We start from the raw sequence: 144,179 nt of genomic DNA on the forward strand, positions 1-144,179 counted from the left end.
ATTGAACAGAACAGCTACTCACCAACAGCAATATATAATTTTCTGTGTAAAATCATACTGATGGTGTTGATCTCCATTTTATAACCTCCAAACTGATCGATGCGGATGTTTTTGATGTTGAGGTCTCTGGTTTGATCATTCAAATCAATGTTTCTCCATCTCGTGTCAACAGGGCTGTTTAATCCATTAACTTGCGCGAAACCATCGCTGGTTCCGAGGTTTGTAAATTGTATTTACTGAAAGATTTTGCTATCAAAATTGTAATGAATATTGACAAACCATACGTCATTTGAAAGTTTAAAGGCTCGATCATCGATATCTACGATCATAATGTCACAGTGACAACATAATTTTAATTCGTATCAAGAATTCGCAACAATTCACACAACATCGAATCTGAGAGTTCTGAATTATTTTTTGTCCAGTGAAAATGGCAGACGAATTCAATAAATACAAATACAAGTGTAGTTTTAATGGCAATAAAGCAGAGCTTGTAATCATTTAAGAAATGTTAGTACCAAAAGTGTTGATTAAAGAGGAATATCGATTAATTCGACTTTGTTTACATAACATGTCTTCAGATTTAATAATAATAATGTAAATTTTCCAGTGAATTATGAACACCAATGTTGTTTCAGTGGTAAACGTTATATTGCCACATTTGCTTGTGTCTTAGGAACACAATAGCCCCGCCCCCATCATTCTCTGTGCAGTGCTGACATTCAAAACATTATAATAGCATCACCAGCTGTTGGGACATCCAAATATGCCTGACCTATAACTGCACACAGGAAGCCAGAGAAAACCAGTAAAGTTTTGATGGATGGAAAATGTAGCCAACAAATACCATTACAGAGAATTGTTTGTATTCCACAATCAGCCTTGTGTACATATTCAATTTTGCATAGCCTATAGGTGTTTTAGTACTGTGTTCTTACTGTAGGTGTGTTAAATAATTGATGCATCACTGGTGTAACAAAACTGAATTCCAAAAATAAAAAGTGTAATCAAACATTTTTTTCTTAACACAGACTGTCTGTCAATGACGCCCCTGCTTTTTCCAAACAGATAGTCCTGCTCCAAACACACTTCATTGGTTGAGCCTATACAGTAGTGTTGCTACTGTATTTCAGACTGCTCTGGATGTTCCCATGTTTGATAGCGCCACACAGTCACAGTGTTAAAGTTTTCTGGGAATCAACGAATACAAATGGCTAATTTTTTAGTTGTCTGCATATTAAAACTGGCCGCTGGGACATATCATTTGGTTTAGCACATATAGAAGGCCTGTGTCCTCTGCTGAACTAGTTTTAAACACAGGCAAAGACGTAAATGTTTGCAGACTGGAGGGAAAAGTATATTGGTGGATGCACAATGCTGTATGAACAATAGGGAACAGGTGTAAATGTGTACCAACTATAGGTAACATAATGCTGATGGCAGTATATTGCAAAATATGAAAGCAAAGTAAAGAGACGTGAGCAGTGGAGGCAGACATAAATATTTTAACCCAAAAATACAGAGAGAATGACATGGCAGTGGGGCAGTTTGCTGTAAATCAGTCATAATGCAAAAGGGAATATGAATATGAGAAGAGAAGAGAAGATGACAAAAATTAAAGGCTGGAAATAGATTTGAACATTTGGGAAAAACCTTTGAGGATGAACTGAGAACGGAAAAGTAGAAATAAAGGACAGACAGAAACCTCCAGTCATGTGACTTTTATGAGTGTTTCACTGTGATTGTGCTTTTTTTGTGCCAGCGAGACTGTTTCAGAAAAAAAAAAAGGAAAAAAAGAAAAAGCATTTATTTGTTGTGATAATAAATTGCTGCTTCAATAATTGTGTTCAGTTGTGAATAGTGTTGTATTGCGTGACATTTCATATTGATGGAATCTCCAAGTGTCTTTCTTTTTCCTATGTACTTTCACTAAGAAAAACAAAACTTACTTATGTTTAGTGGTGCCCCTTTAAATTTAAATGATATCTTGTTCAGACATGTGGCTTTAATTTCATTGCTTTTATAAGTTGCTCTGGCACCGTTTCATATATTTATTTCTAAATGTATTTTATTTTATATTAATGGATCAACACTTTCCAAAATATTTAAGCTTCTCTCTCTGATTTTCTATAGTAGGGTATTTAATTTTGATATTTGAACATCAAACTGACAACTCTCTTCTTTATAAAGAGTCCTCAGTTATGCCTGTAGTCCAGAGGGTTCATGAACTGTGACTGTTTTAGTCTGTATAAGTCATGTTTGGGTTTGAGCTCAACTAGTGGGGGCGACTGTTAAAAGGTTAAGCGATCAGTGCTGATGACTTGATCTCCAAACTTCCACAGTATCTGATCATCTCTCTGTATATCAGTAACACCAGTGTGTAGAGTGACAGTATCTCCCTCCACCACTGACACTGACTCCACAACATCTGTCTCAACAAGAAACACACGAGCAGAAGAAACAGAAATAGTTTAAAACAGAAAACAAGTTTATAATTTCCACACAGTCACAGTTACTTGAAATAGCAATGTGAAGAGGAGTCAAAAATCTGAGACTTAAAATTTGAATAGACTTTGCTCCTATAAAGTCATCTTTTCTGTTTCAACAATACATTCAAACTGCAAAATGTCATCTGCTCCACACCATAAACGCACACACGTCATCTTTGTCTGGTGTACAACCAAGACTCACCCAAGCTTTGGATGTTATTCTTACCTGAGATACCTACTTTCGTGTTGTTCCCTTGCCTGTTTCCGTCTCGAGTTCTCAGCGTGTTCTTCTAGACCCTGTAAGAAGAAACACATTCTTATTTCAGTTAATCAGCGATCCATTGATGTGAAAGTGTCCGTGCGGAGTGTCCGTACCTCAGTCAGACTGTTCAAGCCTCATCCTCATCTTCATGATTGTTGTCTCCCTGCAATATACTTTGCTTGCCATTTATCTGAATGAATAAATGTTTTTTAATGTTTCTCACTACTATTGCGAGTCTGTGTTTCCTGACAAAAGACCAGGGGCCGGTTTCACAAAGCTATTTTAGACCGGTCTATAGTGTTAGACAAGTCTAAAATTTGCTCATAGACTAGTCTAATGCAAGTTAGACTGTTTCACAAAAATAAAGACTGACTTAATTTAGACCAAAAAAAATTAGACACCTTACCCCCTGGCTAACTTAGGTCTAAGACTCTATGTTACCTTGGCAACCAGCAGTAACAATCAGTTACATTACAAACTGCCAAAAGAAAAGGGAAAATGGCTCATAATTTAAACATTTCTTCTTGTTACTACATTCCCAACCAAGTAAAATGTCCTTGTAACTGTTAGGGCCGTTACATAGTGAACGCGAGCAACGATCGACGCGCTCCCTTTAATAGGGCTTGGGCGTCGTGACGTCATACTTGGCGTGGCGGCCATGTTGATGGCCTCGCGAATGTAAACATACAGCAAGTCGAACGAGGAGAAGCAGAGTTGGGAGAAGAAAAGAAAGAAAAAAGATGTTAAAATCCCGAAAAGGATGTGGAGTTTACCGGGATATGTTAAATAGGGAAACCAGGGACCAGTATGTGGACAAATTTTCCTGTAAAATATCCCGTATTTTAATACCTTACTCTCATAACATTAATGTTAGCCCTTCCATCGGACCTGTCAGTCTCTGTACTGTTGTCCTGTTGCTACCCCCTTGCCCTTCCAGCGAAACAGATGTTTTCAAAGCATCGTTTTGCTTACTTGAAGGCAACCTTAGCGTGATATTGCCCTTTTTAAGATAACAGCGTGGTTGTTGTGAGAGCACGATTTCATGCCAATCTGTAAGCAAAGTCACGTTAGACCTAGCTTCACAACTCGATTAGTTAATGCTGCAGTTTTGTATTTAACGTATCCCCGTAAATTCCACATCATTTTCGGGACTTTAATATCTCTTTTCTTTCTCCCAACTCTGCTTCTCCTCGTTCGACTTGCTGTATGTTTACATTCGCGAGGCCATCAACATGGCCGCCACGCCAAGTATGACGTCACGACGCCCAAGCCCTATACGCAAGCGTCACGGGCGATGCGTGAAATGCAATACACAGTGACTGCTCAAACGGGGTAGTAGAGTCATACCTCTGAATGCCCGTCTATTTCGCTTCAAACGCTCGCTTTATAACGCTCCAATAGGACGCGCGGATGGATTCAAAATGTTCATGCATCGAACTAGACGCGAATTTGACGCTCTATTCGCGTTTGGTGTGAACGCTGCATAACAGGCTGCGATGTCAAGATTGCAATGCTGGAATGTGTGTGTGTGTGTGTGTCAGAGAGAGAGAGAAAGGCACGGGCGCGATCGAACAGTGGAAACATAAAAACATACTCCGTCATTTATACTCCTCCAACAAACACATATTTTCCGCTGGGGTAAACTGCACTGAGCGGTTGAATGCGCTTACTCGATCCGCCATGTTTTTTGTTTTGAAAAGTGTCTTATTTTACCCAGAATGCATTGCAGTGTAGTCCTACTTAAGATAGTCAGAGTCTTAAGTGCTTTGTGCAACGGTCTGATGTAGATGTCTATCTGAAGTCTGACTATCTACTATATCTAAGCCATAGTCAAAGTCTATCTTTGTGAAACCGGCCCCAGACCTACACTGATATGCCACAACCATGAGCATTCAACTCTGCCTGATTGACCTGTTTTTCTCCCTCTCCAAAAGGAGGAATACTTCAAAAGATTTCTTAGAGCTGTCTTTCATCGTGTATTTGGATAATGCTTTGCTAATGAAAATATTTTATATAGGTTTAGACGAGCCCTGTATGCCATGGGATGTTAACACTTGCGAGATGGAGCAATATATAAATTATGCTCTCCTGCTTAGTCGATCTACCCCCAATAAACCCCTTATCCTTTCTCTAATTCTCGAGCCGGTTCCTGAGATGGAAATTCCAGACTCTGTTTCAGATACTTAAATACTGAAATTAGAGACTGAAATTTCCGAGTCCACGCCAGTGAGAGAAGTTTCCGAGTCCGTTCTCGTGAGTGGAGTTCGAGTCAGTTCCAGTGAGTGGAATTCCCGAGTCTGTTCCAGTGAGAGAAGTAACTAAGTCCGTTACAGAGACAGAAATCCCAGTGTCCGTTCCAGAGAATGAAATTCTAAAGTTTGTTCGAGAGACTGAAATCTGTTCCAATAGATATACGCAGCTGCTGCTGTGTGTGTCTGGGCCACACACACACCTGTAGTGACCACCTTTCCGTCGAGGAAATACAGTTGACGTGTGTTCCATAAACTTAAATTCAGAAGACAAGTAAAGGAAATCAGAGCATGATCTAATTTAACTACAGTTAGATTAGTTAAACTAATTTAATCTAATCACTACATTTCTAAGCACTACATTTCCCATCATCCTCCCTGGCTCCCACCTGCACACACTCCACAATCACCCGCACCTGTTAGCAATCACCCTCATCTGCACCACACCATAAAAGCACACACCACATACATCATCTTTGTCTGGTCTACAACTGTACAAATAGGCAGAGGTGTAAAATCCAGGGGTCAGAAAGTAGAAGTCCTGCCATATGTTTATTCCACCCATGAACTCAGCCAGCTGATCTCCTGGCTGAAAAACTGTGCTAATTAGCAAATCCAGGTTTTTTACTTTCTGAACCTGGACTTTACACCTCTGCCAATAGGGCACTATTAGAGGGGACAGCCATTTGTAGTGGTGTCTGAAACCATAGTGGACGTTACTGAGTGCATTCTTTCAATCCCACAATGAACCGTAATAACGAATGTACAACCGATATACGCTCAACGGCTAGAGAATACCCATAATGCACTGTGAGAGTCGCACGCTGAATGAATTCCCGCGTCTCGCCAGGAGCTGGCGCCGCAGCTGGATCAATCATCCATTTTCCAAACCGCGCTGGTCCAATGTAATATCATACAGGTATAAATTCATTTTTAATTGATTATTAAATTGTTTAATTATAATTTATATGCTAGTCTCCATGTCAGAGTTCAAGATAAATCTTTTCATTACTACTGGAGCTGCCAGTTTGCTAAGTTTTAAAGTATTATTATTAAACAGTAAGCACAAACTATGCAAAATCGGCAGAGCTTCCGGCGCACTCAGTGTCCGAATGCGCTCACTCGTTTTCATCAACTCCTTCAAGTGGACTATATTAGTTGAGTAATGTAGGGAACAGTAAATGAGGGTATAGGGGGCGATTTCGGACACAGCATAGGACTCATCCAAGCTTTGGGTGTTATTCTTACCTGAGATACCTACCGTCGTGTTGTTCTCCTCATCTCCACTCCTGCCTGTTTCCGTCTCCAGTTCTCAGTGTGTTGTTCTAGAGTCTAGACCCTGTAAGAAGAAACATATTCTTATTTCAGTTAATCAGCGATAAACTTACCTTGCCATTTATCTGATTGAATAAAAGTTTGTTATTGTTTCTCACTACTTACAACATCTCGAGTCTGTGTTCCCTGAAAAAAACTTAAGCAAACCATAACCCTTTTTATTTTATTTTATTTTATTTATTTTTTTGGTGGGGCAGTGTATTTCTTACTCCTCTACTCTAGCATTTGGTTTGCTTTGGATATTGTTAAATGTTTTAAAATGCTATACAAATAAATTGTATTCAGTAGAAACTGGATTAGGTTATAAAAGAAATCTAGAATTTCTTATTTTAAATGTACATCTAATGTCACACTTTAATCCAACACTACCTTTCAAAAGGATTTCAATATATAGCCTCACATATGATTTGAAACAAATTAAAGGCTTTTTGTTTCTTAGAGTTAGAATAAATCTCCCTAACTGTATCCTAGTCTCGTGTGGTTAAAGAAAGAGATGGAAAAAAAATATGTCAGGAAAGAGAAATTAATAGACAAATTGTAATTCAATACAAAATTAATTTTGTAACACTTGGAGACATTTGATTTGGTCATTTATAAACGTCTATGTTTTTTCTTCTTAAAGTTGACATAAAAATAGCATAAACCTCTTGGGATAATGTGAAGTATTTTTAAATAATTTACTGACATTTACGCTGAATTAGTATTTTTTTACTGTTGCTGCTGTTTTCTAACTATTCAATTTACAATAAATAAATAAATAAATAAATGCTTAACCCATAATAATAAAACGTGTAATCATTCCACTGCAACTAACCTGTTCAGAAACAATTGATTGACATAAGTTACTCACCATGTACAGTAACTTGAAATGTCTTCAGTTTAGCACCTGTACTCTTCCTGATGTCTACACTATAATGTCCAACATCTTCAGTTCTGATGTTTGTGATGGTCAGAGATCCAGTCTGTTTGTCCATATCAAGTCTGTCTCTGAATATCACATCTTTTGTATAGATGATTCCATAAAATGTTTCCTTCATTTTAGCAATGATTTCATTACCAAACTTCCATATTATCTCTTCATCTCCCTGTAAGTCTGTAGGATCAGGGTTTAGAGTGACAGAATCTCCCTCCATCAGTGACACTGTATTCACTCCATCGGTATCACCAACCACACCTGAGGAACAAAGAGGAACAGTTTTGTTATATAATAGTGTAGTATTTGTTCTGTAAATACATTATATTATATTAAATATAATAAACGATATTCGCTTAAATACTGATTCAGGCAAATTATCAGTGCTGGTACTACTCGACCTCAGTGCTGCATTTGACACTGTCGATCATAACATACTTCTTGACAGGCTGGAAAACTGGGTGGGGCTTTCTGGGATAGTCCTAAAATGGTTCAGGTCATACTTAGATGGGAGAGGTTATTATGTGAGTATAGGAGATCATAAGTCTGAGTGGACATCCATGACATGCGGAGTCCCTCAAGGCTCAATTCTTGCACCACTCCTGTTCAACCTGTATATGCTCCCAATGAGCCAAATAATGAGAAAGAACCAAATTGCTTACCACAGCTATGCAGACGACACACAGATCTACTTAGCCCTATCGCCTAACGATTACAGCCCCATTGACTCCCTGTGCCAATGCATCGATGAAGTCAACAGTTGGATGTGTCAAAACTTTCTTCAGTTAAACAAAGACAAAACTGAAGTCATTGTATTTGGAAACAAAGATGAAGTTCTCAAGGTGAACGCATACCTTCACTCTAGGGGTCAAACAACTAAACATCAAGTCAGGAATCTTGGTGTGACACTAGAGTCAGACCTTAGTTTCAGTAGTCATGTCAAAGCAATAACTAAATCAGCATACTATCATCTAAAAAATATTGCAAGAATTAGATGCTTTGTTTCCAGACAAGACTTAGAGAAACTTGTGCATGCTTTCATCACCAGCAGGGTGGATTATTGTAATGGACTCCTCACTGGCCTTCCCAAAAAGACCATAAGACAGTTGCAGCTCATACAGAACGCTGCCGCCAGGATTCTGAGCAGAACCAGAAAATATGAACATATCACACCAGTCCTCAGGTCTTTACACTGGCTCCCAGTTAAATTTAGGATTGATTTTAAAGTATTATTACTGGTATATAAATCATTTAATGGCCTAGGACCTCAATACATTGCAGATATGCTCACAGAATATAAACCCAACAGATCACTCAGATCATTAGGATCATATCAGCTAGAAATACCAAGGGTTCACTCTAAGCATGGCGAGTCCGCTTTTAGCTATTATGCCAGCCGCAGCTGGAACCAGCTTCCAGAGGAGATCAGACGTGCTCCTACAGTAGTCACATTCAAATCCAGACTCAAAACACATCTGTTTAGCTATGCATTTAATGAATGAGCACTGTGCCAATGTTCGTCCGACTGTTTGTACTGTACTGTATTTTATTTTTTATTTTTCTAAACTGTTTGATTCTTATTTCTTTTTATTATTTTAATTTCTTCTATGTAAAGCACTTTGAATTGCCACTGTGTATGAAATGTGCTATATAAATAAACTTGCCTTGCCTTGCCTTGCCTAATGAAAACGGTTTCTTAGGCAATGTATTGTTTGTTTACAGCTCTATTCCTCTACTGGTACGGGTAAATGACAATGTTACACTATATTTGATATTATAGTTCCACATGTTTAGGCAGTTCTCTAAAGTGATCCTTGTCATTCACATTCATGTACAGTACAGAAGGGATATTATGAGCTCATTTATGGTCAGTCCCTGGACTCACTTTATTCTCCCATACTGCTACATATTCTTGTGCCATGATAAAGGGGCAATGACACGACTTGCTTTTTTTTTTTTTTGTACCCAAATGTATTAGTACCTTTTAAAATAATTTGATTAATTTGTGACATGTATCACTGTATTCTATAAAACCTATTTAGTTTGAATTAATTTTCGGTACAAATAATAAATATTATTTTATGTTTGGTATCTTAAACCCCTAAAATGTCAGGTGGAGCAACTGTCCGTACAAATGAACAGACTAAGATAACTATTTAAATTGGTGTTTTAATATTAAGAAATTCTGAATAACATGCTATGGCATGATATTATGTTTTGAAACCATTCATATAAACATATTTTATAACTATCAGTAGTTTTAAAGCTGTTGAGATAAAAACTTTTGTCTGGCAATTTGTATATTTTCAAATTTCAGGGTGGCACAGTGGCAAACATGGGTCTTTTATTATGAATTGACAAGATAATAACAGTAAACATGATAATGCATCAACCAGAGAAGCCCAACTGATCATTGTGGATCATTATAATTCTTAAAGATGTTTACACTTTCAATTACAAACATGAGGGTTTAAATACACAATGACAAGACAAGGGACACCTGTGAACATTATCAAGACAATCAACCAATCCGAACATTACACATAATGCCTGGTTCACACTAGACAACTTTAAACAACGGCATATTGCTGTGCTGTTTAGACTACATGACTTGCTCTGGAGTAAGTCGTTGTGGTGTTCACACTACGTAAATAATCTGCAACAGGGGTGTTGTGTTCTCTCAAGTGGGGTTTAATAATGCATTGAGTTAGTGGTCAGTAATGCATAGAGTTTGATTGTGCTGAATCATTCTGTTATGCCTGACGAATGTATGCGTTCATTTACTTGGGTCTGAAAAGACAGTGAGATGGAAGTAAAAAGTTACGATAAGTTGATGTTACTCCCTGTGTCAGTGTGATCCTTACCAAACACAACAAGGCGGTTACACACTACACGAGCTGACAACAACTCTGTCACACAACGACTCTATCCGGTCCCCAAAACACGTTTTGTCACGAAAACACACGCGAGAAGTGGAATGGGAAATGACGCGAAACAGAAGTTGTCTATTTGAAAATGGGCGCCGGGACAATAGCGGTGGAAGTTGTTTGCGCAATGATCTGTTCAGAACCCCGGAAAAAAAAGAATATGGGTGAAAGAATGGATAAGCACACGTGGGCAGCAGAGATTGTCTGCTCAGGGGCGGCGCCAGAGAATTTTTAACGCAGGTGCTGAGGGGGCGCAATTATATAGCCTATACTATTAATAAATGAGCAAAACTTGGCCACTCAGTATTTAATATTCAATTATTTTAATTATCACAATTAAAGTTTTAATTTTATTAAGTTGAACAAGCGCAACATTCAGCATTCAATCAAATCAGTGTCGGCTGCAAAGATGATCGAAGTTGACGGCGTCTATATAGAGAAATGCACAATGGATTACATAATCAGAAAGTCAGAGAGAAATCACTTCGTGAAGTGGACGAAGGAAGTTTATATGGACAGACCCTCTTTTCATCGATTTTGACCGAGGGAGCGAGTCTACTTCATATGTACATTTCAGGCACCTATATGTCCCACAATGCAGTACAATTGTGACGTCACCACAGATCTATGATTATGTTAATTAAATGACAGAACATGACTCAGCAGACAATGCATGTTTTGCATAGACACGCAAAAGACTGAACAAAATAGCACGATGCATACATTTTATTTGCTGTTTTAATGTAAAGCAATTCCTATTTACCTTTTTTGGAATAAACATTTAAAAAAAAAAGGTGGGGTTGGTGTAGCATAGCTATTCTGAACAAGTAAACCGTTTTAGTGCAATAGCCTAATTCAAAACCACCCTATATAATGTTATAATAACAGGTTGTAACAACAGTCATCCAATAGCGAAAATCACGAGCTGATGGTAGTTTATGGCAAATAAGCTTTTCAATTCTAGTGTAGACCTAACCGCACCCTGCAGCGACAGAGCAATAGAGATTGAGTGATAGATTGAGAGAGTAATTTATTGTCGTTCCCGTTCAACCAGGTCTATGCGTTTGTACTTTGCAGTCATGTAAAATAGTAATGCTCAGAATAGCCTATTGTAGGTCGTCAGCACACCGGTCGTTTGCACTACTACCAAACACACAGTCACACACGTGTACAAACAACTTACCCCAAAGTACGCGTTATTTTCATCTGTCACTATTCGCAATGTGAGTTATCACAACGTCCATTTATAGAAAAGTGATGCATGCTTGTGTTAAAAAAAAAAAAAAACTGTAGATATATATATTTTTTTAAAATAGATAGGCTTACGAGGATAACACAGTCTGTTCCGGTTTATATTGAAACCGAAAGTGTTGAATTAATAAAAATAAAATGGACTTACCTTGCACGACTAATAAAACCCAAAAAAGCAAAGTAGTATCCCTCATATTGGTGTCGCTTCTAACTGCGTCCAAATTACAACGGCAGTGATTCGGGATACTGATGATGGGCTCGTAACATACCTTGCAAGTCACGTGATTTCTTGAGAAAGCGGGTGTGTCACGTCATACCATTTCAAAGTGTCCCGATGAACCTTGACTGGATTAAAAAAAAAAAAAAAAAAAAAAAAAAAAGGTGACCCTTGACTAGGCCAAAAGTATTTTCACAGAGACTTGACCATAATATAAAATGTTTGTTTATTATGTGTTTGTGATCTTTAAAAAAATACGAATAATTAAGCTAGTATTGTAATAAAGCTGTTTTGTTAAAAATACTATTGATTAATTTGGGAGGTATTTTAAAAAAGCCTGATGCTAAAACTATTTTTAAAATAAGACAAAAATAAGACAGCCTAACAAATGGAAATTTAAAATAAAGACTAAAACAATTTACATCCACTGAGCAGTATTTTTTAGTTTTAAACTATTATTTGGTTAATATAGAATGTTCCTTTATAGATTTCATTACCCACCCATGCCAATAGAAGATATATGTTAATTTGAAAAATCTGGGAAAAATTATTATTATTATTTAAGTATTAGGCTATTCCTTGCAATAAAAAATGCTTTTTCACACTGTCATCGTCGTTAAGCCCCACTTTTAACCCTGGGTAAAGGAACGTTTTCTGCTTGCAGGGTTAGCACCACTTTTCACCCAGGGTTATGAAACCCTGCTTAGGAGCAGGATTAGCACTGCTTTGTGCTGTTAACCCTGCATTGCGGTGCTGCTAAACTTGTACAGTGTGAAACAATGCAGCTAGATGCTTAGCAACCAACAACCAATCGCGTGTCTCATATTCACAATTAGGAATAGCTGCAGACTAGCCTGGGAAAACCCAGACGAACTGCAAGTCAGTCTGGCAAAGAGCCCATTTCCAATCTTTCCAAATCTTGGTACCAATCACAAACGTTGAGGCGGGCTTTACACGATGACGATCGCTCTAATTGGTTTTAGGTCTATCCAGTTGTGCCCAGAGGCATTTGAGCGACGTCCATTGGTGACGCCCCTTTGGAAATGGGATGTGAATAAAGCTTCACCAGACCTATGCTGCGTTTCAGTCCACTTTTAGATATGCACTTGCGAACTTTCCTAAGCACTTTCCCTCAGGGGAATCCCTGCCGCCATTTTTAAGTGCGTTTCATTTCGTGAAGTGGACGAGGGGAGTTTATATGGACAGACCCTCATTCCCTCGATTTTGACTGAGGGAGCGAGTCTACTTCAAATGTTCACTTCAGGCACCTATATGTCCCACAATGCAGCACGATTGTGACGTCACCACAGATCTCGTCTAATCACCACCACAACAGACAACTCTATGATATATTAATTATAATTTTTATTTTTTATTTGAAACAACCCAAACACACATATAAACATTTGGATGCTGCATTAAACAAATTCTTAAAGGATTTTTTTTTTTTTATAATAAATCAACTCCACAGCTGATTCCAAGTGATCAAGGGCTTAGGACGTTCCAGTTCAGCCCATTGCAGTTTCCGCCAGTAGTGGGCACTCGTGCAACGTAAGCAATGACGCACATCCGAGTGAACGAGACGGAGGGAAGTTAGCGAGTGAAGGGCATGACAATTTTGGACTGGAACGCAGCAAAATATTGAAGCTTCCCCGGGCGCCGCCATTGATTAGCAAACCATTGACTCCCATTCATTTTGGCATCACTTTGACAGCGAATAACTTTACATCTGAGGCGTTTAAAGACTCCATTTGTCCATTATTTATTTCTAGAGAAACACGAAAATGTATAAAAGGCTCCATTACCTTGTATCTTACGTTATGGCCCTGTAGAAGCAGTTTTTGTAAAAATAGGCTAACGATTGCGTCATAACCTGCGACTCTCTGTCGCACAGTAGATAAATTACCATATGGACAGGAGCAGAAGCTCGCGGGCAATCGGGGGGACGTGGAGGCAAAATGACAAAATAATTAATCAGAATACTTAGCAAAAGTTTCTCCTGCTCCTAGCTCATGGACAGCTCCTACTCACACTCTCTGTCTCTGCAAGTTTCGGAAGGGAATGATTTAGATTTCTCTTGGCACAGCTACTAGAAGACAGACGGGATGCTCACGTCACATCTACGTCGTCAAGCTCAGTTTGAGTCTGCGCAGTACGCTCAGCCATCAGGAAGTGAGAGCTTCTAATTGACTTCACTTTTCTCCGTTGAATCTAATGGGGTCGCTGTGTCCATTTCTTTTACTGTCTATGGTTACGACTGAGAAGGGTCTGGTGTAAACCAGGCCTATAGCTGCAGACTGGAGATCTCAAAAATGGGGCGTGAATTCCAAAAGTGGGTAGAACCACCAAAAGAGGGCGGTGTCTCCACTAACAAAGACTTGCACCATTGGCTATGGCTTCATCCAATTGTCATGACTTGCATTTCAAAATAAAAATTCGTAATTAAAAATTGTTTCTAGTTGGTCTAAAATAAAACATAATTTTTTCTTGTGGAAACGTTTTACTCAACTTTACTCAGTCTACAGGCTGCAGCTATACCCATATTCACATGCTTTGGACAGTCACGGAAACGCTGCGCGTTGTATAAGTCGGAAATAAAATATATGAAAAATATATAATAATAAAAAATATATGTATAAGGGGGGAAAAATCTAATGGTAACTGAAAACGTGACAGTTGGAGTGAATAAGAGACCGCTTCATTCTTAGTTAGAAAAGTCCATTACTAGGATAAACACATGCAATGTGCAATGTTAGATCTGCTGCGTTCGTCCAATCAGTGACACTGACGACGCAAGTATGCAAATAAGTACATTACATTCAACCACAAAAAGATTGCAGAATGTCATGATTAAGTGATGAATTCAATATTAGTAAATACACCATACAAATTTTTAAATCACACTTAACAACATTAAGGCTCAGTTTGTGTCTGCTGAGAAACTGTCAGATATCTAGGCCTACAGGATGGTCTATTGGAACTCAAAGGGACAACATTTTTTGGTCATTATGAAATGAGAAGTGGGAAAAACACAGCATAGCCTCACTGTTAAATATAATGGATTAATAATGCTTTTTATTGTGGAAACAAGCTATATACACGGGTTTCTATTGCATGGTGATATAAAAGGCTAAGGTGATAAAAAGCGAGATGCGAAAGTCAGCCGCGACACCAGTATCTTTTGTTCTTACTGGCGCGTTCATGTAGATACACAATCACGCGCACTTCGAGGAAGCGCGCAGACTGTAATTTTTTTCCCTGGTTGACTGAAGACTTTTTTTTTCTCTCTCTCTCTGTTTTACTCACCGCAAATTATCTACACAACATTTCAGATAATGAAACAATGTGAAAGACGCGATTCTGTCGTGTTTTATGAAATCGACCACTTTTTTTTCAGACATTTTGTACGGAACTATCTCAGACGGTGGAAGAAAATGATCCACGCTATTGTTTTGTTCTGTTTTTGTTTTTTTCCTCTTATTGGTGAGTTATACATTTATTTATGGCTTCAGTGTTAGTAGCCTATAGATGACATGCTAGCCTATTGTTTAAATCATTCAAGAATTAAGGGTTTGCATTATTTAATTATTTATACTTTTACATTATAGGCCTACATAATTATTTATATTTAATTTTGATCTCTAGGCGCTGTGACAGATGAGATGGCTGTGATGGAGGGAGATTTCTTCACTCTCCGCACCGGTCTAACTGACATTGGCCTACAGAGCGTTGATAAGGTCGAGTGGAGGTTTGGATCGAGCAGAACATTAATAGCCTCAATAGCGAATGGGAGCATTGAATATGGTGGTGATAAGAGATTTAGAGATAGACTACAGCTCGAGAGACAGACTGGAGATCTCACCATCACAAACGTCAGTAATGAACACAGTGGAGCTTATAAACGAAGTATCACTATCGGACTTAAAGAGCCGACCGAAGAAATCCATGTCACTGTTTATCGTGAGTATTAAAGATGTTCTCTAAATCGATTTATTTTTGAAAAATGTGTATAGGCCTAGTAAAAAAGTTTTTTGTTTGTGACTGACATCGCAATAAACTCTCACTCAACACATTCCAATACTGATCAAAACAGCTCATCTACCTTCATATTTATTCTTGGATTTCTTTTAATTTTTATTTCTCCAGCTCATTTGCCTGTTCCTGTCATCACCAAATACTCTCCTCAATGTTCATCGACATCATCAGTGTCCAAAAGTGTGCTGTTGTGTTCAGTGTTGAATGTGAGTCACGTGACTCTCTCGTGGTACAAAGCAACCAGTTTAGTGTCCAGCATCAGTGTGTCTGATCTCAGCATCAGTCTCTCTCTACCTCTGGAGGTGGAATATCAGGATAACAACACTTACAGCTGTTCGTTGAACAATCCCGTCAACAACCAGATCACACATCTGGACATCAACAAACTCTGTCACACACCAGGTAGGACAGTGGTGATAGTGTTTCTTCACAGTGTCTCGCTTACTGATACCTTTTCAATAGCTTGCCAACCATTTATAATGTTTATTCAGACGTTTATTTGTCAGAATTTCTGTTGTTTTTCTGAGGGTTTTTGAAAATAAGAGAGTAGAGTCTGTTTGATGCAGTTTTTACAGAAGTGCCCACTTCTTTCTACAGACCACTGGAGTCAAAGAGCAGAAGCCGTGATCCGATTGGTCGTCACTGCTGTGATGGGCGTGGCTGCTGTTGCTGCTGTTGTTGTACTGGTTTATGACATCAGATCCAGAAGAGTTGAACTTGAGAGAAGAACTAGGTTCATCAAACAGTAATGTACCTGGTATTGTAAAACAGGAATAAGCAGTGTCTGTCTTTTTTTGTTTCTATCTCTTTCATTTGTTTTAAAACAATATCTTTTTACATTTAGGCCCCGAGGACCAATGGTCTGAGGACCCTCTTGGAATTGTTGTTTGTTTATTCATGTGTTTTAAAGAGAATATCAATATTCATAATGATAATGATGCATTACTGTTTTAATTTTATTTTCTGATATAAATCCATTACAATTGACACCATTTAGATTTATAAAAAAAGTCATGAAATAAATGCCTAATAACTATACTATGTGTAGTTGATTTTGTCATCTCAGCTGCCTCAGCGGTCTGTAACAGTTCATGTCAAACGTCAAATGCAGGCTAGTGCAACGCTTCAGTTGTAACGGTCAAAAAGTGTGAGATAAAATGTTATATTTGACAAGCATTTACTTTAGAAATGCTAAATGACCAATATCCAGGGATGCAAACGACGTTTGTCAAATTACGGAGTTTTGAGCTAAAAAAAATTGATAATGTGATTCATTTTGTAGCCTGTTTTTTATGGGACTCATTCTGAATAATTATAAATTATTCCAGCTTTAATAACACATACGCATCTTACTGAGTAGTCAGTCCAATTCAGTTCACTACCTAAAAATTCCCCCAGTAGCTCCCAGAAAAGACTGGGCAGACGCTCTCTTACCGGAAATCTGTTCTTCCCAGATAGCACACGTCTCCAATATGTCTTATAAAGAGCACTTTGTCTGGAAAGCATCTGCTGTGTGCAAACATCTAATAAACGTCTTTAAAAAGTCAGTTTTACATACATTCTAAACCATAAACATCTTGAAAACATTTTGTAAATGTCTATTTAACATCTGACAGGAAACGTCTCTGCGTTGCAGATGATCAATCACTCGCACATCAAATAGACGTCTCTACGATGTATGTGCTATCTGGGATTCATTTCAGTCTAAAGCCATCAGACATGGGCTGCGTCCAAAATCGCATACTCTCTTGAGCAGGTACTTGTTTTAGATAAGTCACTACACGACCACTAAATAAGTATGTTCTATATAGTATGAGTGTGTGTATGAATGTAATACTGATGTACTACATTCACCATTTTGTCATTATCATGTAACCTGTTAGAGTCAGTGCGCTCCACGTCCAGTCACAAATCCTCTCCCGTGGCCTCATGGGATAGTAAAGTGTCCATCATATCCACACTTCAGAATCCAGTCATCCAGGTACTTTTTGCCTACTCTTTCATGAACAGGTTTTTGTTAATTCGGACATACTTCTTTGTCACATAATATTTTTCGCCTACTAGGGAAGTATGCGATTTCGGACACAGCCACTGAGACGATTGAAACAAAGTTGCCATTTCCTGAGTAATTATGTAACCTGCAGAAATTGACACGTAACAAAATACATTTTAAAAAGTTTGCTGTTTGCATATTATTGTTATTGCTCAATATATGGACAGCTTTGTGGCAGCATTTGTGAATTTGAATTGAGTGAATTTAAAGTACTTAATGTTACTTAACTTTACATGCACAACTTCTATATTAAGAAAGCCAGCATTCATCAAAAAAAAATTAGGTTTAAAATAAAATACAAATTAAAATGAAGGTGAATAGGACAGGACACATGATCCCCTAAACTGGGAACACCCCAATTTTACAGAAATTATAAGCAACATGGCAAATAGCATTGAAACGTCTCTAGTCACTAGGACACACAAGTCACTAGAGGGTGCTAGTCACTAGGTCACATAAATCACTCGAGGGCGTTTCAGGAGCAATACTAGCGTCCCATCTGAGGTCTAAAAAAATACTAAATGTAGTTTCATATAATTTTTTAACCATCGTGATTAAGTGATGAATTCAATATTAGGTAAATAAACCATACAAAATTTTAAATCTCAGTTAAAACAACATCAAGGGTCAGTTTGTGTCTGCTGAGAATGATACTGTCAAACATACAGGATGTGATCTGGAACTCAAAGCGAATTTGAGTTTTGGTCAGAAATGAGAAATGGGGAAAATGCACAAACATAGAATTATTGTGAAAACTTGAGGCATGTCAGTTCTTTAGTGATCTCCTTTCAGGTTTGGAAATGATGGAGAGGTTTTTGTTAATGCTGTTGTTGTTCCCTAGCCAGGGCCTATAACTGCAGAGAACAGAAGATGCTGAAAATAAAGCACAAGAACCAAGACAATCTGCATTCATTACATTTAGATCAGAAAACAGATATCCGTTTAAGATGACTTACGTTTAATGTGTAGAGGATCTTTATCTTAAAACAATTCGAAAAATGCATGGGGGAAAGACAAAAACACATGATCACAAAAATGTCTGATGTTTGGTGAAGCGCTTCTGCTGTCATTAATCTCGAAGTATGACTTCCCCTCAAAACAGCACAAAATAAAAACAGTCAAATAATAAGCCTTTAGTGGTCTACTCGTGCAAGAAACATCTTGTTTCTACTGAATGTTTTTGACACTCTTGTAGCTCAATTTCTGAGTCAAAGTGAAACTGCTGCGGTCTGAGTTTATTTCAGGTTAGTTTAGTGTCGGACTGACCCAAATGAATGTGGTTTCTGTTGAGTGGACAAACGTCTTGCTCCTGTTTACTATTGCGTGTGTGCGGTTGACTGATGGGTAAATCTGCAAAGACATTATTTTCCTACACTGATTCGTAAACAAATAAAGAAGTGAATCCATCAGCACTTTCATCTCTGCATAGCCTACCCTTTGTGCATTCTTTAACAGCTCATATTTCTCATGACATGTTACCTAAAACAGCAGTAGATCAAACCAAACAAGTGCTGCAACATTCTGGAAAGGATTAATAACACAACAGCACCTCAGAAAGCTGTCAGTGGTCAAAGGTAAAATCGTGGTAAAGTCTAAAAATTTGGAATAGAGTATCTATGGAAACAAGTGATAAACACAGGTTTCTGTTTTGCGGTGTTCTTAAAAGCTAAGAAATAAAAAATGATGCGAAACTGAGCCACAACATCAGTATTTGAGCTTCGTTTCTCTAATCAGTGGGAAGCGCGTTCACGTACACAACCACGCGTCACGCGCACCACACGGAGGAAAGAGCAGACTTAAGGAGACCTTTGATTGGCTGAAGAGTTTTTCTCCCCCGTTTGGCTCCAACCAGCAAGTTATCTTGTACAGATATTGTGTTTAAGATAATGGAGCACGCTTAAAGACGCGACCATGTCGTGTTTCATTAAATGAAACTGAGTTATTTTCTGGCGTAAGGCCATTTGATGGATTTACCTCGAACGGTTGAAGAAAATGATTCACGCTGTTTTGTTCTGTTCATGTTGTTTTCTTCTGGATGGTGAGTTCTAAATACGTTAATCTTTGGAGGATGCAAATGATTTAGATTTTTACATATTTAAGTTATCTAATCTTGTTCTTCAGGAGTGTTTGGTGTTGAGACTGATGAGATAAACGTGTCTGTGATGGAGGGAGATTCTTTCACTCTCCGCACTGGTCTGACTAGCATACAGAGCGATGATGAAATCGAGTGGAGGTTTGGATCGAGCAAAACTCGAATAACCAGAATAGCGGCGGGAAACGTTACTAAATATGATGACGAGAATTTTAGAGATAGACTACAGCTCGAGAAACAGACTGGAGATCTCACCATCACAAACGTCATTAATGAACACAGTGGAGTTTATCAGCTGAGCATCATTATCAACAATAAGAAGTCGATCAAACGATTCGGTGTCACTGTTTATGGTGAGCTTTCGTGTTTCAATTAAATAATATAAATATTTCTAATTTTGTTTATTTTTGGTTCCCTTTATTTTTGTGTGTGTTTTCTAGCTCCTCTGCCCTTTCCTGTGATCTTCAGTGACGCTTCACAATGTTCTTTATCGGCTGAAAGATCATCAAGGATCGTCCTGTGCTCAGTGTTGAATGTGAGTCATGTGACTCTCTCCTGGTACGCAGGAATCAGTGTATTGTCCAGCATCAGTGTGTCTGATCTCAGCATCAGTCTCTCCCTACCTCTGGAGGTGGAATATCAGGATAAAAACACCTACAGCTGTGTGATCAACAATCCCGTCAGCAACCAGACCACACATCTGGACATCAGTGGACTCTGTCAGATACGTTCAGGTACCCTGGACCCAATTTTGAGAAAGAGATTTTATAATGCAAAATTTTCAGTGTTTGATTTATCGTCTTTCCTCAGACTGCGACCTTTGTTTTGACACCACTGAAGCTGTGATCCGATTGGTCGTCACTGCTCTGATGGGCGTGGCTACAGTGGCTGCTGTTGTTCTTCTGGTTAATGACATCAAAAGAGTTGGAAGGGCACAGACAATCAAACAGTGACTACGTTTACAAGCTGTCAAATATCGGGTTATGGTCAGGTTAGGGTCACTATTTGGGTTTCTGAAACATTCAGAATAACCCGTTTAAATGCATGAGTAGAGAGAGTTACTCCTGGAATTTGTAATCAATTGGCAATATCCCGATGTAAATGGCGACGCACGGTTAGCGTCTGGACGTACGGACAACCTTATGACGCAATGTGCGTCATTTCCGATTCTTCTTCCTGTTCCAAAGACAACAACAACAGCAGCAGCACGCGGATAATGAATAGTTCGGGGCAGATAGCGATCGCCTTAAATTTGTTTGCGCTTTCCTCCTCGCTCCAAAAGTGTGGTGCTGTGCTGCGTCTCGCCATGTTTACCTCTACTTCTTGTTTACTTCCGGTATACTGCACGTGGGTTTTTGTATGCGCCGTCTCTCCTCAAAAGACCAAGATTCCTTGCTAATAGAACATGCGCAGAACACAAATCAATGTTCCTTTTGATGGGGATATGCCGATACGCGTTTACATGACCAAATATTCGGGTTAGAAAAGGGGTACCCCAGGGATCATATCCGGGTTTTTAAAAACCGGGATATGAGCATATCCGGGTTTTTGCCGGTGTTTACATGGCCGTGCGCGACCCGGTTATTGCTAATATCCCGGTTTTGAACGGGTTATTGGCTGCATGTAAACGTTGCCAATTGATTACAAATTCCATACAGGAGTAACTCTCTCTGCTCACGCATGTAAACGGGTTATTCCGGGTTATTCGGGTTATACCACTCTTAGTGGTATACATGTAAACTTTCTTTATGCCTCTGGCAGTTTCAGTGACTTAACATCCTCTACCCTGTTTATTCTGCCATCATACTATATACCCTTAGTTTTATCCTTTCAATTGGCTTTGTTTATTTGCATACAGACCACTGAACATAAATGTTCATACTAATGGCGCAGAAATTACACTTTGCACCTTTAGACCATTCCCATGTAAATTGCCTAAACATTCGCAATATTTTAAAGTCTTGTATTTTAAACTTTTATGTTCAAATGTTTTCTGTCCCCATTATTAATTTAGAATGTAACACACAAGGTACACATTTAGAATGTTAATGTGTACCTTGAAATGCAATGTAAGTCGCTTTGGATAAAAGTGTCTGCCAAATGCATAAATGTAAATGTAAATTATTCCTGTGTTCACTTTCTGTGTTTAGTTCCTGTTTTCCCTTGTTTCATTATCTACCTTGTTTGTTTCCATAGCTACCCTCGTTTGTGTCCATGGTTACAAATCATCTAGGCCTACACCTGTCCCTCTTCAGGCCCTTGTTAAAGGTGCTATAAGCAATCTTGGTTGGCGTAAACCTCTTGTTGATGTTTGAATTATTATCAAACAAAACGAAGGCTAGCTAGACCCTCCCTCCTCCTCATCCGCGCACTAACCCCCCGAACCCCACCCCCACATCATTCTTGTCGGTTATTGGCTGGAACAGTTTGTTATGTTTCGTGCTGTGGGTCGCTCTGTTTGTTGCTCAGTTTGTTTTTGCTGCAGTTTGTGGAGCCTGTGGTGTCTGCAGAGACCGTGTTTTTTTACAGTGTATTCAGGGGACAGGCAGCTAGTGGATAGTGAGGAGATGTTTGCGGTATGTGAAAAAAAATGTTTTGGCCTAAAAAACGTGTGAGATCGCTTATAGCACCTTTAACCTGTGAATGTAAATTCCTGTGTTTCAGCTTTTGTTAGTTGTTGATCCTAGTGTGCTCCAAATTGTTGCTCTCCTGACTTCTTTGTATGGATTATTATATTCATTTGTGTGGATTGTACTCTGCTTCCAGGGTTGAATTCTCTTTGTTTATGTTTTTCAAATAAACTTGGATTTGGATTCTCGCCTATTCCCTGCTCACGTTACAATTACACTAATGACAACCATTCAAATCACCTTTTACGTAAATGTCAATTTCAGATTATTCATGACATAGTACCCAGACAAATACCTGTGACGTAATAAATATACAGTAAAACTATAAATGAGAAGGATTAACATCTAAGAATAAAAAAAGTTTAAGGATTAAAGCCATCACGCCCCGATGGTTTAAAAAGGAAATACTTTTTGAGGAAATACGAGTCAAGCCTTTGTTGATTCATTTTATATTTAAGTGGAAAAGGTCCATTGCAATAGAAACTAGAATACAATGAGTTTCACAAGCCCATTATTAATATATATATATATATATATATATATATATATAATGAAAGTGACAGAATACCATATTTTCTTTAGTTTTTTAATCATTTTAAAATGAGCTTTAAAAATTGATCAGTGTTGTGCTCGGTATTAAAGTAATAATCACTTTGGATTCAGCCCACATTTATAGGATTCCAGATTTACATCTAACCAGGAAACAAAAAGGACAGATTTAGTTCACAAAACAGCCAGAATATGGTATTTACAATTTTCCATTTTGTTCAAGTAGTCAGGCATTAGGCAAAAAAAATAATAAAAAAAATACATCAAGCATGATTTATGTTGGGAAATATACACAATTAAAAAGGATAACTACAAAAATGCTCTGCATTACACTATACACCTCCAAAGATTTGTAAACTGTCTTTAAAATACACTCATACATGTCACGGTTGTTGAATGCATTGTTTCTTTCTTGTCTCGTGTCGTTGTGTTTATGTGTGAGTGGGCGTTGTCCCGCTCACGTGTCTGTCAGCGCTCCAGCTGATCATCATCATCATCACAATCACTGTTCACAGCTGCTGTTCATTCCCATTGCCTATATATACTCACACCATTCTCTGTTCCAGTGTCGGATTGTTTGTTGAGGTCCTGTGTTGCCGTGTCTGTGTTCCCGTGAAGTTTGCCGTGTCCGCCTGCCTTGTCTTCTCGCCGTCTTGTTCCTCGTCACTGGATTCACCGCACTCAAACACCGGGATCGGGATTCTGCACTATCACAGCACCAGAGCACCACAGACCATCGGAAAGTCCCTGCACGAGCCTGAGTCGCCGCCCTTCTTTGTTCCTGTACTGTTTCTGACCTTACTGAGATATTAAACACTTTTTGAGTACCTGCAACTGTTTCCTGTCTGTTCTGCCATGACAATACAAATACATTCCTGTCATGACAACTCTCAGAGTGCAGGCATGGTAATGGGTATGACAATGATATATTTGGCCTTGGTGCTGCTGTTGGTTATTACTGCTGCTGCAGAGCAAGTACGGGACTTGCTATTGTCAATGCATACACAGACATGCTGCTGCTGTACAATATAGCATACATGAATTACCCGTAGCAGATCGATACAGGTGGAGCTGGGGATGTTGGAGGGTTTCTGAAAGCGTGCTGCACTGCTAAAGCAAATGCTAACCAAGTATTTGAAGTTTGAGCACACAAGCTTATTGCACTGTAAAAAGAATACTGTGAAATTTACAGCAACTTGCTGGCAGCAATTAGCAAGTAAGTTGCTGTAGTTCATTTCACAGTATGCTTACTGTAAACTTAATTGCAGTTACTTGAAAAATACTGTAAACTTTTTTACAGTAATAATCACAGTACTGTTTCATCACCTCACATATTTTACTACTGTAATAGGGATTACTGCATTAATTTTGTGTACTGTAAAATGAAGACACTGTTTTTAATCACAAAAATGCCGTTTATTGACAACTTTTCACACTTTAAATTTCAAAATTCTTAAAATAAATAGCAAAAAAAAAACTTTTTTTTTTTCAATAGGTAAACATTTTTCTGTTAACATTTAATTTCGTTTTGTATACAACAACACTTTTCTGAACATAAAAATCAATCCTGTTCAAATGTATTAAAATGTTTGGTTAAAATTAGAGTGTATAAAAGACAAAATAAATGATTTAAAAACAGCAGGATTTCAAACAGTAGAATTTAGTCCCTTAATGTTGTTTTTCTCCCAGAACTGTATTTTCCTTCAAAAACGGGGCCTGAACTAGTCAACGTCCTGGGCTGGAGTCTTCTACCCTGCAGTGGAAGAAATTAATTATTAATTGAAAAGTTTATAAGCAAGACAGATGGGTTGATGACAATATACATAAAAGTTTGATTGGATCATTTGATTTAGCCAATCAACATGTAATACAATGTCCACTTCTCTATAAACCAAAACTCTTAAAACACACATTTACATATATATTAGGGCTTGGAGAGAAAAATCGATTAACCTAGCTATCGTGTAGATTCTAAAATCTTTTTTTATTTTTTTATTCCAGAATCGATATCAATTCAAATTCAATTGCTTTATTTTTGTCCTTGCTTGTAGATGAGGTTGACAGAAGTTAGCCACTTTCGTTCCAAGAGAGGATGAAATTTGTCGTTATCTATGAGTGTTAAAGTGGCGTAATATCCAGAATGGACGCGTATAAGAGACATGAGACTGAACGCACTGAAAAGCCTTTGCACTGCTCATATGCTGAGAGGGAGATTAGACAATAGAGCTGCACGATTCATCTTCAAAGACTGTGATCTCGGTCATCCAGACCTTTCAATTCGTCTGTCTATTAAACTTTGACAAATTCATATCGCAACATTCAAATCTGTGTTGGCGCTGCCGTTGACCCAGAGAGAGAAACGTTAGTCATGAAACAGCTTCACAAACAGTCTTTTAAATAAATATTTAAAATTGAATATATTTTTAAATAATTGTTAAACATCAAACTTTTATTTTAACTCACCATGCAAATGGTAGAAAAGTTAATAATAAAAATGAAAGTTTGATGTTTAACAATTACACAATAGTCCATATAAACCCAAATAAACACTTTGAGAATTATTTTACTAGTCGGGTAACGTTAGGTGGTTAAAGAATGACTACTCAAATATTTGTTCCCATTCCTAGTCAAAAATATATCAACAACAAATAAGTGCTTACCTCTGGATAAATTCTAATGTATGATATTTATTTAAAAGACTGTTTGTGAAGCTGTTTCATGACTAACGTTTCTCTCTCTGGGTCAACGGCAGCGCCAACACAGATTTGAATGTTGCGATATGAATTTGTCAAAGTTTAATAGACAGACGAATTGAAAGGTCTCGATGACCGAGATCACAGTCTTTGAAGATGAATCGTGCAGCTCTATTGTCTAATCTCCCTCTCAGCATACGAGCAGTGCAAAGGCTTTTCAGTGCGTTCAGTCTCATGTCTCTTATACGCGTCCATTCTGGATATTACGCCACTTTAACACTTTGGAATCTAAGTGCAAGATGACGAAAAACTTTGTTCACACACAGTGAATCGATACAAATATACTTAACACTTAATATACTTATACACTTAAAATTGGGATCTATTGTGCATGTCTAGTGCTGGGATCTTACCGAGCATGATGAGCCTTGGAGTGCTTGGCAGGGAAATCTGGGCCTCAACGTCTGCTTGGGTGGAAGTTTCCTGTAACACAAAATAAACAGAAAAAAAAACCTTTTAAAAATCACAAGTACAATAAATGGTAAATAAATGAACTAGTAAGATCTCGAAAAATCTTAATACAGTGCGAGTATATTATTATGCTTCCACGAGTCATGAATAAAACTTTCGAATCGGCCCGCTTAAAATGTCTGATTCTTCAGGCGGCGACGTTAGCATTAGCAAGCATGAAAAAAAAAACGAGTGAGATTATTCAAACGGCTACCGCGCCAACACATAAGTTACATCAAATACACAATTACAAATTAATTTTTTTCGACAATGCTACACGTTACTCTTTAATCAAATTTAAGACGTTATAAATGTAGGCTAATGTTGCCAGAAAAGACACTTAATACAGTATAGGCCTATGCTCCCACATGTGAAGGACATTTGAAGGAATGGCACTTCAAATTAGGCTATCAACAATCTCGTTTCTGCAGTTTGACCTGCGATTAAGTTCAGAAAAATCATGATCCTATTAAAAATGTGTTAAGTCTTACCTCTACCTGCGTTTTCTGTCGAGTCGGCTGGCTTCACGGCTTCACTGCTTCACGCGCACGCGGTGTCGTCCGCGGTGACAGTTGACGTTAGCAGGCAAGAGAAAAATCCAAGTGTATGGGGATCAAATTTCCGGCTAGCGCACCAATATACATCACGTACACATACACAATTCCAATTAAATTGTTATTCATTATGACGTTATCGAATGTTGCCAGATTAGAAAATCTATCGAAATTATGTGCAAATATATATTTTATTTTTTATAAAATGCACACAAGACACGAGTTTACTAGGAAGTGCGCCGCTCGTTTACTTGGTGCACTCTTAAAGTTGAACAAATAGGTAACTTTACAAGAGTAAACTGTGGAAATAAATCAGCAAAGTTACCTTTCTGAAGTTAAAATTCCGATAAAAGTGTGGAATCTCGTAGCTTTTCAGCTTACCATGGCAAAGAAATTGCTGTATTGTGATTCACAGAAAAAATATTTTTACTGTAGAATTTACCCGCCATTGAAAATTGACCATGATGCTTTGCAGATCTACAGTAACATGCTGTATACAGGTTCTACAGTAAGCATTTGCTCATTTTACAGTAATAATGCTGTGAAAACTACAGAAATTTGTTACAGTGTGGCTACTGATACAGCAAGAACCAATCAGCTGTGCCCTAGAGAATGATGTGATTGCAAACCGATTGAGTTAAGGACCTATTAGTCTGTGCCATCTAGAGTTTCATTACAGTGTTTATAATCATTTTTCACATAATCAAAATAAAATAAAGCTCTTGTTCATTTATACAGCTCATGTTTATATTGTTACAGATATACTGTTGAGGTTGTGGATCTCCTCATTATTCATCCTGATCGTGAGGTTCATTCATTTTATATGCACTGAAACCTGTTATAAAAACACAAAAAGAGTCATAGTAAAAATAATAAGTTAATAAAAGAAAATAGTAATTAATAAATTATAGTTTTGATAATAATAATTCACAGTACTTATTTACACACTTGTGGAAAACATTTTGTGATTAGTAAAAGTTAAATAAATTGCAAATGTATTCCCCAGTAGTTTTCCCAAAGTAGTCTACCATTCCTACTTTGGATACACATTTTTATAATATCTTGTGTCAAGAAATAGTCAGATATTTCAAGATATTTCCTCATTCCTATAAAGTATAAAAAATAAAACATAGGCCAATTGGAAATGTTACAGTGAAGTGATGCGATGGCAGTAGTTCTCGAGTCAATAGCAGTTCACTGATAGCAGATCTCTCTGGAGTCAAGAGCTCATTTCAAGAGCTCTCTGGAGTCAAGAGTTCAGCTCGAGTCACTAATACTGAACCGCTAATATGAGTTTAAATGAGAGAGCAAAATTAAAGTTTATTGTGTTTATTAAGAATAGTTTATTAAATTTATATACTTTAGACATGTAAAACATCCACATTTCACATCATTATTGGGTGCTTTAAAAATAGATTTTCTTATACATGACATTGCATGATTACGTATTACGAACTAGTGAATCAGTTATTTTAACCGGTAAAAAAGATTCAGTCTTCCCATCACTATTACTGCACTGTAATAAGCCAATAGAAAGCAATAATGTTTGTACATACACAGTAGTTCAATGACAATCTTCTGTTATTTCTTTAAATAGTAACCATACATTAAAAAGAGAAACACTGTCAATAACTTGTGAAAAAAAAAAAAAAAAAAAAAAAAAAACCTTCAAAACCTGACTACTTTTCATTTCCTTTAAAAACTAAATTTTGTTTGTCTTTTGCTATGATTTGTATGTAATACTTACACATTTGCCTTGGTTACTTATACTTCTTGCATTAAAAAAACAGTTACAGCCCAAATCATCAGAACAACACTGGCACCAGATATTCCTGATACAGCAGCTGAACGTGAATCTGTAATGATAAAGACAGACATTAGTGTGAATGTGTCTGATCTATAACACACACTATAATCATCAGCACTATATAACCTGAGTGTAGATCTGATACTGTAATGATAAAGACAGACATTAGTGTGAATGTGTCTGATCTATAACACACACTATAATCATCAGCACTATATAACCTGAGTGTAGATCTGATACTGTAATGATAAAGACAGACATTAGTGTGAGTGTGTCTGATCTATAACACACACTATAAACATCAGCACTATATAACCTGAGTGAAGATCTGATACTGTAATGATAAAGACAGACATTAGTGTGAGTGTGTCTGATCTATAACACACACTATAAACATCAGCACTATATAACCTGAGTGTAGATCTGATACTGTAATGATAAAGACAGTCATTAGTGTGAATGTGTCTGATCTATAACACACACTATAAACATCAGCACTATATAACCTGAGTGAAGATCTGATACTGTAATGATAAAGACAGACATTAGTGTGAGTGTGTCTGATCTATAACACACACTATAAACATCAGCACTATATAACCTGAGTGTAGATCTGATACTGTAATGATAAAGACAGTCATTAGTGTGAATGTGTCTGATCTATAACACACACTATAAACATCAGCACTATATAACCTGAGTGTAGATCTGATACTGTAATGATAAAGACAGACATTAGTGTGAATGTGTCTGATCTATAACAAAGACAAAGGCAGTCACTATTGTGTCTATAACAAATGTTATAAATATCAACACTATAAAAACATAACACAAAATGCAGAACTTTTGTGGGGTGAAATTTAACCAAGGCCAACAACCCGTTCTCAAAAATATTTTGTGCTATAACTAGTAGTAAAGAGACAGCGATAGCATCCACTCACACTCCATGCTGCTGTTTGAACTGAGCTGTCACAGTGATCTGTCAAGTCACATCAAAGAGCACTAAACATTTATTATTTAAATTTCCTGATAAAATGGACAGAATTCAAAAGATGAAACTTTGTTTCTTACAGAAAGTAACAAAACACGAAGCTGATTGCACAAAGATTATTTAACTGAGGGGCACTAATGTCTATTTATAATGCAATGCTAGCATTTATTACAGTATTGAACATGGTCAATAATATTTTTTCTGATATTTCAGTATCAATATGTATAAAAAAAAATCATATTTTAGACAACACTAACATGTGAACCGAACGGAAAGACCTGACTATGTGTACCATTACACCCCCGATTCTGAATTATTTGATCTACTCACCACTGACAGTAACATTTATCATCCTCTGTAAGGTGTATGTGCTGTTGCTCATATTTAGATGATAAACTCCAGAGTCTGTGGTTTCACAGTCACTGATGGTGAGAGAGCCAGACGGATGCAGCTGCAGTCTGCCTTTGAATTTCCCATAACTGATATCATGTAATAAAAACCGATTGGACCCTTTACTGATTTCAGCAAGGAGATGGTTTTCAAACTTCCACAATATCAGATCATATCCCAGTAGTTCAATAACACCAGTGAGTAGACTGATAGATTCTCCCTTCTTCACTGATACTGGTTTCACTTCATCTGTCACAACAACAAACACATGAAGAACATTTTTGTTACTCAGAGATTAAACATATGAATTATATTTAATCACACAGGTAAGTTTTGTTTAAGTGTATGATTCAGCACTGTTTTTTTGTTTTTTTTTAAAGTCTTTGTTTTATTACAAACATGATATGACTAAAGGCACACCATTTTATAATTTGACCAACTTATATTTTAAAATGAAAAAAATAAAAAATAATCATGCAACTTTGACCAGTGCACGCTGTATCAAATTTTATTCTATAGTCATTAGCTGAAATATAGTCTCAGCCTCAGCAGCACATTCATAGACAACACAAGATTGGAAAGCACTTTCTTGATCTAGAAAGCTCTAATATGATTGGCTAGTTTTACTCAACTTCCAAGAGTAAGGGGACACAGACACAGGTGTTTTTATCAGTCTGTCTGTGAACAAAACAAGTTGTTTTTACAGGATTGATACAAGATACAATGAGTGTTGAGGATGAAATAATCACAGTATTTCCAGGTTTGCAAGGTCAGTGACATCACACTTATGTATTTTTGTCTTAAACTCAGAGTTTTGTTTAAGATGGCTATACCATTATTTCCATTAAATTCAACTTTTTTCAACTATAATATCCCGAGGACTGTCTCAGGAAGCAAGTTGAACAAACTCAGAGGAGGTTGCAAAATCAAACAGTTAGTAACAATAGATAATTTCTAGATGAAGAGGTGTTCAAAATTAATAAAAATGTTAACTGTTCAGTATTGAATACTTGAAATTGAAAACACATTTTGGTTACTTTTAGTCAAGCGTTTTAGGGCGGAAAGTTGTTCTTCCACAAGGGGACGCTTCACTGCTCAAAAATACGCCTATTATATTGAACCATATTACAATAGGCCTACAGCCTGCCGTATAACGGTATTATTAGTCTTAGGCTACTGGATACACTTGTACATTAAAATAATAAACATTTAAATGTAGCCTATTAACTCCAAGCACCTGATAAACAAATGGAAATCTTCGTGAGCAAATTATTAAATAAATCCTGCATGCTTATCCTGCATTTTAAACGATACATTTAGATTTACTTTAATGCAAATTTATGTGAACAGCAGGGACGTGCGGTCAGGGTAGGCAGGGTAGGCAGTGCCTCACCAAAGGAAATGTTGACATTACATTTATTAATTCCAAGAACTTTATTAATTCACCACATTATTAATTGCATTTATTTTATTCCAAATATTAATTTTTGTAACAAAAATTTTCAGGAATACACATATAATATACTCATTTTGCCATTGTTTGCTCCTAAAACCATTGTTTCATGCAGGAAATTCAAGGCCATGGCCATTGAGGCAGAGGTTAGCAGTGCCTCTTTGGTCCATAGAACGTAGTTTACGTAGGTTTGCGCATGCGCAGTCAGTTCTCATGCTGTCTTGAATTATCAACATTGAGGCAGAGACCGAGCTTGCTTCATGTCACGTGATCCACTCGCTCTCACTCAATCCGCACTTCCCGATCTAGCGGCGCCTAGCGTTGGCTGTCAACAGGCCCGGGGTGGGTAATCGGGAGAATTCCCGGTGGGCCGCTTCACTTTTGGGCCGGTCGAGGATTTTTGTTTTTTCACATTTGTCACGTTAGTTACATTAGGCCAGAGGTGGAAGTAACGAATTACAACTACTCACGTTACTGTAATTAAGTAGTTTTTTTGGGTACTTGTACTTTTTTGAGTATATTTTTAAATCTGTAATTTTACTTGTACTTAAGTACATATTAAGCTAAGTAATTTACTTCGTTACTTGTAAAATCACATTTCGTTACTGAGTACAATTTGAATTGATATTCAAATCTTTGACCGGCATTTAGGTAGCCAATAAAAATATTCGATCGTAAACGGACCAATAAAACCCCTGATATTTGGACTGAATTAAAGCCGCCGCAGTCGCAGCCGGTTTTGAATAGCTGAAGGAGGCAAGGAGCTCAGAGTGATTAATGGCTGGACTGAACGTTTGGAGAAACAACAAACTACATAGTAGTATTGTCAAAATAACTATATTTTGATACATATCAATACTTAAATATCTGTCAGTCAATACTCATTTTCTGCAGTATAGGCCTATACACCGATACGATACCAGCTGCGCGTTCGCATTCTCTCATCTCAACGACAGCGAATTTGACACCCGCCTCCTCTCAGCGCGGGATTGCAGGTAGGCCTATTACGCATAATTTTATTAATACCTGCAAGTTTCTATGGCATTTTTTAATGGCAAATGTCACGAGTGCAATATTGTAACGCGAGGGCACATTCATGTAATCGCAGAAAACTGGACGCGAGCTCTGAAATATACGAATGAACTGGACTCGGATATTGAGTGTGCGCTCTCGGACTGTGTCATATCATGTGCAATCGCGAATCTCTCCAAGTGGTTCTCACTGCAAACTCAAATGACGTCCAGCTCCAATCTCTCCATGCTCTTGAATTAAACGCTGTCAAAAGTTATGAAAAATCTAGTCTTTTTTTGCAAATTAAATTCAGTTTGAAATCAAGCTTCCTTGTGCTGTGTGTGAGCTATTGCAACAGTTAACGTTACCCTATTGTAAAGACAAATACACTGAGTGAGTAAATATTTAAGTTAGATTATTGTAATGGTTATTGATCAATGTTTAAATATGTAAACAAAAGCCTAAATTAAAATCTCACGGTATAAAGTGGACGTGTCTTCAGAAGACTTGAATTAAACTTTTCCATTCAAATAGATCACTGTTACAATGAGTGTTGTGTTTTTCGATGCTTGAAAATAATGATTGCCTTGACAAAATGGATGGACAAAAATGTATATATTAAAATATTTAGTATGTGGTAGTTTTCCCGATGGTATTAAAAATTATAGGCTAGGCCTACTGAATATTGACATATTTCAAGGTGTCATATTGAAGTTAGAAATTCCAGTATCATGACCACTAATGTCCTTCGACAATAAGGTAAAACATGTTAAAAGTAGCTATTTTCTACATAAATCTATGATTTGGTTGAATATTTATTGGTAATACATTAACTATCGCCAGCTAAAAAGTAACTAACTAGTACTCTGAGTAGTTTTTGAGAAGAGTAATTTGTACTTTTACTTAAGTACTTTTTTGACACCAGTACTTTTACTTGTAATTGAGTATTGTTTCAGCAATGTAACGGTACTTGTACTTGAGTACAAATTTTCAGTACTCTTTCCACCTCTGCATTAGGCTACACACGTTCCGCATTCTGACACCGCAGCGCGCAGCCTCTGCATAGGTTGTACCATGTGAGGGCTTTCTCCCCTCCTATAGAGTTGGTTGGGTCCATAGCCCGTCTTTTCCAAAACGTTTTCTCAGGTAACTACCGCGGCACCGCCGGCGCCTACCGATAGCTGGGCCGGCCCGGTAGCTATGCGTCAGGGAGGATGGATGGGAGGAAGAGGCCAGGAGGTATGGAAGCTTGTTTCCGCCACAGAATAAAACATTTTAAAAGATAATTGCGACTTTTTATTTCACAATTGCGAGTTTACATCTCGCAATTCTGTCATTATTTCTCAGAATTGCGTGAAATAAAGTCGCAATTGCGTGTTATAAAGTCAGAATTGCGAGATATAAAGTCAGAATTGCGTGAAATAAAGTCGCAATTGCATGTTATAAAGTCAGAATTGCAAGATATAAAGTCAGAATTGTGTGAAATAAAGTCGCAATTGCTTCTTATAAAGTCTAAGTGAATTATTATTTAACCTTTACATTATTTTTTGAACCATGGCATGAATACAAACTGCACAATAGTGACTAGGCTGCTTGTCGGTTCGCTGACACCGCGCCGCCTCCCTCTCTTACTGTGTCCCGCACAAAACATTTGTTTGTTGTATATATCTATCATTAGATGTGTCCATTAATTTGATTATTAGATTTGATTAGATTAGCCTCACATATGACTTTGCTGTATGCAGGCAGCGATGTGATGATGCCTGATATGAACTTTGCTTCATTAACTGAATGAATATGAACATATGCCACATTGATAGGTCACAGCCTACCCATGACAAGATTTCACCGCACGTTACTGGTGAACAGTAACTGTTTAATATAGTAATCACAAAGTCAATTAAGACTGAATGTAATAGAATCTACTCACCACCAACAGCAATATATAATTTACTGTGCAAGATCATACTCATTGTGTTGATCTTTATTTCATAAACTCCAGCCTGATCTCTTTGGATGTTTTTGATGGTGAGGTCTCCGGTCTGATCATTCAGATCAATGTTACTCCATCTCGCGTCAGCAGCGCCGTTTAAGTCAGCAATGAGGACACCTTGATCTCCAAACCACTCAATCACATCACCTCTCTGTATTTGAGTAACATCAGTGTGTAGAGTGACAGAATCTCCCCCCATCACTGACACTGACTTCACAACATCTGTATCAGCAAAAAAAAAACATATCATGAGAGCAAACAGGAACAGTTTCTCAGAGATTAAGTTTATAATGCTTTCAGTAGTTTCCAGATGGAAACTTAACATGTACAGAGGGGTCCTACAGTGGGCTCCTGAGAGCACATTGAAAAACTGTGATTTCAAATCTTACTGAAACCTGGAAATAATAGTTGAAAGTTTTTAAACATTTAAAAAAGCAGAAATGTTATGATGTAAATATAGCTCCAAAAAGATGTTCATGAAGTGCTGCAGTCATTAAAGCAAAAGCGAGTCACACCAAATACAAATTTTCACCAATTTTATTTTGTTAATTTTTCAAATTAACTTAACTCAGATTGTTTTGCTAATTGTCAGACTTTTGGACTGTATTAACTTGATTTTTTGTACCAATCCTTTTACACTATTAGTCAACACTCTATTTTCTTTTTATTAAACATACATGTATAAAGTTTACACATATATATTTTTAAAATAGTATCTTTTAAGACGTTGGGTCTTAATTATAAATAAAAATGGATTTAATATTAAACTTGAAGTGTTTACATTTCAAATTCAGCTTTTCGAATACAAAATAATCTGCTCATAATCAGTCCTCTGCATTTCAGCCAATCAGGAAACAATAACGCAACACGCTATAGTACTTCTATTGTTAAAATGTTCATTTTTTTATTTATTGTTTTGATTGTTAAATACAATATGCCTTCATCATGAAGACTCCATGGGCAATCCAACATCAGTCATAACCAAACATATCTTGCATTCCTCCTACTGCACTGACTTCTTTATATTAATAATAACTCATTACTATCATATTTGATTTGACATGGTACCTAAAGCTGCTGTATTGTGACAAGCTACACAAATATTTGGAATTAAATAGAAAATGGATCAGGTTCAAAATTAAATCTCTATGACCTTATTTTTTATGTACTTCTGGTGCAATAATCATCCTGTCGTCAAGTTCACTGACTTACCATACATAAATGAATTGAATATGGCATAACATATGATTGCTTATTCACAATTTCATAAAAAGCTTTATCATTTCTTAGAATCTGAGCAAATCTCCATAATAACCCAACTTTGTGTGACTACCCTCTTCCTGTCTTATAGATAAAAAATAAAATATATGTGAAAAAATCATTTAGGCAACTCTTGTGATCAAATAACTTGTTCATAGACAATTAATCCAGATGAACAGGCTCAACTCACCACTGACAAAAACACTGAATTTCTTGGATATCTAAGTTGTGGCACTGATGAAGAGTTGATAGAGTCCAGTGTGTTCAGTTCTGATGTCACTGATGGTCAGAGATCCAGTCTGTTTGTCCAGATTCAGTCTGTCTCCGAATCTCCCATCATCATCATGTGTAGAGAAGATTGCATCTGCTTTATTAATTCTAGCTATGACAGAATCTTCAAAGATCCAGAGTATCAGATCTTCTCTCCGTATGTCATTGTCATCAGTGTTTAGAGTGATAGAATCTCCCTCCATCACTGACACTGACTTCACTGCATCTGTATAACTTAACACACCTGATGAACAAACAGAAACAGTTGTTGCAAAGAGAGATTAAACTGCAAAAAAAGATTTAACTCTTGACAACAAAATTGTAGAGTTAAAGTGCTATGTGTCGTAAGCATGGTGTATTGTAATAAAACTAAGCAGCAGCATAATCGACAGCCTGCGATACATACAAAACAAAGTTACTTGCAATAACACCAAATAATATACATGATACAGAACTGAGTCTATCACTACAACAGACTAAGCTGCTAATTAGTTTAAATTATCACTGGCTTTCAGAAAACATGATTTTAACTTGAGTTTTACAGTAAGCACATTAAAACAGACATTTATTAGCTTGGCCTCTACCTCCTAATGCACCATTTTAGCAGCCATATTGTAAATATAAGATTGTAAAGGTATGTATCTGTAACAGGAAGATCACATGCAATCAAAAACATTCACAAATAAATGAATACATCTACAAACTCTGTGTATCATGCAGCTTTAGCTTTGTTTCTGGTGAAGAGTCACGTACGCATCATTGCATTTTATGTGATTCCTTAGCTTGGTTATCTTTACATCAAAGGAGAAAGTTACATAATACTTGTTTATTGCAATGGCTCTTTTAGGTAAATTGCCCTCCTATATTTCAAATCTTCTAATTAATTATACAAATAGTTATCGTACAAGATCTGGTTCTCATTTGGCTAAAAATCCAAAGGGTATTGTCAGAATCTGGTAGGCCTAAATGTGCTTTTTCTTTTTATGCTCCTTGGGCTTGGAATGAATAGCAAAATGTAGCCTACTTAATCTAGATGCATTTCCAAACTTGAGCACTTTTAAATGTCTCCTGCACAATGTTTTAAATGACACTTGCAATTGTTTCTCTTGATTTGATTTTATTCATTTAATTTTGAATGTGTAAATTGTGGTATTGTCATTTTGTGATGAAACTTTATGTGCTGCCGTCTTGACCAAGTCTCTCTGGAAGAATAGATAGAATTATCTTAATGTGATTCTCCTGGTTAAATAAAGCATAATAATACTAGTAATAATAATAATACATGTTCATTAACATGCTTGCATATTGTAATATTGTTATTAAGTAATAAAACTAAGCATCAGCGTCAGCGTCCTCTAGTGTTCACTGTCAAACACACACCAACAACACACTTACCCATAAATCACTTTAAATAACATTATAATGGTGCGGTCACCTGTCATTATTGTGTGCCCTTTAATACCATGTCCATTTGTAGAAAGTAATACAATGTTATGAGAACAAGAAACACTGGAGATAAAATAAAAAAAAATAATAATAGGCAAATAACATAAATATTTTTGTTTCCGGTTTATTGAAACCGAAAGTGTTGAATTAATAAAAAAAATTAAACAATGAGACTCACCGCCCATGAGCAATAAAACCCCAAAACGGAAAGAATGGTTCCTCATATTGATGTCACTTCTGACCGCTTCCAAACTGAATGACAGCAGTGATCTAGGATACTGACGATGGGTTAAACTTCAGATAAACCGTCCTATTAAAGTCACGTGATTTCTGTGAAGGCGGATGTGTTACGTCATTTTATTTCTAAGTGTTCCAAAGTAAAACCAAAGCCCCAGTTAGACAATTTCTGGTAAAACTAGTTGACAGTTGATTGATCGCCATTGACTTCCATACCATGGAAGTCAATGGCGTCTATCTGGTTACAGTTTTCAACAGAAGAAAGAATTGTACTCTCTTTATAAATACATAGCCTATATATATATATATATATAATCATCATGCTTTTACCTATTTTCACTCTACAACTTTTAACACACTTTAAAATAATTGTACTTTAGTATATTTTCTAAAAATATATTTTAGAAAAATATACTTGAAGTGAAAATTCAGTTTAAATTTTTTTTTTTTTTTTAAAAGTCTATTTATTTGCACTTTATTAAAATACATATTTTAGGCATATTTTAACTGTGTGCTGGAAATTATCATTGTAACAATGCATTGAAAGTATACTTTCAAAATAATGTACATTTGTTATTGAAAAGTAATATCCTCCTGAGACCCATGAAAAAAACGTTTTTAGTTCACATTGTTTAGAGCATAAGAAACAAATGGTAAAAAAAAAGAAAAAAAAAACCTTTTTTGAAAAATTATATTTTATTCATATGTTATGCTATGCTATGTCCTCTGTAGTGAACACCAGAACTCAGTTCTTAAAAAAAAAAATGACATGAAATTATATGTATAGGCAAAAACAATGGGATTAAGAAATTGGAGTAATAATTAGCCACATTTTAATAATAATATCTAATATTTAATAGGAATATTGATGTATAATTTATTTCCATATTCACTTGTTGTGTCTCCCAAAATGCCTGTTAAACATGATTTAAGTCCTGGTGTCCTCTACAGTGGACATACAACTCCATAACGTTTTCCTGAGATGTTGGTTTAAATACAATTTGAAAAGTAATCCGATTTAAATTATAATTACAATATATTATTATAATTCCATAAGAGTGCAACATTTGATCACTAAATTAATGTCAGGCATTTTTAAAGAGCAAGGAGAAGTTGTTTTCTTGGTGAAACCTCCAAACATTTGGTGTCTCTGAAAAGTCCTGAATCTGCTCTTTACAAGACACCCAGCTTGTGACATGTGACATGTATGGTGTGGACAGTGGACAAAAGTCTATTCCTGGGACCCAGGAGGATATAACACCATGATAGCCTCGTGGGCAAGTGTGCTGACATGAACTTCGGGAGACCCGAGTTCAAGTCCTGGCTTGGAAACCTTTCTTGATCCTGTCCCTCCTCTCTCTTTCTCTCTCTCACTTCCTGTCTAGCTACTGTCCTATCCTAATAAAAGGTGAAAATGGCAACAAATATATATTTATATATTGCTTGTATGTTTCAAAGACACTCATAATGAATTTGTAATGTACTTGTAACACAAATAAAGTACACTTTAATATCACTAATCAAGCATGTTAAAAGGTGCTCCTTTTAAAATCATAGGTGCAAAATCCAAACCACAGCCATGGCTTAATAATGATACTCGTTGCCTCCGACAAGTGTGGAGGAAAGCAGAGAGGCAATGGCAGAAAGATAAGTTGCAGGTGTCTTATTAAAAATCAGAAGGCTGCTAAAACTGCAAAGATAAAATATTTCTTATATATCTATATATCTTATTAAGAAGATTCCAAATAATCCTAAAGCGTTATTCAAGTCAATAGACTCAGTTTTAAATCCTGACATAACAACAGGCCTTGATATTACTCGGATAACATGTGAAAACTTTTTAGAGTATTTCATTAACAAAATTGATGCTCTTACAGCTAGTATTATACCTTCAGGCCTCATCCTTGATTATGTCATTCCACCCTCATTAGTACATTAGTACATTATTTAAGTGAATTCAAACCAATTTAATTTCCTGATATGGTGGACTTAGCCTGTCAAATGAAGCCCATTCAGTGTTCTTTAGATATTGTTCCCCCACGCCTCCTCGTTCAGGTATTAGACGTGGTTGGTTTAGATCTTTTGTCAATAGTGAGCTTATTGAGTGGTGTCGTGCCATCCTGCTTCAAGCATGCAGTGGTGCAACGCCTTCTAAAAAGGCACAATCTGGACTCATCTGATTTAAAGAACTATTGGCCAATCTCAAATTTGTCTTTCCTGTCAAAATTTTTTGAGAAGGCTGTCTTTCAACAGCTTTCTACTTATTTAAATGGAAATGGTATTTTTGATAAGTTCCAATCGGGATTTAGGGCTCAACACAGTAGAGAGTTAGCCCTTCTCAAAGTGTCAAACGACTTGTTTTTGGCTGTCAATTCAGGAAAGTGTGCAATTTTAGTTTTAATTGATTTGACTGCTACATATGATACTATAGTGCATGCTGCATCTAAGAGAATGGGCAGGGATTCAAGGAAAAGCTCTTAATTGGTTTAACTCATATCTTTCTGGGAGAACTTTCTCTGTGGAATTAGGACATTTTTCATCTCCTTCTGCTCTAATGAAGTGTGTGGTTCCACAAGGATCGATATTGGGTCCAGTCTTATTTTCTATTTACATGCTTCCATTGGCTGATATTTGTAAGAAACATAATGTATATTATCATCTTTATGCCGATGATATCAGCTTTATCTACCTATAAATGTCATGATTCCTGTCTTGTGTTCCCCTTGTCTTGTGTGGACTTTTGTTATGTCCTGTCCTGTGCCATGTTTTGTAGTCCTTTGTAGTTTTTCTCGTTTATTAGTCTCCCAGGTGTTTCTAATTAGCCACGCCCCCTTGTTATCTTGTTTAGCTTGTTTGCCTGTGTATTTAAACCTCTGTTCTTCAGTTGTTTTTTGTCGGTCGTTGTAGCTGTTTCCTGTCCTGAGTTCCGTATTCTGTTGTCTACCTGGATTTCCTGTTTGTTTTATTAAAGTATGCTTGCATATGGATTCTCTCTCCGCTTCATTCCTGCCTCATCATAACAATAAAAATTGGGGATAATTCAGCCTTGCAGTCTCTATTTGATTGTTTTAATGATATTAAGGAGTGGATGTCAGCCAATTTTCTCCACTTGAATGAATGAAAGACTGAAGTGATAGTGTTTCTACCAAATATATAGTTAATCTATTAGGCCTTTTTAAATCGAAGGTACAAAATCAAGCTATAGGAGTCTTGGAGTTCTTAATGCCGAGTTAAAAGTTTGATAAGCATATAAATTCAGTGGTTATTTGTCTTTTAATGATTTGGAAGTTGTTATGCATACTTTCATTATGTCCAGATTGGACTATTGTAATTCATTGTACTATAGTATTTCTCATGCATCACTTTCATGTCTGCAGTTGGTTCAAAATGCTGCTGCCAGACTTTTAACCGGGACTAGGAAATATGAGAGTATAACACCTGTACTAGCATCCCTTCATTGGCTTCCAGTCAAATTTAGGATTAAGTATAAGATTTGTTTTTAAGGGCTTAAATGGGATGGCACCAAGTTACATTAGTGAACTTCTTAGGCAACATACATCCTCTAGGCCTTTAAGATCTGTACAAAGGTTTCAGCGAACCATTTCTAAGTCTCGACTAAAATCAAAAGGAGACAGGGCTGTTGCAGCTCCTTGTTTATGGAACAGTTTACCCCTCCGTGTTAGATTTTGTGCCACCCTTGATGCATTTAAATCTCATTTAAAGACTCATCTCTTCTCTCTTGCATTTGATTGTAATTATTTTTTTGTAATTGTTTTATACTTTGTTTTATAATCTTAGATTAGATGTGCTGGGCTGTATGTAAAGCACTTTGGCCAATGTGTGTTGTTTTTAAATGTGCTATATAAATGAATGTGAATGATTGATTGATTGATGTAATTAGTCCCTATGGGCATATACTTAAAGTATACTAAGTATACTTGAAGTTGGTCCAATTTAGTACTGTTGTGGCAAACATTTGTATTAAACCCCTCATCGCTGTGTAAGAGACACTCTGAATCCAATTGTCTTTTAAAAAGTATTTATTCTTGCAAGAAGGCCCAGTCGCATAGAAGTTACGCTACATGGTGAGTGACACATAGACAGGAAAAGCTGGGCAGCCTTTATACCCTTTTCAAGGCCTTTCATCAGCAGGCTTCTTTAGATTAAATTAGATTAGATTAGAAAAACGTTATTAATCCCTGTAAGGGGAAACTCGTTCGCCACCATTGCACATTACAGACATCACAGATATAGACAAATAAACATTAAAAAAACAACAACAATCAATACATACAAAAAATTACACAACTTCATTGAAAAACCTAACTGCATTCGGAGTAAAAGACCTTCTAAAAAATACCTTCTTTCCGCCCTGCATTCATAAGAGACCCATTGTTACATAAACTTCTATTTATAACTTAGCTGATCACTTAGCTGACCAAAAGTCAATACTAGGGTCAAAGGTCCAGTGTCATATGTTCCTAAAGTGTCACACTCAGCCACTTCCACAGGCATATAAACATACATAGGTCTACATCCTGTTCACAAACATATATTTTCCCGTTTGCATATCACAATAGAACAATAGAAACATGTGACTCACACTACTTTGTAATATCTACAGTACACTAAATACACTTAAAGTTATGCTTTACTACAATTTAATTACAACTAAAATATAATTAGTACAAATTAACTGTTTCAAAATAGCACACTTCAAGTTCACTAATCATTAACACACTTGACGTATACTGATAATTAGTCTGGCTGCAAGTATACTTAGCATTTTTTTTTTTTTTTCACCAGGGCTAACATGAACTAACCATGAGCAACACATTTGTTACTGTATTTGTTCATCTTAGTTAATAATAATACAACTGTTAATTTTTTGTTCATGTTATGTCACAGTCAGTGCATTAACTAATGTTAACAAATACAATTAACTTTTGATTTTAATAATGTTTTAGTAAATGCTGAAATTAATGTTAACTAAGATTAATAAATGCTGTAGAAGTGCAGTTAAATTTTAGTTCATGTTAACAAATTTAACTAATGAAACCTTATTGTAAAGTGTTACTGATTTCATGATAGCTAACACTTTCATGCATATAATACATACATATGATGATAAAGTACTTCACAGATCTGCCAAACACCTTTATGGCCTTACTACATTTTTTGGTGTGAACTGGTTGAAAAACATTGGTGTAGAAATGTGTCTGATGTAGCTACGAAGTTAAACTCAATTTCAATGTATGCAACTGTTTGCACTCCCACTGTGCCCTTCAATATTGCGCTGATGCTTTATCCTGCATGACCAGCCTTGCATTAACAGCAAAGCATGTAGGCTATGACATTTTTAATACATTTGTTGTTTATTGTTTTCTTGTCATTCACTTTGAATTATGATTTTCACTTTGACAGCTAAATGAAATATGAAAACAAACACATTAGTAAGGCTTAATACTTGAGGGGTATAATTTTACAATTTCAGTACAAACTGTGCAAATCAGTGATTCACAAGAACAGAATATATAATTTATTTAGTTATGCATGTAAGTAAACACTGACATTAAAGTGCAGAAACTAATTCTTTTCAGGTCATGCACTTAAACAAGATATTTGACATTGACAATGTCCAAGTATGAGGATGGAGAAAGCAATATGGGGTCAGCACTCCAACTTACTGCAGTCACCTCATGATCTATCCTATGTTCTAAATGGATGACAATTTCTCCAAATAACAGTACCTGGCATTCTATCGAGTTTATTGCGGTACGGCATTTTCTCAGTTTTCTTGTGCTTCTCCAGTTTTGCGAGATATTTACTTATCTCTACTCTTATAATCTCTTCAATGCTAACGATACCGCAAAAGGCGCCGCGGTGTCAACAACAAGCCCACATGTCTGACAAAGACCATATTAGACGACGTATATATGAAGCAGTGGGGGCCTACATAAAGAACGCACTTTTTTAAACACATATTTTTACTCTTTTACTTAAAAACATTATGAAATATATTTAAGATCTGATCTAGGCTATATCAATAAATTTCACTTTAAAATGTTTAGGCCACCAAGAGTGTAGGGCTATGTGATTTTTGCGTAGCCTAAGTGGTTTCAGTTGTTTCAACACACACACACACACACACATAGGCCTATATATATATTATATATATATATTTTTTTTTTTTTTTTTTTTTTTTATTATTTTTATTTTTTTTTTCGTAAATTATACATTTTAAAACGTAAGTTATTGATGAATCATGATTTGTTTGAGAAAACGTTCGTATAAGCAGATTTCACGCACAAATTCGTGCTTAAGCATGCTTGGTGAATGACACCTGTCTCTGTCAAAAAGACAAAGAATAAAAATAAACCTTTATGAATATCCAACAAACCAACAACAACAAAAGATGCAACACTATTTCCATTTGACAGCTGACTTTTTACTTTAACTGTCATAATTCTCATTTGCACATACCTTACTGTATTATTAGTTAAGTTTATAGTGAAAAACATAGGTCTAATATTCCTAATAAAAGCAGATCAGCAGTGAATCAGCCTCAAAACTGGTCACTTCAGATCAGATTATAGATTTCACATTTATATTCATTCAGATCTGATTTATTACAAACACAACATACTGTCAAGATGGTTATTCGGTTTTAGCATGCGAGTAAATATGTGCATGTAAAATATATTATTTTTTTAAAAAAGGTACCAGAACAACAACAAAAAAGTGGAAATGTAAAATAAGACTAAATTTCCATCCACATTTATTCACTGAGCAGCAAAATTAAAGTTACAGTAGGCTACTGAATTTCAAGTATTTCATAACAGTACCTAAAACAGGAGTTAAAGTACAGAACGGTGGAGAAAATAATTGTTCTACTATAGATCGTTTAAACATCCATAGAAAGTGCCTTACAATGGTTGAGGTCAATCAATAAATGCATTATTTCTGCAATTAAAGTATTACAGTAATCCCATCGAGACACTCAGCATGATACAACATAGGATATGTACAAAAACAAAAAGCATCCACATTCATTAATTGCACTTTTGCGTGTATAATGAATATCCACTGAAATATACACACATCAGTCAGAGAATTATGAAGCGTGGTGCATTACTTCTTATATTATCTATACAGCAAGAGACATTTCTCATAAGGCCAGTTCATGATCATTGATGAGTGTGAAATATTTTAGAGGCACATTACAGAATATATATATAGACACATTTAATCACTTAGTAGACACTTTTATCCAAAGCGATTTACAAATAAAGAGAGCAATAGAAGCAGTCAAATCTATAATAATATATACTATACACCGGTATATATTCTGTATATATGAGCATCACATTAACTTTTTTTACTCACCAGCCACTGTGGCTTGTGGTTTTCCAAAGTTACTAGCCACTCAGCATTTTCACTGGCCACAATTTTGACATCAATACTATGGGGAAAAACTGCCATACAGATATTTTTAATATCTCATAATTTGGCAGCAGGTATATTAGGCTGCTGTCACTTTAAGACCTGACACAGATTTTTTATGTTTTTAAAAGAAGTCTCTTCTGCTCACCAAGGCTGCATTTATTTGATAAAAAAAAACAAAAAAAAAAAACAGTATTATTGTTAAAAATGAAAGACTGTTTTCTATTTTAATATATTTTAAAATGTAATTTATTCCTCAGATGAAAGCTGAATTTTCAGCATCATTACTCCAGTCTTCAGTGTCACATGATCCTTCAGAAATCATTTTAATATGCTGATTTTATGCTCAAAATACATTCATTATTATTTTCAATGTTGAAAACAGTTGTGTAATTTTTTTTTTCAAAATTCTTTGATGAATAGAAAGTTCAAAACAGCATTTATTTAAAACATTATAAATGTCTTTACTGTAACTTTTGATCAGTTTAACTCATCCTTGATGAATAAAAGTATTGATTTATTGTATTTCTTTCCCCAAAAATAAAATAAAAATTCTTACTGACCCCAAACTTTTGAAGGGTAGTGTTTAATGTTACAAAAGCTTTAGATTTCAGATAAATGCTGTTCTTTTGAACTTTCTATTCATCATAGCATCATGAAATAAAAATGTTAAAAACTGTTTTCAACATTGATAATAATCATAAATGTTTATTGAGCATCAAATCATCATATTAAAATGATTTCTGAAGGATCATGTGACACTGAAGACTGGAGTAATGATGTTTAAAATTCAGCTTTGATCACAGGAATAAATTACACTTTACTGTATACTCACATAGAAAACAGCTGTTTTAAATTGTAATAATATTTCACAATATTACTGTTTTTGTTTGTATTTTTAATCAAATAAATGCAGCCTTGGTGAGCAGAAGAAACTTCTTTTAAAAACATTAAAAATCTTACCGATCTAAAACTTTTGACCGGTAGTGTGTGTGTGTATATATATATATATACAGTGTATATATATATATATATATATATATATACACATACATACATATATATAAATTGTCCATGTAATGTAACCAACAAGCTGAGACCAATAAGCTGTGGTTAGGTGTGTTGTTAGGCACGATGTGGAGCATCCATAAACAAATTTATTTTGCTATTTGTATGTACAACAGCTTTGAACGTGGCTCAACCAACCAATCAGAATCAAGGACCGGAACTATCCATTGTTGGCAATCTGTAGTTGATAATCTTCAGAGTCTGTGGTTCTGGTGCTCCTGATGGTCAGAGCTCCAGTCGTCTCGTCCAGCTCCTGTCTCTGAATCTCCCATCAGTACCATGATGTCTTCTTACACGTCTTACTCTACTGATTCTTGCTATGACTTTTATTCATCCACTTTAACACATCGTTCATTAGATGCAGTGTTGAGAGGGACAGATTCTCTCTTGCGTTCTCCCTTGTCTTCGTTTTTTTCTGTTTCATCTACAAAGAAGGCCAGAATTCAATTAAACATTTTCTCAATGTAAAATGAGGAAAAAGTCCATATTTTACTCTATACACATAAACCAACTTCTTTTTGTTTACTTAAGCACAGGAAGCTCAGTATTATCTGAAGGAAACACTCACCAGAATCCTGCGCCTTCTCTGGTTGACAGCAGATATACCGCCTCACTGGCGTGAACAAATCTGTGAATGAAGGTAAAACACTGAACAATAACAACAGAATAAAAATAGGGGGTGCAGCACGGCTAAGGATTAGTGTACGGTATGCAGACTTATGCAAAAGAAAGCTCTTCAGGGTGATCTAGCTTATCTAGAAATTATCTAGCTTATTATACAGCTCCTTGCCGTATTAGAGCTGCACGATTAATAAGTAAAATATCATGATCTCGATTCAAACACCCACACAATATTATTCCTAAACGACAACGATTCTGCTATACACGTCTATTAAAACTTTGACGTGCGATCACAGCGAACATTCAAATCTGCATTCGCTGAGCCAGAGAGAGTAGCTGTAATATAAAGTTATGAAACATATCATTATTTCTGTCACAATAATTCAGGAAGACATAAGTATTTTAAGAGGTGGCTAATTCATATTAATTTCGTACTTGAATTAAATGAAAACAAATCATTTTTAGAATTAAGTCATTAAGAAGGACCACACCTAACCCCGTCCTTAAACTTACCCATCACTGGGGTTTAAACGGATCGTGCGAAAAAGTACAAATGAGATAAAAAATGAGATACGAATTAGCCACCGATTCACCAAAATCTAAAATAGTTACAAATTGCTGTGAGATTGTGTTGCCATGACACACAAGAATGAATCAAGCATGATTGAGCTTGTTTACTATACCTGATGTGTGCATTGAATGTAAATCTGTTCATCATATAAAGTGATTGAGTCTCTACAGAAAAATTTGGACTAAACCACTCAATTCATATGGATTAGTTTTACATTCTCTTTAAGCACTTTTTGAAGCGTTAAATGGTAGTTGCATGGATATTCTTTCATAATAAAGCATTATTACAATAATCACAACTAATAAAAACAGTTAGAAAGATTTGCATTTCTGTTACTCACCTTTCCTGTATAGAATGCCTGCAGCCAAACACACAACCGTCATTATCACCATAAGTACTAGAGCGATTGACATCCAAACTACACACAAGTGGGATTTTGTAGCATCTAAAAGAAATGAACTGAAATTAGTTCAGTGTTAGGCAACTACTTCTCATACTGGCACAAATGCAATGAGGATCTCATTTACCTGCATCTTATTCAAATAAAATAGAATAAATAGAATAGTAAAACGAATACAATCCTACCATTGACAGTAACGCCGAATCTCCTGCATTTGGTCCCAGTGTTATTGCTGATCTGTAGTATATAAATCCCAGAGTGTTCAGGTCTGATGCTTGTGATGGTCAGAGATCCACTCAGTTTGTCCACCTTCACTATATTATTAAATATATCACTGTCACCAGGATCTAATGAGATCTCCAGAGTTTCTCCGTAAATTTTAGCGATGGCAGTCGCATCGCTTTGACACGGGTTGTGATGAACTGGATTGCCTTTTGTGGCCTTTGCAAACCTCCACAGCATCAGATCATCTTTCTGTAGTTTAACCCCTTAGCTGTCACCCCCCTTTTTGAGAATGGACATTAAAATGCACTATTCAAGCTTAAATGGTTGTAATTCAAGAATGCTTTGGAGTATATACCTAAGTTTGGTCTTGTTTTAAAGGTAAAAAATAGCAGATTATTGCTGAAGTGAAAGCACTTCAAAAAATTAAAGTATGAAAAAGTTATGGAAGTTTAAATTTACATTAAATCAAATATAATTTATTTAATATTTTTATTTTATATAAAATATATATTTTACAAAATATGTTTTACAAAAAAATTACTATAAAATCAAAGCCAAATATCTAACCAAGTTGTGTTCCAAATTTTAAGTTGATATCACAAAAAATGAAGTTCCCATGAGATTTTGTTTAGGCGTATTACCAAAAATAGCCACCGGGTGTCATTGAATTCCATTGAATTTTACTGTATGCATTCTACCATAACAAATTAATAAATTTCTGTCCAAATATCACTTCTGTCACAAAATATGGAACCTTGAGACTCAGACCTTTCTGACAATATGTGTTTTGTCAAGATTAGAAAATATTTTGATCATAAATTATGAAACATAAGGATGCCCAAAAGGGGAGGAGCCTGATAAAATAATTTAGAGTACCGTTTCTATGGTAACACAATGTCCAATTTCAAAACAGTTTTCACAGGATGAATTCTGAGATCATAAGCTTTCAAATGATACCTAATTTATGATAACTAATAAAATATGTAATATAATAAAAAAAAGCGATAAAAAAATATAATACAATATTTTAGAGGATAATATATATATTATACTTTTTAGAAGATAATATTATTTTATCATTTTTTATTGACAAATACTAGATTATATATTTTCTAATGAAATTTTAGCATAAAAACCCACATATCAATTATTAAAAGTGTGTGCGTCAACTTTTTGTGACGAAGGTCAGAACTCCTGTTATTACGTAGATTTTTTGAGGTGCACTCTTGTCATAAATTCATATATTTCTGTTCCTACATAATTTATAACAAAAAAACAGTCCTAAATATCTATTTAGGAGTCTTAGAACTTTCCAACGATATATAGTTTGTCATAATTAGATTAGGATTAAATAGTAATATAGGGAAGTAAAGTTAGGCGTCCCGTATACGGGACGGTGACAGTTAAGGGGTTAATATCAGTGTTCAGAGTGACAGACTCTCCCTCCATCGCCGACACTGCCTTTATTTGATCTGCGTCCGGATCAAACACACCTGGAAAAGTTTCACAGTTGATTATTTGCACTGCAATACATCATAATAATGTACATAGGGAAGAACGGGGCATGTTGTCACACTTTTTTTTAGCTCTCGTAGAATGTATTGAACCCATTTCCACTCTTATTAATCGGGGAAAAAATATGCAGTTAATTTAAATCAATCTGACCCTATAGCAGGATTTAAAAACATAGACATATCTGTATTTAAAATGCATTATAGGATACTAGGTCTTGTAATTAATAAATGTATAAAGGTATATTATACAAAACACATGTGACAACATTTGTGTAATCTGACCATCTAACTATTACAATGTGGTCCAAAAACTCCCAAACTGTGGGATTCCTATGGGACAGAGCTGGTAGGTCACATGATGAGAGAGAGAGAGAGAGAGAGAGAGAGAGAGAGAGAGAGAGAGAGAGAGATTGTGTGTGTGTAAAGGCCAGACAGGGGGAAGGAAATACACGACCCTAGAGAGAGACATTTCACAACAGGACAACAGTAGGAATCAGGCTGATCCTGACGGGACCTTCAATCACATACGGATTAAATCTTCACTATTATAAAGTTAGAATGGAACGACCAAGCAGGTGAGATCAACCTGTTTATATTATCACTGTTTTCTTTCATTATTTATGCTGTTGTTGTTTTTGTAATCATTGAGAGTTTCTAGTCATGTATGTTAGTTGACTTTAACTGTAAGTGAACTTCATAATCATCTTACATCTTTATATCTTTAATTCAACAACCCACTTAAACGCTTACTCATTTCAAAAACTACAATAAACTGCATATTAACAGAAAAATAATCAATGTGTTCAAACTGCTGGTAAATATAATCCTTATTGCGTTACTCACCAGTTACAGTCACATTGAATTTCTTCGAGGATCTACTCGTGCCTATCATGTTCACTTGATAAAGTCCCGAGTGGTTGGTTCTGATGTTCCTGATGGTCAGAGATCCAGATTCAAAGTCCAGCTCCAGTCTGTCCCTGAATCTCCCATCAGGACCGTCTTCTGTTGAAAATGTTTGTTCTTTGATGTTAGCTATGACAGCGTTTTCAAATATCCACAGTATCTGATTCTTATTGGATTTTTGTATTTGATTAAGACAAGTGTTTAGAGTGACAGAATCTCCCTCCTTCGCTGATACTGACTTCACTCCATCCGACTCAACACCAAACACACCTAAAGAATAGATATACAGAGTTAATCACATATTAAACTCACTGTAAGCACACAAGCTCACTGAATTTGATCTAATAAACTAAAAGGATGAATATATGTAAAACTAACTTAACAAAATACAGAATCAAAATTTTACCAAAAAAGCCTTTGTTAATAAATGTAACAAAGATACACAAAATGCGTATTCAAAGATTTGGTTACACTTTATTTTAAGGTGTATTTGTTAGTAATTATACATTTTTAGTACATTTGAGTAATATTCTGGAGCCTAAGGGTTTGATTTGCATTTAATATTGATAATTTTTAGTTATTAGCTAATGTAACTACATGTAACAATGACAATGCAAAATAGCGTTATCTAAGTAGGTAAATAAAAGCGTGTACGCATTCACCACAAAATGCAAACTCAAATACACGGACAATCCAAGAAAACTACAACAATGGCGTCACGACGTTTACACGTAAGCTGAAACAGCAACGCGTACGCACGATGACTACATGCAAATCGCACAAGGTGCATCGGACGGAAACTATAAATGGATTATGTCGATTAATTTATGAAATCCCGCCACTAAAACAAAGGCATGTTATTCAAACACCTTGAAACATAAAATCGTGCGTTCGTCCCACTTCCGGCTTCTAAAGCGTGAAAACGAAAGTGCTGAAAAATAAACAGTTCAACGACTTACCTTCAGCAAAAATAAAGAGAATGGGGAAAATTAAGCTATTCATATTTTTGGACAAGACAGTAAAAATTTGACATCTATAAGGCGATTTTTATATTATGTGCCGTTTCTGATTGTTGAATGCAGTCTTCGAGCCGCTCCCGCACTGATGAACAGAGAGGATTACAAACTGAAAAACCCAAAGAAGAATGAAATAGAGAACGATTAAGGGGTGATTTTCATAATGCAGAAAGAGAAATCAGTTCGTTTGTGTTTGAAGGAAAGGCGCTCAAAAACGTCTGGAAACTGCAGCATGTTATTGGGATATCGATTGGTTGGACAGCGCCGCCTAGAGAACGGAAATAAAGAAATCTTGTTAAGGTGGTTTGAGATTTATCTTACCAGTCTTTCAAAGGTGCACAATACCGGGAACTGAACCATTGAACATCTAGGTACCACTTCCTCTTGTACCGCAGATGTTTCCAGTGTTTGTTCTAAAAATGACAGTTATGGTTTCAAATTTACATTCTGAGAATGTTTCAACTTTTAGAACTAGAACAGAAGAATCTTGGCCTAGACAGAACAAAGCAAAATACGGAACTAGATACATTTTAACTGATTCAAAAACTACATTCTCAAATATCTGAAACCATTCATTTTACCTGCCCTCTAAAAGATTAACATCATACATTAATAAACATATTAACCGACACAATATTACAACAAAACTGCTCCATACATTTATATGTAGCCTATCATTTATGAAAATAGATGCTGTAAAAACTGAGCTCCAAGATAAAAAGTCATGTTTTTGTGATTAAATAGTTATAGTGCTGCTGTATATATTTTCCCTTTTTATTATTCCAAATATTTCCCAATATACAACAAAAAGTCATCAAGACATGGTAATTTTCAATTACAGCCAAGCAGAGATTTGTATAACAAAAAATTTGGCTACAACTCAAATCAATTCAAGCCATTCTGTGGCTTTATAATAAGTGCAATAACTTTGACATTCATATTACTTACAAATCCTCATTGATTTCAATAAAACTTCAAATTTCACATTAAAAGAAAAAATAATTATGTTGGCCTACATAACTGGAAACATTCAACATCCATGTCAGCGTTCACTAAAGGCAAGTAAACAGCAGTTAATCATAATCTATCCTAATGTAAACAGAGTACAGACAGTAAAATATACTTCTAGAGCAAAAATGAGGCACAAAGTTTCCATAACTCTATGAAAAATAAAAAAGACTAAGAAAATAATATGTGCATATTATTCCCATATTATTGGCTTTCCTGTAGCTCAAACAGTAGAGCGTTGGTGCTAGCAACGCCAAGGTCATGGGTTCGATTCCCAGGGAAAGCAAGAACTGACAAATGTAAAATGTGTACCTTGAATGCAATGTAAGTCGCTTTGGATAAAAGCGTCTGCCAAATGCATAAATGTAAATGTAAATGTCCCAACAAACAGGCTCATCCTGCACATGAAAAAAGCATCCATAACATAATTCCCTCTTTAGCCCTGTAAAGCATGAATTAAATCACTAAGGAAAATAATCTTTTTAATAAAAATCAAACCTGCGGTTGATGCCATTTGACCTAAAGCAGCAGTGAACAGTCCCACCAGCCAACATTATAATATATGTACTGAAAACAGGTAATGATATGCATTTGTACCCTAAAATAACAGGATCATTGATCAACATGTAGTGCAAACCGTTCCAGCAAATGTACAACGCATATAAGCATGTTCCTCGGTTTATGCCAAAGAAGTCGTTGACAGAAGTTCGCACAGCTCTTGTTCACTGTTACAGAGGCTCTGAACTACTGCTGTCCTTTCAATGGATCCTGTACCCCATTCCCTTTATCTTCATCTGAAAGAAGACACAGAAACAATAAAGTATGCTTACAACTAAAAAATGCAAGTATTTATACAATCAACGAATCCATTCAGTGAAATACTGTTAATATTGTTTCAACAATCACAAATGTCTATGTATATTACAAACCCTTACTCTTGTACAATAAAGTTTAGATTATCCTCATTGTAGAATCAGATGAAGTTAATAGGAGGAACCTTGTCGTTTTTTACTGCGACACCAAATCCCGACCCCCAACAGGATTAAAGCAGCTACAGCCACACATATGACCACTATAACACCTGTGGACAGACCCGGTTCTGCAATGGACAAAGGGAGACGGTCAGTTCGGTAATAAATCATGCAACTAGCATCTCGCGCTAACAATTATTACATTGAGACACTTGATCTACTCACCACTGACAGTAACGCGGAACTTCCTGTATTTAACCACTTTGTTTTGACCAGTCACCTTTAGTTTATAGAGTCCAGCATCTGTGGATTTGGTGTTTGTGATGGTCAGAGATCCGGTTTGATCCAGCTGCAGTCTGCCTCTGAATCTCTCATCAGTTTCATCATATGAGGGGTTTTTACTGGTCTTTTTGTTGATTTCAGCTATGGAAGTCTTTCCATCTTCAAACATCCACATGATCATATCATAAATCTCTATATCAGCAATATCATGCTTTAAAATGGCAGAATCACCCTCCGTTACTGACACTTTCTTAGGGATCGCATCTGAAATACATATAGACAAAATGCACAGAAATAACAGATATTTATGATTGCGTTCAAGACAATAATTCTATAATTTTTCTTCTTAAATTCATGAAATCTCACTAGTTCAATATATTGATATTATAAGTCTTCCAATAAATTGTACATACATATTTCCAGTTCGCCACTGGGTCGCTACATACTAAATATATGCATAAACAGACAATGATTTCCATTTTTCTTTATCTGATTCATTACATTTGTGCAACGTTCTGTATTGGTATTTACCCAATATGAAGGAACATTTTCCAGAAATGTTTAAAGTATTAAAAGAACACTCTGTTGCTCAATTTAGATAACATTGCTAACATTTCCTTGACAAATATTTTAAACTTATTTTTGCATACTTTAAAGGGATAGTTCACCCAAAATGAAGACTGTCATAATTTCTCTCACCCTCAAGTTGTTCTAAACCTGTACGAATGTCTCTTCTTTTAAACACAAAAAAGAAGATATTTTAAAGAATGTCGGTAACCAAACAATTGATGGAATTGTTTCATACTACAAAAGTCAATGGTTCAGCAGAGGAAAGAAACTCATAAAGGTTTGGTCAATTATTCCAGAATTTGCATTTTTGGGTGAACTATCCCTTTAATCACAATCAGCCATTGATTTCTTACCAAGGACAGTGACACTGAATCTCTTGTGTATTGTATGGGTGATATTGACGATCTTCACTTCATAAAGCCCGGAGTGTTTGGTTCTGGTGTTTCTGATGGTTAGATCTCCAGTCTGATCATCTAGATGTAGTTTGTCTTTGAATAGTGCATCATCAGTGTCATATAATAAGGGATTATTGGCCTTGATCGTAGCTATGACGTGAGCTCCAAACTTCCACTCCATCTCATCATCTTTCTGTATTTTGGTAACACAAGTTTCTAGTTCAACAGAATCTCCCTCTGCCAATTCTATTGTCTTCAATGGATCTGGCTCAGCACCAAACACACCTGGAGAACAATCAGAAACATATAAAACACCTATAACAGATTTGGCTGAGATCATAAAAAAAAAAAATTATTATTTCAACAGTGTAGTTTCTATTATTCAGGACTAAAAATGGGCTTTATATACAGCCCACTGACAGGCTTTCTAAAAAGAAATATAAATAGACAAACTTGCGCACAAATACACAATATAGTGGTTAAACAAAGCATTTTAATTTGATGCAGACTACATACAGTGTACTAACTATTTGTTAAATTCCTAGGTTTCTTTGAGAAATACATATTTATATTTTAAACAGCCTATATGTTGCACAAATACATTCTATTTTAATGAAAACGTGTATTACATATAATGTATGTTATAATAGGAACAAACTATGGTCAGACTATTTTAAACTGAGCATCTACAGACCATTTGAGGAAATCTTAGTAGAATATGTAAGGCTGGATGCGAATAAAACAAAAAACTGTCACTCGATATAAACAGTTTTAAATGAAATCTCGCGAGATAGGGGACGAGCTGAATGCGGAAACTGGTGTGCGATTGTGTGTGGCTACGATATTAAAATTGAAACTGGATCATACAGTAGCGCTTTGTAATGTATACAGAGACGATGATATTTTTCTTCTGATAATCAACTAATAAGGGATTTACGTTATTTGTTGTTTTTGTTTAGTCATTTAGACGGCTTAGCACAGCTGCAATGGATTATTTTTGAAAACTAAAATGTTGATAGAAACCTATAACGTTACGCGTTTAGAATATTAACCGACGCGGTGGACAATGCATTGTATAGGACCTACGTTGTGACGGATAGTCACCAAAATACGGGTAAGGAACATATTTTTATATACACCGCAGCCGTTTTGTATCTGTGTTCAACACCACGGAGGAAATTCATTGTATAATGCCATTCGTTTAAACAGAGATCTGTCATAGCACAAAAATGGTGGATGATACGAATTCACTGATAAAAGTTTTGGTAAATTATCAACGGCCGGGTGAATTAGTGAGATAAGCCGTATTAACTTGACCAAAATAACAATTTACACTGATATGTTAAACAGTTTGACAGGCAGGGACATTGTTCTTCTCCTTACGTTGATATTCTTACTCACAGAGCGGACTTGACGCCCTTTGGGCGGTTAATGTTTTTCCCACACAAGTCAGTTTCTTCCACGAGGGGGCGCTTTACGGTTCAGAACAACGATTTCTCTATTGAGTAGCATACAAATCTTTGGAGGGTTTTGGCTGTGTTAAATACAATTGTACAATGAAAGTATACTCGTTTAAACGCATTAGTAACACAAATAGGTACTTCAAAATAAAATAAAATTCCCGCCCCTGCTATTTCCATACAATTATTCATTTTAAATCCGATTCCTGTAAATCACAAATTGCTGTGATTAGTTAATTCCAATCACCGCTGAGAAAAGTAACATGTACCACGTGACAACGCCATCAATGAACTGCGGACTACTCTAGACAATGATTTACACGATTTATCACACTGAAAAAAACTTAAATAGCCACCGAAAGGCCAACATAATTTGGAATAAACGTAGAGCTAACAGAGAAACAAGTCTGTAAATGAAAGTGACACAGTGAAAACACCAAAGAACAAACAATAAGAACGAGGGGTTCATGAAATGTTCGCAGGACATTTCAAGGTTGTACACTGTGTAAATCATGTCTAAGCATTTACAAGCTTGCACACGTTTTTCATTTGCTCTCATATACAATTGAGAGGAATTTCAAGTGCCCTGCCGTGACATGCTGTAGACTAAAACTACTTTACACAACTTTTTTTATTCTTGTATTACATTTAATGAATTTAAAATGAAAAGTTCAATTATTTTATGTAGCCCCACGACTATAGTATATGAGGCCATGAAACTGCGTGCACAATAATCATATTATTATAAGTAATAATTCAAGTAGAATTTTTTTTTGTTTAAATGACTTTAAATGGAGTTTAGCATGTCACACTTGCCCTTTTGAAACAGTTACTAACAGTTGGACTACCATATGCTGCATCCAGACAAAGCATGTATGCTTGTAATTTAATGCCATGTCAGTTTTTTTTTTTTTTCATGATGAAAAAACAGGTTAATCCAGATAAATAAGTAAAACTTTAACTCTTTTAGTGTGTAATAATACTAAATAGTGGTGAAAAACATTTTTGGGTGACCTATCCCTTTAAGTGATTATAGCCGTTTCCACACAAAAGCAACATGTTGAGGCCTCTCCTCCACTGACTTCCATTCAAAACAGAAGGGCCTCTTTTCTTCCAGTTATCAGTTACTACTTTTTATGTAAACGCCGAAGGCTCTTACTGGGGGATGGGCTCTTTCTTGCGAAACTCTTTCATAACTTCTAAGCCTCAACATATCATGCTTCCTGTTAGGATTGGGAACAACTTGTTTTATAGTTCCACAAAAGATTAGCCAATTGGAAATTAATCAGTTTTATATAATGCATTCACTAACAGATGTTGTTGAAAACAGACCACGATTAAAAAAAAACATTGACATATTAACTAATGTCAAAAATCGATTAAATGATCATATTGATGGTCAAAATCTGCCTTCTTAGATGTCCAGCTATAAGATCAATTTTATACAGTCTTTTGCAGTGCAGAGTAAAGGCCCGTTCACATCAAGGATGATTACTATAACGATGACTATTAGCTTCCACACCAGCGGACGATATCGTTCTGTTTATTATAAGTGCATGCAGTTGTTTTGTCGTCTGTCGCTTTAAATGTTCAAGCTCTTTTAAGCCGGATGGATTTGATTGGCTGTCAATGTCTTTATTGTTCATCATCTAAAAAAAAACGTTCTGAAAGTGATTCAGACAATATCTTTTTCTTGTGAAATTGTAACAGTAAAACTATATTTCTATCGTTATTAGTTATCGTCATTGGTGTGAACGGGCCTTAAAGGTATAGTTCCCCCAAAAATGAAAATTCTGACATCATTTACTCACCCTCATGTTGTTCCAAACCTGTATGATTTTCTTTCATCTGTTGAACTAAAAGGAAGATATTTTGAAGAATGTTGGTAACCAGACAGTTGACGGGAGCCATTGACTTCCATTGAATTTTTGTTTCCCTACTATTGAAGTCAATGCTACCATCAAGTGTCAAGCTAACAATATTCATCAAAATATTTATTTTTTTGGTCAACAGGTGAAAGAAACTCATAAAGGTTTGAAACAACATGAGAATGAGTAAATTATGACAGAATTTCCATTTTTGGGTCACATGTCTTAACTCCTTTTATCTGAATTTTTTTATATTCCTGGTTAAATAATTATTTAACAGATAGCTCACCCAAAAATGAAGATTCTTTCATTTATTCACCCTTACATCATTCTAAATGTTTCTTTTTGAAAAACGTCTCTGTGAAAAATTTGCTCAAAGATTTCAAAAAAATCTGTGTGAATATTGTATCTTGATAGTAGAGTTAGTTGGTCAATTTGTATTTTCCTGATCATTAAAACCCAAAACATACTAAATATACACAACAATTGCAATAGCACAGTTAATGGCAGTGTTTCTATTTAAAAATATTTGGATCTTAAAAAAAGATAATTGCTAAGTTAAAAATGATCTTGTGACATTTATTTGAAAAACCATGCATAGATTACATTTATATTAATGAATTTGGGTGTCACGTTTATACAAATCTACATAGAATGCATTCAAGGAATAGAATTTATCACGTCATGCGTTCTCTGGGAATCAAACCTATGAACTTGGCCTAGTTTTAATAAACTGTAATAAAGGGAATTTTAGAAACACACATTTGTTTGCATCCCATGCATGAATAAAAGGAAAGCTGATTGCATGCCGGGGGAAAAAAAAAACCCATTGCAACCCTATATCTGTATCCACTACTGAGGAAAAACCACAACAGAACATCACATCACAAACTTAAAATCCACCACTTATTATAATGCAAACTAACGAAGTGCACTGCTATTTGTCAATTCCTTTGCATTAGAAACAATTCCTGGAGTAGCCTAAGCTATACTTCCCTTTTCAGCCAAAACAAGTCTTTTATAAAGTGGTTGGGACAAAATTATCAGCCATAGCAAATAATACAAATAATATAAATATGTCCCCACCATAAAATACACATCAAGGTTTAAAAACACGCGCCGTTGCATTCAGAAACGCTATACGCAAATTCATAACGCAACGTAACGTAAAGTCACTGTAACGAAATTCTGTTAACTTATTAACGCTAACTAATGCCATGGCGGAGCAAGAGTTTGAAAATAGTATGACAAAAAATAGTATAATCAAGTTATATGACTTATAGTCGATATGTTTATACAAACTCACCTGAGTAACAACACATCCGGTTTGATGTCAGAAATGTACCTCTATCGCCCCCTTGAGTACTGAAGTCTGTCAGAACAACGCAACTATTCTCGCGAAAATTATATCACACCAGTTGTCATGTCATGATAATGTAAATGCCTGCTAGATCTTCATTGCAAGCACATTAATGTAAAGGCATTTCATGTTGGTGTTTACAAAAACGCGTTCTGTTATAATCAGCTGCATGGCATAGATGCTAATGATAAACCAAAAAATGTACAAACTTAATATTTTTTTTAGTAACAGAGAACGTCTAATAAATAATTAAGTTAATTAGGCTACTAATAATTCCACTATTTGGCTTTGTATCATGAATTAGAATTAACGCAATAACGCATGGCTTATAGTTATAGGCCTAATATTATTTTCATATAATGCGGTTGATTCAGTTTTAAAGCTGGCTTGACAACAGTAGCCTACGACATTTCTAAACACGCATGAAAAACTGGATCGTGCAGCTGAACACCACCACAACGTCATGAACTGGCGTAACATGGGCCTACATGAAATACCCTGACGCATTTCACCATCATATGTAGTCTGCGCTTAAAAGCTGTTAACAAATTATGATTACGAAACCTTTGAGAAAAATAAGGACATTTAGGCTGAAGAACAACAGACATAACGCAAAAAAGACATAGGCCTAGTCTTCTGCAACAGCCTCGACTATCTACAAAAATGTATCAACAATTAAACCCCCCGACATCTTCAAATCTTAAACCTAAATATTCAAATATTTACATCTGATACACAGGAATTGTAAGGCCTATTGGCATCTCCGGAAGTTATAGCTATGTATAAAAAAATATATTATCCTACGCAAAAAGCTTGAATAGAGACTCGAGAAACATGTTCATTTAATTTAGCCTACCTGAATAGCACAACCGCATAAAATGTCATTCTCAAAGACCCGACGTGATTTGGACATCGATCTCCAAAAGGCTGATAATAATAATCGCAAGGCCTGAACTTGAAACCCAATATGGTGTCTGAGGCGTCTTGATGGCAAATAGCGTAAAATAAAGAACACACACCATTTTCCACTCTCTGTCATGCATCCTAATAAACGCGAACACTATCAGCACGTTAAGAACCACAAGGAATAAGAAAATACGGGTATATAAGCAAATAAGCATTATTTATTTCCGGTTATTAATTAAAATCGAAAGTGTTATAGCTACAAAAAAATAACATTACTTACCCTTCACGGATAATAAGACAAGAAACATACAATACGCTTTTCCCATTTTGATTGAAGAGTCGAGTTATTTCTGGAGCTTAAAAACGGTGAAGATCGTAGCTATAAATATCCAAATAAATCCGTCGTGCTGTCGTTTCTCAACCGCACCCAACCAGATTTATAACGACAATTACTAAAAAAACGGCTAAAGAATGGCCGAGACTATTTAAATTGACTGCGATTTACTGGCGATATTCCTTAAGATATGTACGATGTGGGAAATGGTTTACGTTTCATAAAGGCTACAAATACAAGAGAGCGCACAACTCGAAATGGCTGAATCTTCCGTCTGGCAGGTAACGTGACGCGGGACGACACAGACTCATAACGCCACCTACCGCACAAAAAACATACATGCGCAAACAACTGCCCCCCCCCAAAAAAATACATGTACACCTGTGCTTTCTGGACGTGAGTTGACATCATTCTCAGTTTTAGAGAAATATTGTGAGGAAATCTTGAGTTTAATTGTAAGGATTCAAAAGAAATGCATATGCAATTAAGAATAAAATTGAGTTTAGATAGAGCTATTCCAGATGGGCCTATACTTGTCAAAATACGTTTTTTAGCACTTGACTTGGACAGTCTATTTTAGCATTACTTAGCACTGTATTTGACCCTATATATCATGACTTTCTTTTGAGCATATAGAATCATATTGGCATTTGTGGACAGGTGCTAGCCTTAAGATATTATCTGTCCGACAACTACCATGTTATTTTTTTTGTAAATTAACAGATGTCCTACGTAACATGGATAAAGTGTGGTGTGCCTCAAGGCTCAGTCTTAGGTCCATTGCTATTCTCCATTTACATGTTCCCTTCAATTGATATTATTTGGATATTATTACATAGTGAAATTCAGCTTTATATTTCCTCATTCAAAACTGGTGTATTGCACTAAGTACATTATAGACTAGATATTGATTTATTTACATCTGATCAATAAAAATAAATAGTGTTAACTAAGTAGTGTTTGGTCTGATAGGACCTAATGTCCCTATAATGGCTTTCATATGGAAGATATATTGCCATGCTATGGATTCTCTCTCTGCTACTGAGTATAAAAGTTAGTTTATGTATTCATAACTAAAAATATGATAATAATTCACTATTGTCTGATTTTCCCACAGTCTTAATAAAAATTCTAAATTCTGCAACCAAAGGTTTGATCATGTCAGTAAATCAGTCATCTCATCTACTGTGGCTATCAAATTAAATTTATATTACAAGTAATAATTTAAACTATTAAAAAACCTGTTATTTCAACAAATGTATTATATGTAGGGAAATATTGACTACTTTTTCTGTCTTTTCTACAGTCATGATCATCATGGTTCCAGCAGCATCTGACATCTGAAGAGTGGAGATTGGAAATGAGTTTTGAATATCTTTTAGCTTTCAGCTTTTTTTGTTTGTACTTCTCTAATACAAATAGAACATGTAAGGGTATCACTCATTTAGAATGTGTCATGCATTTTCATAAAATATTTACACCTGTAAAAAAAATGATCAATTATTACATTGATGTTAATTGAGATTGTACACAGATGCTTTGTTTTTGTTTAGAAAGAAAATGCAGAGTCCAAAGACTTTAAAATATGTTACTGAGGAATCTCAGAACATTTGTAAATCCATAACAAATATGAATACATTTTGTCTGTGTTAATATTATCTGTGGCCATGTATAGACGGCTTCTTTTGATTCTCCCACCATCTCTAAATTAACTCTCTAAACTTTATTTTGAGTTTGCTGTTTGTCAGTGATGTTGTATGTGTTTTCTGTCGTGGTGCTAATGGAAAATAAAATATATATTTTTGAAATCCTGTATTATCATTTATTCTATAGAATTCTGATGTTTTTTAATAATTACATAAATGGAGTATTTCCTACAATATGTGCATAGAAAAGTATGATCCAAATGAAATGGTTGAATGATTGAATCTGAACTCTTACAAAATAATCATATAAGTGGATAATTAAAATCATTTTTCTATAGTTATTTTGGGGTGCAAAAAGGTGCAAGTAGAAGAATTGTAATAACACTGGTCTATATCTAAAAAGAAAGAAGAGAATCTAAAAAGAAACACACAAAACTAATCCAGCATAACTAAAAGCACAAGATTGCAATCTATGCTGATCAAGACAGCCAGATAACAGGTAAATATATTCATGAAACATTCTCATGACATTTTTAGATTTTAATGAATTTGCTGGATGTTACAATAATTCATACATAAAACTGAAAATACAGAAAAAAACATGAGCAAGGGGTATTCAAAGAAGTCATTTTTTTTAATGTAATGTAATAAAGAATTTCACATGTAAATAAAAAACTTTATGAAACAATAACAAATATTTTTTCTTGGTATAAAAATATAAAATTTGGTAACACTTTATTTTAATGTGACCTTGTTACATGTATTTAGTAAAGTAATAACTATAAATTAGGCATTATTACATGCAACTAACCCTAAACCAAACCCTAATCCAACCCTAACCCTATAGTAAGTACATGTAGTTTTATACTATTACTCAATTTTTTAATGTATAATTACACTGTAACAGGGACACATTAAAATAAAGCGTAACCTAAAACTTACATTAAAAGTAAAAGAAAATGTTTGAAATAACAGACACAGCTGTTCTTCAAAAGCAAAACAGTAGGTACCAAAAACAACCAGATAGCAGTATCAGTTATAAAACACACTGTCCGTTGATAAGAACATTGGTTTTCAAGGTTTATTTTCTTTATGATTGACAACATGCATAGAGTTTGAGATGCCTGGTAATATCCCTTATTTATATTCCTGAGAGACATAAAATACAGCTCATCATCGCCCCCTAGTGGCCCGATGTGACATCATCATATTCACCTTCATATGATTGGGGTGGTGTCTGCTCTCTCCTCTTCTGGTAAGATCTTCTAGTTCTGATATCATAAACCAGCACAGCAACAGTAGCCACGCCCACCAGAACAGAGCCAGCCAATCGGATGATAGTTTCAGTAAAACCACAACAGTGGATGCGGCCTGAGGAAAGACACATAAAAAAAAACACTGAAAAAAAGTTCAAGATCAACATGCTTGATACAGCTCCAATATCGCAGCTTATGAACCTGCACATGTGTGACAGAGAGTATTGATGTCCAGATGTGTGGTCTGGTTGCTGATGGTGTTGTAGATCACACATCTGTAGGTGTTTTTATCCTGATATTCCACCTCCAGAGGTAGAGAGAGACTGATGCTGAGATCAGACACACTGATGCTGGACAATACACTGATTCCTTTGTACCAGGAGAGAGTCGCATGACTCACATTCACCACTGAACACAGCAATGAACAATTTGAGGACGATGATGAAGAAGAACATTGTGGAGAGTTTCTGCTGATGACAGGAATCGGCAGAGGAGCTGGAAAACATGAGAGAATGGAGAGAAACCTTACAAAGAACTGAGTTTACAATGTATGTAGTTTAGTTAAATGTTCACAGACTCTCTTTTTCACATGAGGTCTAACATTTTGATGCACAGACTCAAACTAATTTGCAAGGAACATTGGTTAGTATATCACCTAGCCTACTGGATTCACACATTTTTAAAACTAATTTTTAGTAGCATTTAAACAGAGTTGCATACTTAATATGAGCTAATATCACCATGGTTGTACCTGGACATGGCTGACAGAGTCCACTGATGTCCAGATGTGTGGTCTGGTTGCTGATGGGATTGTAGATTACACAGCTGTAAGTGTTGTTATCCTGATATTCCACCTCCAGAGGTAGAGAGAGACTGATGCTGAGATCACACACACTGATGCTGGACAATACACTGATTCCTTTGTACCAGGAGAGAGTCGCATCACACACATTCAACACTGAACACACCAATGAACATGATGATGATGATCCTGATGATGGTGAAGAAGAAGAACATTGTGAAGAGTCTCTGGTGATGACAGGAATGGGCAGACGGGCTGAAAAATTGAAGTTAGAATAAGTAAAATAACATTAAATGAATTAAATTAATTTTAAAAGGAATTGTGCAGGGTCTAACAAATAAAACATAACATAGAACAATTATACACTGTATGTCTCTCCTCACCATAGACAGAAACTGTGAATGTCTTGTATGAGACCGTTTTACTGATGATCTGTAGTTGATAAAGTCCAGCATGATCAGTTCTGATGTTCCTGATGGTCAGAGATCCAGTTTCCAAGTCCAGCTCCAGTCCGCCTCTGAATCTCCCATGATCAGCATCTTCAAATGTGTTGAAGACTCCATCCTCTTTATTGATTTGAGCAATGACAGTCTCTTGAGTTCCAAACAACCAAAGCAGTTCCTCACCTCTTTGCACCATAATGTTCAGAGTAACAGAATCCCCTTCCATCACGTTTGTTATTTCACCCGTCTCAACACCAAACACACCTGGAAAACAGTGGAACAGGAACTGTCACTCAATAGAATTTTTGGTCCAAACTCGTCATTGTAAGCTGGTAGACCATCTTGGACGAGCAACAAACCACTTTAAGTTGGTTTTTGTAAAATGGTAGCTCGTCAACTAGACGATGACCAGTTTGGACCAGGACGAAAACAGCTACATCTACTAGATTTTTTCGCAAATTTATTAGAATATTTATTTCTTTTCATATTTATATTTATCCCCCCCCCCCCCCCCCCCCCCCCCCCCCCCCTTATATCATCCTCACTGGTTTATAGGTTAGCTTGTAAATCTCGAGCCTATACCACACAAAACACAATTTACTTACCAAACAGGCGTTCATAATACAAACAGAACCAAACAAATGCATAAAGCATTTTCTTTGACTGAGACAACACTTCTGCAAAATAAACGAAATAAAAACGAATTTCCTAAAACTTTGCTGACGATGGCTCTCGTGGGATTATTACGATATTTAATATATTATTTTTAAAATACTATCTGCATTTAAAAGGTAAACTTGCGTCGTAGTCTAATAGCGAAATAACGAACGTCGAAACTCTGAAGTTCTCTGTGTGTGTGCGCGCGCGCGCGCGCGTAGCCGTGCGCGTGCTTGTGATCGCGCTCGATTTTCAGTGAACGCTTCTGTGATGATGACGTTTAGTTCTGATCAGGACAGGGTTTCATTTAAATATATATTAATTTCATTTATGCTGTTGTATATTTATTTATTTATTTATTTACCTTTTATTGAATTTCTTCTTTCAAATCTCTCTCTAAAGTAAACTATAGGCTGTAAGCTATATATATATATATATATATATATAGCTATATATATATATATATATATATATAGCTTACAGCCTATAGTTTACTTTAGAGAGAGATTTGAAAGATGAAATTGTACTTATGAATGATGACTGATGATTGTACTTATTTGAATGATGACTGTACTTAAATGTGTAGTTTATATACCGGTATATATATAACTACACATTTAAGTACAGTCATCATAAGACATCAAGGCTGACCAACAGCATGTCAGTGGTTTTCTTGTGAATAATGATTCCATCAAATACATTTTTTTTTTTTTACACTCTACAAGTTCAGTTTCGAGTCAAACCGAAACATGACGTGGTCTGATTCCTTTAGATCTGGAAAGAAGTGTGGTTTTGGTCTGGTAGATGGACAAACATCTTGTAGAAGCGCTTCTGTGAACCTCTTCCTGTCCTATTAGCATGAACCTCACAGGCTGATTTCCTTTTACATAACAGTTACCCAGGTGAAAAAGACATACTATTAAATGTATTAAAATGTACTTAAGTAGCCTATATTTTTAGTACAAAACAAATATACTATTATACATTTTTAATACATTTAACATTAGCCTACATCATCTTCTTATATAGGCCTTTATACAGTATAAGTCAAACGAGGAGAAAGTTGTTGAAAATAACGTATAATTAATTATTTATTGAAGAACAGAAAGTTGTGTAAGATGTATAGAATGTGTATGGAGAGGAACAGGGCAACATATCTGACTGACACACATGTGATTCAAGATTATGCTATTTGATGGAAACTGCAGAAATCTGTGAAAACAATGTTGTTAAAATGTTGTAAATTTGAATTTGTCCCAAACATGGAAAGACAAAAACAGGATATGTTCTTCTACAAGAAGATGTCGGACGTGGGTGTAGGTGTGATTTCAAAAACAGTTTTCTGGTTCTGCTAACCTTTGCCAGAAATAACCCGAAACTAGCAGTGCTAAAGATGAAAGGTTACGATTTTTTATGTGCAGTTTAGAGAGATACATTTAAAAAAAAAAAAAAAAAATTTTTACACTATCATATTTCACATTTCAGATTTTAACAAAACTGTATTTTCATGGAATACACACGAGTTGGCTACATTAACACTTGTCTTTAAAAGTATTTAGTGTTTTTTTTGTACAAAAATCATGAGATGAAGTTTCTAATCATTCGACAGAATCTAAACTAATCTTGCAATATGATAGACATCTTGCATCATTTAAAGATATATACTGACCTTTACACGCAGTCATGTGGGTCTATAGGGGTCCTATCTGTGATGTCATTTCCTGTTTTTTTGGTTGTCACGTTACAAAAAAATAGCTTCCTATATCGTTTATACCACAGTGTCTCTGGGGCAACAGACCGAAAAATATTGTATGCCTAAAAAGCGCCAGACAGAACAGTGTAATATGATGTTCAGAGTTGCATGTTGCGGGTCAAAGGTCACAGGTTTACAGCCTGTCCGTCCAGATGGTTTCCATCAACATATCAGCGTTTGGTTGGTAACTACACCATCAGGATCCACAATGCATCCTTCTTAATTCAAAATAGCTGTTTATACCAGGGGTGTCCAAGTCCTGAGGGCCACTGTCCTGCAGAGTTTAGCTCTTATCTAGTAAGAGCTTGATTATCTGGTTCAGGTGTGTTTAAATGGGGTTGAAGCTGAACTCTGCAGGACAGTGGCCCCTCAGGAGCAGGACTGGACACCCCTGGTTAAACTTTTTTTTTTTTTTTTTTAATACGGGAGCTCCATCTAGTGTTTGTAAGTTGTAATAAAATCTAACTAAGCAACACATTTGCTGAGTCCCAATTCAATACTAAGATGTGATTATACATAATTTATACTCTTTATACAGAAATGGACCATGGAGAACATAATTATACGGTTCGTGAATCCTTGTTTTGTTTTCTGACAGTTTAATATAACTTTTAAAAAAGTCTAGTACAAATGTTACTGTCATTCATCAAAGGCAGCTGTCAGTGTCACAGTTGCTAGGCGACAAGAACAGTCCTCCATAGGCTGGAGACGTCCCATTTAACAACTCTCAGTCCAAACTTCGCAGACTTCGAAGGATGCAACCTTTGAATTGGGACACAGCCATTGAGTGACCATGTACATTTTACTACACACGATTAACATAATATGAGGGATTTTTGGACACATCAATGTTTTTGGATTTGTGGGATAAAAACTTATAGTTTTTATTTTTATCTTTTTGAAGTAAAAAAAGTATACTTCTTTTACGATTTTTCTATGGTTTTTCTAAAATTCACGGGAACATAATCTCCAAGAACAGTAATTCAATGATCATGTCTCCCATATGCTGTGTTCGTGATGTCCAGTTCAGGACAGGTGTCTCCCGAATTAAATGACGCTGCTGGAGCTCCACCTAGAGGCTGTACGTAGTAATTTCATAGAAATAGAAAAGAGTACTAGTAGCCTACTGACTAGTAGCCTACAAGTCCGAACTCTGCATAAAAGTTTGCACAATTCTTATTAATCAGGTATGTTGCCTATAAACACATTTAACTGTTTTTCATTTCCGATATCCTTAATTCTACTATAGCTGAACTCTTTCACAAACAGTTTGTCCTTCCATCAGATCAAATCACCGCTGTACAGATGTGAATAACTGAGACCACAAAAGGGTTCGACTCACAATCTGGAGCTGCTAGTGTGTCACATGAATTATGTCAATCACATACAACCTATATTTGAACTATATTGTTTAAGGAAGGAAAATAAAAGTGGACAGTAGTTGTTGTAATACTAAATCTTTATTAAAAGTCACCAAAAACATTCACCTATAGAGTAATTTCAACAAAGCTTATGAGTTCATTCTAATGCATAAAATGTGGTGCTAATTATTATTTTGTTTAGAAGCCATCAATTTAATTTAATAGATCAATAATATATATATATATATGTGTGTGTGTGCAAATACAATCAATAAATGTACAACTGATGAAAAACAATCTGTTAATAAACAGCTGTGCAAGTATAGGAAGTCAGACCAGTAAACTTCAGCAAACATATCTGGAACTAAACCTTCTGCTCAGTTCACACTGTTGGTCTGATTTGACTCCAGAGGTCTGACAGTGATGTCTGGTCTCTTCTTCTCTGATCAGCTCACTTCTTGTAGATCTGATGTCATAAACCAGCACAGCAACAGTAGCCACGCCCACCAGAGCAGAGACGACCAATCGGATCACAGCTTCAGTAAAACCACAACAGTGGATGTGAGCTGAAATAAAAAGAAAAACACTAAATCAGAATTGTGCATTTACAGTAGTTCCCTTTTTCACTACTTGTTTTCTAGTATTGTGTAAAATAATGAAAATAATATAATTCTAGAGTCTTCTAAGAGCTTCAGCCCCTTGTTTAACCTCAGCTCTTGTGGAAACCTGTGATTATGTGACTCTTTCTCCAAGATCTTTTTTTTGCACTAATGTTTTCTAAAGCAACAGCCCACTTACGCTCACTCTCTCTCTCTCACATACACACACACACACCTGCTTCACGTCTCGGTCACTTTTCTGCGGTATGTTCTCTGTTCCAGTTAAATCACAAAAGAAAAAAAAAACAGCAAATGAAGAATTCAGATGCAAAAGCCTCTAAGTGCTATCAGCAATTTTCTTTTAAAATTAGCATTTTTATCAAGCTCGTATATTTAGGTTCAGTAATTTCACTTTAATGACAATTAATAGGTCATTTTCATTGCCATTAAAGTGAAATAACTAAACATAAACATACAAGCTTAATAAAAATGATCATTCTAGAAGGAAATTTCAGATGGCTTTCTGAAGTCTTCAAATGCACTTGTGTGCACAAATAGTTCAATCTTTCTATGAATGCATGTGGTGATCAAACGTAAACCTTGAATACAATGTAAGTCACTTTGGATTAAAGCATCCTTCAAATGCATAAATGCATTGTTAATACAAATCTTGCAATTTTAATTGGTTTATGTGGTTGATGGTTTAGCCACCATCAGCAGTAACAAAACAACACTTATGAATATGTTTGGTCATAACTGCACGAGTGTTTCCGTTCTGACATAATCTTTTAAAGCTTTATAGGAAATAATATCGCACTGACTGAAAACATTAACAGAGTAAGAGTGAGTGATGTACCTGAACTTGGCTGATAGAGTTCAGTAATGTTGCTGTCCTCAGTTTGATTGACGGTTGAATTGTTCACAGCACAGCTGGACGACAATAAATTGGGGCATGGCGATCTTTCTGATGATGAAAAACTTTGTGGAGTCTCTGATAATGACAGATGTTACTGTGACGTTAGTCTCATCACACACTTCTGATCTTATTTTATAGTAAATCCACATTTTAAATGGAACTAAAGCCATTGAGACATGATAAAATGGAATAGTGAAAAAAAAATATATATATATATATATATATATATATATATATATATATATTACTATTATTCTCTACTTACCATAGACTGTGAGATTGAAACTCATGTAGCTGGTCCCTCTGCTGAGAAGTGTAAGTTGATAAAGTCCAGTGTCATTGGTTCTGGTGTTTGTGATGGTCAGAGATCCAGTTTGATCCAGTTTCAGTCTGTCTCTGAATCTCTCATCATACGTAGACTTTGATTTCGTGACTCCGTCGACTTCAGCGATTCTTGTGCTTCTGAACGTCCACTGTATCAAAAAATATTTCTGTGTTTCAGTAATATCAGTGTTTAGAGTGACAGAATCTCCCTCCATCACTGACACTGACTTCACTGTATCCGTCACATCTACAGAAAAAGGGAACATATTTTGTAACAGACATGATGTTTGTTATTAATGACCAGACTTACAGTTATCAGTGATTTGTATTTATAGACATTTTCTTTAGTGGATGAATTGCAGTAAACTTTTAAAGAATAACAATAAAAGTTCAGGAGTTCAATGTCAGGTGATTTTTCTCCACCACTCACTTTCGTGTGCAAACAGAAGTGAAACTACAACAATTATTTTTGGATAAGACTGATTTAAAACTAAATATCAAATTTTGTTTTGGAATTCCTAAGACTAAAAATCGCAGCATGTCCCAGAACTTATAAATTACGTTTGTAAAGATATTAAAGAGATAAGAAATTGTGAAACTTTTAACGAAAACCAACGTAATGCTAAGTGTTTATTTTATATAGGCTATAAGAAAATAAGGGACATCATAATTAAAAACACTCATAACTTACCAATCAGACGCCACAAGCACACAAAGAACAAAATAACAGCATTAACCATGTTCCTTGGCTGTATGTCAATCAATTTAAACACGCAGTAAAACCGCCCGTTCACATCACAAGCGAACACTTTGTTGCTGGTTGTTGCATGTCGTCAAATGTATAGGGTCTCTAGTAGGCGTTCCCATTGGTTGCCTATAGCGGATGTCATGGCATGTTGTTTCAGTGAACAGTTTCTAAAATAACCATTTTTCTTGGCGTGAATAACATTTGCAACCTGGAAAAAACGTAAATAAATACGCAAATAAATAAATGTGCAAATGAATACATAAATCCACATATTCCTGCACACAAATATATAATGTAATACATTTAATAAATATAAATAATTAAATGTGCGAGGAGATAAATAGTAGGCTAATTAAATTAATAAAACAAATGTTGATAAAACAAAAAAAATGCTAACCTGATAGTTTACCTTTCCTTTTAACCGAATTCATTTTTGAATAGCTCCGTATTTATTTCTCCTTGGCGCAACATGCTAATAGTTAGGAAAAGTTAGGATTTTTTTTTTTTTTTTTTTTTGCCAATCTGCAAAAAAATGTCTTACCAATAGCTTTTTTTTACCATGTAAGAAACGCCTGGAGAGGCAATCAAAGTTGGGGTGCCCAGACGTCCTGGGTAAAAGTAATGATTTTTTTATTTTATTTTTAATATTACCTTTTGAGATGTCTAACTAGGGTTTTTTAGGGGTGCCGAATCTATCTGGTTTTATTGAACAATTACAAAACAAAACTTACTAAATCGGTTTAAGGCCAGACACAACAGGTGAATAGAGTCAAATGTTTAACTAGCAGATATCACCATGAAACTTTCCCAGTTGATTACCTATATTAAGATGAGAAAAAAATGTATTACAAGTGTTCTGTAATTTAATGTTTAAATATTCAAATTAGGCTATATCTAATTAAATATGCGCTAATTTGCATATCTTTTAAAAAATGAAATCTGAGTATTGGATAAAGCCAGGTTAAAAATATTTTTTTCATTGTGTTCACATATTAGATGGGAAAAAAAATACTGAGGGATTCATGGATATCTAATTTTGTTATCCTGTAAATCCGAAAATACTGTAAATTTCCAATACCTTAACAAATTATTTTCGCCATGTTTTTTTGAATAAAATGTTATATAAATCAGGCTAGGAATAATATATTTACAAATCCCTCTGTATATGTCTTCATAATATAACTAGGTACAAGACTGGAGAGTTTGGTGTATATAGGTGCTACTGAAGTGGAGATTTCGGACTTGGAGTATAGAGAAAAGTCATTTTGAGAAAATGGCCTTTAAAGATTTATCATCAGCCAATGAGATTGCGCATTCAGCCCTTTTACTTTCACGATTGGTTGCTGATAAAAAGGAAATGACCATATTTGGATCTGACAGTTAATTTTTTGATTTAAAAGAAAGTGTCTATGGAACTGAGTCACTAAGGCAACTTATTATGAGTGATGGGAAACCCAGGCTTTCTGAAGTGTTTGAGGCTTTCATCCAATTCTGCCGAAAAGGGGTCATTAGCCTACTCGAAGCTTTTAACACAATGCGCATTAGCAACATCTGGTGGTCACACTTTTATGGTTATGGTTTTCTCCACCATATCTAACAAATCACAGCAGAGCAGAAAAAGCACGTGAAACAGCTTCATACGGTGACATAGCCTACCGTACAAAAGTGGAATCAATCTGGGATCCATACAGTTCTATCAAAATAGATCTATATCATCTAAATGAATTTGAGACATTGAAATGTATCCCCGGTCGCGGGAGCGCGCACGCATTTAGCAGTAAAGGCGGACCATTGGTTTGACCAGGTAAAGTTTCAAGGGTAGCCTAACTTGTCACGACACCTGTCAGAAACCACGTCATGCCACGCCCTGTGCTCGCCAGGACAGATCGACATTTCTGCTGTAGGCTGTATTTCTTTCAAGTATAACATTAAACTGGGTCTTATTTAAACGCCATTCACACCGTTGAGAAAAGTCTAGTGTGGTAGAGTCTAAACTTGGAGTTTTTTTTTTTTTTTTTTCTGTTTTTTTTTTGTGACTGTTTTGAGTTTAGTTTTCTGGCTTGTCAGTCTGTCTTGCTATAGCTTTAGGACGACAAACACCGGAGATTCAGCGTAACACAAACATATAGAAAAATCTCATTGATCATATTATTCAAGTCAGATTCGTCACAGCTCTACAAAAACATTTGGAAACGAACATGTTGCTCGTTCTGTTCTTATTGATGTACGGTAAGTTATGAATCTCGATTTCCTTTCGTTTTCGACTTATAGACATTTTTCATAGACAAGGTTTTATGATGATTTCAAGATTTAATGATGACAGAAGAACAAAGAAATCCAACAGAAATAACATACTGAAAACAAATTCTATTCTTGATGAGTACCCATACACAAAATAAATGTATTTGAAATATATTTTCAGAATATATTTTTGGAATATATGCAAATTGAAATTGGCCCAATGAATATATTTTAGTTAAATATATGTAAATATATTTTGAAAAAAGTCAACATTTTTAAAAAAAAAAAAAAAAAAATTCAATTTATTTTTTAGATAGACCACTTCAGCTGTGAATGTGGGAGAGCAGTGCTCTACTTCACCCACCCACATTATTCCTGCTGGTCAGTGATCGAACCGGCAACCCTTCGGTTAAAAGCCCGTAGCCCTAACCAGTAGGCCACAGCTGCCCCTTTGGATATAGGAAACAACATAATTTAATAGTGTGTGTATGCAGTGTTAGACACTGAGTTCTATCTATTGTTTAAGTGCACTTCACTGTTGGAGTGTCACTGCTATACTTGCATCATAAATATTGTGCATATTTTCAATATGTAAATGACTTCAGGAAAGATGTCAATAAAACAACAATAAATCTAATAATTGCACTTACGTGCCACCTAATATGGCCTAATAGTCTTAGGAAAGCAACTATCTGTCATTTTACATTGCAGTCATTTAAATGTAAGTACAGTATTTATTATAGCTGTGTGTCATAATACAGTAGTGAAATATGGTAGCCTACTGTTGTGTATAGGGGAAAAGGTAGAGGAATTACTATGATCAAAATACATTTTCGACCCTTCTTTAGCAAGCTAAACATTTTATGACCATATATTTTGTCATATATTTTACATTACATGTTATAAATGTAAATATATTTCACACTTAACATCATGCATTTTTGTCATATTTCAGAATATATTTCAAAATGATAAATATAAGTGGACAACGTCAATGTATTTGGAATATATGCCACATATATTTTTGACACTTTAAAATATATTTACATATATTTCTTTTGTGTATGGGTATAGCCTATTCTTTATCCTGAGATGAGATGCATTTAGGCCTATTTGAGAAACAACATGAAGCATTAATATTAGGCTAAGGCAATTGGTTTCAGAATGTATTTTTTGTTTCATACAGATACAGTCTATTCTCAAGTAGGCTACATTTATCTTGTTAATGTTAAACTTGGGTGTATACGGTCTTACATTTTTTATTATTTTTTTTTCCATCACAATCTAAAAAGGTAGCCTAATCCAATATTTGTCATTTCAGCAGCTCACACAAATATTTCAATCGAATTCAGTTGACTCTGGTTTTATAGTAGGCTACCCCTGAAAGGGAGTATGTTAATCAGTAAGGACTCAAAACGCGATGCTTCACAATCACAGTTTGTTACTGGGAATGAAGCCAATCGCGAGAGCTCCATGACAACGAGAACACGCACGCACACACGCGACCAATCAGATGCAACCATTTTAACAGCGTCAACATTTATATTAGTTGACTTAACATATTTATTAATGCAATACATATAATTTTTAAAGTATTTGACAACATATGAATATTTAATAATTCTTTAAACTGATTAATACTGAAATGGTCCCATGAATTAAACCTCAGAAAACACTTACAGTAACTCTTCAGCATATTACAGTTTCAGTAAAACTTGTTCTGTTTGTTTTCCAGGTGCGTCTGGTACAGAGACGGATGAAACTGAGCCTGTGTCAGTGATGGAGGGAGATTCTGTCACTCTACACACTGATCTGACTGAACTACTGAACGATGATACTATTCTGTGGCTGTTTGGTCCAAAAGATTCTCTCATATCTAAAATAACGAGAAAGGTTGACTTGACTTCATTTTCTTTCACCGGTGAGGATGTGAGATTTAGAGGCAGGTTACAAGTGGACCAAAACACTGGATCTCTCACCATCAGAAACACCAGAATCACACACTCTGGACAATATAAACTCTCTATCTCTAGAGAAAAGACTACGACAAAGATATTTAATGTTACTGTCAGTGGTGAGTATCAAGTCTTTTATTGTAACTTTAGTTGCTCTTCCACCGTTGGGCCAAACCACTCCATTTGCTTAAGCTAGTTAGCATATGGTTTATGGATACAGAAACAAGCTTCCATAAATAGCGTGCTTGGCCAGCTACAGAGAAACTGTCAGCCAGGCCACAGACAAATGTCCAATCCTGAGCAGCGCTGAGAACGGTTTGTAAGCGTGTCATGCTGAACCATGCTCAAGTTGAAATGTAACTGGAACCGTTAATACCGTTCTTAGAACCGTTCGGCCTGACGCTGGAGAAGCAGCTAATGGTCCGGGTTTAGATCAGTGTGTCAATAATTTGGTCATTGTAAACCCTGGATTATTTCACACTATTCATATTTACCCTGGGTTAGGAATTATGGTTATTCAAGTTTCATCATTTTAAACCAAATTTAAATGATTGTGTAAGCATTTATTGAGTGTGATTTTCCAGATTTTGCACCACACAATCAGGTTTTCATGATGGGACTAACTCTTTCAAAATTTGTGATATGTCATGAAACACATTTTTGTTAATGTTCTGCTTGTTTTGCAGACATGGTTGGTGAGACGGAGGCAGTGAAGTCAGTGTCAGTGACAGAGGGAGAGTCTGTCACTCTAAACCCTGATGTTGAAATGCACAAATATGCTCTGATGCTGTGGAGATTTGGAGATAAAGGCATCATCCTAGCTAAAATCGATATTGAAACTAATAAAATCTCATTAAACAATACTGATGAGAAATTCAGAGATCGACTGCAGCTGAATCAGAACGGATCTCTGACTATCAGAAACACTAGAACCACAGACTCTGGATTTTATGAACTACAGATCAGAGACTGTGAGAGTTCACAGCGATTCCTTCTTTCTGTCACTGGTGAGTCACTCTGAGTAACTGAAAGAGTGAGTAACTTTCAGTATAATGGCATATACGGCAGTGTCCCTCAAATCCGGTCCTGGAGTTTAGCTCAAACCCTGATCATAATCACCTACCTGTGATTTTCTAGTGATCCTGAAGATTTTGATAAGTTTACTCAGGTGATTTTGATCAGGGTTGGAGCTAAACTCTGCATTGGCATTGGCCCTCCAGGTCAAGATTTGAGGAACCCTGGCATACAGTATTATTAGCATATATTTGAAGTCATTTAAGATCATCACATTGACTGACACTTTCACTGTCTCTCTTTATAGCCAAATATCCAGGTCTTTCTTGTTGTGCTATAGCAGGAATTTGTTTTGGTGTTTTAGCTGTTCTGCTGCTTGTGGCTGTGATTTACTATCGCCGCAGAAATTGCTCTAAATCAAAAAGGCAAACTGGTAAGTATTACAAAATTGAAAAGAGAATTTCCATTTCCTCCATAATATTGCTAAAACTTTTGTTATACTGTGTACACATTACATTATAGTCCTTATTTTGAGCGACTCGTCTTTCCATTTCTTTCAATATCAAACCACTCATGTGGGAAAATAAACTCCAGCCCAACGCTACAACAAACCATAATGAATTGAATCTTCACAATAGATAATGCCTTACAATGAACTCTGTTAGAGAGCGATATATGGCAGTTTATCTCTTCAATAAAATACCTTACTCACCTGTTAGTAATAAAAATAGCATCATCTCTGCATTGCTTTTCAAATCCCTCAGTTCTCGTCATCTCCGTAAAGCCAAGCCGATGTTGATTCTTGTTTTATTACGAGCTCTGTCGAGTTCTCTTTTTGCCAGCAGACTCTCATTTGTTCGGCGTTTGTTTAAAATGGGTGATTCCCCTGAGACTGGAGATATAGAAGCTCCATGTCAAACTTTAACGCTCGTTTTGACAATTTACCTGTGACACCCCCACACGAGTCAAAGTACCCTAAAAAATATACTAAAATGTATTGGAAATACAGTTATTTTATTCTAAGTATACTATAAATACATATGTATGTACTTGATATAAATACCTGCAATTGTACTTTTGTTAAATTGGAACAACTCATTTTGTACTTAATGTACTTTAGTTATCCAGAAATAGTGCTGAGATCCAACTAAAGATATATTTAAGTATATTATCTTGCATTTAAAGAATGATATTATGCAGATGTCATACTATCTTTACCAATAGTGATATTAAAACACATTTTAGGCTTAATATTAAGAAATGCGCATTGTGAAATAAAGGTATAGGTTTTTTCACTAGAGTAGTCAGAGCAACTTCTCCAACAAGATCTCCAGCTTTTCACTAGTGTTATAACCCTTTCCAACAACTATTTCGCCCAAAAATGGAACTTCTCCCATCATTTACTTATGTCATGTTTTCCATATAACATTTCATAGGGACCTCAATGTTCAAGCTCTAAAAAGGAAAATAACCAAAAATGCTCTATTGTGTTGTCCAAACAATTCATGCTATATATTCCAAGTCTTCTAACGTCAGATGATAACTTTGTGTAACGGACACGGTTATTCACTGATAATCTTCCAGTTTTCCAATGTTCTGCCAAAATTATTGATGTGCTGCAGTAGGTTTGAGCAATGAACAACTGTGAGTGTGCAGAACAGAGAATGAGATTTGAGTTGTGTGGCATTACCAGTAATTTTTCAGTCTGTTCCTCGCTCAGACTTGGAATATAGTAGAGTCATATGGACTTTATGGTGTGGTTGGTATGAATGTATAATTGAGATGTTTACCTGCAGACTCATGAACACATTTCTGTTCTCTGTTTCTGTGTAACTGACGAAGCAGAGACCGTGACAGAGGTAGAATCTTTTACTGAAATACAGGATACCAATATAGACTGGAGCTATGAACCTGAAGACAGTCTCTTTGCTGAAATCAATAGAGGGACCAGAAGGACAGTGGCAGGTACTGCACTCAAAAAAATGATATGTTGGCTTTAATTAACTTTATGTCAACAGGTCACACATAACTGGGTTTAAACAAACATAATTTGTTCATGTTACTTCAACATCATGGAATTAAGTCATTTTAAGCAAAATGTTTAGTTTGTGAAATTATTTATTTTAATAAATCTTTAAATCATTCCATGGCCTAAACGTTTAAATACTACAGCACATTCTGCTTTATGATTTGTGAATTCATCTTCTGCTCTGCTATCTGACTGCTTTATGTTCATTATATCTTTATTCTTAACTTAAAGGAATAGTTCACTTTAAAATGAAAATTCTGTCATCATATACTCACCCTCATGTTGTTTCAAACCTGTATGAATTTCTTTCTTCTGCTGAACAGAAAGGAAGATATTTAGAAGAATGTCAGTAACCAGACAGTTTCCTACTATGGAAGTCAATGGGACCCAGAAACTGTCTGGTTACTGACATTCTTCTAAATATCTTCCTTTCTGTTCAGCAGAAGAAAGAAATTCATACAGGTTTGAAACAACATGAGGGTGAGTATATGATGACAGAATTTTCATTTTAAAGTGAACTATCCCTTTAAACTTAACCATAACAATCTAAAAATATGACTTTGCTCTGGTAAAAAGCTTAATATAATTATCATACATTTACTATAACAACATTCCTATGAGAGCTGTTAGTCTAAAAAAAAAAAAGCAAATTCTATGGAAGCCACAAAAATGTGTTTTGCGGGAGTGATACAAGTTTTTATGCATAATTGCATGTTCAGTTGACGCTTTGTCACATAAATTATATTAAGTGTGTATACAAACAGTGTGTCTTCTCACTGAACAATAAAAAATATAGTAGTGTTGTAAAAATTAATGTGATTTTTTCCAGTTGTACAGTACACATATTTAACACAATTAATGTGGCATCTGTATTTAATATTATCACAATATATATATAAATATATAAATAAATATATATATATATATATATATATATATATATATATATATTTTATATATATATGAAGAGTTCAGATGCAAAAGCCTCTAAGTGCCATCTGAAATTTTCTTCTAGAATGATCATTTTAATCAAGCTCGTATATTTAAGTTCAACAATTTCACTTAAATGACAATGCAAGTTACCTATTAATTGTCATTTAAGTGAAATTACTGAACTTAGATATACAAGCTTTATAAAAATGATCATTCTAGAAGAAAATTTCAGATGGCACTTAGAGGCTTTTGCATCTGAACTCTTCATATACTGTATATATATATGTAAGGGTCCGGGATAATGTAGAGCGAGGCGGTTGTTATATATAGTGAATACAACCCCGACAGGCTGATCAGGACTTGTATCAGCCTGAAGGGGTTGTATTCACTATAACAACCGCCTCGCTCTACATTATCCCACTTATTACATGGCTACCCACGAAATAAATCAATAATTTGACACAAAATATTGATTAAAAAGGAGTTTATTGACTTAAAAACGATTGTATTGCTTCCGCTAAAGAAAATAGTCCGTTCGGACTCTACGGTTAGAATCCTGCATCCATAGCAACACAGTTTTTCATGGCAGCGGTGTGTTATACCAAAGTCCTGTCTCTGGTTATACTTAGCAGCGGTCTGTTATCAAGAAATAACAGGCCACATTCTACATTGGAATTTAACTAAGCTATGTAATAAATATATACAAAGAACAAAATGTGTGATTTTAATTAGTTAAAAAAAAATATTGATTGACAGCACTAATATAGACAATTTTGCATATACCTCATAAGAAAAAAAAATTGCGAAATAGATGGTTCTGCTCATGAATGTTTAGTTTTCTTGCACCCTTATGGGATTAAAAAAATGAAAATAAGGTTCATGTTCAGGAACATGCCAAAATAGTAAAAAAAAATAACATAATCTAAATGTATTATTTCAAATGTATTCAAAATGAATTTAAACATTTGTTTTTCTATCTCTCTCTGTTTCTGTGTGCTGCTGTGACGTGAAGTGAGTTCAGTGTCAGTGAAGGAGGGAGATCCTGCCCATCTCCCGACTACTGCTAAAATACAGCCAGGGGATCTGATACTGTGGATGTTTGGAGCTGACGGTTTGAACCGTCTTCTACTATATAAAGCTGATTCAAAAATAACTGATATTAATGAGAGATTTAGAGGCAGGCTGAAGCTGGGCAAGACGACTGGAGCTCTGATCATCAAAAACAGCAGACCTACAGACTCTGGATGTTATATTCTACAGATCATCAACAAAGAACATATCACATTCAACAGATTAAATGTGACGGTCACTGGTGAGTAGAACAACATTTATTAAAAAAACAGTCCTCAGCGGTTTTCCAACAGGGCTTTCCCATTCCAGATTATGTGAGCAGTGCGAATCACTAGTTACAGTAAAACTTCAAATAATAGCTATATAATTTAATAATAATTTAGTTTTACATTCATTTACAAAAATCAGCTGGTTGAATGAAAATTGCTGATGTTATCGGATTTTCAGGTGATTCTCAATTCATTCAGTTAAAGGTGAACTATGCAGTTTTTTTACCTTAACTAAACAGCTTAGGAGTCATTAGAATGGTTATATTACTTTTTTCGGGTTGAATAGTGGTTGTCTCTCACCCCCCTATTGCCTGTGAGCGGAAAAACCACCCTTGCAACTTTAAGCCGGTGGGCCGCCGGCCTCAGCGTCAGGAAGTATCATGTGATATCAGGTCTCGCGATGTAACAAATTCTGTCATTATTGCGCTCCCTCACGCTGTTCGAACCCGAATGAAGAAGACGTTTTAAAGAATGTCCCATCTGTTTTGATGTTGTTGATCTACTAGCCTCTGGTATCTGAGAGTCGCCAACGAGTTTTTACAACAGTGTTGTCAAATATCTATTCCGAAGCTGTAGGGGGAGCTCTAGAGAGAAACCTGCAAGCAAAAAGCGAGAATACAGCGAAGAAATTCTCGAAACTGCATAGCCCTGCTTAACGGACGCTCTGAGATAAAGTGAATTCAGACTGCAGACTAAGTAACAATTGTATTTAATTGTACAGTACAATCATAACATAGTACAGACATGATCTTAATTCCATAATGTCCTTAAACATAACAATATTGCTGGCCATAAACTGACAAAGTGCGCGTCCGGTGTGCGATACCTTGAGTTGTCATAGACGTGACGCGCGCTAACTCTCTCTGCTTGCCTTGCTTGCGCTAACAGCTCCAGCCCAGATGCGCAGGGCTCTCTTGTGTGCGCAATCTGCTCCATAGAACTGGCTTAAACAGACAATCTGACGGGTTTTAGAAGATTAAATAGAACCCGAAACTAAAAAAACAGACCAGGCCTCTTTTTGAGACCGGTATTTATTTATCCAAACCTGTAGCCACACCAGGCGTGTAAAAGAGACAGGCGTCTATTTGGGACTCGGCTATTTTTGAAGTTTTACGGTAGTTAGTGCGGTTCATTTGAATGAGTGTGAACGCTGCCATCCGAACCAAACAAGCAGATCGAGACCACTAAAAAGATGGGTCTCGTCCACTTCCAAACTAACTCTGGTGCACTTCAAAACTAAATATGAACGCAACATGGACCAGTGACATGTAAACGAACCAAAAACCGGACATGATGTGACCCTAAAAAGGAACGAATGCTCAAACATACCTGTTTTTTTCCCCGTCATAGTCATAATATTACCCTTCACAGTTCAGGACAGGCATCAGAACCAATGAAAAAATGCCAATGTGAACTCTAAGCGAACCAGGAATAAATGTGTTTGGGTTTTTTTTGGTCCGGACCAAAGGAACCAAGCTAATCAAACTACAAGTGTGAACAGAACCTAACATTCTTTACGTTTTTCAAGGGAAAAAAATGTGTAGTTATTCATATTGTAAAAATATTAGCTATATTTGTTTTTGTTTAGTGTACATGTTTAGAAACTCTTGAGATTGTGTAGCTTTGACATCATCCATATGTAGATGTAAATGCAGCAAAATCATTTCTTTCTCTTATTTTAATTTCTGTAATTTGTCTCTTTATTTTCTGTCAGATTCCTCAGGAGACCGAGTGAATGAACCAGAGACGTCACCGCTGTTGAATGGAGATTATCCTGATGGAGAGAATGAGCAGCAGAGTTCAGTATAATGCGATAAGACACGCCCAACACCACTGTCAATCACTGTGACATCATCAACAATCGAGCTCAACAAAATATTTATAATTAATTAATATATAATGCTTTTATGAAAGGGAGAAATGAACCTGTGTGCTGGAAAAAGTTGGAATGAGTTCTTGTGTGATGAGCACATGACTAACAGCAGGTTACAGAAGACACCTGTTTAGGCAAGATACTGACACTAGGGTGACCAGATGAGATTGGCTGAAAGTCGGTACAGTTTTCGGAGTGGGAGGGCGGGCTGCAGGACGACTCAACCTCCACGGACAGTTTTTAATGTTTTATCAGACAATAACTACTCAAGATTTTGCTTTAATATAATTATCGGGACAATTAGGGCCAGATTCGAGATTCGGGACAACAGCAGCTAAAGATTTTGGGACTGTCCCGAATGTTTTGAGACGTTTGGTCATCTTACACTAATCTCACTCACTGCTGAAGAACTACTGAGAACTGATGAAGCACGAGCACATGTAATATGCTGAAGACTGAAGAGTTACTATGTTTTTTTTCCTGAGGTTTAATTCATGGGACCTTTTCAGTTCATACAAAGTAGTTTAAATAATTAATTTAAATAATTAATATGTTTAGTATCACTGATTCTTGAGAGTTGGGACAAAACATGTCCCACATAGAAAAGTCTAATTTATAGCAAAACATGAATAAATTCATCATGATTGACATACTTGCAAAGTTAAATCTAAAGGAATTGTATATACCTATCTGATTTTTAGAATAAACTTTTTTTATCTTTTTGGGGAAAATTTGTTTAAATGTATGTCTGTGGTTAAAAGGTCCATGTTATTGCACTTGTCCTCAGCAAGAGGTCACAATATTAACCATCCCAAAAAAAAATTAAAAAAGCTCTACAATTGTGAAAACATTTATATCAAATAAAAAATAAGGGGTATAAATATAAAAAACAATGCATTAAGTGAACATCAAACAATATTTTCCATAAAAATCTGCCTATTAAAGTTGTGTCCTCAGTTTCTGTCAACTCCGTCAGATTTTTTCATAAAGCTCTTTAAATCAGGAAATAGCATGGTCAACTATATCCCTGAGGACCCCTTTTCATCTCCCTGCCTGTGGTGAATGCAGCACTACCACACATGCTCTGGTACATTTTACAATTTTTATATTTTAGACAAACAATGTCAATATTCCTATGGTCACAGCTGCACCATGTCAATACCATCTTTCTGTTAAGATACTTTTTTTTAAACCATAGTGGACTGAATTTAAGCATTTTAGTGAGGTTATTGGGACAGCTAGCAACTGAGGAAAAACTACCTAGCTGCAGTGTACAATACATGTTTTGGCAGGAAAATACATGCCCTTATGTCAACTCCGTCAGGTTCTATGTCTGACAGAGTTGACCTGTAAGGTGACGGAGTTGACAAATCCACCAATAACCTCTTAATGTGCGAATATAATATTATTTGTGAATATAGTGAAGGGTTAAACTGTTATTTCAGGGTTTTATTTACACATAAATGCTCATACATAGCATGCATTATATTATTTAACCATACGCATCTGACTTGTAGATAATGGGCAGGCAGTGGTCTGCTTATTATTGTGTAACGTGTAACTTTGCCAGCACTTTAATATATATATTTGTATATGTAGAGACAGAGATAGAGATATGAGAAGCCAGTGTAGGGCTGAGCGATATGGGCAAAAAAAATTATCATGATACATTTTTTTATATCAGTCGATATCGATAATTATCACAAAAATGTCAAATCTTTATTTCAAGTTTAAAGGCAGATTTTTGCTCCTAAGTGAAAGTTGTAGAAAACAGAGCGTTCAGGTGAACAGGTGAACATTTCACAAACCTGAGGTAAAACATTCATACATTTCTCGTCAACACCGTCAGATCTTCGTCAACACCGTCAGATCTTCGTCAACAGCGTTGGATTTTTTTGGGAAAAAAAAAATCTTCCTTCAGTTTATGTTGTTTTTGTAATAAAGGAACATCTGATCTACATCCTCTTATGTGTTATCTATTTAAGGAATTTGTTTTTACAATATTGAAATTAAAATCAAAGTTTGAAAATGCAAATATTTAGAAATCTGAGTTTTCAGAATAGTGTGACATCACAACTTAAGTTTATATATTGGATTTTTTTACATATCAACTAAACACTATAACAGTGTGACATCACAACTTAAAGGTGCTGTATGTAGGATCCAGCGGCCTCTAGCGGTGATGTTTCAGATTGCAACAACAGCGCTCGTGCTCGTGCGCGTGCTCAAACTCAAGAGCGCGCACTCACTACCGGCGGCCACACTGAGACTTTCAACACAACGGAGAAAGCATCACACAACATGCTGGAAACTCATGTAAACTCCCACTGCAACATTACCATAATAGTCTACTTTTATCAGCTTGACGTAGAACGAATGCTCCATGCTCGTACCATGATAACGTTACATTGACTGTATTTTGCCGACATGTGGTGTTATCTAGCATTATTTATATATAGAAAAAAAAATACAACCATATATTTAAATTGCCAGAAAATCAATTAAAATCAATTTTAAAATATCCTTACTATCTGTCATGTTCCGGCGTGCAAGTGTGTGCATGAATATCTATCGGTATAACGACAATAAATCTAACCTAACGTTACGAAACAGTTGTTTTGTACCAAGTCATATTTTCTTGCAGAACCAACACTTAGCTGGTGATGTAATGTGAAAAGCAATAAAGTTACAACTGTAGTATTTCACATCAGATAACGTTAGCAAATGGTCGGCGTTAGCTGGCGAACTAATGATGTCTAACTTGAGCCAACTAAAGCACAAAATCACAATATATTTTACATGCTTTGAAGTATTGTTAGCTTACCTGTCCAAAAGGATGAAAGCCAACTCAGGGTCTGTTTTTATACCTAAAACAAAGCGGAGGTCTCTCCATAATTCAAACGCTCTGCCTGTTGATCCGTGTTTTCGTCCTGAGTCGATCCGATTGACGTTTGGCCTGACGAGCTTCAGCAGATAATTTATTTTATTTTTTTTATTTTTTTTTGGAGTTTGTGTTGGAGTCTGTGTTGTGCTGGAGGCAGGTCGTTTTTTGGTGTTATCAGACTCCATGTCGTTAGCTGCAGTGCCGTCGCAATAGACTGTATAAAACGGAGAGGCTCGGGAGCGCGCATGCACGTCACATCCGGTGGATTTCGCAGAAAATCCGACCCGGAGACTTCACATAAAAATAGGAATACTGGCCTTCAGAGGTAATAGCAAAACACGAAAAGTGGATCATTGTAATGTGTGATTACAACCCCTTCACAGACGGGCAATAAAAAAAGGATTCATTTTATAAAAAAAGTTACATACAGCACCTTTAAGTTTATATATTGGATTTTTTTACATATCAACTAAACACTATAACAATATACTTTAGAACTTTAGATTCTTGTTGGATTTGAAGAATTAAAATTGTATACTTTTTAGTGTGTCTGACGGAGTTGACACAAATCCAGTTCTGAAGGGGAAGTGAATGTTTATTTGTTAAAAATGTGTTTTTATTTAGAACCTGTTCCTTTACATGGTTAAATAGCTAAGTCCTTTCTATGCAAAAACATATAACTCTAATTGATATAGTGTGTAGTTTTTTAAAACGTGTTTTGTCCCGACTCTCAAGAATCAGTGATATAATTAATATGTATTAATTAATATGTTTAGTAAATTTGTGTGATGTTAAAAATCTAAATGTTAACGCTGTTAAAATGGGTGCATCTGATTGGTCGCGTGTGTGCGTGCGTGTTCTCGTTATCAGGGAGCTCTAGCGATTCGCTAATTGCTTCATTCTCAGTAAAGCCAGAGCCCGTAGAGGAGAGCCTGGCCACTCCGTATTAAGCCCTATTGTACCGAATTTTGGTTGTAGTTTCACCAGAGTTCCACTGGGGGCGATCGCCCATGAGTGCAAAATGAATGGGAGTCTATGGGGCTATTTCACCCGATTGCCGTTGAGAAAACTCTTTTGATTGTAGGTTTTGCAAGTTCAACAGGGGTTATAGGTCGAAAGTTGATGTGAACGAGTACTTATGTATTTGCACACAAATGTATAGTATGTTTTATAAATAAATTCAGCTAAAATATTGTGTTTTTTATAAACGTATACATTTAAAATTGCAATATGGTTTGAATACAGCATTAAGCTAATTGGCTAAAAAGCATGTGCAAACCGTAGAGATCTCTCTGATTTTCAATCAAAATACATGAATAATTTACACATGAAAACTTCTTTGATTTAGTAAGATTTATAGTGCCTCCAGATAGTGTAGTTATCTACAAGTACGCCATGCTAACCAGAAAAGAGAAAAGAATACACACATGAACCACTGAAAATACATATACTTAAGTATTCAAAGTATTATGAATATCCTTGTATTTTAAAAGCACACTATCACTGGGACGAGACCCTTTCATGAATCAATCACTTTCACCGTGATAAATATTAAAGATTATTATTATTACTTTGATTTCGGACAGCGGGTTTTAGCATGACGGCGTAGAGAACTTAACTGAGTGAAACGTTTCCCACAATGATCACATGCAAAAGGCTTCAAAAGGATCGTCTCATGTGTTTTTTCTCTAGAGTGAATTCTTTGGTGCTTTTTCAGTGCCGCAGCTGCAGTAAAGGTCTTCCCACATTCAAAGCACATGTGATCCTTCACACCGCTGTGTATTTTCTGGTGTGTTTTTAAGTTACCCAGCTGACTAAAACTCTTTCCACATGAAGTGCAGGTGTAAGGCTTCTCCTGTGTATGAACTCTCATGTGGACCTTCAGTGTTTCTGCCGTAGGAAATTTTTTACCGCATTGATCACATTTATATGGTCTTTCTCCAGAATGCAAACGCAGATGTGATTTAAGAGTGCTTTTATGTGTGAAACTCTTCCCGCACTGATCACATGAGTACGGTTTCTCTCCAGTGTGGATCTTCAAGTGTTTATTAAGGACTTCTTTTAGGTTAAAACTCGTCCCACATTGATCACATGTGTGCGGTTTCTCTCCTGTGTGGATCATCTCATGATATTTCAGAGATCCAGAACGGGCGAATCTCTTGTCACAGTGTGAACACTTGTAAGGTTTTTCTCCAGTGTGAATTCTCTGGTGCTGATTCAGAGCAGCTGCAGTAGCAAAAGTATTTCCACAATCAAAGCACATATGATCCTTCACACCGCTGTGACTTTTCTGGTGTATTTTAAAATAATCCTTTCGTGAAAAACTTTTTCCACACCAACAAACGAAAGGCTTCTGCTTTGTATGAACTTTCTGGTGCCTCTTCAGATTTTCTGCCCTAAGAAATGTTTTGCTGCATTGATCACAGTTATGTGGTCTTTCTCCGGAATGAGAACGCAGATGAAATTTAAGAGTTTTTGCATGTCTGAAACTCTTCCCGCACTGATCACATGTGTGTGGCTTCTCTCCACTGTGGATTTTCAGGTGATCATTAAAGCTTCCTTTTTGTATAAAACTTTTACCACATTGATCACAATTATAAGGCTTCTCTTCAGCGTGGATCCTCTCATGTATTTTCAGAGTCCCAGACCGTTTGAATCTCTTGTCGCAGTGTGAACACTTGTAAGGTTTTTCTCCAGTATGAATTCTTTGGTGCTCTGTCAATGTGTCACGTCTAGTAAAGGTCTTCCCACAATCAAAGCACTTGTGATCCTTCACACCGTTGTGTCTTTTCTGGTGTATTTTTAAAGCACTCATCCGTGAAAAACTCTTTCCACACAGAGAACACATGTGAAGCTTTTGCTTTATATGAACTTTTAGGTGCATCTTCAAAGATTCTGCTCTAAGAAATGTTTTGCAGCATTGATCACAGTTAAATGGCATTTCTCCAGAATGAGAATGGAGATGTAATTTAAGCGAGTCTGCTCGTAAAAAACTCTTCCCGCAATGATCACATGTGAGCCGCTTCCTCCAGTATGAATTCTCATGTGAGGTTTAAGACTTTTTTTTGTATGAGAAACTCTTTCCAAACTGAGGCCAGGGGAAATATTCTCTGGCTCTTTTATTCAGTGAGCAACTTGAAGATTTCTCCAGTTTTGACAGGATGATGTTTCTCTTCCACCTTCATCAGGTCTAAAATTAAAGATAAAAAGAAATTATTTTAAGGACTTTTATTTTGACAGGCAGTGTTGAGAACACAAGCGCCTCATAACACAGTGCTCACATTCTCCATCTTCATTAATTTGCGGTCTTTATTTAACTGTCTAATACGTTATTAGATACACAAAGAAAGAAAACCTTAAGTGTATATAGTGTTTGCTTTTATATTATTGGTAACAGAAAGGAAAGAAATAACATTCTCATTTACGTCCTAACGTTCTTTTGTCCTAAACGGACAAAAATGTTGCTCTTAGTGCAAAGAAGCTAGCTAAAATCAGCAAATAAAACAGTGACACAATGATGAACATTCTCTAACATTCTCATTTACGGTCAACATTCAGCAAATTTGCATCTATGTCATTAAAACAAATCTTTATCTAGTAAAGATTAAATTTCTAATAAACATTTAATTTCACAAACCTTGCAGTTTAAATAAAGCTTGTATTTATTTTGCCTTATGTCTAAAGAGGTCCTATTATGCTCTTTTACGAAGTTTGATTTTGGGGTGTACTAGAATATGTTTTCATGCTTGATTGTTAAAAAAAAAAAAAAACATTATTTGTCACATATTTTACACTATTACAGCTCCTCTCTCCCCAGTCTGGTTCGAACGATGATACAAAATGTGCTGTGATTGGATAGCTGGCCCCTTGTGTTATGATTGGCAGCGCTTAGCACGTGTTTAGGAAATGTCCCGCCCCTTCATAACCGGAGCTCTACTCAGATGTAAATATTAACGATGGCATCAATTTCAAACCAATCTGAGCCTGATTCAAACTCTAACCATGTTAACAAACAAGAGGATCGTTCAGAACGAATTTCAAGTACGGACTTTGCAAGCACGGATTTCCCAGGACGTTTCAGAGTGTAGTTTCTTTTGCGTAATTTTCTTATTGATAAGATGTTCTCCACTATTTAATCATATTTGTTGGAAAACTATGGTAATTCAAACAGTTATCGATCACAGTATCATGGATAATTTTTCTAAGGGATGGTGAAACAGCCTAACAAAAGCTACAGTAAACATCATACTGCAATGTTAGTTAGAAGGCTAGCGGAGGCAAAGCTTTGCCCATTGTTTACATCACACCTATCATAGCAACTACACAACACTTATAATTGGAACTGTTAATAGAAAACAGTTTGTAATAAAAACTACAAATAAGAAGATATACAAGTTGTGATCCATAAACAACAGATTGTTCCACTACCGACAAAATTGGAAATGGCTACGTCTTCCAGAGGAAGGTTTTGTGCAAAGTTTCTGTCCGTCTGCTGGTACTTCGGTACCAAGTTGGTACTGAAATTTAAAAAATGTGACACTTTGAGTGCTGTTGAGTGGAATCGTAAACACCTCTGATTGGCCATTGTGTTAAGGTGCTCATCAGATATGTCTGTGATTGGCTAATATGATCAACGCACAGGAGAGTACTTTCAAGCGTGTATCTATGTAAGCACTCGGTGAAGAGCGTCATTGATGTATATTTACAACATGTTTTTGAAGCGCTGATCATTGTAGCCAATCACAGACACATTTAATGAACATGTGAGTACGGTTGTGGCAAAAATGTATTGAACATCATCATCACTGCGCAAGAGACACTGTGTCAAATAGTCTTTTAAAAAGTATTTATTCTCTTGCAAGAGAAGGTCAGACAGTCATACAGACATTCAGAGCCTGTCTGCAGAGTGTAAGACAAGGAGGAGGAGCTGTGCGACACCTTTTATATTCTTTACCAAGGTCTCCTTCAGCTGTTGCTTTTCCTAGTAGTTTTCCACTAACTTTGACACTTTTGCACATGCTCCTATTCATCACTACTTCTGACACTGGGACCAACCAATTTAGATGCATCCTGACCTCTAAGGTCAGAAGGTCACTCTTCAGCTATCCCCATCCTGGCTCACTCTTGTAATGGAAATTTTACATTTAGATGTGTTTTTTACTTTTAGATGTGTTCTTTTACTTTTAGATGTGTTTTTACTTCTGGGTGTGTACAACTTGTATTAAAGTTGAACATTTATTTTTACTCATAAGCATTTAAAGAAATATAATCATATAAGCTAAAGCACATTATTAAAGATATGGAACCAAGCTTTTAGAAATGCATAAGTTAAGATAAGCTTGCAGGAACAAAATGTTCTGGGTTATAGGAGACTAAGTAGCAAAGAGACTATGTGTACTCCAAGTGACCTTTTGTGTACTTCAAGTGTGAAAAATATGTCCGCAGCTTTGATCGAATGAGAGATAGTCAAAATTCGAGCAGCAGCTAAGAACAGGAAACTTCTGCAGACATGGTATTGTTCTGTCTAGATCAAATTTATGTTAGACAAGAGATCTTGAACAAAGACGTTTCCTTTTAAGGTAACCAAGGCGATCTTTTGAGACAGATGCAGCCTACCCAGGATGTGTTAAGGGTATATAACCTTGGCAAAGGGAACTAACCCCTTGCCTTCTCATATCAGATGCTCTCTGTATGTGAATGCCAATTTCTTGCAAGAAATAAACATTTTGATACTTTGACTTTTCAAAGGTTCGACTTGTCTCCTTCCTCCTCACTTTTCGAATAGAATTATTTCCACAACACTCTGCATGGAGACAGATGTACAAACATAGCCTACATATATCCTGCTCACATTCCACAGTATAGACATGTGACACATTACTTTGCAATATGTGTTGAAGATCATTGGAAATCAATTTTTTCCATTACAGTACAATAGGCAATCAGAGGTATTTAGCGCTCAAAGCATCACATTTTAAACAATTTCAGTACCGACTTGGTACCAAAGTCAGTATTTTTGACAACACACAGCAACATTACACACCAAGTAAAGTTGAATGAGCATAATGTGACATATTTTATGTTTCCGCCTTGTGATGGATTTAAAAAAATAAATAAAATGAAATTCTTATTTACAGGCTCAATATAAAGTATTTTAGGATTAACCCTTCCAATACATATTTAAATTTTTACGATGTTTATACCGGTCATTGTTTTAATCTACTCGCATTAAATTCAAAATACATTTTTTATGGACAAGTTACTGGATTTGTATGGACAAGTTACTGGATCGCATGAGTGATTGAACTTACCTCAGAAGACTCAACGCTGAGGCGAAGTGAGCGTTGAGCGCTAGTGGTGATGGACTACTTCTCTTCTGTTGGCAGACCAGCTTTAGGTGCATTACCGCCACCCACTGAGAAAACAAAACAAGACGGAGAAATTTATTAATCTAATTTATTTTAGTAACTTCATCTGTATTAGACATGTGTATCATATTGCGTGTTATCTCTTGTTACTCTGGGCTTTTAGCTTTTTAGCTGGGCTTTTTAGATCACATTAAAATTTCTACAGTCTTTTTTTCAATAGTTAATTTGATACAGTAACATGCGCGAAGCAACATGTACATGCTTTACATCTGGGCTTTTCAGTGCCATTGAACATTAATCAATACAAAAATAAAAAATAAAAAAACGTTTTAAATGAACACATTAGGCTATATCCTTAACCTGGTATTGGGAGTAACGTTACGTGCCTGTTCAATTTCAAAGAGAGCAAAAGTTCAGGATTCTATCCTCGATCAGAATCAGCCTAACATAAGAAAAAGGACAACTGAAACATATGGGCTACGACACAAGAGGATAGAATGACGATCGCTATACAGCTAAACAAAACACGAGGTAGCTAGTTAGCAATTTCACAAACTCTCAAAACAGCAAAGTTCTCGACACATCTCGATTAAATAAGTGCACTCATCATAAATTACACATACAAGTTACCATATGCATTTAAACTAAAGTTTTAACAAATATGTATCAAGTTTACATTGCGCTGACGCGAAGACATACCTCTCTCAGTCAAGCAGAATGCAGACAGAGAAAAGAAGAACGCGAAAATTCAGAATGACCACCACTCCAAAGAGTGTTACTTCTATACTCTTTGACCACTCTAGCTCATATCCAATAGAGGGCGCACTTACACAACAAATAACTCTGCCAATACCTATAAGCTACCATGACATTACTGAACAATACAATATTTTGGTGAAATAAACTCACAAACAATAGAAAATAGAAGATGAAAGTTTGCAAAAATATTTGTCATTCTTTGACCTGTTCCACATGCACGCGCGTGCACGCGAGGGAGAGTCAGATTCTGTCAGGGAATCGATTTTCGACACTATATGACAGGAATTAAAAAAAAAAAAAAAAAAAAATCGAAAAGCTTCATTAAGCTTGATTTTGGAAAAATGTTAATAATATATTAACACATGCAAGTATATTATCATATATAAAGCAACAATATCAAAAATATAGACAACACAGTGTTTTACCAAAAATTAGGCCTAGTGTTTACATTTCCTGAAAAACAGAAGTTTTGGTCATACGAGTGTTCCAACCGACAGCGAGACATTGGGGGCCCACAATTTTCTTTTGCCTAGGCTATGTCACTGTTTGAGGTAATCCGTGAGGTAAATTGTGAGGCCTGGCTGACTGACAGATCCACTCACAGATTGTTAAAAGACACATGACAGAATATCTCAAAATTCAATAGTCAGTGCTGTAGTAAACAGACTACTCATTAATGTAATGAACTCAGTAATGTGTGGGAGAAAAAGAGGGCGAACATGAAATGGAGTATGATTTAGGCTATTAAGCAATCAACAGCTTTATAAATTAACATGGAAGTAAAAAAAAAAAAAAACAAAAAAAAAACAATTGTGGTGCTTTCACCAAACTTATGAGATTGTTTTTGATGCAAGTAGAATCAGCTACCAATAAAAACAATCAAAAAGTCATTGATAAAATAAGAAATTATTCAAATCAATGAATTGGTGAAGCATGAAATCAGAGAGGCCCGCTACAGATCTTGAAGATGAACTTAAACTGGTTAGGATATTTATATGAAAGAGAGCTTGTATTGCTCAATGTGTTATTGGGTCACATTTGGTGAGGACACAGAAACGAATTTGAAAGTGTTGGATCTGAACATGAACTTTGATTTCAAGACAGCTGTTTTTAGTATGACGAAGTAAAGATACTAACTGAGTGACTATTCATACAGTGATGACATGTATAAGTCAGTGGCACGTTTTCCTGGCTAAATAAACATTACTTAAGAGAGATTAAATACAATTTTGTTTTGTATTTTTACACTGTGTAATGTTTTAATTATTAAAACCAAGTTTAAATTTCATATTGTTTTTATGCATTTTTGGCCTGGCCCGTGTCAGATAATGTATCAAATATATCCTGAACTTCATCTCCAGCGTACCGTTGGATCATTGCCGTTTTCCTCGTGTCATCTTTGATGTCCGTGGTCAGTAGAAAATTCTCAAAACGTATCCATTTTTTTCCATCTATAAGGGGTGGTTTATTATGATTTAATTTTTTTTTTTACTTTAGTTAGTGTGTAATGTTGCTATCTGAGCATAAACAACATCCGCAGAGTTACAATGCTTTAAAGTTCAAAGGAATGGGAGAATGGAATTAGAATGTAATTCTATTACAGTCCATTTTTTAAGGACTACAACAAACGGCTGGTAGGGACTACAATAAGCTTCTTCACGGGTTAGTGACCTCACTAACCCTAAAACATAAACCCTGCCCCCAGGAACACGATTTATAGATTATCATGACAGAATATGCTAATCAATGACTTAAAGATAGTTAACTCCACATCAGCTACAAACATAAATCAACTAACCATTAAGAAATTCCCGCATTCTACATGTTGTCACTTCTTCTTGAGTCTCTCCATCTTCATCCGACTCCGGTTTAAACATAAAGCCTATAAGTTTTTTAAATTTTCAGTGTGTGTCTGTGTGAGGTAATCGAAGATGCTAACACAGGAGCTCTTGAAGCTCCGCCCTCTGTGCCAGGAGCAACGGCTTATTTGCATTTAAAGGGACACACACAAAAATGGCACGTTTTTGCTCATCCTCATAAACACACTCTGGGGAGATCAGATACGTATTTTTCTTCTTGTGAAAAGGTCATTATAGACCTTATGTAGCCCCGCTCCTTTTTAGTGCTGCGCTCGTTGTCTTTTGACTTCCGGTCTGTATTTTCACAGCGAGCTTGCGTATTTATGAATGAACGGCTCGTTTTAAAATATTCCCAGTCTACTGACATTTGTTAAGACATCTGCTTTAAACATTACAATCCTCATGATAACTTTCGTTAACTTTACATTAAGTAAATCCACTTCAAAAGCTAAACTCTTGAATTCTGTATGAATGTCAAGGACTATGTTGGAATAATTGTGCGTCAAGTTAGACCTTCTAAAACGGTTGTCTCTATTCTCTTAATGAGTAAAGGGTGTGTTTTGGGCATAATGTAGGCTACAATAAACCAATCAGAGTCTCATCTTCCATTCCCTTTAAAAGCCAGTTGCGCTCACGCCATGGCGGATTCGCTATTTACATGACGGAATTTGCAAGCGGAAAAAAATACTTCTCTTGCAAGAAAACGAATCTATGGGACAAAGTGTGCACGCGCTGTAGACCCGCCTATATGCACATACTGTATTACTAACGCACTCTTTAAATAACAAAAAAATAATGCGCCATTGACTTTACACCAGGTTTCAGTTGGACAATGGCGCAGTCTATTTCAGTTGCCTCAAAATAGCAATGCACCGATAATGCGCCTGAACACACCTCTTTTTCAGACCAGCACGCCCATGGGGGCACAGATGGGCGCAAATGCATTTGCTATTTAAACAACGTGGTGCAGGACGTGAAAATGATAACTACATAGGGCTGAAACTAGCAAAACACACTTGCGTTGCGCATGGCGCAGCATTGTGCCGAGTGTATGATAAATGTCTATGTTAATAGATTGCCTGTATTATTGTTAGATTGCCCATATGTGGTTGAAAACCTTTATTCTGTATGAAAATGAGTTAGATATATAATCTTTGGTCACACTACATCAAGTCAAACCTGAACTTTAACTGGCATGTTAGTTAAAGGTTACATAGTGTCAGACTGACGGCTGAATGTCGAAGCTTTCATTGGCCAAGGACCACACAGAAGCCGTCTGACTGACATGTAAATTAAGCAACCAATCAAATTTCGTTTTGATCCACGTCATGTTAAGGGGCATGACAATGTAAAGTTGATGTCCCTACAATAACAGAATGGCGTGCATCTAATAAACTATTCATTCCAGAACCTTGTGCAAGTTTACTGCAAAAGTGGTGCTGCTAACTTCACATGCTTTTGAAAATCCAGCATTTAGTTGATCCTGATAAGCGCTCATTGTCACAGTGAGAGTGTTTGGCATCACGATGGCTTTTTTCCAGGTGGACCGTTAAAGAACTGCTCTCTGCAGAACAAATGGGTGGAGCTAAAGTCTAGCTCCTCCCCGCTAGACAACCAGTGAGAAGGAGCAAATGTAATTTGGGCTTAATGGGTGTAGCTAGAATATCTAACCACACCCTAACCCTAAGCACAACTCTATCCCTCCACCCCATTAGATGCCCATAGAGGTGGAGCTGGATGTCATCCGACTCCAGTGAGTACCACTTGAGTTTTGTGTTGCACATGCATTAGACATTCAGCCAACGGTCCATATGTGTGATGTCTGAGGCATACATTTACATCATAAACATGCAACATACTATCGTCTTTATCTATTAGCCTACCGCAGTTAACAGACCACTTAATGAAAAGAAAATTCCAGATTAATTAAAAAACTTAAAATTCACAGGAACAAAGTCTCCAGGAACAGTAATTTGATGAGCGTGTCTGCCATTCAGTAAACTGTAGTGATGAATCATGATGTCCAGTTCAGGACAGGTGTCTCCTGAAACGAATGACACTGCTGGAGCTCCACCTAGAGGCTGTACGTAGTAAACGATGTTGGACGATGATATCACTGTTTTCTCCGGAGCTGCTATATATATAAATTAACTAAAATAATTAACCGTCACTGAATTCACTTAAGCTGGACTATGACACTATTTTCTTCTAGATCTGCTGTACAGCAGAAACCAACTTTGTTGCATTATTTTCCTGTTATTACTGTAAAGCTTTGAAACATCTGTATAGAAAAAAAAACGCTATACACATAAAGTTGACTTGACTTGATATGGCAGAAATAGTAAAGAGTAGCTCCTAGTATCCGGTTCTGAAATTGTGTTCTGCACAAAAGTTTCCTTAACTCCTATTAATAAAGCCCTTAGCTTTAAACAAATTGAACTGTTTTTCATTTCCCAATATCCTTAATTCTACTATAGCTGACTCTTTCACAAACAGTCTGTTCATCCATCAGATCAAAGCACAGCTGTACAGATGTGAATAACTGAGACCACAAAAGGTTTCAACTCACAATCTGGGGCAATTTGCATAAACTTATACATTATGTTAAGACAGTGTCTTAAGATCAAATATGACCCACTAGCAGTTACTCAAGGGATGGTTAGTTTCACTTTTCGTTACCAAATTAGGCCAATCTGTTTTTATGTAACTGACTTAAAAAGTTATGACTTTATTATATAAAATATAAAATAAAATTATATAAAAATTGATGACTAACTTGTAAGACTAGTCTTAGCGGTTTATGCCTGGAGCTGCTAGCGTGTCACGTGAATTCTCAATCCCATACAACCTTGAACTATATTGTTTAAGGATGTAATAAAAGTGGACAATAGTTGTTGTAAAACTAAATCTTTATTAATAGTCATCAAAAACATTCACCAAGAGTCATTTCAACAGAGCTTATAATTATTCTAATGCATCATGTGTTGCTAATTATTATTTTGTTTAGGGTAATTATGTTTGCAGTCATGAATTTAATTGAATAGATCAATAAAAAATATATTCTGTGCAAATACAATCAATATATTTTCAATGGATGAAAAACATTCTGTTAATAAACAGCTGTGTAAGTATAGGAAATCTGTTGAGCATTAATGCATGTTTTATTTTCATGTTTATACCAGTAAACTTCAGCAAACATATCTGGAACTAAAGCTTCTGCTCAGTTCACACTGTTGGTCTGATCTGACTCCAGAGGTCTGACAGTGATGTCTGGTCTCTTCTTCTCTGATCAGCTCACTTCTTGTAGATCTGATGTCATAAACCAGCACAGCAACAGTAGCCACGCCCACCAGAGCAGAGAGAGCCAATCGGATCACAGCTTCAGTAAAACCACAACAGTGGATGTGGTCTGAAGTAAAAATAAAAACACTGAATCAGAACTGTGCATTTAGTTCCTTTTTTTTTTTACTACTTTTTTCCTAGTATTGTTTAAAATAATGAATATAATATAATTCTAGTTCTTTAACCTCAGCTCTTCTAGAAACCTGTGATTATGTGACTGTTTCTCCGAGATCTTTTTCTGCACTAATGTTTTCTTAAGCAACATCCCACTCACCCTTACATTCACTCACACTCTCTCTCTCTCACACACACACACACACCTGCTTCACGTCTCTGTCGCACATCTGCGGTCTGTTCTGTTCCAGTTAGGTCACAAAAGAAAAAACAGCAAATGCACATTTTGCAAAAGTGCAAATACAACTCATTCTTTCTCTAAGAATGCATGATCCGATCAAATTTAAACCTTGAATGCAATGTTAGTCGCTTCGGATTAAAGCATCTGTCAAATGCATAAATGCATTGTAAATAAAAATCTTGCAATTTTAATTGGTTTATGTGGTTGATGGTTTAGTCACCATCAGCAGTAACAAAACAACATATGAATATGTTTGGTCACAACTGCACGAGTGTTTCCGTTCTGACATAATCTTTTAAAGCTTTATAGGAAATAATATCGCACTGACTGAAAAAATTAACAGAGTAAGAGTGAGTGATGTACCTGAACTTGGCTGATAGAGTTCAGTAATGTTGCTGTCCTCAGTCTGGTTGACGGTTGAATTGTTCACAGCACAGCTGGACGAGAAGAAATTGGAGCTTGATGATCTTTCTGCTGATGAAGTACTTTGAGCAGACTCTGATAATGACAGATGTTACTGTGAAATTAGTCTCATCACACACAATTGTGATCTTTATTTATAGTATCCATATTTTAAACTGAATTAAAGCCAAGAATGGTCATGCTAACACTGTTATTCTCTACTCACCATAGACTTTAAGATTGAAACTCATGTAACTGGTCTCTTTGCTGACAATTGTTAGTTGATAATGTCCAGAGTCTGTGGTTCTGGTGTTTGTGATGGTCAGAGATCCGGTTTGATCCAGTTTCAGTCTGTCTCTGAATTTCTAATCAGGACCATCATACGTAGAGCTAGTTTGTGTGAGTTTGTTGACTTCAGCGATTCTTGTGCTTCCAAACGTCCACTGTATCATCAAATATTGCTGTGTTTCAGTAACATCAGTGTTTAGAGTGACAGTATCTCCCTCCATCACTGACACTGACTTAATTGATTCTGTCATGTCTAGAGAAAAAAGGGGGAAAAAAGACCAAACTATCAGTTATCAGTTAAAGAGATTTGTATTATGCAGACATTTTCCTTAATGTATATTAGAAATCTTATTAGAGACGAATAAAGTTACAGATTCTGTTTTGGAATCCCTTCCACTAACTTTCTCAACTTATATTAAAAGACATTAAAGAGAGAAGATATTGAGAAACTTTTTATGAGAACCACTAGGCTATAATGCAAATTGTTTATAACTTACCAAACAGACTCAAAAATCTCAAAAAGAACCAAATAAAAGCGTTAACCATATTCTTAGCCGTTTGTCAACAACTCCAATATAACGCAGTAAACCACTCTACATTTCACATCACATCACATCTTAGTTCACATCACCAAATTGTAGGCGTTCCTGCGGGTTGCCTATAGCGGATGTCATGGCAAGTGGTTGATATTGAATACCTTTTCTTACTGTTAAAAGTAAACGTCTTGGCACCGCTTCTGGCGCCAAGCAACGGTGCGAGAGGACAGATTGATATCCTGATAATTCATTTTTGATATAATTGAGTAAACAGCTATGGAGCCAGAATTGGCTATTGTCATTTTTATGTTTTATATTTTACTGGAGGACATGGTGTGAAGATGTTTCAGCCCCGGCGCTGCCAGGTCATGTATTTTAGGTTTAGCCCTCGTTTGAATATAAAACCCAATTGAATATAAAAAATCCAGTATTTCTCCCGCTCGTCATCGCAGCTGTTACAGTTGCCAGGCGACAAGAACAATCCTCCGTAGCCTAGACTGGTCCGAGTGCTTCAGATGCGCCCTTTAATATGGGACGCAGCTGTAGTTAGCAACAATTTTTTAATATTGTGACAAAAGGACCTACATTTTGTTACTTTCATTTTTGGAACTGCATATCTAAGTATTCACGTACAAATGTGAAGTAACCTGAAGTAATTTTTCCCCCCTCACATATGATTTTACATTAAACTACACAAAAGTATATAGTTTACATGTAACAACTTTGAAAATATTCAGAAGTAAAATGCAGTAGTAGCATATTAAAAGTACTTTTTTTCAGAAATATACTCTTTTTGAAAAAAAGAAGAAAAAAAAAACTCAGTGACATGGCAGCCGTCAATTGAGTCAGCCCTGCAAACCTGTTGGTAGACAACTTAGTGGATAGTGGAAATATGCACTCCAACACTCTGGAGACCATCCCAGATGATGTCCCACCAGCAGGAGGCCTTACCAGGGTCTCTATTGTGGCAGCCCATCCCGGTCCAGCAGCTCCAGCAGGGTCTCCCTGCTCAGCTCAATACAAGTCTACATCATTTTTTCTTATTTTATGTACTGTAAATTTAAATGTTTATATTGATTTTGATATGTTTAACATATGTTGTTTATAGTTGGAAAAAGTACTTATTATGACTCTTTTCACAAGATGTAAAATAAGTCTCTGATGTCCCCAGAGTATGTATGTGTAGTTTTAGCTCAAAATACCCAACAGATAATTTTTTACAGCATGTTTAAATTGTCATTTTTTGGGGCTCAGAAAAACGCGCTGTTTTAGTGTGTATCCCTTTAAATGCAAATGAGCTGCTGCTGCACGGCACAAGGGGCGGAGCCTCACGCCTCAGAGTCGGACAATAATGCCCACAGAGCCCGAGAATACATGCTGTATGGAGATAGAACAGGTATAGTTTAGTTTAATTATGGTTATAACTTATTTGTCATCTGCTTTTATCTACTATTAATACAAGCCTGCTGTAGCAGACCCCGTCCGAATGATGACCAAAATATACTGATGAGTTCAGTGAAGTTTATTGTACATCACACAAAAGATGAAGCGTTAGTTTTACTCCAGAGAATCACAGTAAGAGCTGAATAAACACAGTATAAGAAGTGAGCATTAAAGTCTTATCCATAAACTCTCTCTCTCTCCCTTTCATTATCATCAACATACACAGCAAAGTACACAAAACACTCGTTACGACAAACAGTAAACAAATATATACACACCTTTTTAGTGGGTGCTTAAACTGGTAAACCTTATATCCGTAAAATGACTCGATGAGCTGTGATAAAGTGCGCGCTCTCACTTTCATTTCTGCCGTGGTCAGTAACGTTAGGCCTGTCGCTCTGAAGACCGTAAGCTGGATCACAAACAGTACAGATCCATCCTCGAGTAACAACCAGAGTAAATGAAGACTGCTATGTTCATTCTTGCATCCAACAACAAAACACCTCAATCGCTTAGGAGACATTCTTGTCTACAGCTGCTCCAGCGTGAAAACAATGGCAGACTCTGTGTCCAGCTCACTCAGGGCGGGTCTATGCTCAAACTGAAGTGTCAATCAACAGTCATGGAAGGGGCCTGTGCAAAGTGACGTCACATTGCCCCAAATCTGAGAACAGCTCGTTATGACACAGTGCTTATGATTTATGGGGATTATAAAAAAAGCACTGGGTGGATTTTTATCATTATAGGGTGGCTGTGTTGTGTACACACACTGCCAACACACATTTATGTTCAAACACCATGTAAAAGTGAATTCTGCATAATAGGTGCCCTTTAATGTAGATTATAAAAGATTTTCATTTACCAATTTTATTTGAAAAAAAAAAAAAGGTATAGAAGAATTTGTTTCATGTAGAAATTATGACTGTCATTACAAAAATAAACAATGTCCAGAGCAATGAATCAGAAATCATATTTATGGAAACTCAAATTTGGTTAAAACCCTTTGTAGACATAGCTTTCATGACAACACTACAAAAATACATAAAAGTGAAACCCCATTGCCTTATCTAATGCTTTTCTTATTGTTTATAGGGTGAGTAATATTTTTTATAATACACAAGTGAGATAGACTAGTGCAAATATTACAAATAGGTAGTTAACTGGCATGTTAGTTACAGGTTACATAGTGTCGCGTAGCCAGAGCTTCAGACTGACGGCAGAAGGTCGCAGCTTTCACTGGCCAAGGACCACCCAGAAGCCATCTGACTGACATTTAAAGGGATACTCCACTTTTTTGGGGAAATAGTCTCATTTTACAACTCCCCCAGAGTTAAACAGTTGAGTTTTACCGTTTTCGAATCAGCCGAACTCCGGGTCTGGCGGTACCACTTTTAACATAGCTTAGCATAGATCATTGAATTGGACAAGACCATTAGCATCTCTCTCAAAAAAATGACCAAAGAGTTTCGATATTTTTCCTATTTAAAACTTCTGTAGTTACATCGTGTACTAAGAAAAATGTAAAGTTGCGATTTTCTAGGCTGATATGGCTAGGAACTATACTCTCATTCCTGCGTAATAATCAAGAAACTTTGCTGCAGTACCATGAGTCCAGCAGACGTAATGATATGGCGCAGCGCCTGAAAATAGACCCCAGCTCGGTAGACTATAGGGTCGACTATTTTCAGGACCCATGGTACGCAGCAAAGTTTTTTTTATTTAATTAAAGTTAATTTTAATTAACATTTTTAGTACCATCTTATCAACTACCTATACACATCTTCTCTCAGAGCTTGTTAGGTACTTTTCCATTATCACAGACCCCTTGACCTAATTTAACCTGATTTATCCTGATTTAACCTGGGTTCTGACTGAGACACAGCAATACAGACTTTTACATGAGGCAAAGGAAAATCTCCAACATTTACTGCAAAAGTGGTGCCGCTAACTTCACATGCTTTTGAAAATCCAGCGTTTAGTTGATCCTGATAAGCGCTCATTGTCACAGTGAGAGTGTTTGGCATCACAATGGCTTTTTTCAAGGTGGGCTGTTAAATAACTGCTGACTGCAGAACAAATGGGTGGAGCTTACGTCTAGCACCTCCCCGCTAGACAACCAGTGAGAAGGAGCAAATGTAATTTTGGCTTAATAGGTGGAACTAGAATATCTAACCACACCCTAACCCTAAGCACAACTCTATCCCTCCACCCCATTAGATGCCCATAGAGGTGGAGCTGGATGTCATCCGACTGCAGTGAGTACCACTTGAGTTTTGTGTGGCACATGCATTAGACATTCAGCCAAGATAATATATTAATTTACATAACAGACCACTTAATGAAAAGAAATTTAAAATTCACAAGAACAAATAATTTGATGATTGTGTCTACCATTCATTAAACTGTAGTGATGAATCATGATCTCCAGTTCAGGACAGGTGTCTCCTGAAACGAATGACACTGCTGGAGCTCCACCTAGAGGCTGTACGTAGTAAACGATGTTGGAAGATGACATCACTGTTTTCTCCAGAGCTGCTATATATATAAACTAAATTAATAAAAAAAATTACAACAAAAATGAACCATCACTGAACTCACTTAAGCTGGACTATGACGCTATTTTCTTCTCTTCTTGCTTTTAAACAAATTCAACTGTTTTTCATTTACCAGTATCCTTAATTATTTTAGCTGGACTCTTTCACAAACAGTCAGACCAAACCAAAGCTGTACAGATGTGAATAACTGAGACCACAAAAGGTTTCCGATTCACAATCTGGAGATGACTAACTTGTAAGACTAGTCTTAGCGGTTTATGCCTGGAGCTGCTAGTGTGTCACGTGAATTCTGTCAATCCCATACAACCTTGAACTATATTGTTTATGTAATAAAAGTGGACAATAGTTGTTGTAAAACTAAATCTTTATTAATAGTCACCAAAAACATTCATCAAGAGTAATTTCAACAGAGCTTATAATTATTCTAATGCATCATGTGTTGCTAATTATTATTTTGTTAAGGGTAATTATGTTTGCAGTAATGAATTTAATTGAATAGATCAATACCAATTATATTCTGTGCAAATCCAATCAATACATTTTCAATAGATGTTAAACAGCTGTGTAAATATAGGAAATCTGTTGAGTATTAATGCATGTTTCATTTTCATGATTATACCAGCAACTTCAGCAAACATATCTGGAACTAAACCTTTTGCTCAGTTCACACTGTTGGTCTGATCTGACTCCAGAGGTCTGACAGTGATGTCTGGTCTCTTCTTCTCTGATCAGCTCACTTCTTGTAGATCTGATGTCATAAACCAGCACAGCAACCGTAGCCACGCACACCAGAGCAGAGACGACCAATCGAATCACAGTTTCAGTAAAACCACAACAGTGGATATGGCCTGAAAAAAAAGAAAAAAACTGAATCAGAATTGTGCATTTAGTTCCTTTTTTTACTACTTTTTTTGCTATAGTATTGTTTAAAATAATGAATATAATTCTAGAGTCTAGCTCTAGTTCTTTAACCTCAGCTCTTCTAGGGACCCGTGATAATGTGACTCTTTCTCCGAGATCTTTATCTGCACAAATGTTTTCTAAAGCAACATCCCACTCATGCTCACACACACGTCTCTGTCGCTCACATGCGGTCTGTTCTGTTGCAAATGTGCAAATACAACTCATTCTTTCTCTATGAATGCAAGTCGCTTTGGATTAAAGCATCTGTCAAATGCATTAATGCATTGTTAATAAAAATATTGCAATTTTAATTGGTTTATGTGGTTGATGGTTTAGTCACCATCAGCAGTAACAAAACAACACATATGAATATGTTTGGTCATAACTGCACGAGTGTTTCCGTTCTGACATAATCTGTTAAAGCTTTATAGGAAATAATATCGCACTGACTGAAAACATTTAACAGATTGATGTACCTGAACTTGACTGATAGAGTTCAGTAATGTTGCTGTCCTCAGTCTGATTGACGGTTGAATTGTTCACAGCACAGCTGGACGAGAAAAAGTTGGAGCTTGATGATCTTTCTGCTGATGAAGTACTTTGAGCAGACTCTGATAATGACAGATGTTACTGTGAAATTAGTCTCATCACACAAAATTGTGATCTTTATTCATATTAGATCCATATTTAAATGGAATTAAAGCCAGTAACAAAACAAAATGTACATGTAAGGAATATCAAAAATTAAAAGATATACCAAGAATGGTCATGCTAACACTGTTATTCTCTACTCACCATAGACTGTGAGATTGAAACTCGTGTAACTGGTCTCTTTGCTGATAATTGTTAGTTTATAAAGTCCAGAGTCATTGGTTCTGGTGTTTGTGATGGTCAGAGATCCGGTTTGATCCAGTTTCAGTCTGTCTCTGAATTTCTCACCAGGACCATCATACGTCAAGCTAGTTTGTGTGAGTCTGCTGACTTCAGCGATTCGAGTGCTTCCGAACGTCCACTGTATGTAAAAATATTTCTGTGTTTCAGTAACATCAGTGTTCAGAGTGACAGAATCTCCCTCCATCACTGATGCTGACTTCACTGATTCTGTCATGTCTAGAGAAAAAAAAAGGGAATATATTTTGTAACAGACTAAAAATGACCAAACTATCAGTCATCAGTTAAAGAGATTTGTATTATGCAGACATTTTCCTTAATGTAGCCTATATTAGAAATCTTATTAGAGACGAATAAAGTTTCAGATTCTGTTTTGGAATCCCTTCCACTAACTTTCTCAACTTATATTAAAAGATATTAAAGAGAGAAGATATTGATACTTTTTTATAAGAACCACTATAATGAAAATTGTTTATAACTTACCAAACAGACCCAAAAAACTAAAAAAGAACCAAATAATAGCGTTAAACATATTCCTTAGCCGTTTGTCAACAACTCCAATCACGCAGTAAACCACTCTACATTTCACATCACATCTTAACTTCACATCACCAAATCGTAGGCGTTCCTGCGGGTTGCCTATAGCGGATGTCATGGCAAGTGGTTGATATTGAATACGTTTTCTTACCGTTCAAAGTAAACGTCTTGGAGGGGGAATTATGTAGCCTATAGGCTATAACTTGAATAAGTCCATAAAATTGACATGTTAAACGAACTAGGAAAATGTGTGCTCTTGATTCTTTGCCAGATGGCTTTCATATGCGTCTAAGGAACTCGTCTTGACGACACTTCACTCCGTTCCTCTTCTTCATGGTCCCTGTGCAGTGTTCAGTTCACTGCTTCCTACTCGTTAATCAGGGGATATCAGTGAGGTGATCTGTCCAGTTAAAAGAGCAGCGGGTGTAGCGTGACATAGTCTATACAGACAGATTTCTAACCTTAAAAAAGCTATCTGAAGATGCCAAAGAAATCAAGTTGAGAATAAATATTTGATTATTATGTTGTAAACTATATAAAATGTTTTACACTTTGTCCTAGTATTTTATTAAGTTGCAATTTCGTATTAATTTGAACGATGCGAGTCGTAGGAAAACTCGGGTTTAACAAAAAATAGCCTAAGATGAGAACATTACTTCATAAGAATTTCCAAAACATTTATGAGTTATTGTCACGTGACTGTGTTGCAGCTTATGGTAATTTATTAACAATGCTATGTCATCATACAACTCCTCAAGCTCGTGACAAAGTTAGTAGCCTATGTTTGATGACATAGGCGTGTTTCAAAGAACCGAGCCAAGTTTGTTCAAGTGTGTGGGCGTGTTTCAATGACGACGAATAAGCGAAATCTAAAATAACCTAATTCATTCTAATTAATCATCTTTTTTAAATTCAGATTCTGCAGCTCTGCAAAAACATGCGGAACATACTCTTTCTATGTTTGTTATTAATTTACGGTAAGTCTATTTTTTCCCCCTTTCGGTTTCGAGACAGGGAGCCATAATTTCAACGCCAAATGCATGGAAATTAATAATGAACATTTGTGAATAATGTGTCAAATATGTTATCCGTGGTCGAATTTGAATCCAATGCTGCCGAAATTGACTAGCCGTGCTTTTCTACTAATAGGGGTCTGGCTTAAAGAGCGGCTAAAGATGGCAAGATTCACAGATTCGAACTTTCCGGATTAATAACTCGTGAGCTAAACGTTGTTAGCCTACTACACAAATAACACTTCTTTTTAATCGTAGTAACGTAGACAAGCAGCTACAACCTAATTTTCCTCGAAACAAGCTTTCCTTCGCAGTGGACAAAATACATTGATCTCTATATAGCCTACGCAGGCTGAGAGACAGATACGAAGGGAGCGTCTGCAAAGTGCAAAACCCGAAAAGTGTTACTACAAAAATAGTAAATAACTTCAGTGTCACACTCTATAGTGTCACCAAATTCAGATTTAACACCATAGCTGTCCTGCTGGTTTGGGAAAAAAAATATATTATTGCACAATTTTTATGATTTTTATGTATGGAAAATATTCAATAGCTTCTGTAATACACTGCATTGTTGCCTAATTCAGTTCACGCATCAATGCTGTCCTGTTGGTTATACTACAACACTTATTTTGGAAAGAAAAAAATAAATAAATACATTTTTAATTGTAGGCCTATATACAATTGTAAATGTATAATTTTTATGATTTTTATTTATGAAAAATATTCAAAAACCTCACTGTGATTCACTGTATTATTGCCTAATTCAGTTCACACAATACTGGTGTCCCGTTAGTTTTACTACAACACATATTTTGGAATCTAGCTTTTTGCATAATTTTTATGATTTTTATTTATGAAAATATTATATAATAGCTTCACTGTAATTAACTGTATTAATGCCAAATTCAGTTAACTTATCACTGCTGTCCTGTTAGTTATACTACAACACTTAGTTTGGGAAAATATATTTTTGCATATATTTTATGATTTTTAGTTATAAACAATATTCAATAACTTCACTGGAATTCACTGTATTGTTTCCAAACTAAGTTCACACATCACTGCTGTCCTGTTAGTTATACCACTTATTTTGTAAAAATGTATTTTTGTGTAAAATTTATAACCATCAGGAGAGCAGTGATGTGTGAACTATTGGATATTTTTCATAAATAAAAATGAGTTATTAATCCGGGAAGTTCGAATCTGTGAATTTATTGCCAACTTTACTCAACTTCCCCAGTTTTCCTTGACGTAATGCCAAGCGGTCCATATAAACTTTCTGAGTATGAAATTTATCTAGCACAGTGAATCCCTTATGTTTTATGACGTCGTATGCTAGTTTTTTATTGATCCTTTCAATTCTAAACACCCTCAAATATAATGAGACCTTGAACATTCAAAATTGATGTAGCCTAGTTTTTGTTGATAAAAAGCCTACTGACTGTTTTTTTTATAGTAGGCTAAACAGTGCATCTTTAGCGATATAATCTGGTTGGGTAAATATGCAAAAACGTACTTTGCATAATCATATCCAGTTGTGCAGTGCTAGCAATAAGTCCAACAGAGATTAATAAAATCCTATTCTTGATGAGTATTTTTGTCCTGAGACAATATGCATTTATTTGAGAAGCAACATGAAGGATTAAAACTTTATTGTTTTAGATAATGCAACTTTAGTTTATTGTTTAATTTGTAAAATACGGTGGCCGAGAGAGCTCAACGCGCTGCAACTGAAGAAAGCACATGCAAATGAAAAAAAAACACCCACAAATTAAGAAAACATCTTAATCAGTTTCACAACACTCGCTCCAAATACGTATATTTGAAATGAATAGATTCTAATCCATGTTTTTCTTTTCTTCCATTTCCATTTCTTTTTTTCTTTTTTTTTCCTTTTCAGCAGCTAACACAATGATCATTTAGCTGAAGTTAGTGTGGTATCAGTAAAACTGGTTCTGTTTGTATTCCAGGTGTGTCTGATACAGATACAGATGAATCTGAGCCTGTGTCAGTGATGGAGGGAGATTCTGTCACTCTGCACACTAATCTGACTGAAATACTGAAAGATGATACCATACTGTGGATGTTTGGACCAAAAGATTCTCTCATATCTCAAATAACGAGAATGGTAGATTTGACTCCAGTTTTTTTTACTGATGATGCGGGATTCAGAGGCAGATTACAAGTGGACCAAAAGACTGGATCTCTCACCATCAGAAACACCAGAATCACACACTCTGGACAATATAAACTCACCATCTCTAGAGAAAAGACTACGACAAAGATATTCAATGTTACTGTCAGTGGTGAGTATCTCAAGTCTTTCATTATAACAATGATCATGTGTTAATAATATGGTAATTTTAAACCCTGGGTTACCCTGTGTTAGTATTTATGATTATTCAGATTTCAAACCACACATTTGAATATGACTCATGTTGGTGTGTGAAAAATAAAACTAAAAAAAATTTTTTTTTTCAATCTAACATTTCAAAGTGTTTAAATTCACTATGGTTGTTTACTGTTTTTGTGTCAGGTGGTACAACCAAATATTTGTGAGAAAAATAAACACACACACACACACACACATATATATATATATATATATAGTGTGACCAATTTTTCTTTACTTGGTATGATAGTGGTTATCATGAAAATAATTGAGTGTTAAACATATTTAACTTGTCTTAGAACAATAATAAATAAAAAATAAAATGATAATAGGCGATACTAGCTTAAATGTAATATTCATTTATCTTAAATAATCATATAGGGACATTCATTTCAGTTACACCACCTAATCTTACATTGAACCGGCTTCTATTTTGATGTCTGTATTAGCTTTTGCATATGCGATCAAGTTCATACATAACATTTTTAAATACAATAAAGAAGTTTATGTTTGCATTTTCCTAGTTTTACATTGGTTGTACCACCTGACATGTAAAGTGTACCAACCTACCCATAATTGAAAGTAGCTGTTTTTTATTAGTATTTGATTACAAACTTTTTCACTTTTCCACAAGGATCAGTTGGGCTTCTTTGGTTTTCATGCTTTCTGTCATTATCTTGTCAATTCATATTAAAAACCCATGTTTGCAGTTGCGCTACCCTGACATTTGAGAATATACAAATTACCGGAAAAAAGTTTTTCAATTATCTCAACAGCTTTAAAACTACTGATATTTATACAATTTGTTTATATGAAAGGTTTCAAAAATAAAATTACCATAGTATTTTATTTTCTTATTAAAACACCATATTAAATAGTTTTCTTAGTCTTTTAATTTGTGCAGACAGTTCTGTTCTGGGGCTTTAATATACCATAACATAAAATAATGAGTATTATTTGAATGTACTGAAATTGAATTCAAACGAAATAGGTTTTAAGCCCCTTGCACACTGAGTCCGAAATTCTCATCCGAAATTTTTGCACATTAAAAAATATATATGATCTCACGTTATGTCAATCATGTTTGCACACTGCCTCCGAAAAAAATTTCCGTAGCAAGCATTTTGAATGCCACCAAATCACGAATACAAAAAAATGCATACGAAATGCAAATTTCGGACTCAGTGTGCAAGGGCCTTTAGAGAATAAAGTGATGCATGTCATGAATTTTACACAATATTTCAAAAGAGTTTCCAAATTTTGCAACACACAAGCAGGATTTCATAATCCTAACCGACTAACTTGTTCAACATTTGTGAAACGTTGTGAAACACTTTTCTGCTTGATTTGCAGGTGTGGTTGGTGAGATAGATGGACTGAAGTTAAAGTCAGTATCAGTGACAGAGGGAGAGTCTGTCACTCTACACACTGATGCTGAAATGCACAAAGATGCTCTGATGCTGTGGAGATTTGGAGATAAAGGAATTCTCCTGGCTAAAATTGATGTTGAAACTAACGAGACATCATTAAACAATGCTGATGAGAGATTCAGAGGCCGACTGAAGCTCGATCAAACTGGATCTCTGACCATCACAAACACTAGAACCACAGACACTGGATTTTATGAACTACAGATCAGAGGCATTGAGAGCTCACAGCGATTCCTTCTTTCTGTCACTGGTGAGTAACTCTGAGTAACTGAAAGAGCTAGTCTTTCAATGTAATGGCATACAGTATTATTAGCATTTATTTGAAGTAATTTCAGATCATCACATTGACTGACACCTTCACTGTCTCTCTTAGCCTTCCCAGATCCACAACTTTCTTCAAGTGCTAAAGCAGGGGTAGGTGTTGGTGTTTTGGTTGCTGTTCTGCTGCTCGTGGCTGCAGCTGCGGTTTTGATTTACTACTGCTGGAGGATCTCTAAATTAAAAAAGCAAAAAGGTCAGTATTTTATACTTCAAACAGGATTTGCATGTCCTGCAAACTTTCTAAAACTGGGGGATGGTTGGGGGCACCGGTCTGCAGAGTTTAGCTTCAAGCCTAATTAAACACACTTCAGGCTTATTTGAAAACCGCATGTGGTTCACACTATCCCATAATATTTTTTCGGAGGCTCAACGTAACCTGTCATTCACGTTCAGGAACATTTATTAAATGTTACATATAATTAGTTTGTGAAACATAAAGTGTTGCACATTTTATTGGTGCAGAGATTATATGTAGTTTGTAAATTAAGTGATTAAGTGGGTCCCACTGAGTAAACAAGAATCTTAAAACACTTGCGATCTTCACGCCCACTTCAGCACTTTGGCCAAGCTCTGTTGTGTAAGTAGACAAGCTGTCAACTGAACAGACCACAAGTGTGAGTATTTGGACAGGTCTTTGTTTCACATCCTTCATTCAGCTCATTTTGAAAGTTTATCCTTCGTGCTCTTCATTCGCCCACAATCCTTTGCACACATTATAATTCACGAAAAATAACTGATGGAAAATGAGTCGGCACTGAGCTTATCTGAGTTCATTATGAAATATAAGACAAAAATAATGTTTTCTGTTTAATGTAAACTGACAATAACGTAATCCACTGGGAGACCAAAGACGGCTGTCATTCACTGAATAGAAAGCCGGTTCATTTAAAGATTTTTAATACTAAGTGTTTTTACAAAATTAAGTTTTAATAGTATTTTCGTGCCATGCAATGGTGGCGGGAACATGTGTGATGTAACCATACTAGACCATCTCATTCTAGCGTTTAATGCTGAGGAGTCTAGCCTACAAGCCTCTGAAGGACTAGACTAGGAAGGACTCAGCCTCTATAGCTGAAAGCCTTCCGTATGAGTAGCATCTGATTTTTATGTGATCCTGAACACATTGATTAGCTGGTTCAGATGTGGTTTGTTAGGGTTGGAGCTGAACTCTCCAGGACAGTGGGTCCAGGAACAGAATTAAAGAGATTTCGAATAACTTGTTTTTCCAGTAGCCTAATCATTGTATTAGTGCGATTTGTGTTATTCGGTGCATTTCTGAATAATTCACAGCACACAATCGTATTTCAGTTTATTTCAACAAGGATCCATCATTCCTGTTCTGCATATCATCAAAGCCCGACTTCAACAAATGCATGTCTTCATTAAACTAACAATTTTGCCCTTTTTGAATTCAGATGCTTAAAGCAACAATAAAACTTAATAAAACAAAAACTTTTCGGTAGTGTTACAACCCATTCCAACTACTATTTCACTCAAAAATTTACATTTTGTCAATTTTGCCATTATTTACTCGAGTAAGGTTGTTTCAAACATGCTGTTGTTTACGCTGACCTTTAACATACATTGTTGACCACAACGTTCAAGCTCTAAAAAGTACCATTAATTCACTGTTGTCCAAACAATTCATAATTCCAAGTCTTCTTAAGCCAAATGATAACCCTGAGTAATGAACATACTAACATTGGTCACATATGATGTTCCCTGGTAACACTTTATTTTACAGTGTCACTGTTACATTTTGCATGTAGTTACTATGGTAATAACTATTAATTCTGCATAATTTTATGCAACTAAGCCCAAACAAATCACTAACCCTATAAGTTCATGCAGTGAATAAATATTAGACACTTTACAAAGACACTTTTAAGATAAATAGTAACCTTTACCCCTTCTTATGTGCTGTGGCAGATGCAACATCCTTGAAGACAGTGAAGGAGGGAGAAAATGTCCCTCTACACACCAGTCTTACTGAAATACAGGATACTGATACGATAGAGTGGCGCTATGCAGCTGAAGACAAACTCATTGCTGAAATCAATGGAGGGAACAGAAGGAGATTGCCAGGTGCTGATGGGAGATTCTTAAGCAAACTGAGTCTGGATGAGAGAACTGGGGATCTCACTATCAATAACATCAGAACCATTCACACTGGACTCTATAAACTAAAGATCACCAGCGGCAGAAAAACCAAAAACAAGAGATTCATTGTTACTGTCAGTGGTAAGTATATCAACTCTTCCATTGTGATAATGATTGTGCAACAGTTTAGACAGTTATTTAGACTGCTTTTTTCAGTTGATTAGTGAGCAAGACTTCAATAAACAATATTTGAATCGCACCTCTCATCCAATAATTGCAGAAATGCTTTGTCACCTTTCAAATTGTGTCCTTTTAATTCAATTAATAACTGTGGTTTTGGTGCTCTTTAATGTGGCGTGACAGATCCTTGTAGTTCAAGCTGCAGTGTGGAGTGGGCATGAACAGATCATCTCGTCCTCTTTACTACTAGTTAAAGAAGACGAAATAAACATAAATGAACATCAAAAGTTCTGTTGAATACAAATGGTTCAAAATGAATCCTTTCTCATGTAATTATCGAATCAGTCTGTTTCAACAGTGGAAAACGTTATAAAACAGTGAACATGCACATACATTTACCTCATGAAAGCCGTTCAGTGCCTGTTGCTCGTTAGCTTGCTATAAAAAAATGTAGAGGGTGAAATTTTGCAATATAATAAATATTCTGTATATTTTATTGAAACAGCAAACAAAATTCATTCAATAACTTGTTTTTTTGTCTTTCTCTGTTTCTGTGTGCTGCTGTGACATGAAGTGAGGACAGTAGAAGTGACGGAGGGAGAATCTGTCAGTCTCGAGACTGGTGTTGAAATACAGACAGGGGATCTGATGCTGTGGACGTTTGGACCTGAAAACCGTCTCGTTGTTATTAAAAAGGAATTAGAAAGGACTATTAGTGAGAGATTCAAAGACAGACTGGAGCTGGATCTTCAGACTGGATCTCTGAACATCACAGACATAAAAAAAACAGAATCGGGACATTTTAAACTACAGGTCATCAGCACAGAAGAACAGGCCACGTTCAGGAGATTCAATGTGCTGGTCAAAAGTGAGTAGAACAACATTTATTATAACAACTATCTATTGATATATACAAGTAGACTGGGTAAACCCAGCTCGATCTGCTGGCGATTTGATTTCGCCCTGCAGCTCAGGCTGGAAACCTGTACATTTATTTCTCCTGCTTCCATTACAAATCTGCGGGGACCAATCACAAACTGGCTTATCCACCTGGCGCGCTATTGGCGGGTTTAATCCAATCCAATTCCCTTTAACCGCTCGATGATGCTCAATGGCTTCTTTAGTTTAGCAAACACATCGCTTGAGTGGGTGTAAATACCATTCACTTCCATGTTTTTGTTTTGCACAACCTGCAAAAATCGCTCGATGCCGTTGCTGCTTCTGCAAAAAGCTGATCAACGCTACAAGACAACACGTTTGTTTACACGTTTTCTGCCTGGAGTTTTTGCTGCAAAGTACGTCACCCTGATCGTTGGTCTGATTGGTTGAAGGACTATCCAATTGCGTACAGAGTCATTTGAACTATGCCCGTTGATCACGCCTCTTGGTCTGATTATCTAGTTTTTTTTTTTTTTTTAAGTTTTAAGAATTCAAAAACATTTTTGCAAAGAAACATTTTAACTACTGGCCCACTGTATATCCAGTGATTATGTCAGTGGATTTTTTCCCACTAGTTTCACTGTTTGATTGGTCAGATAAAACTCGTTGTTTACACTGTGAATTTACAGTCTTCTTGTACATTTAGTGAAAAAAGTGCAATTATTTATTTAGTCAGCTGGTCATTATAACAAAATAACCCCCAAAAGGAGCAACTCATGTTCAGTGAGTGCGTTTGTTAATAGCTAAAACTGTCTAAAGCTGCTGCTAGTGAGGAACAGAGCAAAAATTTAAGAATCTTTTTTGTTTATTCTGAAGCAAAAGGAAGATGAATGAAGTATCAGTATCCTATACTCTTTTTATTTTTCAAGGAAAAAAATATTAGATTTGTTCTATTTGTTTTGTTTTATTTTTAGTTTTCAGCGTGTTTAGGGGAACTCTTGAGATTAGCTGCAACTGGATGTAGGCTATATTCAACAAAATGGATGCTTTCTCTTTTTTTAATATCTGTGATTGTCTGTGTATTTTCTTCCATAGGAAAACAAGTGAATGAATCAGAGACTCATCCCCTGATAGAGGGCGTGGCCACGAGTTCAGTTTGATGAGAAAAGACTCGCTCACCAGTGCCAATCATCAACAACCGAGCTCAACAACAGATTTCTGCTTTTATGAAAGTGAGACATGAACCTGTGTACTGGAAGAAGACCGAATGATTTCAAAAGTGATGAGCACATGACTAACAGTAGATACTAAGATATTCCTACAGACATTAATCTCACTGCTGAAGAACATCTGAAAGCAGAGTGAGACACAATCCTCAAAGTTAGCCATTCGCTATATATACTCAGGACGCGTGACACTTTCAAATGATCCATGGTGCTACAATTACTATTGTTTACTACCAGGGGTGTTGCTAGGGTCAAAAGAGATAAGGGGCTTAGCCCCGAGACTAAGTACCCCACCACATTTCTTCTATTAATATTCATGTTTTAATTTTTCTCAATTTTGTCTGTCTTCTCATCTTTTTGATCATCCACTGTTCTCTTGTTTTGTCTGTATATGCAGCTTTATATGTTCTTTGTTCTTCTTGTCTGATATATCAATTTCAGTTCTCATTGTCTGTATTTTATTTGTCTATCATTTTCTTGCTTGTCTTTTTAAAGTCCTGATATATATATTTTTTGTATATCTAGTTAATCTCTCGCCATCTCTTTGTCGTCTATCCTCAATTCTTGTTTGTGTGTCTTGTAGGACTTTAAGGGCCAACAAAACACACATGAGTTTTCCAGATGATTCAAGTCACCTTTATTTATATAGCATTAGCACTTTTAACAATATAGATTGTTTCAAAGCAGCTTTACAGTGATAATAGGAAATTAAAGTAACAGAGATTGTTTTGGCTTTACAGCAGCTCTAGAATAATTATTTTTTTTTCCCAGCTAAAGTTAGTTTTGATTGATTCACATCCATTGCAAAAATCATTAGTTATTAACTTAGGGACAGCTTACATGACACCATTTTAACTGAAAACAGAAAACTTATAATGTGTTCTGGCTGTTCATTTCCACGACAACAGTGTTTGGTGGCAAGAGAACGTAAACTGTGAAATAGGTTCAGAAGTGCATTTTTTGAAAAATGTTGAAAAAAGTTATGATCTCCGTGTAAATTTTTAAAAGCGTGAATCTGTGAAAATTATTACGTGTTACATAATAATACGTATTACGTGTACGTATAATTGTACGTATTAGTCTTTAGGTATGCACATTTTAATATGTGCGCAGGCACGTACCGCGTATTCTGGTTGTCGCGTTGTCGTCCTTTATCAGATCTGGATATGGCCTGGATCTGGCAGACTACTGTAAACCTCGGGATAAACAGAGAGACTAATATTAGCATAGACGGCATTCTTCTTATGATGTAACGAGTACATCAGGTGACCTAACTAACAAAACTCCCAGCTGTACTTTATGGCCATGCAAGCTTAAAAGAGATGAGCCTACTGTAAGACTTCATTTTCCTGCTAAGACAAAAGCTGAGATCAAACCGCCTGCATTAAAGTAATAATAAAACACACCCTAGAGATATCTCAAAGAAAGAGCACAGGCAACAGTCTTTATCCTAACTTATCTCATTGTTTATATGAATTAATGAATGAATGAATGAATGAATGAACAAGGCATTTAGCCTATATAGCGCTTTGAAAAGTACTACTGTACACCCAAAGCACTTTACAATCATGTCAGGGAATCTCTCCTCAACCAGCACCAGTGTGTAGCATCCACTTGGATGATGCAACGGCAGCCACAGTACAACCAGTGCGCTCACCACAGTCCAGCTACAGTGGAGAGGAGAGAGAGTGGCCATGATAGGCAAGGGCCAATGGGTGTAATTTGCCCAGGACCACCCCTACTCTTTATGAGAAGTGCCATGAGATTTTTAATGACCACAGAGAGTCAGGACCTTGGTTTAACGTCTCATCCGAAGGACGGTGCTTTTTGACAGTATAGTGTCCTTATCACTGTACTGGGGCGTTAGGACCCACACAGACCACAAGGTGAGCGCCCCCTGATGGCCTTACTAAAACCTTTTCCAGCAGAAACCTTGTTTTCCCAGGAGTTATCCCATCCAGGTACTGACCAGGCTCAGCCCTGCTTAACTTCAGTGGGCAACCAGTCTTGGGCTACAGGGTGATATGGCTGCTGGCAAAATATATATTATAATATATGCTATATATGCATCCCCGTCTCCCTCCTCCATTCATTTTCTCCTTATTAAAGTCACTAAAAATTCACTAAGAATGTCTATATATCACATATTATGTTTCTTGAGAATCTATTGTTAATTCCCTTTCATGTAATGTATTAAATATTTCTGAATTTTTCTTGTGTAATTGGCATTATACATTTTTACCTGCCAAATAAAATAATATATTTGATTTATCCTTTATGATTCTGAAATCATTATTTCTAGTATAAATCTAGTATAAATGTGGAGTCTAGTGTTACCTCAAATCTTTGTCCAGGATAGATCAAACTGAAGGCACTAATGAATGGCGCACATAATTCGGAGAAAGCCGTTTAGCAGTAGGAGATTAGCAGTTTATATAGCAGCCAGAGAAGGCAAAAATGTGGTCATATTTTTGCAAAATAAATGCTGAAATGTAAAGCTGGTTTGTAGCAAACCAAGAATACAGACTACTTAGGTGTTATTAGTACTGTAACTGTTTTTTAGTGTTCAGGGTTAGGTGTCTTAGGTTTATTGTGAATTTGTTATGTAAATTTGTTGTGTTTTCTATTTAGGCTACTTTTTTTAAATATATGTAAGTATACTTAAATTTGAAAATATTGTTTGATTTTAAGAATTTTTGATTTAATTTTTTTTTTCAATAAAAAAAAGCCGTTCTTTAATGCCATTCACCATCATTTTGAGGCTCTTTTTATTTTTTTAAGTATCGGTTCAGGCACTGTTTAGGCACCGGTACCGTTTTAAAAGTATCGATTTGGCACCGCGAAAACCCAAACGATACCCAACCCTACACAAAAACCTTGCAAAATCCGTTCAGCAGACCAGTCAGACTGAAACTGATTTACAGAAATGAGATTTGAATAGGATTTTAAACATGTAGGTCGAAATGCATTTGTAAAAATACATTACATCGCATTTCATGTTATTAGCCTATTATTATTATTTTATTTATTTTTTTGCCGTTCACACCAGATAAATCTGATCAGATTTCAGTCGGATATGCACAAAAATTGGATTTGTACTGAAAGTCTGCATAGCCGTGTTGTAGAAATCAACCAGCTACTTATCTTATTTAACATTTAACAACTCTCAGCATTTTGACTTTTCTTTTTATTTATATTGTAAACTTTTTACCTTTTTCTTCTGCCTCTACGAAGTGCATTAAAATTCTTTAATAAATTTTAATGTTGTATGTTTCTACAACTCTTAACTCATTTCTCAGAGTTGCCATATTCACCATACAAATTAAACGATATGCAAAAATCATCCATTTAGCCTACCTAAATAAACGTTTTCATATGCGTCTCTCACTCTGCTTGTAAGTGTATCTGTGTTACTATGGTTACCAATGTAGCGGATTAATTTCGAACTGTAATCAAACTGACTGGAACTACCTGTGCATTAAACGGTTTTACTGCACACCTTCCAGCCAATCAGAATCGAGTATTTAAACAGCCCATGGTATAAAGACTCTTAAATATGTTATCCAAACATATGTTCTGTCATGGTCACAAGAAAGTTTGAGTCCTGGGTTAAGCCTGGAGGACTTTCTGTGTGGAGTTTGCATGTTTATGTGTTTTTCCTCTGGATTCTCTGGTTTCATCCACAATCCAGACATGCGGGATATGTGAGAGACATGGTTTCCACCTGGTATTAAGATGTGTTTTGGTAGATCAGATCACAAGTAGACGAGGGAGACACATTCCCGTTTACGCCTGGTATTTTAATCTGTCTCTTATGTCCACTTTCAACTAGGGGTGTCGCAATATACCGGTATTGACGATAATCGTGATATTCAAAGCATGAAATATCGACATCGTGTTAATTTAGAGCAATACAATATACCGGTATTGGCGATATTGGCGTTTTCTAGACACAGCGCTCGTCCGCGCCCGCGCAGCTAGAGTGAATCAGTGAAACACTCTGTCCACACCCGAAAAAAGTAAGCTCGCCAGTATTAAGAACAGAGTTCTTCGGCTTCAAAGAAAACAGCACCTTAAAGGTGGTCGCACACCAGACGAGAAGCGCAGCGCCACGTCTTTAAAATTCGAACACATTCTGTATGAGTGTACACACACCGGACGAGAAGCACAGCGCGGTTCTATTCGGCGTCTGTCCGCGGCGCCCAGCAACGGCTCAGGACCTTGTTCAAAATCCTGCCGCGACACAGAGCGCAGAAAAAAGTGTTCAGATCACAGACTCAGCAACTATTGTATTTAATTGTACAGTATAATCATAACATAGTACAGACATTATCTCAATTCCATAATGTCCTTAAACATAATGATATTGCTGGCCATAAACTGAGAAAGTGCGTGTCCGGTGTGCGATACCTCGAGTTGTCATAGACGCGACGCGGCTATTATTTTACTAGTCATCATGGAATGGGAAACGTGACATTAACTGTTAACAGGGGGTTTCTGTGTTCATATATTTAATAAGGGGTGATTATTAAAATTAAGAACCCCGTTTTCTTTACTCATCTTATTTTTGTAGCCTATTTGTATTTGCACTTGATTTTTTTATTCAAATCTGCTATCTGCATGACTTTATTGGCGCCAATGCAACAACAGGTTTAAGAGCTTTTCAGTTCTTCAGGAAACATTCAGACAGTGTTTGGCTTCAGTTTGAAACCAGATAAACTTCACATGCTTGTCTTCCTTCACAAAAAATTGCCATAGATTGAGTACGCAAGAAGTAAAAATGCATGTGCCTTGTGTTTATCAGTATCCTTATGTTTGTTGGGTAAAAAAGAAAAACTATAGAAACAAAGTAAAAATTAATTTGACTGATAACTACACCCCCCCACCCCCACCCCCCCCCCCCCCCCCCTATAGATAGATAAGATAGATCTATAGATATCGCGATATATCGATATCGTGAATTCTTTTGGCCACAATAACCGTGGTGTGAAAAATCTAACATCGTGACAGCCCTACTTTCAACCAATTCTGTCCTGATTTCATCGAGGGGAGGGTCTATGTATGGGCTATGTATGTAAATACATGGGCTTTTTCAGATCATTCGATCTAATGGACGATTAGGTCCAAACCATCGCCTTCAAACCATCGACAAAGTTTATATCACATCTGGCTAGCACACTTCCCATAATGTTACATATTAGGTGGAGAGTAGATGGACTTTTGTGGCTGTTTGATCACATTCGACCACATGAGCGTTTACACTACGAAAGCAATCCGTTCGAATACGTTTTCGACTACCTCTGGATGTGGTTGACAGTGGACAAGCTCAAAACATTTACACCTGTATTTAGCATTGTCCACTTGAGATTTGATCGACTGAAACGCATCTTAATACCAGACAAGGCCTTAATTGACCTATGGCTAACACGCCCCCTTCACTCACTCGGACAAACAGTTAACATTTGGTAACAGGCGCTATGGCAGCTGTCACAGTAGGAGACATTTCACGTGAGGCAATTGATGATTTTTGGAGACAGAAAGATTATATAAAATCTCAAAGTCACCAAAAGGGCCTTAACTGTGCATTGGAGGGTTATATTAATCATTTTATTTTGAGAAGGTCGATGAAAAGCTTCAGCTCCAGACAAAGATTTAACGTTACAGGTCAGTGTGTAAACATTATAGTTTGGTGCTATTTCGCTTTAAACGCTCGCTTTATACGCGAATGGATTCAAAATGTTCAGCGTCGAACTAGACGCGATACCTGTGAATTTGACGCTCTATTCGCGTTTGGTGAACGCAGCATAACGAACAGGCTGCGATGTCAAGATTGCAATGCTGGAATGTGTGTGTGTGTGTGTGTGTGTTTATCAGAGAGAGAGAGGCGCGGGCACGATCGAACAGTGGAAACATAAATACATACTCCATTTTGTTCATACAGGATATCATTAAAACTGCAAAGTGTTTAGCCTAATTATATTTGTGTAAAACACAACATTGTGCTTTTGTCAAACTGTACTCTTGTCAAACTGCAACGCAGCTAGAAGCTAACGTTAGGCTAACCCCAGACAGCAACATAGTGTCGGCCCAGATCTGGCCCAAACCTGGTACGATTTGAATCCACATGTACCAGATGTGGCCCGGATCTGGGCCAACACTATGTTGTTGTCTGGGACGTTACATTAGAGATGTTAAAGATAACATTCAAATACGTTGTTGACTTACCTTAGAACAGATGTAGACATCCTTGTTTAATTTATCCACGTTTAGTTGGTGTTGTGGTCTAAGTTACCGCATAACTTAATCCAGAGCAGACACTTATCTCGGTTGAGATGTAGCTTGGGAAAGGGTAAAAAGTACACCGTCGCCCAGCCTCTCAGGATTCCTAGTGTTGGAGTTGAATGTACCCCATGCATACCGTTTGACCATTTTAAACTTAAAATGACAAGAAAAAACAGATAAAAACGAATGAAAACTGACTAACTGCAATGCATTTCAATGGACGTGGAAGCAGAGAATGTCCGAGTGTATTGGGTTAGCTATACGCACTGTGATTGGCTCATCGCGTTTGGGGGCGTGGCTTAGCCATAGGGTCAATTGTTCACAAGTGTGAGTGAGTGTGTGAATGTGTGTGATTCCTGTAATGAACTGGCCATCCATTTAGAGTCACATAAACGCCAGCATCCCTATGATACTACAGAGGACAAGCCGTTAGGAGAAAGAATGGAATTTTTGGTCCTTTAATTAGATCTGAAGGTCAAATTGTTTATGTGACCCTAATTTAAAGTGCCTTTCATATTCATGCTAAAGCACTTGACTGAAAAACTCTTATTACACTTATATCAAAAAGATTAATATTTTTGCACATTTGCTCAACACTAGTACCTAAAGAATTGTATTATGAGACCACATTGTGTTATGTATTATTCACTTGCTTGTATTATTCTCATCTGGAAGTCGTTTTGAATAAATATTTCATTTAAAGATATTGATCTTCTATGTCTGATCTTTTTTTATCTGATTATTAATGTCCTCCCGACCTAGTAGAAACATGGATTCGGTTGTTCACTGATACAGGTATTTATTGCTTGATTCTAAATATAAATATACTTTTTATGTGAATTGTTTATATATTTTTTTATCAAGTCCTGTGAAATCCCTTGGTTCATACTGCATTATATATATGACACAATCAAATCCTCAAATCATCAACAGCAAACAGACCAAATTAATGTCTGTCACTGGTGAGCAGTACATCATTTTATTATAATTACTATATATTTATTTGTATGACCATTCCATTCCTTAAATCTGAAGAGGCGTTCCCAGACTTTTAAATCCCTTTGCATTTCCAGTGGATTTTCACTTTCACTTTCACTTGCCGCCTCCTTCATGTGTTTCCATATTCAGTCATAAGGGGGAGCCAAAGCAGCATCATGTGCATTAGAATCATTGGGAAGGAATAAGAGTTTGCTTAAATCCTATTAATCAGACCGATTGACTAAGTAAATTAAAACAGTTTTGGTGTATGGAGAATGTTAAGTAGCAGGTTTTATTTTCCCCATTGACTCTTTCACAACAGTTTGTTCAGACATCAGATTAAACCACAGCTGTACAGATGTGAATAACTGAGACCAAAAGGTTTCTCTTCACCTCACAAACTGAGCTGATAGTGTATCACGTGCATTCAGTGAATCACATGTCCACACACAACTGCTGTTTGAACTATATTGTTTTGTGATGTTACAAATGTGGACAGTGGACAGGAGAACAGAAAAACACAAGCTCTACACCTTGTTCTAAATCCAAAGCTTTATTAAAAGTCACCAAAAATGCAGTTCAATCACGAGCCTATAAGATCATTCTATGCCATTGTTTGTGGTGTTAATTATTATTTTGCTTAATTATGGTTAAAGCCATGTATTTAATTTTATAGATCAATTAAAGTGGACAAAGAATGCAAAGACTATCTGTTAATAAATAGCTGTGCAAATAACAGGAAAGGTGCAGAGCATTAATGTAAGTTTGCTTTATATCTGGACATATCTGGAACTAAACCTTCTGCTCAATTCACACTGTGATTTGACTCCAGAGGTCTGACAGTGATGTCTGATCTCTTCTTCTCTGATCAGCTCACTTCTTGTAGATCTGATGTCATAAACCAGCACAGCAACAGTAGCCACGCCCACCAGAGCAGAGACGACCAATCGAATCACAGCTTCAGTGAAACCACAACAGTGGATGTGGTCTGGAAAGAAAAACAATGATTTTAGGGCTCGTCCCTATACACTTATATGTGCTGGTTTTGTGAGTTATTATTATTATTAAGAGTTCAAGCATCCACTGGAAAGTTTTTATACACAGTTTCCTCGCTTAGTCAAATAACATAAGCTAGGATTGCACGATTAACAGAAGCAATTATATACTCTTTAAATGGCTCCCCAGGAATCTGTGTGATTCTTTATCCATGATGATTTTTGCCTTGAGTGTTAACGTTCTCTAGAGTAGTGCAGCATGTGGCACTACACACACACAAATCTGAGCGCGCCGTTAACTTCTCTGTTTGCTGCCAGTTTTCTGTTCCTGTGAAATCACACAAGAAATGCAAGCAAATGTGCCCCATATACCCAGTGATGTACCTGAACTTGGCTGATAGAGTTCAGTAATGTTGTCATCCTCAGTCTGGTTGACGGTTGAATTGTTCACAGCCCAGCTGGACGTCCCACAATTTGAGCTTGACGATCTTTCTGATGATGAAGAAGATTGGGTCGCAGTTAATCACACACAGATCAGTGCTGACAATCTTTATTTATATTAGATGCATTTATAAAATGTTATTAAAGCAGTCAATATCATAACTTGGATTTAAGGACTATTGAAAACAATGCTGTAATTCTCTTACCATAGACTATGAGATTGAAACTCATGTAGCTGGTCTCTCGGCTGACAATTGTTAGTTGATAAAGTCCAGAGTCATTGGTTTTGGTGTTTGTGATGGTCAGAGATCCGGTTTGATCATTAAGTCTCAGTCTGTCTCTGAATCTCTCATCATACATAGATCTGGTTTGCATGAGTCTGTTAACTTCAGCGATTCGAGTGCTGCCGAATGTCCACTGTACCATCAAATATTTCTGTACTTCGGTAACATCAGTGTGTAGAGTGACAGAATCTCCCTCCATCACTGACACTGACTTCACTGCATCCGTCACATCTAGAGAACAAACAGAAACATGTTTTGTTAAACTAAGATCATTATGTTGCTTATTAATGATCAAATTGCAATTTCAGTCTGTATTATGCAGACATTTTCTGATCTGCAGTGAACCAACACCCCAAATGACTTTTGCTCAAATTAAAAAAAATGTTCCCTTTGTCCAAATGGTATGAAACCTTCTACGGCTCTTCACACTTTCTAGATCTACAAAAAAAAAATTAAATTGGAATGATATCTGTTTTTATGTTAGCGTGACAAAAATTGTGACACTCGTGGTCTTCGGGGTCTCTGGAGACCCCGCAATCAAAATAGACAAAATTCATCATCAAAATCAGAAACAACGCAGAACACATCGACAGAAATGGCACAAATAAAGTGGCACACTTCCACCAATGCAAAAAACATCCACAATGCTAAATTATTTTGCTCACAACACGCGTACACACACACACACACACACACACATATAGAGGAATACATTTTTGAGACTATAAAAACTGTTCTCTTATCATTTGTCAAATAAAATCATCCAAAATGCAGTACCACCACAAAAATAAATTGGTGACACTGACACATTGAAAATGTGCACACTCACACACACACGCACACACACACACACACATGCACACACACACACAGGAACATTTGTAGGGCTATAATTTGTCAAAATTATGGGGGGGGGGGGGGGGGGTGAGGGTTCAGTACAAAAAAATGCTAAACTTTGACAAAAATATTTTATTTTTGTTATAATTGTGATTTTATAATATTTAGATATGAATCCAACTGAATCCAACTTGTGAAAAGATATCTTTCAGGTAGTCAAATAGCAAATAGCATATAGTGGAGCTCTATGGCCAACTAGTGGTTAAAGTGATTTTTTTTTTTTTTTTTTACTGCATTTTCCAAAAATGTTACATTAAACCATTTAAAATGATCCATGTTATCCCCATGAATGAAAGTTAGAAATCTGGGTCTTTTATAAAGTGAATTTTACATCAAATGCTGTTTTTTTGTAAAAAGCTTATTTAAATAAATATTTATTTATTTATTTATAGAAATTTAAAAGATATCATAAATTCTCCAAAAACTGCACAAATGTTGAGTAAAAACATTAACAAACAGAATAAAATTACATTTGTAAAAAAAAAAACTATTATCTTGTTACAAAATTAAATGTTATTGTCTGGGGTCTCTGGAGACCCCAAAAAACACGAGTGTAGACATAAATAAAGAGCATCAGAGGGTTAAATTTGGATCTTATAAGAGATGAATAACAATGAAATTTCAGGAGTTCACTTTCAGGTGATGTTCCTTCAGCTCTCACTTTCTTGTGAAAAATGGAATCGAAACACAAAACACTCATCTGTGGATCAGACTGCTTTAACTTCATTCAGTGTGATTAGCTTACGGACTAATTTAAATGCCTCTGCTTAGTCACTTCATTCATCTATTAATTTGTGTAATTACTTGTTTGTCATTGGTTAGAAGGCTGCAAAACGTTTTTGCAACAACAAGAGCAGATTTCAAGGATGATATAATGGACACTTTTCACGATTGCGTAATCACAGCAGCTGTAACTATAATACATACTTACTTTTCACGATTGCGTAATCACAGCAGCTGTAACTATAATACATACTTATAAACAAATAAATGTGCGGCCATTATTGTGTTTCTGTTTACATCTGTGACTGTTTTATATTTGAATTGAGCTGTAGCTGCATTTTCTCATTCTTAGCTCTGTTCATGCCATGATTTTCATGGACTTTTAGTTTATCACATTGTTTCCCTGTTTTCTGTTCCTGTTTTCTTTGTTCTCTTTGTGGTACGTTTACATGACAACAATGTACTAAAAATGGAAACGTTTCCTTTACGTTTTTCAAGTAAAGACGACACTTTGTCAAAACGACTCTGTTCACATGGATCTGTGAAAACGACTAAATGCCGTATTATCATGCCAGGCCAGTAGTTGGAAATGTCAGTTTGTAAAGAAACACTACTTGCTAAAGACTGAATACATTATGCACATGTGCATGTTTTCACAAATTCACGTTTTTATAGTTTACGTGGAGATGATAACAGTATTGTTTTCTCCTGAGTATTTTGATTCATTGGATTAAAGACTTTTGCAATTAACATTTTTTTAGTTTTGACTACAAAGCAAGTGTGACAGTTCATTTGTTCAAATGGAGTTAAAGCCATCAATATCATAAAGAATATTTAAATGAATAGAAAATAACCATTTTAAGATAAAAATAAGTTTAAGTCTTACCATAGACTTTAAGATTGAAACTCATGTAGCTGGTCCCTCTGCTGACAATCGTTAGTTGATAAAGTCCAGAGTCATTGGTTCTGGTGTTTGTGATGGTCAGAGATCCGGTTTGATCTAGTTTCAGTCTGTCTCTGAATCTCTCATCAGGACCATCATACGTCAAGTTGGTTTGCGTGAGTCTGCTGATTTCAGCGATTCGAGTGCTTCCAAACGTCCACTGTATCAACAGATATTTCTGTATTTCAGTAACATCAGTGTTTAGAGTGACAGAATCTCCCTCCATCACTGACACTGACTTCACTGCATCTGCATCATCACCAAATACACCTGATGAACAAACAGAAAAATGTGTGCTGTTAAAGACCAAATTAAATGACAATTTAAATCTGTATTATGCTGATGTTTTCCACTAACACAAATGTTAAATGATTTGCAGAGAACAAACACTTTTCCATCAAGAGATGAATAACAGTGAAAGTTCAGAACAGCAGTTTAAACACTAAAGATGCAAAAAAAAACCCAAAAAAACTGTTTGATTATGCTCCATAATCTCCATTCACTGTTGATTATAATGGGTGAAAAAAACGGGTCGATCACACTGTCGATCAGCGAGTTTGTGCTGAACAAAACTGAAAAAGTGTGTGAGCAGTGATAAACTGACATGTTCCTCTCCAGTGATGTTTCTTATGCACTCATTTTTATGTGCAAACAGAAGTGAAACATAAAACATCATCTATGGACAAGACTGCTTTAATCTTATTCAGCCGACCAGCGTTTGGCTCATGGACTAATTAAATTTTTATACTGAGAAAATGAAATGCTATAAATGACCTTAAATTATCTAAATGCATGCTGAAACATTTTAACATTGATTTCAATATGTGTAATTAATGATCAGTGTTTTAAAACAAGATAACACCTTTTGTTTCGCTACATTTCTAGTAGAAGTCCATCAAATTAACAGGCCCTTCAAATAAATTACTCAACATATATACTGAAACTTTTTTTGTTGAAATAACACTAAAACAGCAAGAAGTGAAGTCATTAAAACACGTAACTTACCAACCAGATGCCACAAGCACACCGAGAACAAAACAAAAGCATAACCCATATTCGCTGGCCGTTTGCCCAGCACTAAATGTCTAAAAATGCCCGTTTACAGCAGGAGAATTTGTAGAGAAGACCATTTGGGTGTTGACAAAGAGCAATGATGTGTTTGTGGGCGGAGCCTACCTGATGGCAGACAGTTACAGTTCTGACACCAGTCTATGGAAGACAATGAATAACAGAATAAAAATATCTCACAATTTTGACTTCCCCGTGAAAACCAGAATTACAAATTTTAAACTCGATATTCTCTTTTTTCCTCAGAAGTGCAAGTTTATATCTCAAAACTCAAGACATATCTCAAGACTTTTCCCCCTTAAGAATTGTGATCTAAATATAATGTAATATTATAAAGTTCGAATTGAGAGATATGAACCCAAAATCGAGTGAAAGATCAAATTTGTCAGAAATATAAGGTTTAATGTTATCTATTTAAAATGTTATTGGATTTTTTTTATAATAATAATAATAATAAATGTATTTTTTATAATGCTTTCTAGACACTCAAAGACACTTTACAGTTTTTTTATGTTATGCTGTAACATAGCATAACATAAAAGGCTAATCCCCTGATTGCACGTACATCACAGAGACGTCTATTTGATGTGTGTGTTTAAATCTGGAAGATATATTTTTACAGTGTTTGCTCATCTGCTCATCTCATCTGTCACTCGACACCTGTGAAGAGACGACTCAACGCTGGCGATATGTTATGCCCTAAATTAATACATGATTAACTAACTGTATTTTTCTATGTACATTTCTGACATGCACTTTCTGTAAAGCTGCTTTGAAACAATATGTATTGTGAAAAGCGCTATACAAATAAATTTGAATTGAATTGAAAATTTGAATCTGAAATCATCTTAAAGACTTCTATTGTTAGTAAACAGCAGATGCTTTCCAGATGAAGTGATATTTAACAGACATCTTGTAGATGTATGTGCTATGCTCCCTGAACTGCATTTGTCAATATTATGTAGACCTTTGGACCTTTTTCACAGACTGTGATGAAGCATTTTAATCATAAAAACAGAAAAAAAAGAGAGAAGTTTCTAAACTCAGCTAAATCAGAGTGATGGATATCCTAATAACTTATAGTGCAACTTTTGCATATCTATCCCTATATCTATCACCTATGCTCCTTTTGCAGAGTGGAAGACGAGTCTGTACCTCACCTTTTTTTGGGATTGTGTTCATGTAGCTACTTTTTGGAAGAAATTTTGTTGGTCTGTATGTGCTTCTTTATTAGACAATTTGTCTAACGAGACAAATTTGTCTTATTTGGATTTTATAACTCTGAAAAGAATCTAAAAGACAAGTAGTTTATTATAAATCTATTTATTTTTCTAGCCAAGTTTTTTACACAAGTGTAGTCTACATTTTTGTCTGCCAAACCTCTTTTTATTATATATACTATTTCTGGCAATTAAAGACCTGAAATGTTATATTGTTATTACTATCTCTTCTTCAATGTCAAATCGTTAAAGTCCTTTGTGCACAAATAATAATATTTATACTTTTTATAATGAAAAAAGGGACAAAAAGGCATCTCTCTCTCTCTCTCTCTCTCGAACTATAGGAAACGTATGATCTCTGTAATTGCGAACAAAGGTTTCTGTACCAAATATTAAGCTCTGCTTCTCTGATGTATCAAATACTTATGTCATGCAATAAAATGCAAATTAATTACTTAAAAATCATACAAAGTGATTTTGTTTTAGATTCTGTCACTCACAGTTGAAGTGTACCTATGATAAAAATTACAGACCTCTACATGCTTTGTAAGCATGCAAAATCGGCAGTGTATCAAATACTTGTTCTCCCCACTGTGTATAATATCAACCGCTCACCCTCCAACTACTTTAAGTCTGTCCCATGACCAAAAATGGATAGATGTGGGAAGCGTTCTGGGGGACAGAGCAGAAAAGGTAAAATGATAAGCTTCATCTATTTTATTATTAGGGGCCAAGCACCGAAGGTGCGGAGGCACCTATTGTATCTGTTCCCGTTCTTATTAGGGGCCAAGCACCGAAGGTGCGGAGGCACCTATTGTGTTTGTTCCGGTTCTTATTATTAGGGGCCAAGCACCGAAGGTGCGGAGGCACCTATTGTATCTGTTCCCGTTCTTATTAGGGGCCAAGCACCGAAGGTGCGGAGGCACCTATTGTATCTGTTCCGTTTCTTATTATTATTATTATTAGGGGCCAAGCACCGAAGGTGCGGAGGCACCTATTGTATCTGTTCCGTTTCTTATTATTATTAGGGGCCAAGCACCGAAGGTGCGGAGGCACCTATTGTATCCGTTCGGTTTCTTATTATTATTATTATTATTATTAGGGGCCAAGCACCGAAGGTGCGGAGGCACCTATTGTATCTGTTCCCGTTCTTATTATTATTAGGGGCCAAGCACCAAAGGTGCGGAGGCACCTATTGTATCTGTTCCCGTTCTTATTATTAGGGGCCAAGCACCGAAGGTGCGGAGGCACCTATTGTGTTTGTTCCGGTTCTTATTATTAGGGGCCAAGCACCGAAGGTGCGGAGGCACCTATTGTATCTGTTCCCGTTCTTATTAGGGGCCAAGCACCGAAGGTGCGGAGGCACCTATTGTATCCGTTCCGTTTCTTATTATTAGGGGCCAAGCACCGAAGGTGCGGAGGCACCTATTGTGTTTGTTCCGGTTCTTATTATTAGGGGCCAAGCACCGAAGGTGCGGAGGCACCTATTGTGTTTGTTCCGGTTCTTATTATTATTAGGGGCCAAGCACCGAAGGTGCGGAGGCACCTATTGTGTTTGTTCCGGTTCTTATTATTATTATTAGGGGCCAAGCACCGAAGGTGCGGAGGCACCTATTGTGTTTGTTCCGGTTCTTATTAGGGGCCAAGCACAGAATGTGCGTAGGCACCTATTGTATCTGTTGGCGTACCAAAAATAATTCTTCTTCTTCTTCCGCTCTGGGAGTCTATGGCAGCCCATAGAACCGATCGCGGGAAAGTTGTAATGGTTTGACATTCTGATAGAGGACAGTCCCAACATTAAATACACCAATTTTGGTGTGTCTAAGTCATTCCCTCTAGCGCCACCAACTGTCCAAAGTTTCACTCATGTTTATTCTAATAACTTTTGAACCACAAGGGCTAGAAACAAAATTCTTTTTTCCTCTGATTCCTGACCCCATGACGATTCGATTGCACCCTATGACGTCATTTTCCGTCATGAAAAGTTTTCCGCCATTTTGAATTTTCCGGAAAAGCTACTTTTTCGAACTCCTCCTAGGCCGTTGCTCCAATTTCCATGAAAATTGAATCAGATCATCTACAGACCATGCCGACAAAAAGTTATGGAATTCAAGTTGATTCGCTTAGCCATTTTCGAAAAAAACCCACAAACAAATTTTACGTAGCGCTTGCGAAAACAGACGTAAGGCTGTATCTCCGCAACGCTTTATTGGATTCAGACCAAACTTGGCACATGTCATCACAAGCATGACCTGAGGCTACATGCTGCGTTTCGGCGCAGCGCCACCTACTGGTCCGGAGATATGAAAAATGGCTATTTTTGCTTATAACTTCTGAACAGTTTGCCCAAAAATCATCAAATTGGTCTCGTTAGATTCAGGCCAACATGCTGAGTCGACTGATATCCAATTTTACCATATCGGCCATTTTGGCTGTCGACCATTTTGAATTTTGTGCTAAAATGCTGTATTTTAAGAACGCATGAATGGATTGTTACGAAACATGGTATGGGTCATCAGCACGATGCCCTGAAGGAGCGTGAGAAGTTTCGAAACAGCGCCACCTTGTGGTCAAAAGTTATAACAACATTTCCAAAAAGGCTAATAACCTTTGAATAAATCTGCCTATTGAAATGCCACTGGTCTTAATAGATTCCCTGGGTCACGCTGAGAACATAGATACCAAGTTTGCCAAATTTGGCCGAACTTCCTGTCCGCCATCTTGATTTTCAGTCAAAACCTACTTTTTCGAACTCCTCCTAGACCGTTTGTCCGATTTTCACCAAAATCGAATCGTATCATCTCCACACTGTACCGACAAAAAGTTATGGAATTCGTGTTGATTCGTCAAACCGTTCTCGAATACCGCGCAAACAAATTTTACGTTGTGCTACAGCTACAGATTTAGTGCAAAAGTACTAAATCGCCCATAACTCCTAGACCGTTTGTCCTAGACTCGAGTGTCTTACAACACTGTGATCCCTGGCTCAAGGCGGACAAAATGGCTATCTCCAATTTCAATTTAGGCCAGAAAAATGTTCTGCTATGTCGAATTTTGTCCGAAACCTACTTTTGCCAACTAGTCCTAGGTTTTTCGCCAGATCGGAACCAAACCAGTCTAGGGCATTTCTCTGGACTCTCTAGATCAATAATTATCGAAAAAAAGTTGAACTTTTGCATTTGGGTGGCTGTAACAGGGTCATTTAGAAAAGGGGCGTGGCAAAATACACTAAAAAGCCTATAAATCCCAAATGAAAACTCAGAACTTCACCAAAATTGATGAGCATATGTGTCAGAACATGGTGAGGAAGCATGCAGAGTTTCATGGAGATCGGACCATAGGTGGCGCTATAACTGTCAACTGTCAAGCAGACAGCGGCACTCAGCTCAGAGCGCAGCCGAGGTCAAAACATTGATAGTTGGGGACTCTACGATCAGAGATATCAGCTCGAAAGATACAACTACATGCTGCCTTCCACAAGCAACAACCTCTGACGTAAACAGAGAAATTCAAAACATTTTGATGAAACATAAGACTGCAAATCGACTCATCGTTCATGTGGGGAAGAATGATATCCATAAAGAGCAGTCAGAACAGCTTAAGAAGGATTTCAATGAACTTTTTGAAACACTCAAAAGACTGAAAGTACAAACGTTCATCAGTGGACCACTTCCAGCTAGAGGAAGTAACAGGTTCTCACGGTTGCTTGGGCTTAATTCATGGCTGCAAAAAACCTGTAATATAAAAGGAGTGAACTTCATAGACAACTTTAATCTTTTCTGGAATCAGAGGCCACTGTTTCAACAAAATGGCCATCTTCCAAACAAACTGGGTTCAAGAGTGCTAAAGGACAATATCCTTTTCTCCCTTCATCATCCTTCTGCCAATCCAATCAACCAGAATGGCACACACTCACCTGGACACAGTTTGAATGACCACAGGACTTCACTTCAGGACTTGAATGGACATGCGGCTGACACATCTCACAAAGACAATGATAACACCATGCAGCCAAAACATCTTCTGCTCACGGACACAACTTCAGCTGAGCCCTGCCCACTGAGCTCACCAGAGTCAGACTGTGACATATTAGAAATGTCACAAGATTCAGCTCCCAAGGACAGCATATTACAGCCTCGAATAACAACAGATTCAGCACCCAAGAATGACCAGGGAAGCCAGGACAGCATATTACAGCCTCCAAAAACAACAGATTCAGCACCCAAGAATGACCAGGGAAGCCAGGACAGTACATTACAGCCACCAGTAACAACAGATTCAGCACCCAAACACGACCAGGAAAGCCAAGACAGCATATTACAGCCTCCATTAACACCACAGCCACTCTCACCGCTATCACTATCTCCTACATCCCCATTGATGTGTTTCTCAGAGAAAATGGAAAAACTAGTGTATGCTGGAACCCAATTCGCTGGAAGCCCCCAGATATCAACCAGAAAAACATCACTACCACCAAAGTCTATGGGCGCAGCTCGCCCTCTCCCCCCTCCCCCTCTTCCTCCTCCTCGAGCATTAAGGCCCCTTCCACAACGCCAGGGCCCACAACTTCCACCGTCTGCTAGAGGTGTTACAAAATCAACCAATACCAGCTCCAAGTGATTTGTGCCGGGTCCCCGCTGTGATAACAGTAACTTTCTCAAATGTTTACAGAACAAGCGGGAACCCAGTGTTCCTGTATCATCTGTTCATTCACATGTTAGAAAGTCTAAGGCCTTTAAAAGCCGTACAGCAAACCCATCTAATCTGGTGCCTATCACACGACAAACTAAGATTGTGGACACAAAAAGCAAGACTGTTAAGTTAGCACTTTTAAACATCCGCTCACTTAAAAATAAATCACTTCTAGTCAATGACTTTATAAGCACATACAACCTGGACTTTATATTTCTAAATGAAACTTGGCTAGAAGACAGCTGCAGTGCAACAATCCTCAATGAAACATCTCCTCCGAACTTTACCTTTATGAGTGTCTCCAGAGCTGGAAGGAGAGGTGGGGGTGTAGCTGCTCTTTTTAAAGATGTCTATCAATGTAAGCAAATATCATTTGGTAATTACCCGTCTTTCGAACATCTGGGTATTGTGTTAAAAGGTGCTCCACGGATTTTACTTATCACTATTTACAGGCCTCCAAAATACTCTTCAGCCTTTGCTGAAGACTTTACAGAACTGTTATCAATAATTTCCTCAGAGTTTGACAGTTTCACTATTGCTGGAGATTTTAACATTCACATAGATAATGCAGAAAATAATATGACAAAAGAAATCAATACTGTTTTAAAAACTTTTGATCTGATTCAACATGTACATGGGCCCACACACAATCGTGGACACACTCTAGATTTACTTATCAGTAAGGGTCTAAACATTTCATTGAATGATATTAAGGATGTCGCACTCTCTGATCATTACTGTATTTTCTTTGATTTATTGATCTCTCCTGCCATTGAAGTTAGATCTGTGTCTGTCAAGAAGAGATGCCTAAATGAGAACACTAGTGTACTATTTATGAAGGCCATATCCCTAAGACCGAGCATATCTGCTGACTCGGTTGATTCTCTCCTTGATTCTTTTAACTCAAAGGTTAAAAATGTAATTGATGATATTGCTCCTGTGAAAGTCAGGAAGAATGGTAAACAAAAAGCACCTTGGAGAAACTCAACAGCAGTGCAAATTATGAAAAGACAATGCAGAAAATCAGAGCGCATGTGGCGAAAGACAAAACTTGTAATCCACTATAACATCTATAGAGACACCATTCGTGCTTTCAATATGGAACTAGGCAAAGCTAGACAGACTTTCTTCTCCAATATCATAAACAGAAACCTAAATAATACTCGAAATCTCTTCGCTACTGTCGACAGACTAACAAATCCCCCAAGCGAGATTCCCAGTGAAATGCTCTCCGACAGCAAGTGTAGTGAGTTTGCTACCTTTTTCTCTGAGAAAATCAATAATATTAGAAAGGTGATCAGCACATCCTTGAGTTGCGCTGGGGTCAGTCAGATCAGACTTCAACCTGAGAAAGTAGTTACTATGTCTGATTTTGAAGAAATTGATGGCAAAATTCTGAAAGAAACCGTTCAGCACCTTAAAACATCAACCTGCGCCCTTGACACACTTCCCACATCTTTTTTTAAAAGTGTGTTAGACTGTTTAGAAGCAGATCTCATAGAAGTGGTAAATGCCTCACTTTTCTATGGAAGTTTTCCAAACTCCCTTAAAACTGCTGTTGTCAAACCCCTCCTGAAAAAGAGCAATCTGGATAAGACCGTATTAAGCAACTATAGGCCGATCTCAAATCTTCCTTTCACAGGCAAAATCATTGAAAAAGTTGTCTTCAACCAGCTGAACAAATTCTTAAACTCAAATGGATACTTTGATAATTTTCAATCTGGCTTCCGATCGCATCACAGCACAGAGACGGCGCTCATTAAGATAATAAACGATATTCGCTTAAATACAGATTCAGGCAAATTATCAGTGCTGGTTCTACTCGACCTCAGTGCTGCATTTGACACTGTCGATCACAAAATACTTCTAGACAGGCTGGAAAACTGGGTGGGGTTTTCTGGGACAGTTCTAAAATGGTTCAGGTCATACTTAGATGGGAGAGGTTATTATGTGAGTATAGGTGACCATAAGTCTGAGTGGACGCCCATGACATGCGGAGTCCCTCAAGGCTCAATTCTTGCGCCACTCCTGTTCAACCTGTACATGCTCCCAATGAGCCAAATAATGAGAAAGAACCAAATCTCTTACCACAGCTATGCAGACGACACACAGATCTACTTAGCCCTATCGCCTAATGATTACAGCCCCATTGACTCTCTGCTTCAATGCATTGATGAAGTCAACAGCTGGATGTGCCAAAACTTTCTACAGTTAAACAAAGACAAAACTGAAATCATTGTGTTTGGAAACAAAGATGAAGTTCTCAAGGTGAACGCATACCTTCACTCTAAAGGTCAAACAACTAAAAATCAGGTCAAGAATCTTGGTGTGTCTTTAGAGTCAGACCTTAGTTTCAATAGTCATGTCAAAGCAATAACTAAATCAGCATACTATCATCTGAAAAATATTGCAAGAATTAGATACTTTGTTTCCAATCAAGACTTAGAAAAACTAGTGCATGCTTTCATCACCAGCAGGGTGGATTATTGTAATGGACTCCTCACTGGCCTTCCCAAAAAGACCATAAGACATTTGCAGCTCATACAGAACGCTGCAGCCAGGATTCTTAGCAGAACCAGAAAATATGATCATATCACACCAGTCCTCAGGTCATTACACTGGCTGCCAGTTACTTATAGGATTGATTTTAAAGTATTATTACTAGTATATAAATCATTCAATGGCCTAGGACCTCAATACATTGCAGATATGCTCACGGAATACAAACCCAACAGATTACTCAGATCATTAGGATCACATCAGCTAGAAGTTCCAAGAGTTCACTCTAAGCAAGGAGAGTCTGCTTTTAGCTATTATGCCAGCCGCAGCTGGAACCAGCTTCCAGAGGAGATCAGATGTGCTCCTACATTAGTCACATTCAAATCCAGACTCAAAACACATCTGTTTAACTTTGCATTTAATGAATGAGCACTGTGTCACTGTTTGTCCGACTGTTTATACTGTGTCTTATTTTAGTCTTTATTCTAAACTGTTTTAATTATTTTTAGTTCTTTCTCGTTTCTTTATTTTAAACTGTTCTTTATTCTAAACTGTTTTAATTATTTTTAGTTCTTTCTTGTTTCTTTATTTTAAACTGTTTTGTATATTCTTATTTCTTCTGATTATTTTTAATAGTATGTAAAGCACTTTGAATTACCATTGTGTATGAAATGTGCTATATAAATAAACTTGCCTTGCCTTGCCTTGCCTATAACTGGCAAAAAGCCTTCATTCTTATTAGGGGTTCAAGCATGAAATGCTGAAACCCTATTGTAATTGTAAGGATTCGTAAAACGCATCGTGCAGGCCAAACCGTAAGGCCTAGAGACGTGAAACCTGGCCAGATGGTAGGCCTCAATTTGGGGACAACCTATCAGAGTATGACCCCGAATGGCCCATAGGTGGCGCTACAGCAACCAAAAGTTCAAAATTGCTCATAACTCTTAGACCGTTTGTCCCAGGATCAAGTGCCCCATATCGTTGGAATCCTTGGCTCAAGGCGTACAAAATGGCTATCTCCGATTTGCTCGCCCTTCGGCACCAATTTCGAGTAAATTGCATTTTTTTGAAAAAACTATTTTTGCGAACTTCTCCTTGGTTTTTCACCCGATTGGAACCAAACCACTGCAAGAATATTCTCTGGAGTCTGACAATCAATAATCATCCAAAAAATTCTAAATTTCAATTAACGGTCGATAAGGGGAACCAAAATCTTTGATGGCACCAGGGCCACTTTTACTAAAACGGTTATAAATTGTGAACGGAAAGAGATTTTTTTGCTAAACTTGGGACACATCTTCCTGAGTTCAATCTGAGATCACTTGAAAAAAATCGCAACAATTGGCCACTAGGTAGCACTATAAAATGGTTATAACTTGTGAACGGAAAGAGATATTTTCACAAAACTTGGGACACATGTTCATGAGCTCATTCTGAGGTCACGTGAAAAAAAATCATGACAATTGGCCACTTGGTGGCGCTATAAAATGGTTATAACTTGTGAACGGAATGAGATATTTTCACTAAACTTGAGACACATGTTCATAAGCTCAATCTGAGTTGACATGAAAAAAATCTTGACAATTGGCCACTTGGTGGCGCTATAACAGTGAAAAAAATCATTAAAATAGCTATAAGCGCACACAACCGTTAGTCTACTGAAAATTGGCATGCAGTGTCTTTGTCCAGGGTGCCATGATAGTCTATGAGAACATTGGTGTATCTCAAAAAACTCAGTATACGTCATTGGCACAAAGCCTTGAAGGAGCCTCAGAAGTTTCAAGGAAGCCCATGTTTTTTTCACAGGAGTGACCTCCTAAGAATCCTTGCCGAGTCCAACAATACCAAACATGCCAGGTTTCGCCTTATGGTTTTTGTAAGTGTCATTTAGAGCTTTAAAAAATTGTGGTTATCCTTAAAGCCGATATTCTGATCTAGACAACAACAAAAAAACAAAGGAAATTTGAAAACATAGGTAAATAGTTAAACAATAACGCCAAAATGTTAAAATTCTGATAGGAACTGACAAAAAAATTAATTAAATCCAATCAGTTTCACCCATGGATCATTTTGATGCCCTCACATGTTTGAAACGAACAATGATGGATTGTGATGAAATTTGTTTTGAATTGGGACTGGCGAATCCCCGTCCATACTGTCAATGACCGGTCGCAAAGACCCGCCCACTTTAGTTACTGTTGCTATGTCTGACAAGCGACGCCACTCTCACACCACACCAAGTTCTCACGCAGTGAAAAATACATTGCGGATCAGAAAAAAGACTGCGCGCTGACAGACAAGTACTTTTGATATGAAACAAAGTCTCACCTTTCAAATGTAGTCATTTTTTAGAGACATTTAAACAATAAATACCGTTTTGTGACTCTTTAATGTGTCTGACAGATCGCTGTAGACTCGAGGCTCAGTTAAAGCTGCTTGTGAACCGATCATCTCTTCCTTCTAGTTAATTTATACCATTAAAATAAACATGAATGAACATAAAAGGAATGTTGTTTTAAAGTGCTAAGACGTCAGTACACTTTGTTTTTCAAATTTAAATCCTCCTATGTTAATCTACTAACTCTCCTGACTGCTTTGTTGGACAAAATGGCGGATTATGATTAGTCAGATCGCCTGTCAATAAAACTCCCTGCGAAGGGTCAATTGAGAATGCCTGTGCGCACAATCCTGATCTAATCGACAACTTTGCAGTTGCACATAGGAAAGCCCGGAAAATCCCGCTATAATGTAAGAGAGCATCTTTTTCATGTATTTGGACCTAGGCCTAACAATGTTTTATAGTGCGCTGTCCCCATTGTTTTTTTGTTGTTTTTTTTGTTTTGTTTTTGGTTGAGCGTAGGCTACTCCTGATTTTGTTAGTCATCTCATCTCTTATATGCTGTGTATGATCATATCCTGCCCTATTCATGGTAGCCTACTCGCGGACATTGAGTCATCAATGTCATCAATTGCATCATCAAGGGGCCCGCCTTGATAATCCTACTTAAGGGCCCGGTGTTGGCTCGTTACGCCACTGAATATAATTGTCTAAACTCCTTATCAAAATTAAATATTTACAACAAATCTAAAACATATATATGGGCACACTTTGAGTACTACTAATAAAAGTGGTGGAGATCAGGCAAGACTATAAGAGGACTAGGCAAAAGGTGCTATAACTGTAAAAAAGCTTTAGAACCATATTTCCTATGGTAAACTGCCTGTATTGGCTGTAAATTGACTTTTTCATCTATAATGGCAGTTGTTAAATGCTTGCTAAATAAAACTTGATGTCTTTTGATGCTTGTGTGCTTAAAGGCCTTAAAGGCCTTAAAGGACAAATCCAGTGAAAAATGAACCTAGGGGTAATTAATACATGGTAACCGAGTCCATCGTTCCCTGAGATGCGTTTTCATGATAATCGAATATAAAGTGTTTTATCTCTAAAAACAGATTAGCTCATAACAATAGTATATGGGGCACAGAATAAGTAAAAGTAAATCACTAGTTAATACCACTAACAAGGCTCAAAATAGCCTCACACTAACACGGTAGCATAATGAGGGTCCATACATGCAAACCGAAGCATTGAGAACTTTGTAAGTGTACAGACAGTTTAATAAGAAGATACTTTATAAAGACAGTACATTACGCGTTTACATGCAGGATCCATTTTGGAAAACAGTCTCGACTAATCGGGCCACAAACGCCGTGCTAAGTGAGCTGGTCGATAGGAATTATGTTTGTGAAATCTAACGTAGCACGGCGTTCGTGGCTCGATTAGTCGCGACTGTTTTCCTGTCACGAAACAGTTAACGTGAGACGAGGATACAGGTGCAGAGGAAATTTATTAGTAACATACAGACAAGGTACAAAAACTCAAAAAACTCAGGACTCCAGGAACGGGGAAACTCGGACAACGAACCAGCAAAAGACTAGAAACACAAGGAGGCTAAATAGGGGAACAAACAAAGGAGGGTAACGAGACAGACAGATGGGACAAATTAACCAATAATCAGATAACAAGATGGGAGGGGCTAGACAATAGACACGAGCACATGGCCCAAAATAACAAAACACCCATGTGCAGCACAAGACAGGACAGGCATGTGACATTTCCAAGATGGATCCTGCATGTAAACGCGTGAATTGAGAAGTGAATCGAGATATTTTCACCAAAATTGACACACATATGTATGGGCTCACTCTGAGGACACATAAAAAAAATTGTGGGACTGAGCCTCTTGGTGGCGCTATAATAGAACAAAACATGAAATTCCCATTGACTTCAATACAGTTTTGTGAAATAAAATGCTATACTAAACTGTGCTGACTAAAAGTTATGGAATTCGTGTCGATAGACGAAACCGTTTTCGTATAGCGCAGCAGCAAAGTTGAGGCATGATGCTAATAGCACTATTCAGAATTTATCTCTGCAATGCCTTGACATATTGACACCAAACTTTGAGTGTGTCATTGTCACTTCACTCTGACCACATCACATCAGTTTTGTAACTGCGCCACCTATTGGTCAAAACTGATAATCCATTAAATCATATTTTGAATGACTTTTTATATGATTTTTCAGCCATTTTGCCTAAAATCCTCTTTAAATGTATTTAATTGCTCATTGTTGCAGTTGGTCTGACACCTTCAGCCATGTTGGCATATCCTGTCATCTGCTTGCGCTTGGCCCCGATAATTGCTGCTTGCAGCTATATTTATTATTATTATTAGGGGCCAAGCACCGAAGGTGCGGAGGCACCTATTGTATCTGTTCCGTTTCTTATTATTAGGGGCCAAGCACCGAAGGTGCGGAGGCACCTATTGTATCTGTTCCGTTTCTTATTATTAGGGGCCAAGCACCGAAGGTGCGGAGGCACCTATTGTATCTGTTCCGTTTCTTATTAGGGGCCAAGCACCGAAGGTGCGGAGGCACCTATTGTATCTGTTCCGTTTCTTATTATTATTATTATTATTATTAGGGGCCAAGCACCGAAGGTGCGGAGGCACCTATTGTGTTTGTTCCGGTTCTTATTATTAGGGGCCAAGCACCGAAGGTGCGTAGGCACCTATTGTATCTGTTCCCGTTCTTATTATTATTATTCTTCATTTTTCCGACTGGGAGTCTATGGCAGCCCATAGAACCGCTTGCGGGAAAGTTATAAAATTTGGCACACTGATAGAGGAGAGTCTGATCTATCAGCATAGCAAATTTGGAGTCTCCAATTCATTCTCTCTAGCGCCACCAGCTGTCCAAAGTTGCACTCATGTTTATGCTAATAACTTTTGAACCACAAGGGCTAGAAACAAAATTCTTTTTTCCTCTGATGCCTTGGCTCAAGAAGATTCGATTGCACCCTATGACGTCATTTTCCGTCATGAAAATTTTTCCGCCATTTTGAATTTTCCGAAAAAACAACTTTTTCGAACTCCTCCTAGGCCGTTACTCCGATTTTCACGAAAATTGAACCAGATCATCTCCAGACCATGCCGACAAAAAGTTATGGAATTCATGTTGATTCTCTAAACCGTTTTCGATAAAACCACGAACAAATTTTACGTAGTCTTGCGAAAACAGACATAAGGCTGTATCTCCGCAACGCTTTATCCGATTCAGACCAAACTTGGTACATGTCATCACAAGCATGACCTGAGGCTACGTGCTGCGTTTCGGCACAGCACCACCTACTGGTCCGGAGATATGAAAAATGTCTGTTTTTGCTTATAACTTCTGATTGCTTTGTCCAAAAATCATAAACGTGGTCTCGTTAGATCCAGGACGTCATGCTGAGTCGACCGATATCCAATTTTCCCAGATCAGCCATTTTGGCTGTCGGCCATTTTGAATTATGTGCTAAAATGCTGTATTTTATGAACGCATGAACGTATCATTACGAAACTCAGTATGGGTAATCAGCACGATGCCCTGAAGGAGCATGAGAAGTTTCGAACCAGCGCCACCTAGTGGTCAAAAGTTATAACAAAATTTACAAAAAGGCTAATAACTTTTGAATTAATCTGGCTATTGAAATGCCACTGGTCTTAATAGATTCCTTGGGTTACGCCGAGAACATAGATACCAAGCTTTCCTTATTTGGCCTAACTTCCTGTCCACCATCTTGATTTTCCTTCAAAACGTACTTTTTCGAACTCCTCCTAGACCGTTTGTCTGATTTTCACCAAAATCGAATCATATCATCTCCAGACTGTGCCGACTAAAAGTTATGGATTTCGTGTCGATAGACGAAACCGTTTTCGTATAGCGCAGCAGCAAAGTTGAGGCATGATGCTAATAGCACTATTCAGGCTTTATCTCTGCAATGCCTTAACATATTGACACCAAACTTTGTATGTGTCATTGTCACTTCACTCTGACCACATCACATCAGTTTTGTAACTGCTCCACCTATTGGTCGAAAGTGATAATCCATTAAATCATATTCTGGATTACTTTTTATATGATTTTTCAGCCATTTCGAAAAAAATCCTTTCTAAATGTATTTAATTGCTCATTGTTGCAGTTGGTCTGACACCTTCAGCCATGTTGGCATATCCTGTCATCTGCTTGCGCTTGGCCCCGATAATTGCTGCTTGCAGCTATATTTATTAGGGGCCAAGCACCGAAGGTGCGGAGGCACCTATTGTATCTGTTCCCGTTCTTATTAGGGGCCAAGCACCGAAGGTGCGGAGGCACCTATTGTGTTTGTTCCGGTTCTTATTATTAGGGGCCAAGCACCGAAGGTGCGGAGGCACCTATTGTATCTGTTCCGTTTCTTATTAGGGGCCAAGCACCGAAGGTGCGGAGGCACCTATTGTATCTGTTCCCGTTCTTATTATTAGGGGCCAAGCACCGAAGGTGCGGAGGCACCTATTGTATCTGTTCCGTTTCTTATTATTAGGGGCCAAGCACCGAAGGTGCGGAGGCACCTATTGTATCTGTTCCCGTTCTTATTATTAGGGGCCAAGCACCGAAGGTGCGGAGGCACCTATTGTATCTGTTCCGTTTCTTATTATTATTATTATTAGGGGCCAAGCACCGAAGGTGCGGAGGCACCTATTGTATCTGTTCCGTTTCTTATTATTATTATTATTATTATTATTAGGGGCCAAGCACCGAAGGTGCGGAGGCACCTATTGTATCTGTTCCTGTTCTTATTATTATTCTTCTTCTTCTTCTTCTTCTTCTTCCGCCATGGGAGTCTATGGCAGCCCATAGAACCGATTGCGGGAAAGTTGTTTTGGTTTGACATTCTGATAGAGGACCGTCTCAACATTAAATACACCAATTTTGGTGTTTCTAAGTCATTCCCTCTAGCGCCACCACCTGTCCAAAGTTTCACTTTTATTTTGCTAATAACTTTTGAACCGTAAGGCCAATCAGCGAAATTCTTTTTTCCTCTGATTCCTGAGCTCATGGCGATTTGATTGCACCCTATGACGTCATTTGCCGTCATAAAAATATGGCCGCCATCTTGAATTTTCAAAAAAAGCTACTTTTTCGAACTCGTCCTAGACGGTTTGTCCGATTTGCACGAAAATTGAACCAGATCATCTTCAGGTAGTGCTGACAAAAAGTTATGGAATTCAAATGGATTCGTCAAACCGTTTTCGATAAACGCACGAATACATTTTACGTAGCGCTAGCAAAAACAGTCGTAAGGCCGTATCTCCGCAACGGTTTATCGTATTCAGACCAAACTTGGTACTTGTACTCACAAGCATGACCTGAGGCTACATGCTGTGTTTCGGCGCAGCGCCACCTACTGGTCCGGAGATATGAAAAATGGCTATTTTTGCTTATAACTTCTGAACAGTTTGTCCAAAAATCATACAATTGGTCTCGTTAGATTCAGGGCAACATGCCGAGTCGACTGATATCCAATTTTGCCATATCGGTCATTTTGGCTGTCGGCCATTTTGAATTTTGTGCTAAAATGCTGTATTTTATGAACGCATGAACGGATTGTTACGAAACGTGGTATGGGTCATCAGCACGATGCCCTGAATGAGCCTGAGAAGTTTCGAAACAGCGCCACCTAGTGGTGAATTTTTTTTTTCAAATGCTT

The 144,179-nt window shown here is 36.5% G+C and overlaps 12 protein-coding genes and 3 long non-coding RNA genes across 21 annotated transcripts in view; 5 read left to right on the forward strand and 10 right to left on the reverse strand.

Moving 5' to 3' along the window:
* Positions 1–176, reverse strand: part of LOC311085719 (uncharacterized protein) — an 8,407-nt gene extending 8,231 nt beyond the window's left edge. Inside the window, exon 1 of the mRNA XM_084118303.1 lies at positions 23–176. Within this exon, the coding sequence (XP_083974429.1) occupies positions 23–77 (55 nt within the window). The 5' untranslated portion in view covers positions 78–176. The remainder of the gene's footprint in view (positions 1–22) is intronic.
* Positions 177–2,105: 1,929 nt separating this feature from the next.
* LOC311085720 (uncharacterized protein) lies at positions 2,106–11,729 on the reverse strand. 2 transcript variants are annotated; one of them, XM_084118304.1, is made up of 3 exons: positions 11,575–11,729; positions 7,186–7,509; positions 2,106–2,428 (listed from the first exon to the last, which is right to left on the reverse strand). In XM_084118304.1, the coding sequence occupies exons 1-3, from the start codon at positions 11,618–11,620 to the stop codon at positions 2,292–2,294; spliced, it is 507 nt and encodes a 168-aa protein (XP_083974430.1). In that variant the 5' UTR covers positions 11,621–11,729; the 3' UTR covers positions 2,106–2,291. The 2 variants fall into 2 exon arrangements, with proteins under 2 accessions (XP_083974430.1, XP_083974431.1); XM_084118305.1 differs by lacking the exon at positions 2,106–2,428 and adding an exon at positions 5,624–6,339.
* Positions 11,730–14,983: 3,254 nt separating this feature from the next.
* LOC311085270 (uncharacterized protein) lies at positions 14,984–16,716 on the forward strand. 2 transcript variants are annotated; one of them, XM_084117709.1, is made up of 5 exons: positions 14,984–15,126; positions 15,289–15,603; positions 15,790–16,080; positions 16,276–16,435; positions 16,523–16,716. In XM_084117709.1, exons 1-4 carry the CDS (start codon positions 15,078–15,080, stop codon positions 16,425–16,427), a joined length of 807 nt encoding a protein of 268 aa, XP_083973835.1. In that variant the 5' UTR covers positions 14,984–15,077; the 3' UTR covers positions 16,428–16,435; positions 16,523–16,716. The 2 variants fall into 2 exon arrangements, with proteins under 2 accessions (XP_083973835.1, XP_083973834.1); XM_084117708.1 differs by having other exon boundaries at positions 14,985–15,126; positions 16,276–16,716.
* A 2,861-nt stretch (positions 16,717–19,577) lies between these two features.
* On the forward strand, positions 19,578–22,646 carry LOC311085527 (CD48 antigen-like). Of its 2 annotated transcripts, XR_014606860.1 has the most exons (5): positions 19,589–19,769; positions 19,853–20,176; positions 20,264–20,557; positions 20,634–22,066; positions 22,451–22,646. XR_014606860.1 is itself a non-coding variant. In XM_084118027.1 (4 exons), exons 1-4 carry the CDS (start codon positions 19,724–19,726, stop codon positions 20,774–20,776), a joined length of 807 nt encoding a protein of 268 aa, XP_083974153.1. In that variant the 5' UTR covers positions 19,578–19,723; the 3' UTR covers positions 20,777–22,646. The 2 variants fall into 2 exon arrangements, 1 of the variants encoding a protein (XP_083974153.1); XM_084118027.1 differs by having other exon boundaries at positions 19,578–19,769; positions 20,634–22,646.
* Positions 22,647–24,401: 1,755 nt separating this feature from the next.
* LOC311085142 (uncharacterized protein) lies at positions 24,402–37,714 on the reverse strand. The gene is made up of 8 exons (XM_084117574.1): positions 37,559–37,714; positions 35,855–36,178; positions 34,342–34,626; positions 29,888–30,196; positions 28,507–28,615; positions 26,697–27,594; positions 26,109–26,178; positions 24,402–24,755 (listed from the first exon to the last, which is right to left on the reverse strand). Exons 3-5 carry the CDS (start codon positions 34,601–34,603, stop codon positions 28,524–28,526), a joined length of 663 nt encoding a protein of 220 aa, XP_083973700.1. The 5' UTR covers positions 34,604–34,626; positions 35,855–36,178; positions 37,559–37,714; the 3' UTR covers positions 24,402–24,755; positions 26,109–26,178; positions 26,697–27,594; positions 28,507–28,523.
* An 8,185-nt stretch (positions 37,715–45,899) lies between these two features.
* Positions 45,900–51,515, reverse strand: LOC311084291 (uncharacterized protein). 2 transcript variants are annotated; one of them, XM_084116238.1, is made up of 5 exons: positions 49,357–49,433; positions 47,906–48,201; positions 47,661–47,765; positions 46,697–46,756; positions 45,900–46,552 (listed from the first exon to the last, which is right to left on the reverse strand). In XM_084116238.1, the coding sequence occupies exons 1-5, from the start codon at positions 49,392–49,394 to the stop codon at positions 46,455–46,457; spliced, it is 597 nt and encodes a 198-aa protein (XP_083972364.1). In that variant the 5' UTR covers positions 49,395–49,433; the 3' UTR covers positions 45,900–46,454. The 2 variants fall into 2 exon arrangements, with proteins under 2 accessions (XP_083972364.1, XP_083972365.1); XM_084116239.1 differs by lacking the exons at positions 45,900–46,552; positions 46,697–46,756; positions 47,661–47,765; positions 47,906–48,201 and adding exons at positions 50,303–50,632; positions 51,322–51,515 and having other exon boundaries at positions 49,074–49,438.
* Positions 51,516–52,138: 623 nt separating this feature from the next.
* LOC311084290 (uncharacterized protein) lies at positions 52,139–61,826 on the reverse strand. 2 transcript variants are annotated; one of them, XM_084116236.1, is made up of 5 exons: positions 60,479–61,826; positions 54,563–54,889; positions 53,583–53,903; positions 53,384–53,485; positions 52,139–53,180 (listed from the first exon to the last, which is right to left on the reverse strand). In XM_084116236.1, exons 1-5 carry the CDS (start codon positions 60,522–60,524, stop codon positions 53,131–53,133), a joined length of 846 nt encoding a protein of 281 aa, XP_083972362.1. In that variant the 5' UTR covers positions 60,525–61,826; the 3' UTR covers positions 52,139–53,130. The 2 variants fall into 2 exon arrangements, with proteins under 2 accessions (XP_083972362.1, XP_083972363.1); XM_084116237.1 differs by having other exon boundaries at positions 53,322–53,485.
* LOC311084292 lies at positions 54,898–62,340 on the forward strand. Its single transcript, XR_014606480.1, has 2 exons — positions 54,898–55,718; positions 61,839–62,340. It is a non-coding gene; the product is annotated as an uncharacterized lncRNA (long non-coding RNA).
* Positions 62,341–62,701: 361 nt separating this feature from the next.
* On the reverse strand, positions 62,702–71,085 carry LOC311085894 (uncharacterized protein). Its single transcript, XM_084118513.1, has 8 exons — positions 70,981–71,085; positions 70,231–70,536; positions 69,906–70,040; positions 68,798–69,016; positions 64,620–64,943; positions 64,186–64,491; positions 63,636–63,929; positions 62,702–63,549 (listed from the first exon to the last, which is right to left on the reverse strand). The coding sequence occupies exons 1-8, from the start codon at positions 71,027–71,029 to the stop codon at positions 63,362–63,364; spliced, it is 1,821 nt and encodes a 606-aa protein (XP_083974639.1). The 5' UTR covers positions 71,030–71,085; the 3' UTR covers positions 62,702–63,361.
* A 6,796-nt stretch (positions 71,086–77,881) lies between these two features.
* On the forward strand, positions 77,882–83,387 carry LOC311085895 (uncharacterized protein; the record flags this gene model as incomplete). Its single annotated transcript, XM_084118514.1, has 4 exons — positions 77,882–77,939; positions 78,090–78,212; positions 80,222–80,521; positions 82,264–83,387. The coding sequence occupies 4 exons, from the start codon at positions 77,882–77,884 to the stop codon at positions 82,356–82,358; spliced, it is 576 nt and encodes a 191-aa protein (XP_083974640.1). The 3' UTR covers positions 82,359–83,387.
* Positions 83,388–87,428: 4,041 nt separating this feature from the next.
* Positions 87,429–92,478, reverse strand: LOC311085268. The gene is made up of 3 exons (XR_014606767.1): positions 92,374–92,478; positions 91,618–91,721; positions 87,429–88,496 (listed from the first exon to the last, which is right to left on the reverse strand). It is a non-coding gene; the product is annotated as an uncharacterized lncRNA (long non-coding RNA).
* A 4,756-nt stretch (positions 92,479–97,234) lies between these two features.
* Positions 97,235–99,289, reverse strand: LOC311085110. The gene is made up of 4 exons (XR_014606746.1): positions 99,177–99,289; positions 98,618–98,932; positions 98,353–98,487; positions 97,235–97,701 (listed from the first exon to the last, which is right to left on the reverse strand). It is a non-coding gene; the product is annotated as an uncharacterized lncRNA (long non-coding RNA).
* Positions 99,290–103,559: 4,270 nt separating this feature from the next.
* LOC311085404 (uncharacterized protein) lies at positions 103,560–105,895 on the reverse strand. Of its 2 annotated transcripts, none has more exons than XM_084117913.1 (4): positions 105,696–105,895; positions 104,912–105,226; positions 104,593–104,727; positions 103,560–104,061 (listed from the first exon to the last, which is right to left on the reverse strand). In XM_084117913.1, exons 2-4 carry the CDS (start codon positions 105,222–105,224, stop codon positions 103,841–103,843), a joined length of 669 nt encoding a protein of 222 aa, XP_083974039.1. In that variant the 5' UTR covers positions 105,225–105,226; positions 105,696–105,895; the 3' UTR covers positions 103,560–103,840. The 2 variants fall into 2 exon arrangements, with proteins under 2 accessions (XP_083974039.1, XP_083974038.1); XM_084117912.1 differs by lacking the exon at positions 105,696–105,895 and adding an exon at positions 105,491–105,686.
* Positions 105,896–106,305: 410 nt separating this feature from the next.
* On the forward strand, positions 106,306–117,359 carry LOC311084598 (uncharacterized protein). Its single transcript, XM_084116752.1, has 7 exons — positions 106,306–106,521; positions 108,531–108,866; positions 110,306–110,632; positions 110,756–110,896; positions 112,633–112,944; positions 113,558–113,851; positions 114,958–117,359. The coding sequence occupies exons 1-7, from the start codon at positions 106,482–106,484 to the stop codon at positions 115,020–115,022; spliced, it is 1,515 nt and encodes a 504-aa protein (XP_083972878.1). The 5' UTR covers positions 106,306–106,481; the 3' UTR covers positions 115,023–117,359.
* Positions 117,360–123,118: 5,759 nt separating this feature from the next.
* Positions 123,119–127,750, reverse strand: LOC311085610 (uncharacterized protein; the record flags this gene model as incomplete). Its single annotated transcript, XM_084118146.1, has 5 exons — positions 127,637–127,750; positions 126,575–126,901; positions 123,991–124,299; positions 123,728–123,835; positions 123,119–123,336 (listed from the first exon to the last, which is right to left on the reverse strand). The coding sequence occupies exons 1-5, from the start codon at positions 127,683–127,685 to the stop codon at positions 123,119–123,121; spliced, it is 1,011 nt and encodes a 336-aa protein (XP_083974272.1). The 5' UTR covers positions 127,686–127,750.
* Positions 127,751–144,179: the final 16,429 nt, after the last annotated feature.

The sequence above is a fragment of the Abramis brama genome (assembly GCF_963993115.1).
Source record: "Abramis brama genome assembly, chromosome: 6".
NCBI classification, from domain to species: domain Eukaryota; kingdom Metazoa; phylum Chordata; class Actinopteri; order Cypriniformes; family Leuciscidae; genus Abramis; species Abramis brama.

Coding starts and splice junctions, on each gene's coding strand:
- LOC311085270 (XM_084117709.1), top strand. CDS start 15,078: ATGATCCACGCTATTGTTTTGTTCTGTTTTTGTTTTTTTCCTCTTATT. Junction 15,127..15,288: donor TTGTTTTTTTCCTCTTATTG/GTGAGTTATACA, acceptor TTTGATCTCTAG/GCGCTGTGACAGATGAGATG. Junction 16,081..16,275: donor CAAACTCTGTCACACACCAG/GTAGGACAGTGG, acceptor TTCTTTCTACAG/ACCACTGGAGTCAAAGAGCA.
- LOC311084290 (XM_084116236.1), bottom strand. CDS start 60,524: ATGGGAAAAGCGTATTGTATGTTTCTTGTCTTATTATCCGTGAAGG. Junction 53,904..54,562: donor ATTCAGTGTCACTGTCCTTG/GTAAGAAATCAA, acceptor TATGTATTTCAG/ATGCGATCCCTAAGAAAGTG. Junction 53,181..53,383: donor TCGCAGTAAAAAACGACAAG/GTTCCTCCTATT, acceptor GTCTTCTTTCAG/ATGAAGATAAAGGGAATGGG.
- LOC311085404 (XM_084117912.1), bottom strand. CDS start 105,662: ATGACATCCGCTATAGGCAACCCGCAGGAACGCCTACGATTTGGTGAT. Junction 105,227..105,490: donor TAGTTTTTTGGGTCTGTTTG/GTAAGTTATAAA, acceptor TTTTTTCTCTAG/ACATGACAGAATCAGTGAAG. Junction 104,062..104,592: donor ACTCTATCAGTCAAGTTCAG/GTACATCAATCT, acceptor CTTTTTTTTCAG/GCCATATCCACTGTTGTGGT.
- LOC311085720 (XM_084118304.1), bottom strand. CDS start 11,620: ATGAGGGATACTACTTTGCTTTTTTGGGTTTTATTAGTCGTGCAAG. Junction 7,510..11,574: donor GGTTTTATTAGTCGTGCAAG/GTAAGTCCATTT, acceptor TTTGTTCCTCAG/GTGTGGTTGGTGATACCGAT. Junction 2,429..7,185: donor ATTTCAAGTTACTGTACATG/GTGAGTAACTTA, acceptor TTGTTGAGACAG/ATGTTGTGGAGTCAGTGTCA.
- LOC311085894 (XM_084118513.1), bottom strand. CDS start 71,029: ATGGTTAATGCTGTTATTTTGTTCTTTGTGTGCTTGTGGCGTCTGATT. Junction 70,537..70,980: donor GTGCTTGTGGCGTCTGATTG/GTAAGTTATGAG, acceptor CTTTTTCTGTAG/ATGTGACGGATACAGTGAAG. Junction 63,930..64,185: donor ACTCTGTCAGCCATGTCCAG/GTACAACCATGG, acceptor CATGTTTTCCAG/CTCCTCTGCCGATTCCTGTC.
- LOC311084598 (XM_084116752.1), top strand. CDS start 106,482: ATGCGGAACATACTCTTTCTATGTTTGTTATTAATTTACG. Junction 110,633..110,755: donor ATTCCTTCTTTCTGTCACTG/GTGAGTAACTCT, acceptor TGTCTCTCTTAG/CCTTCCCAGATCCACAACTT. Junction 113,852..114,957: donor ATTCAATGTGCTGGTCAAAA/GTGAGTAGAACA, acceptor TTTCTTCCATAG/GAAAACAAGTGAATGAATCA.
- LOC311085142 (XM_084117574.1), bottom strand. CDS start 34,603: ATGGGGGGAGATTCTGTCACTCTACACACTGATGTTACTCAAATACAG. Junction 30,197..34,341: donor ATTATATATTGCTGTTGGTG/GTGAGTAGATTC, acceptor TTGTTGTGACAG/ATGAAGTGAAACCAGTATCA. Junction 28,616..29,887: donor GATAAATGTTACTGTCAGTG/GTGAGTAGATCA, acceptor TTATCATTACAG/ATTCACGTTCAGCTGCTGTA.
- LOC311084291 (XM_084116238.1), bottom strand. CDS start 49,394: ATGGAGGGAGAGTCTGTCACTCTGAACACTGATATTAA. Junction 46,757..47,660: donor AGGCATTCTATACAGGAAAG/GTGAGTAACAGA, acceptor CTTCATTCACAG/ATTTGTTCACGCCAGTGAGG. Junction 46,553..46,696: donor AGAGAAGGCGCAGGATTCTG/GTGAGTGTTTCC, acceptor CCTTCTTTGTAG/ATGAAACAGAAAAAAACGAA.
- LOC311085527 (XM_084118027.1), top strand. CDS start 19,724: ATGATTCACGCTGTTTTGTTCTGTTCATGTTGTTTTCTTCTGGATG. Junction 19,770..19,852: donor ATGTTGTTTTCTTCTGGATG/GTGAGTTCTAAA, acceptor CTTGTTCTTCAG/GAGTGTTTGGTGTTGAGACT. Junction 20,558..20,633: donor ACTCTGTCAGATACGTTCAG/GTACCCTGGACC, acceptor GTCTTTCCTCAG/ACTGCGACCTTTGTTTTGAC.